Source organism: Onychostruthus taczanowskii, unplaced genomic scaffold (genome assembly GCF_017590055.1).
Source record: "Onychostruthus taczanowskii isolate IOZ18803 unplaced genomic scaffold, ASM1759005v1 scaffold34, whole genome shotgun sequence".
Classification (NCBI taxonomy): domain Eukaryota; kingdom Metazoa; phylum Chordata; class Aves; order Passeriformes; family Passeridae; genus Onychostruthus; species Onychostruthus taczanowskii.
The window spans coordinates 5,444,275-5,576,382 of record NW_024500794.1 but is presented as its reverse complement, the minus strand read 5'-3'; the positions used below and the strand labels follow the sequence as shown (position 1 = coordinate 5,576,382).

Sequence of the window (132,108 nt, the reverse complement as noted above, 5' to 3'; positions counted from 1 at the left end):
AGCCGCTCCCGGCCCCGCGGGAGGGACGGGGCGGGCGGCGGCGATGGAGGACGCGCTCTGCTGCTGCGAGTACGTGGACCGGCGCGGCCGGCGCAACCACCTGGCGGCGTGCTGCTGCGACTGCGAGGAGCTGGACGACGGCTGCGACAGGTACCGGCTCCGCGATCCCCGGGGGCTGCCGACCGCGGGACGGCGTCCCCGCGGCGCCGCCGCCCTGAGTGCGGGGGAACCGCGCCCCGATTCCCGGGAAACTTGTCGGGAGAGAGGGAAAGGGGAGGCGGTGGGAGCGGGACGGGGCAGGGGCGGGAGCGTGGCTGTCCCGGTGCCAGTCGGCGCTGTGCTCCCCGCGCTCGCAGGTGGCTGACGTGCAAATCCCTGCCCCCGGGAGCGCTGGAGAGGATCGCCGACAGCATCGCGGACCGGCTGCGGGTCCCCTGGTTCTCGGGGGCCGTGAAGATCAACGTCAGCCTCGTGCCGCCGCTCGTCCTGCTGCCCGTCTTCCTCCACGTTGCCGCCCTGCACTTCCTGCTGGGGCTCATCGTCCTGACGTCCCTGCCCGTCGTGGTGCTGTGGTATTACTACCTCACCCACCGGAGGAAGGAACGGACTCTCTTCTTCTTGAGCCTGGGGCTCTTCTCCTTGGGATATATGTACTATGTGTTTCTCCGGGAGGTGGTTCCCCGGGGCCACGTGGAGCTTTCCCAAGTGGTCACTCTCACGTGCGGGTTAATTCTTATGCTTGCAGCCCTGTCTCGAGCCAAGAAGGACCCTGGCTACCTTCCGATCAACGAGAAGGCACCGCACCAGGGTTTGCACAACAAGAGTATTGGAGGGAGCTCCAGCGGGCTCCATGGCATCTCAGGCGCTGCCAGCAGTCGTGCTGTGAATGGGGAAGCTAAAGGTTATTGCAGGATGTCAGCTGAGCAGCCAGCAGGTGTGAAAAGGGACTGGTGCCCTAAATGCCAGCTGGTCAGGCCAGCTCGAGCAGGGCACTGCCGGCTTTGTGGCAGGTGTGTGAGGAGACTGGACCATCACTGTGTCTGGTAGGTTTTGCACTGTTGAGGCTCCCTGTGTTCTCTCTCTGAGTTCCCTCCTTTGCAAAGTAAGCTTCTTTTTTTACAGTCTTTGGCAAATAGAGTTGCTTTTGCTATGTGCAAGACCTTATGACACTCTTTAAATACAGAAAGCTTTGTGTTTTTACCTTTTAAAAATAGTTAGAATAACTGTTTATTCTAAGTGGGTTGAGCTGATAGCTGAAAGCTTCTACAGCATACTTCAGATTTGCTTTTACTTCTCTTCTGTTTTTCATCAGTTTGGCATTGTTTTTGCTGTGGGTTTTCTTGGATTTGGTTTTTTCTTTAGACTTGGTCTGTAGAGCACAAGCAATCCTGAGGTTAAGTTGCATTAGTGCTCTCCTGGGGCAAGGGAGCCCTAAACTACCTTTTGGGTGTTCCTGTGGTGCTGGAACCAAGGAGGCAGTAGGGTGTAATGTATCTCAGCAAAGGATACTACCCCTGCTAAAAATTTGGTGCAAACCGTCTGCTCCTGTTACCCTACAGGTCTATTGTCTTGTGTTTGTAACCTTTCTATATAAAGTTATAAATCTTCTTTGAACATTTTTCAAAGTTCATAGCCTGTGTCAACTGGAAGCACCTTGGAAATCAGGTTCTCTGACAGCTCGGGGAGGGAGAAGTAATAGAAGACAGTTTCTTTTCTTTTTTTAAGCAAAGTAATCTTTTCTTTCCTTTTGGAGGATTAACAGCTGCGTAGGGGAGCAGAACCATCAAGCTTTCATCCTTGCACTCTCCTTCTTCATGCTCACCTCTGTGTATGGGATTACCTTGACCCTGCACACCATCTGTAGGGGCCGAAGTCCGTTTGTGGCGTTGTTCTACTGCCCTGGGGCCTATTCTGACTACAGGTGAGATGTCTGTCTGGGAGAGAGCTGGGGTGGGAGCAGGCTTGCTCAGGCAGCTTAGCTCCCGTTCCTTGTTCTGCTGGTTGTCAGACCTGAACACAAAGTGTTCCCTAAAAACTCTGGAAAGCAAAGACATGTTTCTGCTTCTGCCAAGGTGGGGAGCCTGAGACTTGGAGAGAGCTTGCTATTTATTTGGAAAAAGTTGAAGGAGCTAGGATTTGAAGTATTTATTGTGTTATGTATAGACGTACTTCTAAATACGTATGCCCCCCTGATGCATGTAATGGTCTGACAGCCTGGAATCCACATGCTCTCTCTCCCTCTCATTCCTTACTGTTTATCTAGTGAATGTCCTCCAAGCTGTCTGCCTAGAACATGCTCTGTCTGGCAGGGAAGGTGGTGGAAGCTATTGGACATGAGTTCTGAGACCAGCACTATCACAGATAGGCAGAGTATTGCTGTTACTCAAGGGGCCCTTCCTCTACTCCATCTCATGACCTGTAGAGTGAGAGCATCCTGGGGTCCTTAAATAAGGCCTGAGCACCATTACAACACAAAGAGTAAAGAGCTAGGTTGTGTGACAGCAATGTGTAAGACTAGCTCTGCTAGCAGTAAAAGCTCTCATTAAGTAAACCCTGAAGCTTTAATTTTGAGAAAGCCTTTAAGGATTATCTGATGAAAGCAGCAAAGTGAGATCACTGTGGCAGATGTAGACAGGGATTTGAAAGGATAGTGATTACCAGGGAAAGTCACTTTAAAGCAGCTGCTCCACTACTAAATTGCTTCCTTCCCATCTTTTTCCCTGCTGCCAGCTCTGCTCTGTCATTCACCTGTGTATGGTACTGTGCCATTGTAACAGCTGGCATGGGATACATCCTCCTTATCCAGCTGTTGAACATCAGCTACAACGTGACTGAGAGGGAAGCTCGGCTGGCTCTGCGGGACAACAGCGGGCGCAGACTGCTGGGCGGGTTAGTGATAGACACTGGCCAGTATAACAGGGGACTCCTGTGCAACTGGGGCCACTTCCTGAGCCTGGGCTCTTCTCCTCCACAGCGCTCTGCCGAGGACATCGTGTGACATCCCTCTTTCTGCGGATGGCATTGTGTCATGGCTCACTGACTTTGTTTAGCAGGGGAGCAGCCCCTCCCACCGGGACTCCTCTTCACACAACCTTGCCTCGTGGTCATTATGTGGGCTATCCCCTCACTGACAACAGCAGATATTTTCCCTGGTGGAATGGTTCTTCACATGCTGTCAGCCAGCAATAGGATGCAGAAAGCAGTAAGCCATATGTGCAGGTGGGGAGAGGAGGAGCCTGCTGCCTTTTTCCACTGTGGGAAACAGCAAGAAGAGCACAAGGGTTTTGAGAACTTGAGTTTCCCTTAGATGTGAATACTGGCATCAGGAGGAACCTGCTGTTGGACTTCAGAGAATGCACTGGTTCCTGCAAAGGTTAGGAATCCCTGGGTTTGTACCTACGTGTGGCATTTTGGAATGACAGAAGAAACTTTGGATACAGATGGCAGATGGACCCCTGCAGAAACCAGGCTCTTTGGCTAAAAGAGACTGTCTATGTAGTCACTGGGCAGTGCTCTCCTCTCTGGTGCATTTATTTATTTATTTTTACTATCTCTGATTCCATCCAGCTGTGTACATGCTTCTATTAAGTGCCTTTGTGAGCTACATTCCTGTAGGACTTTGTAAGATCCCTTCACCTCTTAACCCCTAAAGTTGTTATTCCATCCCTGTCTGTCTAAATGAGTGAAAGGAGATCCCATTGTTCTTTCTGCATGCTAGGTCTGTATTGGTTTGAAGGCTTTGCTCGTCTCCCTCAAAGTGTTTCTGCTCTGATTATGGGTTGTGACATGTGACAGCAGGAAAATACTCCAAATAAGGAGTTTTGAAGCAACATGTGACAGTGAACTTTGAGGGCAAACCAAGAGTGCTGTCTGTCTGGTATTACTGTAGCTTTATGGAAATTACCTTCATCCTATGTCTGTGGGAGAAAGGAATCTATGGGAGAGTAGGCAATTCTGCTAGCAGCATGTTTGGTAGGTAGCATCTTGGTTGTATTGCTGTTAGCACAGTGATCTTGCCTCCTCTCAACCCCGTTACTGTGGAGCTGCCTGACTGTAGATCTGATTTCTCAAGCCAAGAAGCCATGGAACAGACCAACCCTACGGTACCTAGGGAGAGGTGTAGGATGTGTTGGAGGTGTTTGCTTTTGGGATAGATGACCTCTACTGGCAGGTAAATGAACCTGTTAAAATGCGCTCTGCAAGAGTGCCATTTTTTCCTCATCAGCCTGCAACTGTATTATGGCTGGACTTGAGCTTCAGCCAAAATAACAAGGTTTTGGTGGCAGTGGTTTCTGGATTTCATGGGTGGGATTTTTTGTTGCTTTTTGTTTTAAACCCTTTACGTATGCTGTTGGCCCTGCAGTAATAGGAAAGGTCTGGCTGGAAGAGCTGGAGACCCTGGCACAAGAATTACAGGATGGGCCTAAGGCGCAAAAGCGGAGATAGAGCTTTGTCCTAGCTATGGTGTTTTCAGATGTGTGCAGTATGTGTGGGTCATGTCTGCCCCTGAGTGCTTGGGCATGGCAGGCAGCTGGGGCATGTTGGGGCAAGAGATGCACATTCACTGTGCTGCTGTGCAGTAGCTTTGAAGAATAAATGGATGGTGCTTGGTGCCAAAAGAAAGCAGGGTTGGGGCTGTCCATTGGGATCCCTGCCATATTTTTTGTGAGTGCTCCTCATGGTATGTCCCAGATTAAGGTAAAGACTGTGTCGCTCTTTGCACTGTTTGGTTTCCTCAAGTGGCACATTTTATAACCAGCACATAATTGAGGAGCAGCTGCATTTAGAATGTGGCTATACAGTTACTGAGTTTCCTTTATTTCTTGCCCCTTTTCATCCACTAAGCAGTTCTTTATAACGAGGTAAAAGGACAGCTCTTTTGCTTCCTACCTCTAACCAAGCACAGTAGAAGGTTCTGACCACTTTCTTGACCCTAATGTGAGTAAAAAAGTACCCAGCTGGACTGTGCAAAGTGTTCCTTTATGACCTTCTGTTTGGAGATTGAAGCCTGATTTTAGGAGTTCACATTGAGACAAAGTTGCTTCCGCTTGAGTTGTCTGTAAATGTTTCCATGGCACATATGTATATTGTGATGCCTGCTGAGATGATGTCAAGCTTGGCAGCCCTGGAGATAAGGATGCTGTGGGCTAGCAGGATCTTCTTAGATCTTACCCTGCTGGCACTGAGGAAGATAAAGGCAGAAGGACCTCCTGGGCTAAATGAACCCCTGCAGTGGATACAGCCAATTTGTCCGTCCCTGTGTGCTGCATGCACGGGAATCAATCATGCACCCACAGACTGAACAAACTCAGGGAGCTTTTGCAGGTTTGAGATAAGTCTGATTTCCCAGAGTCCTGCTACTCCTGGCTGGGAGAAAGCAGAGCAGATCACAGGGCGCTTCCCTGGCAGTGCTAACCCTGTGGTGCTCACTTGCTCCCACAGGCAGAGATTGGTTTCACCTTTGCAGCCTGTCTGTCACTGTAGCCTTGTCCCTTGTCTCTGAGTGAGAGGTTTCATCTGAACTGCTTACACCCAGACTCTCTCTGGTCTGTTCTCCCAGGCAGCGTGGAATTTGGAGTGCAGATTAGGAACAAAGGACCTGAGACTAATGTAACCATTCCAATACCTTGGTCAAACATGCTCCAGTAGAGTGGGGGCAAAGTGCTAAAGTAAATTTCATTTTTTGCACTGTCTCCAGGGGGAACTGAAACCATTCAGGGCACTAAAGGCTTGCAAGGATGGAGTTTTTTCCTAGGAGGAAAATGCAGTGCTTGTTCCTCAGTGAAAAGGAGGTTCAGGTACTGTAATCTGCACAGTAATGGTGCAGTTTCTTTAACGGCATGGCATCCTTCTTCCTGATAGGATTTGCTTTGTGAACGCATTGGGAGATGAGAAGCATAAAGTGATGGGATATTTAACAGGCATCTAAATGGGCGGAAGAGTTTCAGTCCCTTCAGGTGCTTATGTGGGAACTCTCCTCTTAACATCCCTGAGAATTAGCAGGAAACCCTTGGAGGGTAATGCTTCCTTTCCAGTTATTGCAAGGGCAAACTGTTGTGATCTGATGTGCTCAGGAACAGTTTATTCTCTGAGTAATTTCCTGCTGAGCTTGGTACTGATCGTGCTGGTAGAAAAATGTTAAAATCTAGGCATACAGTCAGTCCTTGGGCTCCCTGTGTTAGTTGCTGCCTAGATCCATGCTGCCTGGGGGCTGGAGCAGTGAGAGCAGCCTGCATATGTGGGTTGTGTGCAGCCTTTAGGCAAGGACCAGTGTCTCACCTGTAAAGCTGTATGCCTGGCAGTGCAGAAAACAGTACCCTGCTGGCTCTTGCATGTTTTGCCTGTGTGTGAAGAGAGGACCTAAAGCTAATCAAGAGCAGGGAAGGATTTTGGTAATAGCCAGCCTTGATGTTTGTCCACCCAGACTTTGAAAGTTAGTTTATCTTGCTTTACCCATGACCTTTTAAGAGACATTTATTGTTTCACAAATAGTGCGGACTTCTGCAGACCAGGCAGATTTTAGGGGCCCAGGGTTCCGGTTTTGCTGGTGTTGTAGTGTTACACCCTCCGTGTCCAAATGCCATCACCCCACTGTTTGGTGTCTGTAGTAGGAACAGTGCACCATTAGATACACCCTGTAAGTGGTGGCTTGGCACTCTTTAACTGTGTCTTCCTGCATTGTGCTTTTTTGTAGGCGAATCACAGTTCCCCACGTCGACTGTTTCTCCATTTAACTTGTCCTCAAATGACAAAAGTCACTGGTGAGCCAGAGCTGGTGCTGCTTGTGACTTCCAATCACATTTCAGCCTTCATGCTATGATGGTGCTTTTTTTCCCTTCAAAGTAGGTTGCTTTCAAGTGTCTTAATGAAACCATTTGCTGTAAAATTTCTTCTGAAGATAAAATGGATACTGCCTCACTGCCTAGTGTCTTAATAATGTGCTTGGTTTCTTTCCTCCTATATGAATGTATATTGCCTCATTAGGGCAGGAAGCGTGTGTGATTATGGATGTGTTTTCCTGTATTCCTTTCAGTGAAAAATTCTAGTTACCTAGGACTTTTTTTTTTTTTTTTGCCACTACCAGGAGGTTCCTGCAGCAAAAATCTGTTTGCAGACAGGTGAGGTTCTTTGTGAAATGTGGGAATTTAGCCTCCCAAGATCTTGTCTTTATGGAATGCCTCTACTGATAATGTAAAGAGTGATTGGTTCTGGAAGAAAGTGGAAAGTATTTTTTTTTAAAACCTGAGCATTAGGAAGAAATTTTGTGAAACATTTGTGAGCTTTTTTGAAGAGACTGATGTGTGTATATTTATGTCCATTTTGCATCATGATCAGTGTTTTCAAATGGGTATCAAATGAATCAAAATAAATTAATGGAAATGATCTGTGCAGTGGCCTGTTGATTTATGCTGACACATGCAGGCAAGCTGAATGATCAAAAGCTGCCCCTATCTCATGGCCATTCAGCTGAGAGCTGGACTTGGCAATAAGGAAGCAAAAGGCAAGGAAAATTTGGGAAACATACGTTCTTCCAGTTCTGCAAAGGTTGACCTCTGGGTTTGTTGGTAGTGAGATGAGAGACCTGCTGGCAGTTCTCAGCATCTTAGAGACATTCCCTCATGGTAGCAACTCATCCTACAAGCAATGCATTATCAGTACCTGAGCAGGTTCCTGGCCTTTTTATCCTGTGTCTTGCTTTCCCCCTGACACCTGCCCACATAATAAACTCTGAACCCCAAAAAGGAACAACCTCTTGCTTTAAACTCTTTTCTAGGCCATATTTGGAAGTAGGATATTCTCCTTGTAGATAGTGGGAAGAGATGTAACCTTTAATTCTGTTGGTATCTTGGGACTGCTGCTGAAAGTCAAGATGGCTTTTAATGAGTAGACTCACAGGTGCCTTTGATTGTTCCAGAGCTCTCCTTTGATTTGCCTGGATGGTACTTCTGTCTGCTGTTCAGCTGTTTGTTTGAAGATAACTCTGCACGGCTGACAACAACCCTTCCAGCAGGGTTTTAGTTGGATGAGACTGGTGTTTGCAGAAGGTTGTCAGACTAGGACACCCAAGCGTGACCAGCTTTGTTAACTCCAGTGCTGTTGATAGGGACACAAGAAATTTCTGTCTCTCCCTAGCCTTTACTTTTTCCCCTGTTGTGGCTTGCTGTGCTGGCCCTGCAGAGCAGGGCCGTGCCTGGAGTGACAGCTCCTGTGCTGGGAAGGCCAAGGTCCACTGTTGGGGCAGGTGCCTGTAATGGATAACAGGCCTGCAAATATGTGGGCTGTGGATCACACTGCAGTGGTCCATGGACTCCTCCCAGGCTAACTATTGTTCTTCCCTGCCTGTGGGGAGGAGAGAAAGTTGTTTAATATTTCAGGCACTCTTTCAGATCCAGTTTGTGCAGGGCCTGGGGAACTTGGAAGTGACCAGTGTACAGATTTGATGAGAAGATGGTATTTCTGTGGTTCAGGTTTTTGGGAAACTGTAAAAACGCTGTAGGGGCAGTGGTGTCAGTAGAGGATGGGGAGTTTGCAGTCACTTCATGGTTCTGTATTTGCTATTGTACTGCAGTAAAAGTCCTCCCCTCACCCCTGTGCAGGAGAACGAAAGCCTGGCTGTGCAGCCACCTCCCTCTCTTTCTAAGAAAAGCAAGGAGCTGACAGGCAGGAGTGTGCCTGAGCTGTGAGTGTGGGCGGATGACCAGCATTAAGGCACTGACATCTGCATCTAGCCAAGTGTTGGAGCAGGAGGAATGCTCTGGCACAGCTGCAGGCTGAAGCTGTTTCCTTGGTCTGACGAGCTCTCTCATGTGACCCTCCTGTGGGAGCCTCAATTTGCCAAACACCAACTTTGTGCCAGGGATTTTAGGGGTATCCTGTGCATCATCTGGCACGGCCTTGCTTCTGCCAAGGAGGTATTGAGTTGTTTCAGCCAAGTGTGCATCAATAGCGAAGTCAAAGGGCTTCTCCATGTCCCTTTTGATTTAGACCATGTTCAGTATGAATTTGCCTGATCTCTGAACATCTTCCCTATCCCTCAGCTGGATCTAGCTGAGGCTTCAGCTCCATGCTTGCACTGGCAGTAGGCCAGGGCTGTCAAAGCACAGCTCCTGCATCATCTTTTGGCTTTTTGCTGCTGCAACTGTCCAACCAAAGAGCATCTTGTCAGGAGAATCTTTCAAAGCTACTAGGAATAGAAGGAAACCCTGGAAGGTAAGAATATAGGAAGCAAATGGCAGTTTCCAAAGCGTTGACTGTACTTCAAGTTCTTTGGAGGCAACAAAGCCCCACATAAGCAGCATTATTTTCATGGATGGTGAGTGGGCACTGAGATGAGTGGGAGCTGTGGGCTTTGAGGACAAAATGTGCATTGCTGGGGAAAGAATTGGCAGTTTAGTAAACTGGATGCACGTCTGAGTAGCCAGTGGTTTGGGGCACCTTTTTAGCTATGCAAGATGTAAATTCAGTACATGCCCAGACTGTTACTAGGGTCAATTCCAGGCTGCATGTGGGCACATCCACTCTACTGCTGCAAACTCCTGTTCCTCCCCTTACAGCTGCAGCAGGTCCTGTCTCTGGCTGGCTGGAATGCTGCCTTTTCTGCAGATGGAGATGCTTTCTCTCTCTCACCTTTTGTCCTCTGGGTCACTACTGTCCTTACACTGTAAATCCAAGTGGAGGGTGGGCCAGAGGCCTTCCTTGCTGTCTTCATTGTCAAGCCCTGGTAGAGAGGAAAATTCCAGCAGAAAAATGGGAGTAAAAGAGCTGGTCCAGGAGTTCCAGGAGCTCGTTGGGCACTACATGGCAGACACTTCCAAGGGGAAAGAATGTCCTAAGAGCAAGTGGATTGCTGTTAGCACCATGCGTGGCTGCTGGCTGCACTGGGACATTACTTCAGGAGCTCTGCTCCTCCCTGCCTCTTCAGCTCTGTCCTCTGCAAAAAATGCTCCCTGCTCTTCCCTGTTATCCAGCCTCTCCCAGCCTGTGCTTCCTTTCACAATCTGCCTCTTCATGCGGCCAGATGGTCTGCGCTCACCCATGCTCCATGCAGGCACCTTCAGCTCCCTGCGCTTGGAGAACGCGCTCGTCTGACCTGCTGCTGGGCAGGTCTGCACTGTGCCTGTGGGAGATGGGAAATGTTTGGCTGTTGCAGAGGATGGCTGTGGGAGGTACCTGCAAGTGACAGCTGTCTTCAGACCTGCACCGACAGCCTGCCTTTGTGGGTAGGGTCCTTTTTCTGGCCCCATCCCTGTGTCCACATGGACAAATTCCTGATGCTAAAGCTCTGGAATGTGCTGCTGTGCTTGGGCACCCACCCTGCCCTATGCCACTTTGTCTGCAGCACTTAATGCTGGTCTAGGTCCCTGGCCATGGCCTTTTGTCCAGTGCTATTCAGTTGGCTTGACACAATCTGCACCAACAGCTTGGTTGTATTAATTTCAGATTTGGGTTTATTGGAAACTTTCAGTGCATATGTGGGTTTTACTAATCATCTGTTACAAGATAACAGTGAACTGTTGTCTTTCTGATGTTACTCAAGTACTTCCTGCACTGCCAAATGCTTTTGGAGAGCTTTGCCTATCTTGCTGTGAGAGGGAAATGATTCCAGCTTCCTGCCTTATGTTGTTACTAAGACATAGTGTACCTGAATGGCATTACCCTGTCTGCATTATGCTGCAGGTTAAGGTTAAACAGTAGTATGAAACTTCCATTTTAATCATGTCAGCTTTAGCTTCTGTAAAAGCTACAATCTGCCTTTTTCTTGGAGTTTTGTCTTTTTTTCTTTGAAGTACTGGATCAAGTGAAACAGCCCAGACAGACTTGCACAATACACCTTGAAATATTAAACAGCTTGGGAAATGTTTAAATGACAACTAAGGCTCATAAACTTGGGATCACTGCTTGGTACCAAAATCAAAGCGCTGTGCTTATGAACTGGCCAATGGGCAAACAAGGCAGCCTCTAGCAAAGGAACCCAAGTTTTAGACTTTCCATATGCAGTGATGTGATCTGGATAATTAGCAAATATGGTTTGCATAAAAAACTCTTCCCTCTCCCCCTCCCATCCAAACTTTCCTGGCACAGTTAGCTAGAAACTAGTAGTTAGGGGTCAGCTAACAGTCAGGTCTGTGTGCCCTCTGGACAAACTGTCACCCTGCAGAGTACTGCCAACAGAAAAGCACCAGGTTACTGCACAGGCAAAAAGAAGTGCAGTTCAGTTCTGTGCTTCCTTGGATGGAGGAGGATTCATGTCATTGCTGCAGCTAGCTCTGCATGTGGAAATGGCCTTGGCCTCAAAGACACCCTATGCTAGGCTTTGGTTATCTGGGCTTCCTAGCCACCAGCCAAGACACCCCCACAGAGGCTTAAAAGGAGAAAGTCCATGAAGTGCAACATGAAACGGTCACATAAGCTTCCATCTCTGCTTCGTTTACAACAACAGTGACCACAGGGAGCTCCCTTTGGCTCTAAGATCCTCTGCACTTCGTAAGCCTTCCCCATGGACTCGTTTCAGTCAGCAGGGAGATAGCACTTAACTGTACTGGTCTTGTCTCTTTCCTATCTCATCTGACTCTCTTCTGTCATGTTTGGAAGTTGGGGAGAATTTCAGCTACTCTCCTGCGTAGCTGGTTTCTTCTTTCTTCTCTTTCCCTTTCCTTTTTCATCAGTAATGGGTACTGCCTCCACGCCTTGAATGTGTTCAGTGTAAGTCTCCTGAAAGAAATTAGGGACACAAGGAACAAAGTGACAGCATGCAGATGTGTACGACATAACAGGCAATCAAAAATGAACTTCTGTTTGAAGGGGGAATTCAGATCTTGAAGATTTGTCCTTTCTCCTGTTATTCAGGGCTGTCACTTGTTAAACATCTATGTGCAGACCATTTCATTGAAATGTCAATCATGCTGAGGAAAAATAACATATTGCCCTTTTCTATTCCTCTCCACCAGGAATTCTGCTCTTCTCTCTGACAGGATTCATTAGCTGGTGTTTGCTTAGTGCTCTAAAGATGAAAGAGGTTTTCTGAAGAATAAACAGGGCCTCTGAAAGAAGTTTATTTAGAAAAATGCAGGCTCATTTGGTCCAAACCAACTCCTTGGGAATGCAGGTAGCTGGGCTCCAATTCTCACCTGATTTTAATCACCCCATCGAAGGTACCCCTGCCCTGGGTTCCCATACAGGCAATAGGGAACCACAGTCCTGTCTAAAGAAGAATTTGTTATGGCAAGGTCTGAACTGCCTTTTGCAAGTCAAGAAGGAGATAAAGAAGAATGTCAGCTGGTTATGCTCCTAATAGGAAGTCATATATACAATGAATCCACTCTCTTCCTGGGTCTGACTTTCCCCTGGTTCCTCCAGTTTGCTGGCTTGTTAATGTTAAACGGTGCACTATTCAGACCTTACTGACACAGCAAGCTAGAACAGGTTTGCTCTACCACATAAGAGGTGAATTTAATTTCATTCTTCCTCTAAGGTGCTGCAGATCCTGTTGGGGCTGTGCACAGGCACAGCCTATATGTGACTGCATGCAGCTACCATGCTTCTATGATGAGGCAGGTGAACAGACTTCTGTTTTCTGCTGAACTTTGACAATAGCTTTTTCTTCCTGCTAGAATGCATTTTATGGGCAAGGAGTGGACTGGGTGTGTCTAGCTCCAGTCATTATTGGTAGAACTGACTGCTCTAGTTTCTGCTGCCAAGTCAGGCTGGTGATGGCATAAATGTAAAGACTCCTTAAGTATGATTTCTAGTTTATCAACTTTGGATTTGGGAACTAAATCATCTGCTGTGGACAAAAAAGTACTATGTAATTCCTACACAATCATTTGGCTAGCTGTAATTGTACTTAAAGATTTTCCTAAGGCAGCTTTTAGCAGAAGCTGCATGGTCAAATCTGCTAATCAGCTTAGAAAGCTTCAGCTTCTTATCCTTACTTAGGCTTTCACTGTATTCTCTTTTTTTCAGATTTAGAAGTCCTGTGAAGGGTGCCATTACACTTTCTTTTCCAGGCTGCATGGAAATTTAGCATGAACCTCTGCTGATGCTGTCTGTGCATATCACAAAAGCAAAAAACCAGCAGTATAGAACATGTTCCATGTGTTCCTGGGGACAAGCTGACCTGTTAAAAAGTAGTCCCTAAAATAATTTACAGGGTATATTAAATTAAAGTAAAAAGAACTGCTAGTAAGGGTATGCACTCACTTGTTACTGTGCTCAGCAGCAATCTTCAGCCTCTCCCATAAGGCCCTTTTTTCCTCCATGATATGATCAAACCATGCCCAGAAGCACTTCCTCATGAGGCAGACTGTATGGAAGGTACTCGCTCTCTCCTCCTGAGCAGAGAGATAATCCTTGTACTGGGGAGGAGGACAAAGAAACAGGTGAGAATGGGTTTTTTTCTTCTTTTCTCTCCCAACCTCTGGTCCAATAAATACAACAGTGCTGAGACTGTAGCAGTGAGGGGTGGTGGGTACAGGAGTGGAGGAAAATCAACAGGGAGCAGGGTGAGACAGTAGATGGCGAAGGAGCAGAGTGTAAAAGAAAATTCTGTGTGGAAGAGTGTGATGGAGAGTGAGAAGCTCAGAGAAGGTCTTTGAAAAAGGGAATAATGTTGCTGGAATGGGGAGATAGCATAACGTGGCAAAGGTTGTGCTACAGGTGAGTGAATTGGCACTATGGTTACGGGAAAGTGTGGCAGCAGCCAGCTCTCTTGGTATCATTTCTCCACTGTGGTGCAGGCCAACCTTTAGCCAGTTCCTGAAGCCCCATCTCAGTAACATATGGGAATAGAAGTCCTCAGCCCAAGACATCTTCTCCCTGAGACTCTGCTGGGCATCCTGCAGCCAAGTCATCAGGCATTTCCTCTGCAGGCCCAAGCTGTGGTGCCTTTGTGCCACCTGAGTGAAGAAGACAGCAGAGACAGCAGCTGGTTACCTGAAATGGTGACTACCTAAGTATAAAGCCACAGAAAATTTGGTGCACTAGAAAATCATCTCAGCTTTTTTGGGCCAAATCCAGATTTCTGACAGCTGGAATAATTTAGAAGATCCCACAAAGCGGGGTCAGCATAAGGAACAAGACCAGTCTCTCTACCAGGCCACTTGTAGAGAATGCCCTTTTGAATGAGATGCTCAGTTTAACTGATTGTGAATGGGGCAGAAGCATGGCCTGTAACAGCTTAGTCCAAGCCTGTCCATAATGCTGACCAGTGGAGTGGACATATGGAACAGCTTGTATCCGTCTACTTCTTCCCAGCTGGAGGCCTGTGTGCATTTGGTCAAGCAGTGTGAGTAGCTCCAGTTCCAGTGACTTAAATGGAAGCTTTCCAACTTAGCCCTGAGCTCTGGCTGGGATCTTCAAGATACAGCTGAGTGTTATCAGTCTCTCCCTGATAAGGGATGCTGACTCAATCACGTGTGGAAATGTTTCTTTAGCAATACTCCTGCATCGAGGCCTCGGAAGCTGCCACTTGCTGTTCTGCAATAGGGCCAGGATAGAATAGATTTTTGGATTATCACCTGCAGTGTCCTGCCACTAGCAGTGGCCAACTCTGTACCAGCAACTTCCTAGAGAGTGAACAGCCCTGATGATAGGCTGGGGTTAACTCCTGCAGCTAACGTTGCTTGGCAGTATCTCACTGATAAGCTTTGCTGTGGAGTAAGAAAACTGGCAGGTGCATGTCATATGACTTTAATTTTTTTTTTGTTTGTTTTTTTGCTGTTTAATCAGCTATAAATGAGGATGACATCCCTGCAGGTTTTTAATGGCTTTTCATGATTATTGTCAGATGGGCTGATTTAAAAACTAATATGAGGGAGAATTTTGCTTTTTCCATCTCTACCTGGCTTAAAAGCCTATTAAGGCTTTTGCTAAGTGCTGCATCTACTTTTTCTCTTCCTCCTATGGCACCACTCATTTCCTTTACCCTCAGCACTTACCACTAGGTTTTCCTTGGCTTGCTCCCTCAGCCTTTTCCATGGCACTATTCCCAGCTTTCTGAGAAGGACCTTCTCATAGTGATCTCTAGCCTTTTTCTGGAGCTGCTGCTCTTTCTCCAGCCTTCTCTGCTTCTCCAGTTCTTTCTGCAATACAAAAAGCAGTAGTTTTAATTCCCTCAGGATGAAGAGGATATTGAGCAATGGCAATAGATTATCATATTTGAGCTGGAGATTCTGACTTGACAGGAATTAGGGATCTGCATCATCATTAGCACTGCAGACCAGACATGACCCCATGCAGCAGAACCTGTGTCCTGAAGCATCTCTCTTCTCCTGGGAGATGACGGTATTCCTGGACACACCCTTGGGCTGTGTATAAGCACTGCAGTTTGGAGTTACTGTAACAGACATGTCACCTGTGGCTACCACAAGTACTGATGTAGCAGGAACCTTCTTTGATGTCCAAAACATGTCCAAAAATGATTCTGAGTTTATGCATGGACCCTAGCACTTAATCTAGCCTAAACAGCAGGGGAGGGATGTGGGTATTTCATAACTGTGTAACACTACTTTTGCCTGATACTCAGGAATGAAGGTCAAATGTTCTAAAACACTCAATCCAAGCAGAACAGCAGTTGTAGGTTGAACTCCTGTAGGATTTCAAATGTGCTATTTGGGTTATTAGGACAACTAATTTCAAACTAATAATAATGAAGTGCAGCTATTCCTAGGTTAGTGCCAAGAGGAAAAGGTGCCCTTGATATAACTGTCAGACTCGTTTACTTCTGAATCATGTGTTTGTGACTGGTATCACTGTGTACTTTGGAGGGGTGACAAGAGTGGAAGGAATCTGAGAGTAGACTGAACATGCTGCAACTATGAGGGGCTTATGTGGCTGTATTTCAGCAGAGAATGTCCAGCAGCTGGCATCTCTAGTCCTGCTGAGGAGACAGACAGCACATACTTCAAAGCACATTGGGGACACAAGCCCTTCCCCTCACACTGCCAGAAAGCGGGCAGTCTGTGAGTCTATTGTGGGTGCTGTGCTGTGGAACTCTGCTCTACCAATGAAGACCTTCAGTTCACATTACTCTGACTGCTGACTGAGTACCAGTTGGTATTGGATCTTCTTCCCTATCCCTGCTAAAGGGGAAAAAACAGGTGAGGCATTTGGTCACCAGCTGCTGCTGCCTTCTCTCTTCCTGGCGTTTTTCCCGCTGTGCTTCCTTTTCCTCGGCTTCCTTCCTCTGTCGTGCTTCCTCTTCAGCTTTCAGCTGGGCCTTGAAATGGAGAAAGGTGAAATTCAATTTGTTTCATATGACCTTTTCCATGAACACAGATCTTCAAACTTTCCTAGTATTCCTCTAATACTGACCAGCACCTGAAACTTCAGCAAGTGAAGTTTCACATATTAGACACAATCTGTGCTCAAGAGTGAACTGTGGGACAGGGAGGAGGGACTGTCCTTTTTACTGCCTAGATACATATCTATCTATCTATCTATCTATCTATCTTATACATATCTATCTATCTATCTATCTATCTATCTATCTATCTATCTATCTATCTACTATCTTTCTATGTATGTACATGTATAGCTTTCTTTGCCCTGAGCTATAGTATTTGTCCACTCTTCCTCGAAAAAAATGTAAACCATACACCAAGTCATTTGGTCAACTTGTTCACTGAAGTCAGTTCTGAATCCCTAGGCTCTGCTCTCAAGTTTCATTTCCACAAGCAAAGCAGCACTGCAGGTACCCAAACATTTCTTTCCCCAGACATTGAAGATCACACTTTTTAATCCTAATGCAATTTACTAGCAATATTTTCAGTAACAGTTTAATACCCTGACTTGAAGAAGGCTCCTCTGTTGGATGTGTATCACAGAATTTGTACAATAACTAAACAAACATTGTCAGTATCTTCCCTCTTCAGCAGAGATTTGCCAGAAAGATGCAGATTTTTACTAGGTGAGACTGCATGTCCTCAAGCTGCATATGACCAGAGAGGAAAGACAGGGAGGAGAACACCACCACTGCCAGGTCCCATCAAGTGGATCTCTGTGTGCACTTCCACCCTTACCATTCTCAGGAAAGACAAGCTACAGTCATGGGGTAGGTGTGAAAAAAAATGTTGGGGGGTGGTAAAGGAGGCTGTTTCTAGAATGCAACTTCAAGATGAAGTGTCTGTCTATGATACAGGAGGGCTGGTGCTGCAAAAACAGCAGTAATTACTTCTTTTGATATTTGATGGATATTTGCCTCTTCACAAGTCATAAAACTCCTGCTTTGGATAAAGGGCCTTTTCTGTCCCTGACTCTGGCGTTAAATCAGCATTTCTTGTAACTGGAATGATGTGAAAGACACTTTATTTCATTTTCCGCTTCCCTTACCAATTTTTCCTCTGCTTTTCGTTGTTTGGCTTCTTCTGTTTTCTTCTTCTGTTCTGCCCGCTGAATTGCTCTTTCCTCCATCCCTACAGAAACAAAGGACATAAGGCTTAGTGGAAATGAGCTATGGTGTAATGGCAGAAGTTTGGTGAACAAGGATGCATCACTCTAAGTCAAGCCCCCACTGCCCTGGCAATGCCAGCACAAAGGGACTTGCGTCCTGCTGCCCCTTGCAGCTGGCAGTGTCATGAACCAGGGACCTATAACGTTTGTGAGATGACTCAGGACCATGGCAATTACACTCTCTCCACCCTCCTTGGTTGGCAGTCACAACCACAAGGCTCAGTTATGAAAGAACGGCGTTCTGAGGGTTTGTCCCTCCCTGCCTTGCCTGAGGATCAGGGTACATGATTTAGGAGCAATTGCTCTGATGTCTCCAGTAAGCTCTAACTGCTTATTTAAAAGCAATTTCACGACAGCATCACAGTCACAGGGACATACAGGTACTTGGTCCCACTAGTAATAAACTACTGCTCAGTGCTTCTTTTGGAAAATAAATTGCGATGGAGTGATCTTGCTGGCCATCAGCAAAGAACATACAGAGGAGTTGGGAACCTGTGCTTGCTTCCTCTGCAGTTGCAAACAAAGGACAAGCTGGAGCAATCAATAACTGGGAGGCATTGAAATGTTTTGACCACAATATATTTCCTCAGATTCTTTTCTCCTCTCAGCTGTCCCAGGACTCTCGGCGAAGGGAAAACTATTCCGTGATAACTTCTTCACTGAATTTTTTTGGGATCTTTAAACACAACTACTTGAATGCTCTGAAAAATATGTTTTCTGTCTCTAAGGTGTACAGAGTTCAGGCAAATCAGGGTGAATGATGGCTTGGACTAGGTAGCCTTGGAGGTGAACACAGGTAGTGAAAGACAACTATTAATGCCCAACTGTCATAGCCAAAAAGGTCTGCTGATCCCAAACTATTGAAACATCACAATGATTATATTCCAGACAACCTTTCATGCAGACTGTCATTAGCCTGCATTGGTACAGAAGAACTTGACCTAGGGATATAACAGAACCTTGATTCTAGTTTACTGATGAAAAGGCTATGTTGCATGTTTATTGTGTGCCAATGTGGCCAGAGAAGGGTAGATATCTTACAAAAGGCAGGGATCTGGAGTTCCTTCCCCAGCCTGGCTACTGTTGTCTCACAAAACCTTGGCTAGGCACTTAATTCCCTCTGAAATCTCAACACCTCTGTTAAAGTTGGATGAAAATGACTGGCTAGTTTAAGTGTTACTTGGATGCATAACAAAAGGAATGAGACTGATGGCAAAAAACCCTCTACAGCTTCTCTGAGTCTTGTCACGGCAGAGACAACCACAGGTGCTGCAACAACTGCCACAACAGTGCACTAAGTGTGGGCATGAGGGATCCCAGTGTCCCAGGTTTTACAGATGCCTGACTCGGACAGGGAAACAACTCACCCTCTACTCTCACAGAACTCTTCTGCGCTTTCTTTCGCAAGACTGCGAAAGAAAGTGCAGAATTTTACTTGCACCATATCATCAACGAGCAAAGTTGAGGCAAAGACAGACAGGTCTGGAATGGTGTTTGCTATCTATCTATCTAGAACAATACCTTTCAGTATGGGATGAGGTGAGGTCAGCCGGCTGGAAGGCCTCCTGCCTTGCATTGCTGCCTTTGTGTTTTCTGGCCCATGAGAATCAGGAGGGCTATGAAAGAAAAAGGAAATTCTTCAGTGAATGTGGTCAAACTATGTCTCACACCTACCACCTATGGTCTTGTAGTTTCTGTTCTCCATTGTGCTGCATTATCCCTGATACACCTTTCTTTTGCTTGAAATGGGACTGATGATGCACCCTTGCAAAGAAACTGAGTTCCAGGGCTCCTCCATGGTCTGAAATAACAGAGGATGATGCTCCTTTTTTTCATAACTCAACAGATCCCTGCTGCTACTATGGGTGACGCTGGTGTTGCTGTTTCTAAGTAGATCCTGCATGGATCACCTGATGTTGAGCCAGTGCAGGGAGGGAGAAGGACAGAGAACTGCAGCCAGTCTGATACTCCTTTGAGGCTAAGTCACAGCTGAGAGGAACAGCAGATAGCACTAGCATGACTGAAATGTGCCTGGCAAATTCTGGCTCAACTTGAGTGGGAATGAGACATGATCACTAACTGACGCTGCTTTATGGAGGACATATACCTCAAAGGGGTCGTATTCTTGCATCTGGATTCTTTTTTCTCCCTGGTTTGAGAAAGAGAACTGTTAAACATCTGGGTTACAGCCACAGCTTGTGCTCCCTCTTCTTTATCTCTCCTCAGCTTCTGATTTTCCTGCAGTTTAAGGATCAGCTCTTGCTGTTTCTGAAGCTGCTGCCTCTGCTCCTCAATCACACGTTGCTGGAAGGCATGACGGTGCTCAAAACGACTACCATAAGCAGGAGATGTCTTTGGACAGGCTGCCTGAAACTGCTGGAGGACTGTGGCTATTTGATTCCTGTACGTAGCCTGGTCCTGGGCACTCAGAGCTGCATGTTTAATGGTAATCTCCCAGGCAAATTTGGGGTTTCTGCAGAAATGAGATGTGTGAACAATATCCCAAAAAGACTGGTCTCTGGTCTCATCAGGCTCTTTCTGTATGAGGCAAGCTTCAGTTGGCTAGGGGAAAAACAAAAAGAAATGAGGAAAATTGGCATTGATTAAAACCAAGCACTCTTCTACCCTTCCTGCATAGTGTTTTTTATATGCAAATCTAGTGAGATGTCTGAGAAGTAGGGTAATCTCAGCTATGCAATCCTTATCCAGTCAGGCCAGAGGGGCCCCATTATGCACAAAGTGGATGCTGTGGGAAAGAACTCTTAAGAAGCTGTGTGCCATTTCACCAGGAGGAAGAAATCCTGATTAGACAAGAGCTTTAGCAGGAATACATCCTGACTATTTTGTTAGGGAGCACATCTTAGGACAGCTCATTTCTCAGGAATTAGGACACTCCCTTTTGGACTGCGTTGTCCCTGCTCAGAACTCAGATGGAGAAGAAAATTTAATACAGTTGTTGAAGTGATCTACACAGCTGATCTACTGAACAGTCCCCTTTTAAATGGAAGAGAACTCTACAAGGTCCCGCTTCATCATGCCTCTTTTCCAGCTTTGATAACTTTGTTACTACAAAACAGGTGCACAATGGGGAATGAGGCTGCACCTTTCTGACACACATTCATTCTCTGAGGAGGCATCAGCTATAAGGTTTGCTTTCTGATTCCTAGGTCAAACCCTAAATTCAGTCCCATTTCTTGAGCACAAATTTTACCAGTGCAGCAGAAAAAAAATACGGGCTTACTAGGATAGTATAAGCACTGAAAGAAATCAACATTTGCTTACACTTAAGCAAACAGAAAGCTGGACCTGTAATATGTGTGTCTGAGCTCTAATACTGACATTTGAGCACTGATGTTGTACAGGTTTTATAGACAGAAGTGAAGGTGGGGATAGAACCTGACAAATGACAATTTAAGGAACCAACCTCTGATTCTCCTCTCTTACCTCCCTGTGATGTGCATTATCCTGAAACAGCCAGTGACAACCTTTTTTTCCCCCATAGTTAAAAGCAGGAAAGCTGCACTGGCTTGAAAAATATCTCTTGTCATGCAGTCAAGTTATTCTTTTTAAGTCTAAGCTGGCATCAAAGATGTAACTAATCTCTCAGTAGAAGTGATGTGGGGGTGGGATGCTCACTGCGACTCAGAGTTACATGAAGGGTTGTTCTTTGGCAGCACTAGAGATTATTTTTAAAACTCATCCATCGTCCTTCACATTTGCCTCTGATTTTCAGACTTCTCTCCTGAACAGTTGCAGGCAGGTATCTGGGGGTCATCCTGGGATAGAAGCTTTCCTCTGGGACCATGTATTCTTTATTTCAGACTGCATAAAGTAAGTACTTTCTAAGAGTACTGCTATGCCAATAGGCAAAACTGCATGAGAAGGATTTACCTTGTCTTGCTGTAAATCTTGATGATGGTTTACTTCTGCTGTCCCAGGCTTGTTAACCTCCAGTGGCCTGTCCCCACCTGTCCCCAGCGATACAGCCTCCAGCAGCTGCTGCATCTTTCTCTTTGTCTGCTCCCTCTTCATCTGCAGCTCTCGCTTTTCCGTCTCCGCTCGGCTCCAGTGCTTCCAGGCCAGAAAACAGCGGCACAGGAGGCGTCGCTGGTTGTGCTCCACGGCCAGTTGGGTTTTCCTGAATGAGAAAAGCATTTGTGTCATGGCAGAAGTGAGGCTTCTGCCCAGGCACAAAGCCACATCACTTCCTGAGTCTTTTTGCTGCTTAACTCTGAAGGCCCTCTGAAGTTGTACAGAGCTCCTCCAAGGAGGAGTGGGAGGGCAGAAAGGATGCCTGCTATTCTGCATTAAGTTTCACTAGTTCACACTTTGCAATTTCCTGTGGCATCTCTGGGATGCAGGACAGCTGCAAAAGAGGTATCATGTTTCCTGGCCAGCTGCATATGGGGAAGTGACAGTGCCTCACCACTGTAGCCTGCCAGACACCTGCAAAGGGAAGTGTTTTCTCTGGATGACAGGGAATTCATCCAACAGCCTCCTTAATGAAAGGCACTAGCCAAAATCATCTCTACTGAAAGAGCATCTACTGAAACACCAAATATATTAATCAGGAATAAATTTGGCAACTCATATTCTCTGGAGTCCAGAGCAAGGCAGGGTGAGTTTTCTAGGAAAGATACCTAAGAGACTGAGACACAGGCTTGTTGAAAAGTGCTAAAGCTCTTGTTTATATCTGTCCTCCTTTTCATCTGTGCCACAACGCCTCTGGCAGACTGCAGGCAATGCTGCAATTTTCTCAAAAAGCTGCTGTTTCCTTCCTTCTGGATAACTGACAAGCTCCTTTTACAGTCCCTGATCACTGCTCTGCCCAAGTATGGCTGCAGTAGGAGGAATTCCACAGTAAAGGGTCACTACCTGTTTTGATCTTGGAGATGAACTTCCAATTGCTCTGTCTCCTGCTTTACTTTCTGGGCCCAAGTATAGTTTCTCCAAGCTCGCAAGGCCTTCAGTTGGCATCTCCAGTCAGCAAGGGCTCTGGCTTTTCCCATTTTAATTCTATGCTCCAGAATGACTTTCAGCCAAGCAGAGAAATGTCGCTGCAAGCACTGCATGGGAGAATTTCAAAAAACCAATGAGCAAGATACAGCCTGTCACACAAATACTGATCCCTTCTGCCCTTTGTCTATTCTGGCTTTCCTTCTTGAGATTCTTTTTAGAATCCTCATTTTCAACAATTAGCTCAAGGATTTAAAAAAAAGTATTGCAGAGCATGTGCAGGTCTTCTACAAAAAGCAGAAAGGGTCTAGAAAGAGATATCATATCAAGGGGCTCTGGATATGCTTTGGAGTGAAATGCACTTAGTTCACCAAGTAAAAAGGAATGAAATGGGTGAGGAACATAAAATTTCTAGAGACGGGGAAAATATTTTCAAATCTAGAAAATGTCTAAGATGCTACAGTTAAGACACATCCGTGAATAACTTCTGGTTTTTTTTTTTTTTTTTTTTTAAAAAAAAAAGAATTTTTAACTTAGACAAAATCAAGACACTTCCTAGAGTGAATTTATGACACGGCCTTAGCTCATCCTCGTTCCAGCAGGAAGCCAAACCTTTCCCCTATTGTGTAATTAGACTTGCTGCCTTTGGGAGTAATTTACATTGTACAGAGCAGCAATTTGCTGTCTAATCTACCCCATAATTCTAGTCCTGTCATTGCAGACACTGTTCCTTTTGATCCTCCAAGGGGGTCAACTTACAGGACTCTGCTGTTCCCCTTTTGTCTTAGTGCCTTGTGTTAATTGCATTTCCCTCTCGCTGAAATCTTCAAATGGAGACTTACAAAAAGTCAATGCATTAGCTGTTTCTTTCTGCTTTGGGAAAGTAATCAAAATGTCACTATTGCTTAGCTCAGCCAAACTGTGTCTTCTTACATTATGCCAATCCTGAATTGTTCTGTGTTTTCATTCAGGCTTATCTTCACAGCTTAGGCTGTGCTGGAGTGAGGCTGTGTACTGCTAAATAGCAGCCAAGCCCGAATCCAGCAGATGGGCAGATGGATTGAGCTGTGAGGAGAATCACCATAAAATCTACAGGATTCTTCTGCTGAAAAAAACCCCTAGATGTAGATATATAGACATCAACGAGGATGACTGCTCTATTCATTAAAAACATTATGGGATGGATCACATTCATACCTGCACTCGGGAAATTTATTTCCTTTGCTGAGACTGCTAAGATAATACAATAATCTTAGCATTATTCAATACTAAAATTATTCAGTAGTAAAAGATCACTCTTTGGTTGTGAATATTTGATACACATTTAACCCAGAGCTGACCATGGTATCAGAATAATGAAGGTGAAACAAAGGGGTTCCTACTGTGAATTATTTAAGTTTGTTTGCATCAAAAGGGTGATTGCAGAACACAGAATATCCTATTGCACCCAGTGGAAGGGATCCTTGAGGAACCTGTTACTGTGGATGTGTTGGCATGCATCAACTCTCAGAGCCACTGCTCAAAATTCATCCCAGGCTGCAGCATTTCTCTTTCCTTTCCCCGTTCCTGAACTAGAGTGTGCAAGCCAATGTTCAAAATGTCTTCCCATGCACACAATAAGGGCTTCTCTGGCCTTTTTTCTGCCACTTTCCCCTTTTATTTCCTTCCTTGAGGGAAAATAAATCTCACTCCACTTCCTCCTCTGTATGTCTCCTTATTTCTCGATTGCAGAAGCCTTTATGGTCTCATCTGTCTTGAGAGCCATGTCTTTTCCACAACTCTAAGTGAAATGTTCCACTGAATACACTTGAAGCACAGGCCCAGTGGGGTCAGCACCTCAGAATTTCTTGCTCCTAGTCTTATAAGACACTTTTGGCCCTGCTTTCCTACTTTCCTGGTATCAGGAAGTCTTTGAGAAAGTAAAAAATTCTGTATTACCAGGACTTTTTACTTCAGGTTTGCAAATGGTAGTCAAGGGCAGGTAGCTCAGAGTCTCAGATAAGAAAGGTGATGCTCACTCTCTGCTTACTGATGTGAATCCTGCGTAGTAACTCCTCTCCTTGCTCTTTTCTCTTCAGGGGTGGTGACACAGCAGACACCTCCTGCACTGACAGCTTCTGAGTTTTTTCCTGTCTCTTCCCCTCCCTGCAAAGTGAACAAACACACAGATCTAATATCATGATATGCAATCTAATACCTTCTCTTTTTGGCCAATTGTAAGAGAACCATGTCTACAGCTTAGAAATTTGCTGATTATTTTAACTCGGCCTTCTTAAAAACCATCTCTGTAATGGTTTGGAGTCCCAGAGATTAAACAGTCCAGTGCATTTCCTAAACATAGAAGGCAGAAGAAAATAGTAAATGATTACAGTAAATATTTCATTAAAGTATTTGTATAAGAAGATTTAGAATCTCAGGGCTGCTTAAGTAAATAAATGGCATCTCTGAAAAGGACATCTCTGTGACAATCCAAGCTCAGCAGAAGAAAAAAATAACGTCTCTGCAGAATTCTCAGCCAAGAATGCTCTTTATTCTCTCATAGTGGGGAAAGTATTGCAAGGGCTAGACTTTCAACACAGACTTTTTCCTTTTACTTTTTTCTGTATACAAGCTAGTACACAGAATGCAAACAAGATGGATGCTAACAAGACTGGATGTAGCCACAGAGTTGATGGAGAGAATGCACAGTGCTGCAAACACACTGCTACTTTGTGATTCAGTGCATATACTGTAATAATGGTAAGGGGAGGTTAGCACTATCCTTAGAACACCTTCTCACTCATGAAAAACTCTGCCACTGATGTTGGTAACAGAGGAGTTAAAGGTTTTGGGAGAGTTCAAAGTCAGCAACAGCTGTTTTGTTAGGGATCACCAATGTCTTATATTTAACAAAAAGACCTTAAAAATGGTTTTCATCTCTCCACACCCCCACACTCTTTCTTACATTTGCCAAACTTTTGCCACAGTGTACTTCTTCTCAGCCATTTCCTTTCTCAGCTTCACTATTTCCCTCTGGATCTCCTCTTCCTCCTTCTTAGCCTGCAGGGCCTTCCTTCTGTCCTCCTCCTGTGCTTGGAGCCTGGCCTCAGACAGAATTGCTTTCTTCAGGGACTCTTCTTGTCTCTGAAGCTCTAAAGCCTTCTGATGCCTCATTCGATTTTCTTTCACCTGAGCACGAGAAAATTGGCAAAAGTCAAAGCAAACACCAAAGGCTGACGAATTTGAAGTTCACTGTACACTGCCAGGGTGGGTCACAATCCACCTTTCACATTAAGCAAGAAACCGTATCCATAGCAGGTGCTGACTGGAGAGACTGTGCTCTTGACTAGCAAAACACTCCGTGTGAGAGAGGGAAATGAAATCAATATTCCTTAATGGGAGCAAACTCAGAACTGACAGCTGTGGCAGCTCTTCCTGTCAGTCTTCAGAAAAAGGAGGAAAACCTGAACAGTTTTAGCGAAAGCTGACTGTGCAAGCTCGTGCTGAATGGCTGATGTGCACCAGGAAATGCAGTAAAGTTTCAGCTGAACTGTGGAAGAGTATCTTTGGGTAGTTGCTTCCAAGTCAGAGATTATTCCAGGCTCTGAGAGAATACCGGGGAGATATCACTGAGCATTTACTCTAATCCTATAATCCTCAACTTTATTCCTTCCAACTGAGCTGTCTTGCCTGCTCACCTGCTTGTGTCTGAGCTCCATGATTATTCGTGGATCTGTAAGTTTGTTTTTTTCCTTGATCTCTTCAAGTCTAAGATGTTTTGCTATCCCACAGTTCACAGCTTCACTCTGCAAAAGATGCTGGACGTATTTCTGGACACAGGAACTTTCCATTTCACATTCCAGATAGCTGCACAAGTCTGAAATGAGAAATTCAGATTATCTCAGGCTAGTCTGAAATGAATAAACCCTTCTGTCTCAGATCACAAAGCCTAATGTAATTAAAGGGATCACTTCCCAGACTGTGAATGCATTTCTGATGAACACAGACACACTGACTGCACTCCATTTATCCCCAGAGTCTTAATCAATCTCCCACTGAACACGCTAGAGCAGTAACAATGTTTCATCCATTTTTTACTGTCTTCCCTCTGAGCATCTCAAATGGCTGTATAAACTTGACAGGCCTCAAAAATACCTGTTCACAAAAGAAAAAAATTCCCTTTTAGAAAGGGAGACATTGAATGTTTATGAGTCACATTTATGCAGCCCTACAGCAAGATTCTGTAAAGATCTGGGGGACAAAATCATCACAATTAGTCTTGTTTCTACTGAGTCCACTGTCCTGGCCTCAAAACAACTGTTAGCTTTCAGACATAAGTCCTGACTGTGGCAGCAGCTCTCTGGCCACAGAGAGCAACAGATTATTTCCCCAGGCATTTTCCTGGGGAGAAAGGCTGTGAGAAGATCAGAGAAAAGAATGAGAAACAATTCTTATCTGCACTTGCTGCACCTTTTGTTGTGCACATGTGGAATGTGTTATGGAGACTGTTTACCAAAGGATGATTTCTTAACTGGACACTGGATGGTGTTTGGGGGGGACTGACCAATTAGGTCAAAGCAGTGTCGGAACATCTTTAAGGGTTACGAGCTTCTTAATAAGTACAGTATAATATACTTTAGTAGAATAAAGGGATTGATCATCAGCCTTCTGGAATCATGGAGTCAATGCTAATTATTACCCAGCTGGGGGCCTGCAGCAACACCTGACCTCCATCCCCAGCACAGCCTCAGAGAGAAAACCAGGACCTGCTTTGCAGTGCTCTCACCATCAAAGTGCTCATGCTTTGGAGGGGCTGCAGAAGGCTCTTCCTGAAGGACAGAGTCAACCTCCTCTTCTCCCCCACTCAGCTCCAGTTGCAGTTGGGACTTCATCCAGTTACTGAGCAGCTCCTGGGCTACCATGAAGAAAGAGATTTATGACTTTACTTGCTTAAAAAAACCCATATCATCCAGTTACTGAGCAGCTCCTGGGCTACCATGAAGAAAGAGACTGATGACTTGCTTAAAAAAACCCATTTGGCTAAGTGTAAACTAGCAATAGTCTGGGATAGTTATATCACATGCTAGGAATGACTGAAACCTGATCTGCAACAAGAAATGGAAAAAAGCTAATAGTTCTTAGATTCTTGATCTGTAAAAGAACAGGAAGAGAAGGTGGCAAACTTTTTCCATCATGTATATCAGAAATTTATTCTTCTCCATCTCATTTTTACTATGATTCTGCAGGCATTTAGATCACTTGTGATTATTTTCTAGCATTTATCAAGGAGATGGAATTCACATGAGGTAGTTCATAATTTAGATAGCTTTCATATGTTTTATCACTGCACTTGCAGACACTGAGATGGTTTCCACATGTGCAGCCAAGGCTGTCATATGCTAAATTCAAAAGAACCACTGTTTGGACAAACTTTTGCTTTTTACCACTGCACTTGCAGACACTGAGATGGTTTCCACATGAGCAGCCAAGGATGTCATATGCTAAATTCAAAAGAACAAACTTGGACAAACTTTTGCTTCGTGTGTACAGGTTAACCCTTTGCAAGTACCACAGAAACAACTGGTGAGTCTAATTACAAATCTGTCAGGTGGCAAACTTCACCTGGAAGTCAGGGTTAAGACTGCTACAGGAATGCACCCATGATGGATGTGGTACTCCTCAATGAGCTCAAATGCCTAATGAACAACTGGGTATGAAGTCCTTCAATGGACTGTTTGCATCTCCATTCTTTTCTGTGGAAAAATGAAAGAAATCCTTTTTCAGAGTTTCTTCTCAAAAGCAAAGTCAGTTCATGTGTCTGCTGCCTCAACAAACCAGATGGCCTTGCTGCGTGGGTGGCCAAGCTGCTCCTGAAGCAGGACACGGGGCTGTAAACTGCAAGGCATCAGCAGCAGGCCCACGAGAAGCAGAGCCATCCTCAGCCATCCGTGCAGTGAGGATGGACAAAGAGCTGGTATCCCAGCAGCCACTCCAGCGGGAGTCATGACACAGTGTAAGACACACAGGCAATGGACAGGAGCAAGCAGCTGCTCCTCATATCCACTCCTAACACACAGTGAAGATGCTCCCTGGTATTTCTAAGGCAATAAAGCCTTTTTCAAACTTTCTTTGAAAATGGTGAGTTTTTTGAAGAAAACATAAATCTAATGTTTTTTGTCCTTCAAATCACTTTTATTATCTTTCATAATCTCTCCAGCCAGATCAGGAACAGGGAAACATATCTGATAACAGAAAGAAGAGCAGAAAACAACTTGCAGCTTGGGGAAGGGTTACTTTTTTCACTGGGATTTGTGATCTTCTTGTAACTAGAGTAAAAGTCTTCTGGCACTTCTCTTTACAAAGCGGGCTTTGTGTAGTTACTACCATTAAGTATTGTAATAATGGATTCCAGGTCAAAGAATTTCAGTTGAGTTAGGAACAATTCTGAGGGACTGTTAGCTATAAAAAGGAAAATCCTAGCAGAAAAGGGCAAACAAAACTAATAAAGAAGCATGAGGAAAGCAAGCAACCTTTCCACCAAAAGAAAAGACAAGGTTTTTCACCACAGCAAAGACAGCTCCTTTGGAGCCATTGGCTGCACAATGCATTCAGACAAGGCACTGTAAGCAGGTAAGTGTATTCCATGCTGTTAGCTGAACCCTTGATGATTACAAGTGAAAAAGCTGACTTCCTGGATTGAAGTGGATGCTCTTAAGATGTGTCATCATCTTGTTCTGTAATGCTGACTCTTCTGATTCTTAAAAGAATGGTTAACTCAGTTTTTAAAATACTGTCTCCTATCTGCTTTTTACACTGCAGACATATTTCTAGCACTGATGGGTGATAATTTCCCTCCTTTTGGTTTTTTAAACCTACCACAGCTTTACTTTCAAACTTCAGCAAGCACTTTTGGCTGCAGGCTTTACAAAAGAAATATTTATTTGGGTAACTAGTGAGGAAAATTTTGCATGGGAATCAAAACAAAACCACACTGTTATTCATATATGTGAAATTTACAGAGTGACTCCATTTCCACAACTAATCTGCTATCATAAATATGTCAGGTGATTTCACCTGGTTTCCTGTAATGCACTACCTTGGTTTTGACCATACACTGTATCTTCAAGGGCAGTTCTTATCCTTGTCTTGACCTGGTGTCTCCAGGAGATACCAGGTCAAGACAGGAGATCCTTCTCTCAGGTATGTCATTTAAGACCTGCCTTAAACTCCAGCAATTGATCCTTCTTATGCCTTTCTCCATGAGATGAAAGACATCTTCCTATCAACTGTTTCATGTGAACTCAAGCTTTGCAAGACCCTGTTCAGGTCAGAACCACAAAGCTGGATCAAGAACAATTCATTTTAGGCATCTTGTGGCAAGCAGAATTTTACCTCACCTTCCTCACAGGCCTCACGATGAGCTTGCAGCCGTTCTGCAGTTTCCAAACTTGTCACAGGACCCCAAGGCCTCCGTGGACACCTTGACCTTTGAAGGGAAAAAGCTTCACAGACAGCATACTCAGAGGCTCGGTCCACTCTCTTAAATTAAAGAAAAGAAAACATTTCTAAGGATATTCATTTTTACACTTCCTATATCCACTGTTTCCTCCAGAGAGCAAACATTAGTGGGAACATAACATAAAAGCATGGCTGTTATAAAGTAATGGATTGTTTTTGAAATGCATTTCTACAACTGCCTGCTTGCATAAACTGGACTTAGAAGTCATTAGGCAATAAACACTCATATGGCAATTAGTCCCAAACACAGAGACTGGAGAACAGAGAGAGAAGAGAAACACCCAGCCCCTGGGGGCTGGATGGAGACTTGCTGAGCTAGTGCCCAGCAACCAGCAACTATGGAATTTGATATTACCTTTTTGTCATAGCCAGGCTGAGAGAATTCCTGTCCCATATTCATCTTTCTGAAATGTTCATGGTCCTGACGTGTCACTGTGTTTTCACAAGTAACACCTGTGCCCCAGACAGTCCAGATTTCTGAACTCCTTCCCTCTGTGCTGCTGCCAGAGGCCCAGGATGCTGCCTGAGGAAGCAGATACACACTCCTACCTGCCACAAGAAGCAGGCTGAAGGTTGGGAGCATGTATGTGGGTGGGTGTGCCCAAGGAAGCAAAACAAATGGAACCTCACTCTAGAATTCATTTTCTTTGATGTCAGGTGGTTGCAGGTGCAGGACATGGTGTTTTGGGGTAAATCTCTTGTATTACTTGCCAAAAAAACCTGCAGCACTCCTCAACACCAAGTTTTTTTTTTTGTGTGTTGTCTTTTATGCACAGCAACAAACCACCTTATTCTTCATAGAGTTTGGATTAGAAGGTACCTTTACAGGTCAATATAGTCCAGCCTCCCTGGCATGAGGAGGGACATCTTTGATAACACCAAGTTGGATGGTAATGTTGCTCTACTTGGGAGCAGGAGGGCTCTGCAGAAGGATCTGGACAGGCTGGATTGATGGGCTGAGGCCAATTTCATGAAGTTCAACACGGTCAAGGGCCAGGTCCTGCACTGAGGTCACAACAACCCCAGGCAGCACCACAGGGTGGGGAAGAGTGGTTGGAAAGCTGCCCGGCAGAAAAGGACCCGTGGGGGCTGGCTGACAGCAGCTGAACATGAGCCAGCAGCGTGTTCAGGTGGCCACAAAGGCCAATGACATCCTGGACTGTATCAGCAATAGTGTGGCCAGCAGGACCAGGGCAGGGATTGTGCCCTGTACTCAGCACTGGGGAGGCTGCCTTGAGTCCTGTGTCCAGTTCTGGGTCCCTAAATTCAGGAAAGACACAAGAGGTGTGTATTCAGAAGCCAAAGCTGCTGAAGGGTCTAGAGGAGCAGCTGGGGGAACTGGGATTGTTTAGTATGGAGGAATGCTGTATCAGCAATAGTGTGGCCAGCAGGACCAGGGCAGGGATTGTGCCCCGCTACTCAGCACTGGCGAGGCTGCCTTGAGTCCTGTGTCCACTTGTAGGCCCCTAAATTCAGGAAAGACACGAGAGGTGTGTATTCAGAAGTCAAAGCTGCTGAAGGGTCTAGAGGAGCAGCTGGGGGAACTGGGATTGTTTAGTATGGAGGAATGGAGGCTCAGGGGTGAACTTGTCACTCTACAACCACCTGAAAGGAGGATGTAGCCATGTGGGGGTTGTTCTTTCCCCCTTATCCTGTAACAAGTGACAGGCTAAGGGGGAATAGCTTCAAGTTTTGTTATGGGATATTTAGACTGGATATTAGGAAAAATCTCCGCACTGAAAGGGAGATCAGGCATTGGAACAGGAGAGAGGTTGAGTCACCATCCCTGGAAGTGTTCAAACAACCTATGGATGTGGCACTTGGGATCATGGTTTGGTGGTGAACACGGTGGTGATGGGTTAATGGTTGGACTCAATGATCTTAGAGGTCTTTTCCAACCTTAATGATTCTGTGATCTTCAACCACCTCAGGTTACTCAGAGCCCCGTCTAACCTGATCCCGAATGTCACTGTGCAAACTATTCAGCCTTGGCCCATTGTTCCAAGCTACCCAAACCCCGGCAGGCACTAAGGAAAACCATAGCGTTCCAACTTCCCGTGCCGCTTCCTGAATCCGAGTTTCACAATGCCAGCTTCAGCGCCTTTCGCTCGAATCCAGCGCAGATTTCCCACCCGCCGGCAAACCTCATCCGCGATCCTGACCCTGCCGCGCTAACTGCCCGCGATCCCAAGGAAGCGGGATCCCAGGGAAGCGGCCCGGCCCCGGCGCCCCCCGCGCGGCTGAGGCGAGCGGGCCGCGCTGCCCCCGCCGGGAGGCGGCGCTGCCCGCGGTGCGGCCCCGGCCGCTGCCCCGTGAGGGCCATGGCCGCGCCGGGCACCGCCGCCCGCCGCCCGCCCCTCTCGGCCATGGCAACGGAAGGCGGAGCGCGCCCCCGGCGCCCGCTGATGACGCGCGGGGCCGGGGTGGGAAAGGGCGTCCCGCGTTCTCCGTTCTCCGCGTTCTCCGTTCTCCGCGTCCCGCGTTCTCCGCGGGGCGAGGATGAGGCTGAAGCTGCTCGGTGCGGGCGGCGGGCGGCTGGGCTCGCTGACGGGGCTGGGCCGCGGCGGGGCCGGCGCGCTGGCGCTGCCCGGCTGCCTGCTGTACACGCGCAGCGGCGCGGCGCCGCACCTGAGCCACGACACGCTGCGGGAGGTGCGCGGCGTGCCCGGCGTGGCGCACATCGCCCTGCCCGCCCTGTGAGTACCGCGCCCGGGCCGGGGGGCCCGCTCGCCCGTCCGAGGGAGGGGCGGGGGCTGGGTAGGAAAGGTCAGGGGAAGGGAGGTGGAGGGCTGCGTGATTTTTAGCGTGTTTAGGCCAAACCCGTCGCAGTCATCTTCCTGAGGTGGGCAGCAGGGCGAGGGAGGTGGTTCTGCCCCTCGGCTCTGCTGGCACCCCACCGGCAGTGCTGCATCCAGCTCTGGAGCCCGCACCAGAGAAGGGTGTGCGCCTGTTGGACCAGGTCCTTTGAGCGCCACAAAGATGCTCAGAGGGCCGGAGCATAATTCCTGTAACAACAGGCAGAGAGATTTGGGGGTGCTCAGCCTGGAGAAGAGAAGGCTCCAGGAGACCTTTTGCCAGGCTTCTGATACCTAAAGGGGGATTATAGGACAGATGGGGACAGATTTTTAATAGAGCCTGTTGTGGTAGGATTAGTAGTAATGGGTTTAAACTATAAGAGGGTATGTCTTGTGATGAAGGTGGTGAAACACTGGACCACGTTGCCCAGAGAGGTGGTAGGTACCCCATACCTGAAGGCATTTAATGTAAAACTGGTAGTTTTACATTAAACTAGTAACTCTCAAAACTAGTTAAGCTGCAACTGAAAGGAAAGCTTAACATGGTGAAGGTTGTGCAGTCGTTGAATGATGTGAACACATTAGTGAAGCTCCCCAAAAACTCATAGTATAGCTGCATGCTCTCCATCAAGTCAGCGGTCCCTGGTCAGTGCAGGTATAAGCTTTACTTTTTTGCCACAGAATTATGAGTGTCCCAGTGTGAGCTGTGATTCCAGAGCTCTGTGTTTCTGCCATTTCATTCCATCTGTCCCTGCTTCACTGCCTGACAGCTGGATGGCAAATACCAGCTCAGTGTCAGACAATGCATAAGCATGGAAAAAAAAAGTGCCTTAGTTATGAAACCACCAATCCCTCTAGACAGTTGTCTGCTTAGTTAATGTGTTCCTGTATCTGGATTGCAGGGCAGAAATTCATGACGTCCTGGAAGAGTATAAAGAAGGAGCTGCAAAATTTATGGGTAAAGTACAAGTATTTGCTTGTGTTTCTGAGAGATTATGCAGGTGGATCCCACTAGAGCATGTTCAGGTAATATAGTAGGCAGAAAGATGTAGGCTTTGCACATTTAGGGATTTTCTCACTCAAAATGGCAATAGGGAAGAATTGAAAATGTATATTGTCACTAGTATGGCCAAAAATCCTTCAATCAGGCTACAGAGTGATGATGTGTCTGTAATTTCTGTAAATTACAGACAGTTCTTTGTGTATGGAATCGAGCACATTTTGCAAAAAAAAGGTGAGTTGCCTAAGTTTGTTTTGTTTGTTTTAGTTTTTTACAAAGCACATAAAAATTTGGGACATGCGTTTCATTATGTATAAAAAAAATTGTGGTTTGGCTTTCCAAAGGAATTTTGCACCCAAATTTCAATAAACCTTATGTGTTTGGGGCAATTTACTCCTTCAAGAAAAAATGAAAAATGTCTTTGGAACTTCCTGGAGGCTTTACCAGTTTCAGTGACTGTCTCTGAAGAGAAGGCTGTATGTCATGGAGACATACTGTCTAGCTTTCTGACATTTGAAATCTCCAGTCCAGCAGGGATGATAAATTTCTCCTTTGTGTACTTGATACTTTCTCTCGCTCTCCTATTGTCACTCTTGTGAGTGTGGTGAGCCACTCAAAGAAGTTGTTAATGTTCCATCCCTGGAAATGTTCAAGGCCAGGTTGGATAGGGCTTTGAGCAACATGGTCTAGTGGAAGGTGTCCCTGCCCATGCCAAGGTCCCTTCCAAGCCAAACCATTCTATGATTCTACTTTGTCCTTCCTTAAAAGTTCTAGGCTTGGGATTGTTGCTAGTTTGGATTGTGTCAGGTGTCTCCAGTGTATCAGTTATCAGTTGAGTGGCCAAGTGGTCAGCTGTTGGGTCTGGAAAATTTTAATAGATGGAGTATTAATCAAGAAGTAACATAAAGAAATCCCAAAGCAGCTATGCATGCTGCAGAACCAAAGAGTGTTGTTTCATGGTTTGTCTTGCTGCTGCACTCTTCTCCAGACAGTTAGTAAAGCTGGGGAAGAAGTCTGTCTTTGGTGCTGAGAGATAGATGAACAATATTTTCTTAATCAGAATGGATGTATTTGTGTGGGGGACAATACCCTGTTCCCTTTTGCAGATCTGCAAGCCTCATCCTTGCCTTAGCTTTGCTTTGGTTCATGAAACTCTGCTCTGGATCTGTCTGTTTTCAGGTATGCCAGATGCTGTGCTCTACTGCTCCCTTCATGACCCTGTCACTCCCTGCCCCTCTGGCTACAACACTAACAAGGTACAGTAGCTGTAAAGACTTGAAAGGGTTCTCCTGAAGTTCCCAAAAGAAATCTGCCAGTCCTCCCTTCATCTTTGTGGGTGTGCTCAGATAGCCATAAGATTAGCAAACTAAATCTTTGCACAGAGAGGATTGTCATTTACATGCTCATACCTCCAACTGGAGGTACATGTTCTAAATGGAGCTGTACATGTTCTTACTTGGCAGCATGTTCCCTGAATGGTTCCTGAGCAGTTAAGTGGCAAAAGTGGCAACTCAGGTAGAAAGGAGGGCTCTGGATTACCATGCTGTTGTGGTTTAAATGGCAGTAAAATACCCTTATTTTGGCATATTTGCTGCACAAGCTTGTGCTTCTGCCATGGATAAGCAGTAAATCTGAACCACTGTGTGTGTATTTACATACAGCCTGCTACAGGCCCACAAAGGGGAAGGACATCAGAATTTTTGCAGGAGGGTGGCTCAGCAATCCAGGAGTGCATAGTTGCAGACATTTGCCTGTTCCACCCCACAGGCACACGTGCTGCTGTGAAATCCACACACTGCCTGACACAGCTTCATGCTGGAGCTGCTGGCACCTACTCAGATACATCAGTCCCAAGGGCTGTTTGGGTATGGCCATGTTTGGTGGAAGGTCACTGAGTGATGGAAGATAACTCCTGCCAGACAGCTATCAGTGTATATTCCTTGCTTCTGGGAGCCAGGCTGAGTCCTGTCTCTCTGCAGGGAAGGAATTACCTGAAGCTTGTCCCACTGTTGTGCAGCTTTGGGGTGAGAGCAGCAATCTAAACGTGGGAGTTTGGTTCAGAGTTTTTTGGGTTTTTTTAAATAAGCTGGTGAGAATATCTGTCACTTTGTTGTAAGGCCATCTGCAGCTGGATCTGTGCTGACAAATACTTATGAAAGCTTTTTGAAAGCAATGGGACAGAAAGCTCTGTGCCAGAAAGCCTAGCACTAGCTGGATTTAAATAATCACAGGATAATGCTCAGCTCTCTAAGCTGCATGGCTATTTTATTTATTAAAGCAGCTTTTTTCCTCTCGAGAACAGAATGAAGGTAACTAGATGTGATTACACTCTGCCCTTTGGCTCAGACAGCTCTGACTTTCCTCTGCCTGCCTTCACCCTGATGCTGTCATAGCAAGAGGCAGCAGGTAATGTCTGAACAACATGCTGCTGCAGAAAAACATACAGCTGCTGTGTTTCAGTTATTCTGTAGATGCAAATTTTGGAACTCTTTGGAGTTGCTCTTTTTTTTTTAGTTGGAAATTTGCAAAAAAAAAATTATTGTTTTGGAGAGTTCTGGTTTTATTCAAATTTGGTGAAATTGGCTGATAAGGCCAAAGTAATCAGGATGGGTGGATGGGCAACAGGCACGCAGTATACTTGTGCAGTCCTTTTGGGTCTTTGTAGGGACCAGACCAAAAAGAAAAGGCTTCTGCTCATATTTTTTGCATCTGCTGATGAAATTAAATTTGCAAATTAGTATACATGAGAACTGCACTGCTTAATCTGTCTGTCTGGCACAGGCTAGGAGAATGTGTTTATACCCTCAGGCCCCAAAAAGTGCCCATAACACTCCAAGCTATATGCTGTTTCTGATGGCTGAAAAACTTTCTCATTTAAAAAGGCATGAACAGAATTGCAGAATGAAAAGAGCTGACTTCTTAAGGGCTCAAGCCCTTTATTTAACCTACTTGAATACCCCTTTAAAGTTTTGGAGCAGCAGTTTCACAAGCCAGACAATAATACAACCAAAGCAATGGCCAAGCTGCACTCACAGGTTAATTACATGTTCTGCAAAATAGGCTAAAATGTGAACATTTTATGAATCTGAATGTTTAGTGAATTGAATGGTGACATCTGCTAGGTGTTCAGGTAAGATAGCCTCCCTGTCCACATGCTTTTGTCTTGCTATAAATTCTTTTGAAGGGATCACGGAGTAACGATGGAAGATGGGGTCCCATGTGTGCTGGCAGGATGGGAAGCATGTGAAGAGACAGGGAAGAGTGTGTGTGAAATCCTAATGAGCATGAGCCATTCCTTACATCAGCTTGTTTTGGGTATTTCAGTGCCTTCTAGAGTTGCTGGATTTGGGACCTAAAATAACATGAGGTTCTAAGATGGAGTGCTTAACAAGCTTTTGTATTCTTTCCAGACTGCATTGTTTATATAAATACATGCATTCACGTGTGTTGTGTGAGTTAAGTGCTCAGGAGAGAAGGGTTTGTATTTTGTACAGAAAACTAGCAAGTTGTATTTGCCATTGTAGCCTTTGCTGCTTTTTATAAGCTTTTGCTTAGTTGACAACAAGTTTCGTGGTAAAAAAAAAAAAAAGCTTTTTTCCCCCCCCAACTCTGCCACTAATTTGTGTGATGAGAGGCCAGCTGCTCTATCTTGGATTTTTAAACATGGAGAAGTCAGTGTTGAGTGGGATGGTTTCACCAAAGAGTATTGTAGAAGTTCATTCATTTATCTCCTTTCATTCACTGTGCCAAGTGCAGCTGATTATCTGAGCCATGCTCCAGGGGAATTATCTAATGAGCTGTCATTCCAGTAGCTGGTGTTTCACCAGACCAATTCCTTCTCTCCTTTCACCCTTAAGATCTGCTGTCCTTTGCAACTGCTGTTCATCCCTGTTCTTCCTGTACAGACGGTCTCCCTGTGGGGAAGCTCAGGGCGCATGGAGATGACAGCTTCCAAGTTCATGGACATCCAGCGGGCCATCCAGCCAGACTGGTTCCAGTGCATCTCTGATGGAGACGTCATTTCTGGGGAAGCTGGCAGAAAAAGAGCCAAGAAATCTGTGGATAGGTCGCTTTCCTTCTTGGATATCTGCCTTCAGCTGCAAGAAAAATCACCGGTAAGGTCCCGAAGATACTGAGGCAATATCACTGCAAGTGCTTCTTGGTCTGTGCTGCATCCTGGACCAGCCCCAGGAAATTGTAATAGGAAGTTGTGTCACATGTGTCTATCAGAGAATGCCCAGCTTACAGTCCAGAGTGAGCTGTAGCCAGTAGCACAGTGAGTTTTCCTTCCTTCCGTTAGTAAATTGTCTTCTGCACCAGGATCACCCCTCATCTCTACTCGTTGAGGAGAACTACATTTTAGGATTTTTCTTTCTGCTTTTGGGTTGTGATGCATTTCACTTACTTTATTATTAGATGCATTAGCAAAGTGGGATCTTCTTATTCAGATTGAGAAAACCCATCTTTTTGCTCTGAAGTCCCCTTGGTTCCAAGTGAGAGAGGATTTGATAGAATTAGTAAGTGCTATTCTTTATTTCTTCCAGCAGCTTTGAAACTTCCCTCCCTTTTAGTGAAAGGAGACATACTATCTGAGTCTGCACTACAAGGGAAAACAGGTGACAGAAGTTAATGTTTGGATCTCCTGAAAGGGAATTCCCTGTGCCATCTGAGAGCCAGGATAATGGCACCTGCTTTGTATTTTGCACTAACACATCACTGCTGAGACCCCCATCCATAAAAAGCCATGTACAAAGATGGTGTGTGGTTATTGCCTTCTGTAGGGAGGTGGGAAGAGTGGCATCAAGATTCTCAGTGAGTTAGTATCAAGGCAAGGAGCACAATCTGTCTCTAGCAATCCCATTTCTGACACATGGATTCACTGTGTTGTGTGGGGAATAATCTTTAATGAGATGAAACTCCGTGGTTCTGGCAAGTTCCTGGGAATGTGGGGCTTAAGTAGCAGGCATGTGAACTCTGGGCTGTGAGATGTCTGGCAGAGCATGCTCTAACACTTGTAGCTTTCTCCTGGGACAGGAACTACAAGGAAGTGTAATGTTTGGGGCAATTGAAGGTGGAGATGTCTTGGAAGAGAGGCTCAGATCAGCCAGGGAGACTGCCAAGCGGCCTGTGGGTGGCTTTCTGCTAGATGGCTTCCAGGGAAGTGCCATGGCCAAGGAGACCAAGTTGAAACTGATAGCTTCTGTCACAGCAGAGCTGCCAGAGGATAAACCAAGGTAAGTTGTGTGGGCAACGTCCCAAGAAATCCATCTGTCCTGTTATGAGGAACATCTACAGGCTGCTGTGCAGTTTTTCTGTAGGAAATAATGACTATTGCACAGCTGTGTGTGTGCCAGGCTGCATAAATTTTACCATTGTCAGGCTGCAGTCTTCAACACTTGTTTCAGTTTTTAGTTGTAACTGGCACTAGACTTTGGTCATACTGTGGGTTTGAGGAAAAGTTTTTAGGAAGAGTTACAGGTAGGATATATCAGGGTTACTTGCATTTGGAGGCCTTGGTTTATTTGAAGTTCATCTTGAACAAAAATGTTATTATCAAGGTATTTTACAGGGACTTCTTCTCAGTAAAAATGTAATGTTTCCAGTTCTCTCTGGCCTGAACTGGCAGATGGCAGAGAGGGGTGCTGGCAGAACCAGCCAGGGCTTGCTACACGATCTTGGTAGCCAGCTCTGTCCTAGTACCTGAGGCACTGAGCCTGTGCACTACACAGGTACAGGCTGGCCCAGAACAGTGGTATTCTCTTGGACAGTGTGGGGTTTACTGCCTATCTGATTTGTTAGCTGTGCCCATCAGACCCATGCCAAGAACTGGACAGGAGTGGCAGCTTTCTTAATCCTTATAACTGACTAACAGTAACTAAAGACTTCTTGAAAATGTGTGCTAATATTTGCTAGTGGTTCAGAAATGTAGGGGTTTGTTTATTGGGTTGAGCTCACTGGATTGTTCTTACCAGAGCAACTGCTGCAGAAATAATATAATTGCTTTTTTCGTCATTTCCTGAAGAGAATGACTGAAGCCCCATTGTGTTTCTGCCTCCCTCTGCTAGCAGAGCATTGCTCTGCCCTAATGGTGTTTAAAAGGAAATTAAATGCAAGAGCACTGTGTCTGGTGTTGCAGCTTGTTCTTGCTTAGGGGTGCCTGGGGTTTGAATTTTCCTGACAATTAGGAGGCTTGCTGTGTTATTGCTATCCTGCCTGGTTGAGCTACTTAAAAGATCCCCTGGGAGCATTAGAGTCCAATCTGCTCAGCTAACCTCAGTGGCTACCAGTGCATCTGCCTCATCTATCAAATAGTTTGCTTGTCTTGTTAAGACAAGTGTTTCTGACCTCTTGATAGGAAGAGAGCTGGTTAGCCCCAGGGGGCATTGGAAGTACCTCACGTGAATTTTAGGCAGTTCTTGCTCCTGAATCACCCTTGCCATTGTGGCTGGAGAAGTTGTTCTTCATCTCTGTTCTGCCCCAGCATGAAATTCTCTGGAAGACAAACACTTTTTATGCCTCACTCAAGAAGTGGCTGCTTTTTGTGTGATTGTAAAATGATCTTATGAGTGTACTCTTTATAAAGAATCCTTTCATGTACCTAACGGGGCTGAAGTCTCGTGATAAAATTTGTTTTCCTTTCCAATAGCACAGCAACCCTTGCAAGAACAAATGTTTGTTCTTACCTGTGCAGAGATGAGTTTCAACAAGGCTTTGACCATATATGCAGAGCTGCTGTTTTGACTTTCGAATTTGATTTTCTCCCTGTCATGGGAACCTGAAACATAAAACACTCATGCTGTAAACTTCTCATATCCTTATTCTGTGCTCATCAATTTAATTGGAGTACTTAGAAAAGTGACTAAAAATGGCACCTTGTGACTTCATTTATCAGCCCCTGTGTACTTTCCTAATTATCTGTTTAGCTCATTGCCCTACATTAACTTCTACTGCTTTCAGCCCAGCCATGCACCTGCAGGAGAGCAGGCACTGCTCTTCTCTCTTACACTTCACCCACTCTCGGTGAAGCTGCCAACTAAATTTGGCTGCCAGCAGGATCTCTATTACCACTGATGGCAATCCAGCCAGGCTCTTCCTGGCTCTTAATGCCATATCTCAGGAGATGTTACAGCCCACGTTCCTGGGTAAATCATTTGAGCAGATAGAGTGTAAAGAGAAGGGAAGACTAAAACAAGGAGGTTTTCTCTTTCTAACAATGTTTTCAATTATTGAGTTCTCCCCCAGGCAGTTTTCCAAGTGCTATAGGATGTGTCTGTCACCTGAAGGACTTGCATCTTTGACCAGCCATCTACTGCTGTCTCTGTTGAGACTCTTTTTAAACAAGCTAACAAGCTAAGAAGCAAAAGTATCCATGTGTTGCGAATTGGTAGTTCATTGGGTCACAAACATGATTCAGGAAAATACCTGTTCTATGGCACAGATGTTATGAATCTAATGGTATTTATGTGTATGTGAAAGAAATCACATACAAATCACTTCAAACACAATGAACAGAAAGGGGTTTTTTCCACAGTAAATTAGGGATTTTTGCTCTCTTCCAAAGGGCAAAGAATGAAAAGCCTGTTATGTACTGGATATGTGGGAGGTGGGAAGTGGAAGCACATGGAATTCTGAGTGATGACTGTTAGCAGTGCAGAGATAAGCTGTGTGTGCTGCACATGACCTGGAGGTCTTCTCCTTCTGCTACCTGCTTGCTTCTACTCAGAATATTGTATATTTTTCTTCTTGTGTGTCTCCTACAGAATCATTCATGGTGTAGGCAAACCAGATGAGGTGCTTGAGTGCATTGAAAGGGGAGTGGACATTTTTGAGAGCTTCTTTCCCTTCCAAGTGACAGAGCGAGGCTGTGCCTTGGTTTTCAGTTACGACTGCCATACAGATCCTGAAGCAACAGGTAGGCTTCTTGATGGTTGTTACAGTTTTTGCATTTTCTATTGTGGTAAGCATAATTCATACTTGGGACCAATCTGTATTTGAGCACTTTGTTCCTGAAATAAGTGCAGTGACTACTGGAAAACCTGGGATTCCACTACCACATGTTACTTTAAGAGGCGGGGTGCTTTGGTGTGATGTCTGTTGAGTAAAACTTGAGGACTCTGAATGTCTCATTAGCCAAAATATGATGATTAAATATTTCTTAAACACCTCTTGAATAGAGGGGTTTTAGTTTGACACCCTTGGCAAATTTTCTGTTACTGTTAGCAGTGAAGGCTGGACCTATTAAGGGATCTCTAGAGTTAAATTATTATCTGTCTGTTGCAGTAATGTATTTTTGAAGTTCTTTTTTCTAGCTGTCAGAAGTTTCCCATTTATTTGGGCAATTTTCCTCTCTGTCCTTGCATTCATAGGTTTACATCAAAACCAAAATGCTCTGTTCATTATACTGTGAGATGGAAATGTGTATCACCCATTAAAGCATCTATCAAATGTGTTTCAAGCAGCTGTTTTGTTTTGGCCTATTAAATGTTTTTAATACAGGGAAACATTACACATTTTTTCTCTTGGGTAGAACCTAGTGGCTTTTCATGCCTGGATAATTCAGATCCAGCTGAATAGAACAGAACATCTTGTTTATTCATGCTTGCTCCTATTTTTTAACCCTTTTCTTTGTTTGTTGTTCTTTGTCTTGTCTTGCTTTATTCTTAAATTATAAGGCTCTGGGTAATGGCAGTGGTTTTGTCCTGTGTCTGTTTTAAACACGGTAGGCATGGATTATGCAAACAGTAATATTGGCATTTCAAGATACATCTCCTTCTCCTTAAGAACAAACTCAAAAATGCAAACCTATAAAGTCAGGGGATGTTTCTTTATTTTTCAGATAGATGCTGAAAAGGCAGATGTTGAGCCACCTCTTCAGAATTAATGCTACCAGCCTCTTTTGATTCCAGGGTTTTTAAAAAAAAAAACAAAACAAGAGGCATCTAAATCCCTGAGTGATCACAGCATGGAAAGTAGAATGACTGAATGCAGATGAGTTGCCTGTCTACTCTAACAAAATCTCAATAAAATCCATTTGTTCAGGTCATTGCATTCTATTCAGCATGCAGTTCAGACAAAGTACTTTTGACATTTTATAAAGAAGTCAGCTCAGTAGAGCAGCAAAAAGTTATACTGTTATTTCAGCTCTAACTTTTTATTAGTTCTAGTTGATTAGTTTTCACTTGTCTCTTGCTGTTTTGATCATCTGATAGTGTATTTGTGTTAACTAACCTACAGCAATTAAAGTAAAATATCTGCTTTCTAGAAAAAACAGGTGGAAACTTGTGGCAGAAGTTTTCAGCTGGCAAGAAAGTAGCAGAAATTTCTGTAAGGTTGCTACCTTTGCTTTGCTCTTGCTCTCTATTCTAAGGATGTTGTCTTTTTAATTTAATCAGTTTTAACACAAAATGGGATCCAGGACCTGGAGGAGAATGGTGCTCAAGAAGGCCAGGAGGAAGTCTCCAAAGCTGACCCAGAAATGACACCATTTGAGATATCTCTGAAGGATAAAAAGTATGTGAGTTTGTGAGGAGGGTACCTGTATTGTATGACTAAATATACTGCTTTAGTCCTCTCTATTTATTTGCAACTGGTCAGCAGCTGGATAAGAAACTTCATAAAACATGAAGCTGTTGAAGAGAGTACTTCTGGACACTGAGCAGATAGTGTTGGACAAGAATTCTAGCTTGTTCTCAGGCAACAGCCTAGCTCTGAAAGTGCTGTCTTTTGCCTGACCTAGAGCCAGGGGTTTTCTGATAATTTATTCAGCAAACATTCTGTGGTCATAATTATGTCTCAGCTGAAAGACCGTAGGTTCACAAAAGTGGTCTGGGAATCACTTTGTCCTTCCACATCTAATTTGGGTCATCTTCAGATAATAGATTTTATTTAAACTATGGAGACCCTCTACTCTCTGACTCAGTCTGGGCAACTGCAGAGCAGTTCTGCCATTTCTGGATACTTCACAAATACTTTGGCCATTGTTACCACTTGTCCTTCCTTCTCTTTGTCACAGCTACTTCCAGGCTAAGTAGACAATTGTATTGTTTTGCTCTCTGTGAAATGGTGCATCTCACAGTAGAGTGGAATACTGTTCTGTGAATAGTGGGATTAGTAAATCGGTGGTTTTGGTGGCTTTCTCCTTCATAAATTGTGTGATAGCTGTCTTGCACTGCAGCTTTTCTGCAAGGGAAGGCACAGATGGGGCCTCTCTCTGCTGTTAGCTGTGATGTAGTCAGAGTTATTTTGACTTAAATGTATGGCCTTTGGGCTCTGATGTGAGTTCTGGCATGAGGACACCTGGGGCTTTCAGCAGCCATGATCTCACACCATGGCATGGTGTGGGAGTTAAATGATCTTTAAGGTCCCTTCCAATCCTTCCACCTCTGATATCTGATGTCCTTTGTGCCAGTGGTGCTGGTCTGAGTTGTGAGCAAATCTGGATTAAGGACCTCAGGACTTTAAGGCTTAGGTCCCTGCAAAAGGCCAGGTGGTTACTGGGGAACTCTTTATTGCTTGGATGGCTCTTAGCTCTGATGTTACCCAACACTGCTTCTTCCTTAGGTACCACGATGATTTTGGTCCTTTGCTGGAAGGATGCAGCTGTTACTGCTGTCAGAGGCACACTCGTGCCTACATCCATCACCTCCTGGTGACCAACGAGCTGCTGGCCGGTGTCCTGCTCATGATGCACAACTTCCAGCACTACTTTGGTTTCTTCAGTGCCGTTCGGGATGCCTTGAGGGACAGCAAACTGGACGTTGTCAAGGAGCTTGTCTTCAGGCAGGCGCTGCAAGGCCCGGCAAGTGCCACGCTGAGACAGTGAGCTCAGAGAGGACAGAGGAGGCTGCAGGCTGCATCCTCATCCAGTGACACTCTATCACCTGGATGTGTCAGTAGTAAAATGCCTTTAAAATGCTTTTTTTTCCTTCCTGAAGGGACCTGAATGAGATGTTTGAAGGAGATCTCACTTCCTGGTGGGGAAGGATGATCTTGTTCAAGCTCCTCTTCTGGTTAATTGGCTTGGTGCATTCTTGGTGGCTGGAAGAGCCTGGACAGTTCACCAGTAAGACCAGTATGGATGGGTTTGTTTTCAGATACTCACTGTTGGTTTCCCATGTGCAAGGACAGAGTAATTTAACTTGTGATTGAGGATAAAGCAGGAATTAGGGCAGCATATACTTAAAATTAATCCAGCTGCCTGGAGACTCAGCAGTTGCTTGGGACTCTTGTTCCATACCCAACAGTAATTATTTTTCTAGAAAAACCTAGTGGTGTCCTAGTCTCTCATCATGTATCCCCTTAGTAAGAAGTCCCACCTCAGTCTTAACATACTGTCCTTGTAGCCATTGCCAGCATCTGTGTCCTTGGAAAGAACTGACTGGAAGTGCTGCTGTGTCCAATGGCACAGGGGACTGTGTGTGTACTCCTCTCTCAGGCCACCTGCAGTGCAGAGTGTTCTCTGGGCCTGGAGGAAGTCTGCCACCTCAGCCTGGCCTTAAACACCCCTGCCTCAGGGGTCCCATTCAGTGACTTTAGAGCCAGAGAGAAAAGAAAGTGTTTAATCCATCTCCTGCTGTAGGGCTTTTTTTTAAACTCTGTGCACTTCTTTCTGTGCACTTTTTTCAGATTTCACTCCCGTGTTAGCACATGGGTGACAATGTCTGTACCATTCTTTCCAGCCACCCTAGTACTGGTCACAGAGCAGGCTACACAAATGTCACTGTGACATGGGCTGTGGGAGGGAAGTGTCATAGCAAAGGACTTTTAGAAGACATTCTGGTGGGTCCTTGTTTTAGAATATGACTTAGTTATGTTACATTCCTCTTATTCATTTGGGGTTTTTTACTGCCCCTTACTGTGGAATCATGGATTTAATAGTTTTATATTTCAAAGCAACAATAAAATACATTTATTATTTGTTACATTGGCTCCTCAACGTGTGACAGAGGTGGTGTACCAGAGAGTTTGAACTCGAGAAGATATCTCCTGAAAACTTGACCTAGCAGCCTGTCATGGATACTCCTAGATAATGTCCTCCATCAGGAGGATATTTGGACCTATTTTAGACTCCTATCATAATAGGCAGAAGAATATCATAATAGACTTGGAAGTGTTGAAGACACTGCTGCCTGTCATTCTCCCCATAAGGACTCTACTACCTTAATTAAGCTTGAAAAAATACTACACTTCATGGCCTTGAAGCCATTAAGGATTAATCTGTAGTTTGCTCTTCACAATTTCTGCAATACTTTTAAGATTTTAATACCTCCCATCAGAATGATTTTACCATAGAGTATAAGGGGTTTTTAGTTTCCCTGTCTCTTTGGGCAGGTACACCAAATTGTCATAGTTCTTTTAACCATTCCAGCCTTACTCACTCTGTTGCACTAACTACACTTCTGTTCCACAGGATCCTAAAGAAATGGTGCAAATACTGCTCTGCCGTTGTCTTCAGACAGATTACAGAGAATGATTCAGCCACAGAAGTGACATAAAATACACAATTGTCGTCCTCACTCCAAGTAGTACTTTGTGGTTGAAATTGATGCAGCACTGGGAAACTTGGAGATGGTGTCCTGGGTATACAGCATGAGGTAGAAGGTCTGCCTAACTTAAAGGGCAAGAATTCTAATGAAACAAAAATGGGTTTGTTCCTTTCAAGAGGAATGCAGTGGTAGTGCATGAGACCTTGCATTGCTTGTTTCCGCAGTGCCTGTTTCTACAATGTTGCAAGTGCCTGTGCAGAATCTTTTGGGAGGGGACAGGTTTTGAAAGGTCTCATTCACTAACACTCCTGTATCCACATATTGAATCACCAAAATGCTTGGGTCAGCCCAGCACTTGGGCACCACAATGGTTGTGTCCAACAGGTCAGTCATGGATGCTCTGTGATGACACACAGGACAAGGGGTGCAGGTGGTTGTGTCCTACTCACATTTCCTGCATGCTTTTTAGGTTGGTAACCTTACTGCTAGTTTTGGAATTGCTGTTTTATATCTTTTGGGGGCTACTTGTGATCACTCAGTCTCCCCGTCCTGCCCCACTTCTGTGAATCATTTGGATTTATTAATTTTTCTTTATCTTCCAGCCTGGATGTCTTCAGGAGATAAGCATAGCTGTACTGGGATCTTAGTGGCCTGCTAAGCTAAGTGCCAGTAACATGCTATTCTCAATAAACCTTTTCTTCTGGCTTTGCAGTCCTTCCATACTGCTGTGGTACGGTTTTTTTCCAGTCCTACCCATTAGGCTTTCCTGTTACAGTTCTCTGGTTAACTTTTATGTGTGTGCACCTGTGTACCACGGCTGCACAAAGGAAACCATTTTATACTGGGCAGAATTTGACCAGCTACATCATTCAGTATCTAACAAACACAAACATCACTAACCCTGAAACCATCTTAAAGTGTTGTATTTATACAACTTCTCAACTTACCAGTCCTCTTAGTTCACACTGTAGAAAATCAACAACATTTTACATGATAACTTAGAAAGGTTTTAAATTTATTTCCAGGCAGAGATATAATTTGTTTCAAAAACAGAATTCTTGCCCTAATATGGGGATGAAAACTGCATGAAGAAAACTAAACTTTCCATGGAGAAGTGAAAATTGAAATTAATAAGGAGTGTAAAAATGTCTGTGCTAAATTAACTTCACTAAGCACAGAAGACTGCAAAAACATCCTTGACTGCCATCCATCCCCAAAGGGCAGAATACAAAAGAGATGGTGTGCTACAAAAACATTAGACCCTTGAATATCATTTCCTTAGCAACCTTTAGTGTAATCTTCCCCTTAATAAAGAAAAACCTTTCACGCTGATGAGAATAACTGTCAGGGCCTCATGTTAAGGCCTGTGTCTTTCTGACCACTTCATCAGTATTCTGCTCAGTAACTTCCTTCTTCCAGTGCTATTTTAATGTTGCAGACTCTTCAGGAGTTTCAAAGGTATTCTTTGAAGTGTATAAAGGAAAAAAAATAATCAAATTGTCTTACTACAAAAAAGTCGTCTTTCCTTCAGGATTGTAATCCCCCCCTCACTGTTTATCCACTCCATCCTATAAATCACTGGAACAGTGTCCAAGACACACACAGTGTATATCCAGCCTTCTCTGACAGTTTCTAGGTCTGCTCCTCTGTGGCTCTGCAGGATCACAGGAGCTGCCCAAGACTGGAAATGTTCCAGCAGGTGTTCAATTTATTTCTACATCTATAAGGTCCAGCGGGTTTTCAGATCATGGGATTTTTATGCATAGAAAATTTAGTTCCAGGTGTGTTTCAGAGGTGCTTTTAAGTATTGAGTAGCTTTTATTCAACCCAAACCCTGTTGGTTTTTGATTCACAACCTGAAGTGGCCGACAAAGGGCTCCAATAAAATGTTTAAACTGTTCTCTCAGTAATGTCAGAGCTGTTTGTGATGTGGAAGGCGTGCATGAAACAGATGATGGTGCAGGCCAGTTTAATGGTTCTATTTGTAGTACTCTGGAGTGATCTACATAATTCGCTAGGGACCGCGCCTCTTTTCTGGTAATGCAGCACTCCTTTGGACTATTGAAGATGTTCAAGCACATTGCCATCCTTTCTTATGAAAGATGTTCAAGCACATTGCCATCCTTTCTTATGCACATTCCTTAGGCGTGATAGGACTTTTCAAACAAAAAGAGAAGGAATTTAAATCCCTTTGAGAAGGTGGATCTAGACTGGTAAAGTTGGTGCTGGCACAAAAATGGTGCAGCAAAATGTTCTTGCTTCCCTGTTGATGTTGCCAATGTGAATGGTGTCTGTCACATTACACAGTCTCCTCCCTGGGAACATATTGACTTGGAAAAGCAGCACCTTTCCTGCCTCACAATGAGGTGATGATGAAGTGCTGGTTAAGTCTACATCTGTCGTCTGTATGTTTCAATTACATTGGACATGTGAAGGTGCAACACAGTGGGATGCTCTGTCATGCTGGCACCGCTCCTCCAGCTCCTGGCCTTGCTTACTGCCCATCATTACAAAATCTTTGGAGAAAGCCTGGTCTGTTCTCAGCTATTTGTGTGTCTGAACATCTTGCAGAGCTCTTTGGGAAGCAGTTTTGGATGAGAAGGGGTTATGTGGTTAACCAGGATTATTTCAAGCTTCTGAAGCCTGAAAATCTAGGAATCTGTTTAGTGAGGACCAAAGGTAAAGGAATTATAAATAAAGGCATTTGGATCTGCCAGACAGCTCAGGATTAACCAGCCTTCTGTCTTCCCTATGCTTCTGCTACTGTGTGAAGCATTTTCTGGCTCAAGGGAGTGGCCAATGCACTGGGAGAGGCAATGGCAGTGGTTCATGCCAGAGGCTCTGCAGGACAAGGTGTATCTTACTGCCCATACGTGTGGAGTTGACTGATTTGCAGGATACTGATCAAGAAAAGACCTAAAAACTATGGCCCTTATATGTAATGACCCAGCACAGACTTTCACAAAGAAAGGAGGTTCCATGGTCCTTTGGCCAGAGTTCCTGGAGCCATTCCTCTGCTCCATGTGTGACCCCTTGTGCTCTTGAGCTGGCTGCCTTCCTGAGCTGGTGGATGTGTTGCAATGCGTGACACGAAGGTGGCTTTGCAGCAATGCTGTGTGCTCACTGCTCCCTCCTTCCAGAGGAGAACATCTGGTTTGCCTTTTGATGAGGTAATCAGGGGAGGTATTGATGCAGCCAGCATCTTGCAGGAAGTCAGCAGAGTCTATGAATTTGTCTTGAGCTTTTTTGTACTGCCCTTCCTGGGCCAGAGTGGAACCATCTACAAAGTAATGTCAACTTCTGTGGTACTATGTGCTGAAAAACAGCTGAAGAAACCAGCCCTTAGGAAAGCCAGATGCTTTCCTCAGACAAAGCTGAGGGAACTGGGATGAGAGAACAGACTGGCAGGAAGCCAAAGCCTTTTTAAAGAGATGCAGCCTCTTCAAGAAAGGGAACAGGAGATGGAGCGTCTGGGAGGAAGGAACATAGGCAAACAGGATGATAAGGATTTGGCAAGGCCAGCAAAAAAAAGGAGTGGGAGCTGTGCAGTATGTCCATGGGTAGCACTGCCAACATCAAGTTGCAGAAGCCACTGTCTCGTGCCTTTTTCCATCCCTTGTTTTGTATGCACTGTGAGGAGGAAGAAGCGCTCTGTTGTGGTTCAGGTAAGTCACCAATGGCTGCAAAAAGGCAAAAGGCCACAGAGTAATGCTGGTAGCCTTCAGAGCTGAGGCTGACAGAGGTACTTAGTGCTGGACTCAACTCTGGTACCTGGCTCCCCTGTTGCCCACAGCCAGTGCCATCACAAATACTTAAGGGAGTCCTGTAGCATCAACCATCTGCTCACATCCCTTGACCTCACCCCCACAGGGAGACAGAAGTGCTGCTGCATCTCACCTACTGTAGAGCATGGTGAGCAGTCCACCTGCACCACAGCTCTTCTGCCACGACATAGGATGGCAGAAAGAAATGTGATTCCCTCAGTATTTGTGCTTCTGTCCGGTGAAAAGTGGGCTTTATTTGGGCTGTTCAATTTGCCATGCTCACAGCTGTGCAGTAAAACTTATTAAAACTGACAGTAGTCCCCAGAGCAGGAAGCCAGAAAGGTCTTCCCCACATCACCAAAGATACAACAAGCCTGATGCTTGTCTCACTGAGATGCTTAAATCATTATACTGAAATTAGTTTTTAATTATGTTCATTTTCTTCTTTGGCCCCAGGGGTTTTCTTTGCCTCACATTTCCAGAGGCATTCAGGGATGAGACCAGTGTCTGGCAGGAAGAGATTCACTCCCAGAGTCACGAAGGAAGCTCAGGATAATTCCTGGCCTGGGCCTTGGAGAAAATGTATCCCTGTTGAAGAAAGGTGTGGTTGGCATCAGAGCTGGTGGGCTCCTGATTTGACACTTGAGACAGGAAGGAACCAAGGAAAGGTGGCATGAGTGTTGCCAGGAAGGCATAACAAGAAAGGTCACTGCTATGTCTTAAGATTGACTATTTGGGGAGTAACAGAGAATAACTGGATCAGTGGCTTTTGAGATTGAAAGGCAGCATTAGTCTGGGATGCATCTTCTACATCCTGTTCAATGTCATACCTCAGAAAGAGGTACATAGCAGCTGATGCTGACTTTGAAGAAGTACAGTTTTGAATCCCTCACACCTTGAAATTACTACAGTCTTGTGAGCCTTCCTTTGCTCATAAGGCAGAAGGTCAGGTGGCAAAATACTGCCAGGAGATGACATTGTTATGTTAATATGAATTCATTATTATCATTAGATAAGGAAAAACTCACTTCAGTGGCTCATTCAAAGGCTCATGCAGATTTGGGATACTTGCATTGGTCAGAGAAAGAACTGATGAGCCCATTCTTGTTAGATGAGACTCCTCACAGCCAGGTGTATTTGCAGGTGTATTTGACAGCCAGGGTCTGCCAAATCATCACACACTTAGCTGAAACTAATCAGATTGCTACTGCTGTCCTCTGGGTTGTCCACAATTCCTCTTTGTAGTTTTCTGAGTGTCACCATATCAGCAGCCTGCAGGCTGTTGATCCTTCCTTGAAATGCTGGCATTGATTAGACATTCTTAGGAAAACATCAGCAACAGCAATAAGCTGCAGACAAGCTCTGTCTTCCAGGGGAGCTGCCACCATGGGCAGGTTGTGCTGGCCCCAGCTGGCACTCCAATCCCCCTCAGAGAGGCAGACTCCAGGTGCACTCCCTTCTCTTCCCCAGGGGGAAGCTCCCTGTACTTAGCCCCCACAGTGGGGTCCAGCTGAGTATCTGGCCAGGCCAGCCCAGGCCCTAAGAGACCTAAGGAGGGTTACCTGGAGAAATGAGATTTATCTGCAAGGCTTTGCTTTGTCCTTGTAGTCTGGCAAATGTGGATTTTAATATCTGAAGCTGGGACTGTTAAAACATGTCCAACAGCTGCTGCAAGGTACCTGCAGAATACTCACTGAGCAGAGTCACCTGCAGAGCAATGGTCTTTGATGGAGGGTGAAACCCACCTTCTCCATAAATTCCTTGCCTTTCTAGGCATCATCTTTTTTTCTTATGGAAGATTGCTTTATCTTCTGCCCCATGGCCCTTTGTGCTCTTCTGCTTAAACATTCTTGCATGATCTGGTGCCTGTTGTGCCTCTGACAAGGTAGAGTGTTTTATGGTTTCTTCTCTGTAATTTACAGTGTAAAACTCAACATAAGAGCTTTTGGTTTTAACTCTGGATGGCTTCAGTTCAGTGTCTGGTACCATTTAGTATTTCAGTAACTTTGGTAACCTGTGTTTTTGGTCGTAGACCTGAAGTTTAACATGTGCAACATGTGGCACATCTGTCACAAATGGGGAGCCCCAGGTACTTGTGGAATAGCAAACTGTGGCATATGTGGGCTCAGTGGCTCATTCATCTGGGTTCCTGCAGCTGAGCCATAGCCCATGGCTCTGTGAGCTGGGAGATGGTGGATCAGGGGATAAATGATGTTTTTCAGTCCGTTTCTCAGGCATGCTGTAAATGTGTCTAGACAGGCAGCACTTGGATGGATGCCTTGTACCTTGTGGGGAGGTGGGGCTGATCTTCCCAGTGTGTGTTGCCAGCTCTCCTTCATCTCCAAAGGGTCTTAACTCTCCTCAGCCGTGGTGGAGCTGCTTCCTAGCTGCTCTCTCCTTTACAAATGTCTTCCAGCACAGGGCACCTGAGGTGCCCCATTGCAGCTGCCTGGTGGCAGCACACCCTGCAGGGCCCCGAGCTGCACACCTGCCCAGCCCTGCTGCCACAGCAACCTGTGGCTGCCTCCGAGCTCCCTTCTCCTCTCTGCAGGACAGGAGGTTTCTGCATTATCTGAAGGCTCTTCTAATGTAATGTCAGCATGTAAATGAGTCCCTGCAGAATGCAGAGCACAGCGTCACAGCTCACCTCTCCCAGCCAGCTGTGGAGTCAGGGAAAACAAAACACCAAGGAGGAAAATGTAGAAAATTAAGGTTAGTAGCAGACATTGAGCAGTTGGAAAAGGAGAATGCAGATTACTCTGCGGTAAATAATGAGAGGTGGTGTGTCTTGGGGGGCCCTCATCAATCTCTCTGGTTTGCTGGAGAGTGTGGAGAGGCATCAACTGCGCGTGCCTTTAATTGCTTCTGTTCCTTGGCATTTTCTATGGGATTACCTATGTCTGTATTGACAGAGGAAAACAGGGCATGGTACTCAAGCAGCACTTGAGGGAGGAGGAGACAGAGATTGTTTTGGTTCCGAGTTGAGTTTTGTGTGTTTGTTTTTTTTTTTTGTTTTTTTTTTTTTGTCCCTAGTTAGTTCTGTGATCTGTTAGTTAGATCTTAGTAAAGAGAGGACCATATGTTTAGATACAGAATTTTCCCCATCCCTTATAGCTGTGTGGACACCAAAATGCTGCTTAGTTTTCTGCCACACCTCCTGTTCTTACCTCTATCCTGAATCATCTTGGGGATCACTCCTTGAATAACTGGTTCAAATACAAGTAAGATCAAACTGACCCCTGAGAGATGCTAGGCCAGGTCTTGAAATGGACCTAGTCATCCTTTAAAAGATCTTTCTTTTAATTTTCTCCTTTCTGACAATTGTTATATAAAGCAACTGGACAGTGATCTCTGTTATGAAGCATCTTAATGAGAATTACTTGAGTGGCAATCTGTCCACAGGTTGGTTTTCTTGATTTATTCCTCCCCCATCCTGTGTGCTGAGTGCCTCCCGTGCTATCCAGCATCTTTGAGCAGATGGAGTAACACTACAGCATGTCTGCCTGGTGTAGCTGAGAAACTAACTGACTGTATTTCCAGAATTCATCTGCTGGAAGTGCTTACATCAGCCTTTGATTTCTTTTCCAGTTGCAAGGAAAATGCAAGTAATGATAAAGACTTCTTACGGGTGTCCAGGTGGACAATAATTTTTAACAGGGAAAGTGTTAAGAGGGCTACAGATGACAAAAGGTGTATGGAAGGAGGTACACTAATCACACAGATACCAAAACTTCCAATTACACTTGTGTTTTATTGGGTTAAGGCAGTCACAATGCAGTATGGAGGGCACCTGCCCAGGCAAATGACACACGCTCTCCACAAGATCCTCCTCCTAAAACCCAGACAAACCAAAGCAGCAGCTAGAGCTCTGCTATGTGCTCTGGAGGCAGAGAACAATGGCTTTGGCTTCATGTTAGGAAGAAAAGGAAGCCCTTCCCAGATGGAGAAGCTGTGGCATGGACACAGGCAGGAGCAGCACACAGAGTTACACCCAAAGCTATCAAACGAGCACGGCTGACTGCACAACTAAGCCAAGTCCTGGGAGTGAGAGCTGAAGCATCTGATCCAGTACAGCAAGGGGGCAAAGTGGGAGAACCAAGTTGAGGCTCTCTGGCCCATGCCAGGTTTGTCTGTATGAGGGGAAGAGCATTAGAGTGCCATGATATGACACCAGCTTATGGTACATCAGGACTTGTCTGTTTTTTCCATCCAAGAACTACTGGAGATGACTTTGTAGAATACTGCTAGGAAAGGAGACCATGGCCAGGCTGTACTTGGCCAGCTCCTGGATGCTGGGGTATACAGATGCCCTATGTGATGATAAGAGTATTGGCAAGAGGCATCAGGGAGAGTCCTGGGGCTGATCCCAAGGCAAATGTCTCCTCTTACTGTGAGGAATGTTATGAAACAGCTCTCCTCCAGGTATGGGCTGTAACTGGAGTTATTCCAGCAGCCAGGTGGTACAAACCCTAAATCTAGCAGTGCTCCTGTCAGGAGACGAGCATAGCTAAAGATTGGTTCCAAAGAGATCGTGAACAAGTTTTGAGACAGGGTGCATGCAACCAGCTGAAAAAACAGGTTTGAATCTATGGCAGCTATCAAGAGCCGTGTTCTCTTGGTGGCCCCAGTAGATCACTGTGCTGTGTGGTAGTTAAGTAGTGGCCAATCTATCTCTGGTCCTTGGGTCAGGAGGAGATGGGACTCTGGGGTAGTGTTGCACTTGTCATGTGAGCTGACCTACCCGAGGGAGAGCAGCCACCTTGCAAGGAGCAGTAAAATACAAGCTGGCAGCACAAGAGAAGATTTCATTTGCAACTAGGGCGATTTTCTCAAGCACTTAGACTGACCCAGTTTTACAGGCAAACGTTTTGATGGAAACAACAGGAAAGTTGTTATTTCTCCATCAGTGCTCCTCTTCTAAGTTTCCTTGTCCAATCTTCACTCTTGGCTCCTGACTGAAGAAATCAGGATCCTTATCAAAGAAGTCCTGTCCTCTTACTAGGACTGCTGTGCATGAGCTGGGTGCCTTCTGCAGGCTGAGGTTCCAGCTGTGGGAGGGCAAATGCATTTCCAGCATGCAGGCAGCAGAGATGAGGGATGCCATCTGCGTTTGGATCGCGTGTGCCCTGCAAGCCTGTCAGCTCCCAAGAGCGATGCGCTGTGGATGTGCTGCACACCCAGGGCTGTGCCCAGCACTGAGGGACTCACTGGCTTGTCCCTGGCTTTTTCTCCTCCCAGGGGGCTGCTGCAGACCTGTGCAGCCCGGTGTGGCCCCACAGTCAGCAGCAGAGGATCTTGAGGAAGGCTTTGCGGAAGTCAGTGTTGAAGGTTGTGTAGATGATGGGGTTGAGGGCACTGTTGACATATCCGAGCCAGGTGCTAGCACTGTAAAGCCTTGGAGGCACGTGGCAGGATGGGCAGTGGGCATTGAGGATGTGAATCAAGAAGAAGGGCAGCCAGCAGACTATGAATGCCCCTGGGTTTAGAGAGAGGCAGAAAACAATCCATGAGTTTAGAGCAGCAACTATTTGGAAAGGGGCCTGCACTGGTGACCTCTCCCTCCAGCCCCTTACTATTTCCATGAGGTTTCTGTATTTCACAAACACTGAAGACCACGTTTATTCCTGACACAGAGGGATTTGGCAAAAGCTTGGGCTCCTTGGGACCAGCTTTGTGAATGTATGGGGCTTCAGAAGTGGTCTGATGGCAGACAAAAGCAAGTGGCCACAACTTTGAGGGAAAGCCTCAGCCGCTTTAATCAGTTAGGATTAGGGCTGCTTTATTTCCCTGCTACTACTGAATTAATGGGTGGAACAGTGCATCTGGTGACCAGAGCAGGTGACAGGGACACCAGTCTCCTGGCTTCTCTACCCAGCTGTATGAACTGGTTCCTCTGCAGCTCCTTGCCTCAGTTTCCACTTCTGTAATCAGATCTAAGAGTTTCTGCATGTATAGAAACTTAGGATTGTTCCAGCCTTGTAATAGTAAAACAAAGGAAAAGGAAAAGCAAAGGTATTGGCTGTTGCTCCCTCTAGTAAGGCTTGTTGGCCACTGATTTTAAACACAAGGGTAACAAAGCATAATAAATAAAATACTAACATACGTGGGTCTCAACATTTGGAAGCATTATTTTAGATCCCTAAATGTCCTACTACTGTCTCTCCTGAGTTTGTGAAGTACTAACAGCTGAAGCCAAGGCCCAGCTTGCATTTTTAAAAATCTCATTATTGTATTAGGAGATTCTGTGCTCCTGAAGTCCCAAACCACCACCCCTTGCACCCCACAGGCAGAATGGCTCTCACTCACCCAGGACAATTGCCAGCATCTGTGTAGCCTTCCTTTCCCGCAGCTGGATCAGTCGGGGCTGCTGCTGGGCCAGCCTCAAGCTGCTGATGGTTCTACCACTGCTGAGCCTCCGTACCTCCACTGCTGGCTTCGTGCTCCTCCTCTCTTCCCACCTGCTGGTTTGGGTAGTCCCTGGTGCCTTGGTGAGGGATGCCTCGTGGCAGAAGCTTCGGTACCGCTGCAGGCTGAAGACAGTCAGCAACCTCCTCTTCGTAGACATCTCCTGGCCTGTGCATTTGAGTGGGAGGCAGGGGGAAAATGTGCCTTGGCATCTGTTTGGCAAAGCTTTCCTCTCCATGTGTTCCTGCAAAAGATGATGCCACAGAAGATCTGGAAACCATCCAAACTGCTCATTGGGCCAGAGGATGATGAGGGAAGATGTAAGAGTTATCCATAGCCTCACTTGCCTCTTACATTGCACCATGTCCTCCTGCACTGACCTGGGAGTTAACCAGCAGTTGACAACACTTTGCCTCCATCCCACCAAGGAGAAGCATGAGAAGAGTAAGAGCAGGAATACCTGCTCTGCTAACCTCTCATCTGTATTTTCCTGTTGGCCCTGCTCCCCTCAGTATCCCCACCCTTTCAATGTAGATTTACTGTGCAAAGATAGGTAAAAGGAGTGGATATGCATGATCAGGTAATTCCTTTCAAACTGTTGTGCTGGTTCCCATGGTTGCAGGTATTTCATCTAGAAAGGTCAGTGGAACAAATGTTGCATGCACCATGAGTATTTTGACCTCTTAAGTCTGTCAGATGAAGAGGGGTTTTTTATTTTAATAACAGATGTTAAAACCTGTGAAGCCCTGAGAGTGAAGCTTCATAGAGCAAAAATCAATAAATGAAGACATCAAAATCAATAAATTAAGAAATTATGCAAAAAATGAAGACTTATGCATGGCTGAGAAAACCCTGCTCTGAAGAAATACTGAAGAAGGCTGTGCTCTTTTCTGCTTGCCACTTCTAGTGGGCAAAGATACACAGGGGATATAATCTTTCTAGAGGTCTGGAAAGGATTTAACTGGAGCTTCTGCGCCTCAGATATCATGGTGTATGAGCGAGGGATGGGATGAAAACATGTCATGTCCCTCCTTATGCTTTCTGCTCTGTGTTTTAACCCTTTGAGAAGAAGAGACGATGCATTCCTCTCCTTTTTGACAGCTTCTGCTGGGTTCATGTGGCTCTTACTTGGTGCGCATAACATGGTTTGGTGCTGGCGCTCTGGCTGCCCTGCTGGGTGAGGGTTCGCTTCTTTTGCCTCTGTCTGAGCACGAGGTAAATCCGGACATAGAGCAGCAGGGTCACCAGGAAGGGGAGGTAGAAGGACACCAAAGAGGAGTAGATGATGAAACTAGGGTTGGATATGGAACAGACACTGGGATCCCCTGGGGAGGAGAAGAGAGAGAGAGAGAGAGAGAGAGAGGAGTGGCTGAGCTGATTTGGTTTAGTACAAGGAGGCTCTGGTGTGTTGGCAAAGCGAGACAAAAGGTGGCTGGGGGCAAAGGCAGTCTAGGGAGTGCAGATTATGCTCTGGCTAACCCAATTACCTAAGTGATGCTTAAAATGAACCCAACACAGGACAATCTAGCAGTAGCCAGCACGCATCTGCCTGCTTTTCTGGCTGACAGCTCTGTTCTCTTCTCTCATGTCTACTGCCATCCTTTCTCTTACACCTTTCACAGCCTCTGAGCTGTCTAGATGTACAGTGTGCATCCACCCCTGTCTGAACCAGGCAAAAGGGGGCAGCAGAATTTCCCACTCCCATCCCTTTCCTGCCTCAAGCACTGCAGAGAGGACAGATGGGGAACAGAGGCTTCTGCTTGTGACCCAGTGAGAAGGAAGCCTCCCCTCCTACTCTACGTCCAGGGACACTGTGTTGCCCTAGCTGAGGGAAAGGTAAAAGACCAACCTGCTTCCAAGGTGGAGGCTAAATTGTTTGTCCTCCTCAAGGGATTAGTTAAGGAAGCAGACAACCAGTTGGATAGGGAGGAGGTCTCTAACAAGCAATGCTAGTATGCAGTCCTTGATGTTTAGAAATGTGTTCTGTATCAGAGTCAAAACTGTGCTTCTGAACCCGTTGATATCGGCAAGATGCTGTTAAGTCTGGTGTGTGTGTGTGCTGTATGTGCTGCACGCTTTGCTCTGTGTGCTCAAAGTGATTGTTTGATGGGATTCTGAAGACCTGGACACCTTGATGGACATTGATTTGGCAGTAGAGCAGGCAGGCTTGCCCTTTAGAGTGATAGTCAATGTCTGCCTGAGCAAATGGCAAGTTTATAGACAAGAGCACATGGGGATTTTTCTCTCCCTTCATGGTGTGCTTTCCAGTTCCTTAAAATTTCCTGTAACTTGGCAAATCTGCAGGACCCATGTTAAATGACCTGCCCATACACAGGGCAGCTCCACTGCCAACCCCTGCTGTGTGCTATTGTTCAGGATATCACCTACCTGTAGTATTGAAGCCAAAGAGGAGAGGGCATGACACTGCAAATGCCAGCATCCAGACTATCACAATCATGAGAGAGACCCTCCTGCAGGAGCTCTGCCCGGTGCTGTACTGGTACTGAACTGGTTTCACCACTGCGGTGTATCTGCAGACCAAACCAGCTCCAGGAAGAGGAGAAGGAGGGAGGGAAAGGACCAGGTTTTTAAAGGGAGAAGTGAAAGCAGCACAGGGAACATGATGGTGAATGTGGTGAAGAAATAGAAGAGGAAAGTAGAGAAAATCAGATGATGGAATCAGCAATTTGTAGAAATGGTAAGTGAGGCATTGGGGGGAGGAACAGAGGAAATCAGAGTTAGTTGGTATCAGTGCAGAGAAATACTCAGCAGAACTCACAGCATGCCAAGCTACAAGGTTTGGGCTACCAGATGGATCAAGAAACCCGAGGAAATCCCTAACTCCCAAGCCCCTAGAGTTACATGCACTGCTGTGAAAGAGCACTCTCTGAAGTAACCACAAACTACTAAACTCTGTCTCAGCTGCCTGGTCTGGTGTTAGCCTGACAGGCAGAGGGTTGCCTGGGGGCAGGTTGCCAAGGACCTTCAGTTGCTGGGGTGCTCCAGGAGATGCAGCTCAGCAGAGCAAGAATTTGGAAGGCACAGGAGTTTCATCTTTAGGAGAGCCTGGGGGCTGCATCTTGCAGACAGAGCCAAACTGAAATGGGGATACAGATTCCCATGGAGGAACACCGGACCAAAGCAGCACTGAGAGCTGCCTTGCATTATTATCCTTGAACTACACATTACAAAGGTATAACATGCAGTATTTTTCCCTTCTCTCATTACTTGGTCCCAGTAGGATCACATGTGCCAAGGTTTTGGCTCCCAGCCCTCAGCATTGCTTAAAATAGGCTGTTTTAAAATGCAGAAAAACAGAGCAAAGCTCGAGATTACACTGCAATAATCTTCATCTCTCTCTGTAAATATGGCAGGATTTTGTTTATTAAAGCTTCATGAGTGAGATCTCCAAAAGGAGAAACCCTCTTTCACACTCAGTGTGAGTTGGATGAGCAATTGTGGTTCCTGCCTTTAAAAAGCTTGAGGATGTGGTTGACTGTCTACTGGGGATGTTTTATTGCTTGTGTCTCCCTGCCCTCCAGTGCAGACCTCTTCTTGCACAACGTGAGCAGAGCCACAGTAACAGCAGTAGTGGCAGGGACAGACCTTCAGGGGTTTGTTGTCCTGAGAACACTGATGCTGTCTGTGCTCACTCCACTTCTTTATCCCTGCCCCACTGCGGCACAGGGCTGACCCCCATATCCAGGCTGTCCCCCTGGATGCTGCTGTGTCTCACCTGTCAATGCTGATGGCACAGAGGTTCAGAATGCTGGCTGTGCACATCATTACATCCATGGTGACGAAGATATCGCAACAGATACGGCTGAACGTCCAGACCCCTCCGGTCACCTGCACCAGTGACACAAAACTGTCAGCCTTGCTCTGCACCAGCTCCTGACAAGTTATGTGTGAGGAGCTGCTCTCCTCCAAGTATCTCAGCAGCTGGAGGAGCTCCACAGTGACAGGCAGAGGGAAAGTGAGGCACCTGTGTTGCGTGCAAGACAACACAGCAGTAGGTCATGGAGAAGGAGCCTCACTTTAATTTCAATCCTTTATGTGTTCTTGCAGAGGGAGGCAGGGAGAAGAAACAGCAGCTATCCCTTCTCTCAAGGCCTAGCATGAAAAAATGATTTAAATTTGATATCACTGTATTTATCCTTTCATTAATGATTATCTGAGAAAATCTAAGGGCTGAAAGTCTTTCTCAACTTAGTTGTCAGAGTGCTCTTGCAAGGCAGCGAGCTGGAAAAGTACTGCAAATTTTTTGCATTTATGTATGAAACTGAGATCTGAGACTGAGGCTTCTAAAAAACCTTACTTGAATTCTTACCTCAGTTACAGATTTTGATTATTAGATCTGAGTGCGAACTCACAGGCTACTCAGATAAAGGGGCTTGAGTTGCTACCAAGCTGTTCTGGTTGTTTTGAATTTTTAATCCCAAGTGTGTGGTTGTGAAAGCTCAGCCACAGCCAGTCTTAGTGATGGAGAAAAGTGGGTTTTGGAGCAGGCACCAAGTTCTTGACAACGACCTTTTTGATTGACAAGCTTGTTCCAAGCACTGTGTGGCCCTGCTGTCCTTGGGGTTGGGATGACAGCCTGATTCCGAGGGAGGTGGTCTGCCTCTGTGCCCACTCCTTGTAGGAGATGGAGGGCAGGCTGCCTCCTTGTTCAGCTGCAAACAAACCCAGTCCTGTGCTGAATGGGAGAGCAGGAGAGAAAAATGAGGGAAAGTCCATGCTTGGGAGAGAGCCTGGATTTTAGCCTTCAGCCCTGTAGATCCTGCTATTTCAGCTGGGTGCTGGGAAGTGATCAGAAACTGCCACTATTTTCTGGTCTCTCTGCTCACATTTAGACAACATCTGGAATACTGCACCTGGTTTTGAGACATCAGTAGAGGAAAAACATTGATAAACAGGAGTGAGTCCAGTGGAGAGCCACCAAAACAATTCCCAGGGGCTGGGGCAGCTGTGAGCACCAGCTAAGGGAGCGGGACTTCTTCAGTCTGGAAAAGAGATGGTTTTGAGGGGTGGGAGACTAACAGCCCTCTGGTGCCTGGGAGGAGATAATTGAAAAGGTTGAAGGCAAGTTGCTAAGAAGATGGAGGTGGGTTTTTCACAGCAGTGGTGTGGTGAGAGAACAAGAGGCTACAGGAACAAGCTGGAAGAAAGGTGCAAACTGGTTATGAAGGTTACTCTTCTGACTACAGGGACAGTGGGACAGTGGAGCCAGTTGCTCGGTAAGTCTGTGCAGGATCCATCCTTGAATGGGTTTCAAAACCCATTGAAAAATACCCATCCCAGACCATACTGATACTGGAGAGGGTGCCACAAGTAAGCTTGGCTTCTCAGGCAGTGGGTCAACCCTGCGAGTGTTGGTGCCTAGGAAGGATGCAGCCCTCTGCAGAGAAAAGCACTTGTACAAATACAAAATTCACTCTGTGATAATTGTTTAGGAAATAATCCTGAGAAATGTAAATGGTTTTGATAGTGGCAGCATTCCCACACATGGGCACAGAAACTTGCTGAGGCGAGCTGTGTCTTTAGGGTGCTCTCTGGTGGACCCAGCTGCTACATTTCAGAAATCAGGTATTGAATGAGGCAGTCTTCCATTAGACTCTCTGACCCTGAATGAATGCAGGGGAGGGAAATGGGAATTGGCTTGCAGAATGCAGAAGGGGACTGTGCTTTCTTCTCCAGTCCTCTTGCTAATGGTGGTGCTCCTTTATTTTCTTATAAAAAAGTAAGTAAAGGGGAAAAAGTCAAACCAAAACCATTGAGCTTTTCTACACAGTTAGGTGAGCTACAAGACATGCAGATTGAAGGCTGTCCATCTGAGATTAGGGACCTTAATAGGTAGGTTCAGCTTCCAAAGAAACACTACACTGATTTTATTTTAGTTTCATTTTGACATCTGCTTGACCATCCCAAAATATATTAAAAAAAAATGCTGGAAGCCTTTGCAGTGGGACCCAGTAAGGGATGTTTCTGCAGTTTGAGGCAAAAAGCAATGCAGTTTCTGTGTGAGCTGTGGAGTCTGAACAATATTTCACCAAGCCAGTGGCAGGTGCTCACATGAAAGCCAGCTGCTGCTAACCCAGCAGATGAACAAGCACTTAACTGAGGGAGTTTCCAAGGTCCTGAGCATGTTAAAATGCTGAGCTCAAGAATGTGAACCATTAAAACTGAAGAAGGTGCTGGTGCGGATGGCTCAGAAGTGAGCCCTCTCAGGATGATGCTATCAGATCACGCCACCTGCATACTAGACTGTGGCTTGTGTAAATGGGTGCTTGACAGATCAAAATGTTTGGGCTTAAAACCCATTCTCACTTCCACCTGCCCCTTCTGAAATGGGGAGTAGCTCTGCTGGAGTTGGCAAAGTAGTTAGTATTTACCTGTGGGGTATATGAATCCAGAATTTATCCCAGAATTTAATAGTGAAGAAAAGCCTTTTTATTATATGCCTTGTTCAAAATTTTTAAAATTCTGTTTCTGCTCTTCCTTTTATTGCTCTGTTCTAATCATCTTTGCTACAGCAGCTAGAACCTGCTAGTCTGCATTCCTGGTTTTCATTGCTGGCAGGGTACTTCTTCTTTATCCCTCTGGTGCTTTTTGTTCAGGAATCTCAAAGGATATCCCAGGTATTAATTGAATGAATCCTCACATCTGCCTGGGTGAGGCGGATGGTCAAATATTAATCTCTTACAGCTGATGAGAGCAAACTACAGAGAGATGAGCTGATACAATCTCTCATTACCACTCAGTGATTGTGCAGCAGAAGAGTGTCCAGGGTGAAATCCTGGCTCTATCAAACACAATGCTCAAGATCCCTACAGACTATTTAGGCCAGGTTTTCACCCAATCTTCCTTGATGAACAGTCTGCTTTATCTACAAAATTGCAGTGTTATGATATTTAACTTCCAAACTCTATAAGAAGCTTACCAGTTTATGAATGCCCAATGATTATTTTTTTAAACTTACACTTATCTACCACTCTCCTGAATTCTTAAAACAAACAACAGAATCTCCACAATTCAGCTACGAATGGTGATGCCACATTGAGGAGCACATGGATGGGAAAGTAGGAAACCAAGCTGCATCAGGCAATGGCAGGCATGAAAGTAGTGGTGCATCTAAGCAGGCTCCCTGAAGGTTTTGTGTTTGAGAGCTGATGCTTGGGGCTGCTGCTGGCTCCTGCAGCTGTGAGATGGCTGCTCATGGGTTTGCACAGTGGGAGTACAGAGAGCACTCGTGGTCAGGACTGCTGAGCTGCGGTAACTCAGCTCTGTCCTCCCTCTGACACCGTCCAGTAGAGCTCCTGGAGCACACAGAGCAGTTGAGGTCTCACTGCTCCCATGTGGGAGACAGGATGAGGAGACAGTGTGACTCCCACACAGTCTTAGCAAATTACACCTCAGTGACAACCTTCTCCTGAAGCTTTCTTCCCCTTTGGAGGTAGAACTGGATGTTGTGAGAAGACTGAGGAGGATGTTCCCAGCCATGCTGCCGCACGCCCTCCTCTGTCTATGCAACGACTACATGGCATGATGGTGTTTAACACCCTCAAACTCCAGTGGGCAGGATGCCCTGATGCCACTGCTTTGGAAACCTTGGTGAGCTTCAGCAGCCAGGGATCAGTAAAGAAGAGGGCAGCAGTACTGGTGTGTCAGACCTACATGTTGGCCCCAGAAGATTGCTAGACACACTGCTGAATAGCACTTCTGTGCCAGACACCTCCTTAAGAGGAGATGAGGATTTTGAGGCTGTAAAATGTTCCTGTTGCCTCTCTGTCACAGTCTTCCAAAAAGAAGAAAGAAAGTCTTCCCATTTCTCAGAAAGAGACATGGTTTGCATGATTGATAAAATAACACATTTCGTGGCCATTGATGACTCTAAAAATGGAGTGTAAAGCACAAACTTCACAAGCAGCACTTAAATCTGAGGAATTCATCCACCTTAAGCTTCTCCATAAATAAGGGCCAGTTCTGAAGTCTGGTTTGTCAAACCTTCAGTAGATGGATAGGTATTCTACACAGTTTTAGGGACTGAATGACTATTTGGCAACTTCCAGGTTCATGGTGTATTGAAGCATGATGCTATTTCTACTTCATTGATGGCATCGCTGATCCCTAAACAGCAGCAAATATTGAAAAATCTTTGGGGCTTTTTGGACTGTTTTTTAGATCTTAGTCTTGCTGGAGTCCTACAGCCCAGTCCTATAGGAAGTCCTGTGCAATGCCAGGGTTGGTAGTTTGGGTCTGGGATGCGTATGAGTTTTCTTTGTTGTTTGGATGACTCTTGCATCAGCTGCTTTGATTATCCAAGCTCCACAGAGAGGAATTAGTCTTGAATGGGTCTACAAACACTACTAGGACATGGACCTACTGTTGTGCTCACAAATAATGACCAAGGCATTGTATGGGGCACAGGCTGCTCCACAGATGTGCCTCAGTCCTACCCTATCCACAGCAAGAGTGAGTGCCAAGTATTTTCTAAAGCAAAGCATAATGTGATTTCATTAAGAACTGGAATGCACTTGAGATGATAGACTATTCCAGTCTGAAATAAAACTTGACTTTTAATAATATTTTTTAGTTGCAATCAAACTGAAGAGTCTAATTCTATCTTGCTGGGATGGCTTCCCACGCACACACTATACCTTTTTTTTAATAATTCCATGTAGCACACCCAAGCAGTACACAGCCTGTAGGACAGCTCCAGGGCTGTTCCACACAGATCAGTCTAAATGTTGCTACAGCCTTCATTAGAAACAAGACTACGCATGCAGTGGTGTGGTTAAATTCTGCTGATCATTCCTGAGAGGTACTCACCTCCAGGTACACCATCCATGGCATCACCAAAGTAGCCACCAGCAAATCTGCCACTGCCAGGCTCACCACGAGGTAGTTGGTTGTGGTTTGCAAGGTGCGTTCCCTCAGCACAGCCAAGCAGACCAGCACGTTCCCAAAGATGATGGCCAGAATCAAGATGCAGTAGCAGAGGGCGTAGTAGGCGTGTGAATGGGGCAGCTCAGGCTCTGTGGTGCTGTTTGCCCCACAGGGAATGGGGTCTGTTGTGTTAGGATGGCTGCTGGCTCTGGTGAAGAGGGCCATGGGGCTGCCACTGCAAAGAGAAAGGACTGAAAATCAGAGCTCTGCAATGACTGTGGAAAGCAGTACCCCCTGTGGGTATTGGTATGATTTTTATACTTTCTGTATGAATTCTCCTTCAAGCCAATCAGAAAGGGTTTTTTTTTCTGCTCATATACAGGCAGAGTTTTGCTTAAAGACTTGCTTGGCCTGTTCTGTTCTTCACTGAATCTAAACCACGAGAAGAATGCAAGATTTCACCTCCTGTCTGCATGTGAAAGGTGCATCTTACCAACCAATGCAGCTGTTTGGAAAGCGGGCAATGGTTTTGAGAAGCACCAAAGTCACACCACAGTATAAGTCAGCCGGGCAAGAGTGCAGCCTGAAAGGCAACAATTTGAAATGATGAGCAAGACCCAATACAGCTACCCAAACATACCAGGGCTTGGCCAAAATTTGGAACTTATATCTTTTCTTCTAGGAAGTATCCTCTTCTTTCTCTCATCAAAGAATGTCTTCAATAAGTTCACACACTCAAGTGCTTGGCAGCCTGGCAGCAAGCACCACCTCCAGAATTCCTCCTTTCCTGCAGCATGTCCCGACCCCTGCCTGCCTTGTAAAGGGTTGACTGCTGGTGCTATTCCCATTCCATCCATACCGTACTCTGTGTTTTCTATGCCTGGCCAGAAGATGTGCTCCCTGTGCTGAAAAGCAAACCAGCTTGATGTTTGGGATGAAATAATGGAAAGATGCTTGCAGGGTGCTCTGCATTTCTTTTTCTTACAATAGATTCAAGTCTGTTCTCGATAACCTACCCTTCCTTGATTTAAGAAGAGGATCTTTTTCCAGAAATATGAAAGCTGCTGTACCAAGGTTGCTCCATGACATTTAACGGCTTGTATCTTTTTTTTTTCCTTTGCTACTGCTCCTGTTGCTGAACTCATCATCAGTATGACAGGTATGAAAATCAAGGACAAAACATTGCAATGCCAGTGGTATAAATATTACTCTGTTTCACCTCACCCCTTGAACAGCAGCATCTGTGATGCACAGCTGTGCAATGGGTATCAATTTCTCCAGCCCCTTGGGATATACTCATCCTTAAAACTGTTGCCAATCCCCCCTGATGCTTGGTAGCTGGGAGAGGACAAGGGCTGAATGAGATGGAAACTGAACTTCCCCATGTCTTGTGAACACAGATCCCTCAGAACAGGGGTGAAACAATCTCTTATGGCTTGTGCTTGTCTCCTCTATCTTTCTTCTGCCTGACACTGACAAAGAAGTTAAGCTTTCCACCGGATCACAAAGATCTCTTGTAGCATGACTGCTGCTGCTGGGTCCAGGACTGTTCATAAAACAGTTGAGCTGCAGCAACCCAAAGACAGGATTCATTTTACTGTGTCCCTTGCACACAGTTCCCACTCTGGGAATTCTGTATTGTCTGGAGCAAGGAAAGGCCGGTACTGTAGTGCTGGAAAAAGCAGCTGCCTAGGTGATAAGCAAGGCCAGAACGGGGAATGAACAAAACATCACCCATAATATACATAACCAGGAGGCGCAAGGCAGCCCAACACACAATTTGGCTGTTGGTTTCCTGTCTTGTCTTCTGTTTCTTATATTCACGAGCACTATTTTCGACTCTTATCCCAAAGTCAGTCTTCTCTACCAAGATCCCTCCCAGCCCCACCAGACCCCTCATCCCTGGACTGTCCTCAACGCCCCCCCCCCGCGTCCTGCTCACTCCACACCGGGACGGGGTGCCGCCAATCCAGGCACCTGGATACCCTCATAGAGAGCTGGCAGGACACCCACCACCCTGGGTAACGGGGCGACAAACTGCCATGGGACAAGGGGCGCAGCCGTGGGAAAGAGCAGGGGGAGGGGAAAGGGGGGAAAGGGGGAGAAAGGGGACGCTCCTCCCGTGCGTCACCGCTTCGGAGGGGTCCGGGTGCCTGTCCCGGCCCGGATGGCAGGTCCAGGTGCGGGAAAGGGTTCGGGGTCCGAGCGTGGGGTCCAGGTGTGGCGGTGCCTTTGCGTTGGTCTCCGGCTGCGGGTGCTGCTCCGCTCCCGCCGCTCCGCTGCTCCCGCACCCGAGGGACAGCGGGAGCTGCGCCGCTCCCCGTGGCGCCCCCGGGCCCGGCTGCCGTGTGCCCCGGCGATGCCGCGGGGGGCCGGGGGCTGGGGAAAACCGGGCAGGGAGCGAGGCGGGGAGCCGCGGGAAAAGGGACTGCCGGCACCGGGCGGAAGGGGAGCGGGAGGCAGCAATCAGGACTTACCCCCGCCCGTCGGGCCGTGCCGCCGCCGAGCAGAGCTCGGTCCAGGTCCCGGTCCTGATCCCGTTGACTCCCGGCCCGACCCGCTCCCTTCTGCCGCCTTCCCGGCGCGGAGCCGCGGGGCGGGACCCGGCTGGCCACCTCCTCCCGCCCGCCCCCTGCCCCGGGACCCCGCGGTGCCCGGCCAGGGGCAGCGGGGCCGGCCTTGCGCTGCCCGCGCCCCCCTCGGTGCCGAGAGGCTGCCCTGCTGCTGAAGGGGCGCGGCGGACGGCGTCTGGGCGAATTTTGCCGCCGGGGTCCGCAGCAAGGGCGTGCTTTGCTGAGGGCTGGAGCTGCTCCTGCCTGGAGGCGAAGCGGGGCGCCGGGAGCCCGGGGCGCCGGGAGCCCGGGGCGCCGGGAGCCCGGAGCGCCGGTGCTGCGGCCGGGCGCGGGGAGATGCCTCGGCCGGGGCTGATTGCCCAGCAGGTAGAAAGTTGTCACTTAAAAAACAAAAAAAAAACAAAAGCAAACCAAATCCCAAACCAAAAAAACAAACTGTTGGTCCTGCTGGAGGATATAGCTGCCAGGCTATGAGACCAAATGACCTGTGAAGGGCTCTCCAGCCCCTTTGTTCCCTTGGAAGCCCCCAAACAGTAATGGACTACATTACTGTGCTTACATTAGATTTGTACAGCCCAACTTCTGCCATCAGCTGAACCGTACTGCTCTCTTTTGGGGAAATGCACTCGCTAGCGGTGCCTGGGGCAGTCAAGGAAGGGGGGAAGTCCTCCTACCCATGTCCAGCAGAGGCTTTTTTGCTGTGAGCTTGGAAAGAGTCCAACACAGCCTCACTTGTGTGGTTAAAGCTGGAGGGGAAAGCACACACCGTCATGCTTATCCTGACTGGCGAGGTCTATGCAAGTCACAGGCCGGGTTTGGATGCCTGGTGAACATAACTCCTCACAGCGGGGCTGGCAGAGAGATGGTGGTATTTTAACTTCATTTTAGCAGTTTTTAAATGCAGTTTGTTTGTGGGCAATTCCCAAAGGAGTGTGGCTGGCAACATGCTCACACTGGCTCTAGGGTGATGGGGCAGCAACAGGCCTTGCTGCTGTCAGCTGTTCCATGTAGCAGCTAACCACAGATCAATAAAGAGACACTGCCTGCCCCTCCTCGAAGGTAAGGGAGATGCAGCAGGGGGAATGCACTGCTATAACCACAAAATCACCATTGCTTTGCTTCACATTTTTATCTTCCAGTGCTGAAACTTTCCCTTTGCCTTGCCTTGTGTGTCAGTGGATCCCCTGGTTGGGTCTCCCTTGTGAAACTTGTTTCTTGCTTTTAATTATTTTCATCGCATTTCTTAATATTACTCTGACTCCAAGAAAAAAAAAAAAAAAAACCAAAACAGAAAACAAAACATAGACTCACAGGATCATAGACTGGTTTGTGTTGGAGAGACCTTAACACTCATCTAGTTACAATCTGGCCTTGGACACTTCCAGGGATGGGTCATCTACAGCTGGGCAACCTGTTCCAGGGCCTCATCACCTTACAATATCTTCCTAATATCTAAACTAAACCTATCCTCTTTCAGTGTAAATCCATTCCGCCTTGTCCTGTCACTAGGTGCCCTTGTAAAAAGTCTCTCTCCATCTTCCTTGCAGGCCCCTTTAGGCTGGAAAGCTTCTACAGGGTGTTCTCTTGTCCAAATGTAATTCTCCAAAAATAATCTAGTTGTAAATGCTTCTGTTCTATTGAAGCTCATTATTCTAAGTACTCCCTCCTCAGCTCCTTCCTGCAATGGCTCCCTTCACACCCCCTTGTCTGGTTTTCCCAAGACTGGAAGCTCTTTGGGGAAGGGAATTAATGACTTTCTTGTGTTTGCTTTGCAGCAGAGGTCTTGTGGAGCAAGATAATAATCTTTGCGATAATTTAATTTAGAATAGATTGCACCACACACAGAGGCAAGGCTGAATTAAAATTGCATAAGCAATCTAGATTGTGATATTTTCAGTGGGTTTTATTAACAGTACAACTTCTTTAATACAGTGGTTAATGCAATGTCTCTCTCATAGAATTCTCTCCTTCTCCCTACCCCAAAATCAAGTGTGTGGTGTATATTTGCCCTTGTTAAACACTGGACACGTTGCAAGCCTTGGTTGTCACATCATGGTATCACTGGAGCAAGGCAGAGAAACAGGTCAGTAGTAAGTTGTTAGAACCTCAAAGTGAAAGAATATGCCAACAGACATTGCTGAAACTCCTGGTTCTCCCACTCCTTCACAGGCTTTCTGTTCCATGTGCAGAAAGGGGAGAGGTGCCATAGTTCCCAAACCTGGTTAATTCTCAGCCTGTTTCTTTGTGCTCACCTCCAACACCAACTCCTTTATTCTCCTTTTCAGTCCTATGTGTCCTGCAGCTCTTTGGTAAAAATTTCAAATAACTTAGAAAAATGCCAGTGTTCCCTCTTAATATTTCTCCACCTCCTTGCCTGTCAGTCCAGATGTTCCTCTGTGCTGTTTTTCCCAGTGAAGTTTTGTGCACTCCTGTTCCCTTGTGCATCTCTCCAGCCTGTGTTCGAGTTTCTTCCTTTGGTTTCCAGCCACAGTCTCAGCATCCTGCCCAGTTACCAAACCTGTTTGTCCTTCCCTACTAACGCTGATTCCCAAGTTCCTCACTCTTCACTTTGCCATCTCTGGCTGTTTGCTATGCTCTCCACTCCTGCAGCTTAAAGGATTGTTTGCAAATTTTATTTATTGTGATTTCACACCACAGTTGCTGTCACTACAACCAGTATTTGAGGTGCAGTGTCTAAAATGTGCCATTCAGGTGGAATAAATCCTCCATCCTACTTCCTGCAAGCCAGGGTGCCCTCGTGAGAGTGTTGTTAAAATGCTCTGTATCCATGGGTTTTTTCAATACCTGACTGCATAAATACCTAATTTGACCTCATGACTGACCCTGTTTGGAGCAGGATGCTGGACTAAGCACCTCCTGGGTAGTCTTGCCAAGCTGAGTTATCCTACACTGACATGAAAATAATCTTGCCTGCTGGATGTGAAGTAAACAGAACTTTTTTGGCTGGCACAACCTGCAAACTTCCAAGAAAACTTTAATTCATACCCATACCATCTAAGCAGGATATGCCTGCTTGGCCTCAGTAGCTTTAAATTTTTTACAAAACTCACCTGTTTCACAGTGGTGGCCAAAATGGAACTCAGTCAGCTTCAGGATTATCTATGCACAGTAGCTTGCAGAATCAGTACAGACTCCTTGGAGAAGCGACCACAGCTCATGTCAGATAAGATTCATATTCAGATCCTGCTGATACTGATTCCCTTCTGCCCAGCCTTTACCTTCCCTGTCCCCTCTGCCAGCAGTACGGAAAAAAGGTGGCGCATCCCAAACCTGCACAGCCCACAGAGACGTGGGTTTAGTCCACAGGGAGTTTTTGCCACGCATTTCACATCTGCAATGGATTTTATACAGCAAAACATTCTGACTCCAAGGGTGGGTGGTAACATCATAACTCTCTCATCTGCTGGTTCGGTATTAGACTGGGACTTTCAAGTCCAAGTCCTCCTGCTTTACCTCAGGCATAATCTGGTTTAGAGGAGCTCTCTCTATTTGGCAGAATTGTGACTTCAGGCACTGTATCCCATAAAGCAGGCTGACTGGATAAAGCCAGCATCCTGCCAAATTCCTCTCTAAAATTACTGTTTTGATCCTGTTTTGCTTTAGTTAAATTTTGGTCATGTTAGAACACAAGTTTTGCAGTGTGTCACTGGAAGGATGGATCCTGCCACTGTTTTCTTCTGCATCAGTATTGGGCAAAAAAAAAAAAAAAAAATTGCTGCTGCTCATGAGGAGAGGAGATGGGGGCTTTAAAATGAGGAGGATGACTTCTGCAGGGATGTCTGACAGAGGAACGGCTGTGGAGGGGGCCAGAGGATCATAATGCCATACCTCACCTTGTGGTGTCTCCCCACAATCTTCACACTGCGCCATGCCCAGGCAGTCCAAGGGGCTCATCCAGATGAAGCACTTTCAGGAGATAAGAGAGGAAAAATATCCATGTGAGAAAAAGGGCATCAATTTTCAAAAGTGCCATTATGCTTTTTGGAGTAACCCATTCATATTTTCATGCCAAGAAGCCATGTGGAGCAGCAAGGCTGTCATTACCTCTGTCCCTCCTTCCTTCCCCAGAAAATGATCCTGTCTGCTCTCTGCTGCTGGGGCTCTTACTGTGCCCTCTCGTGAGGCACAACCCTTCAGTAGCTGGGGTTGTAAAGTCATTCATCAAAGTGGCCCTAAATCTCAGAGAGGCTGGTTATGGTTCAGCACCTGCTGCAGACACCTCTAGGGCAGGGAGGGGGTCTTCTTTTCCTTCTGCACGGGACAGCTCTGCACTACTGGAAGGGAGCAAAGCACCCTGGAGGAAAGGCTGGTTGTGAGAACATGGCTCAATTTGAACAGGAGGAGGTGTTCTACAAGGCAAACCCAAGTGCTAATGCTCTATTATCTTCTCAAGCCAGTGCCCTTCCTTCCCCCATTTCTCCCCACTGCCTCAGCTTGAGGATCCTCAGCAAAGAGGATCCCTCCTTAGCAAAAGTCTGCTGCAGCATCAGCTCCTTCTGTGGTGTCTGTGCTCTTCTTCTTCCCTCCAACCACCTCTATCCTGAAGGGCTTTTGTGGTCTTGGCATCATCAGTACTGATGCTTTTTATTGTACATCTGGGATTACTGCTCCAACCTGGCAGTCTGGCTAAGGGGTGTTCTCAGATGCTTACAGGAGTATGCTCATCTCACCTCACATCTTTAATCCTCTTTTTCTGTCTGAGGCAAGAGGCTGTGTGCACACATGCGCATGCAGGTGAGTTGAAAGGGGTTTTTGTGGCTTCCTCTGTCACTCACTGGCCTCTGGCCCAGTGTCCACCCAGAGTTACCTTTCACTTTGGCAGTGTTGTCACCCCACAGGCTGTTGTCACCAGGCAGTGGCACTGGCCACCTCTCCTTTTCCAGCTGTGGTGTGACTGAGCAGCAGACATCTGTGTCCCCAGGGAGGATGCTCACCGGGGAGACTCAAAGCTTCCTAAATGGACTTGGACAGTCCTAATTGCCTCTGACTGAGATGCCTGTGTATCCCACAACACATACCAAGCACTTAAGTCTTACTCAAGAGTGTTGCCTCTGCCAAATTTTCACTTTCTAGCCTGGAGGCATGACCCATGAGTAGTGCAAGAACACTCCAGGAGATTTAGTTTCTATATGAAGAAAGACAGCAGAAGATTCCATTTCCACTTTTTTTTTCAGAAATTGTTGTTCCAGGAGCCTGGGCTGCTGCCTTTTTCTTCCTCATGCTGCTGGTTTTTGTGGGACTTGGAATAATGTCATCCTCTTTAGGTTTGCTGCTACTCCCCCTGTCGGACTTGGATCACTGGGCTCAAAATTTTCTCTACAATATGATTGAGATGGTTCAATTGTACAAGCCATGTTTCTTTCAAAGAGCAATGAAGCTAAAAACATCTCAACCATTTTTACTTAAAAGCACTGGAATGCTGAGCTGAGGCAAGGCCAACAAAATTATGGCCCTAACAGTGAGCCAAGAAATTAGGCTGCATTCTGGTACTCTTCATTATAGCTTTCAGAGGTACTTCAACTGCTATGTACAGACATATCACAAAAAGATATCAAGTGAAAATTGTTGGGGTGGATGCAGCATTTATGCATTTCCTTGCCTGTGAATTGAAGTGTCTCTGCTTTCTGTCTGCCTTGAAGTCTTACCTCCTCCAGACCTCCCCTTTCTTTCCTTCACCCCCTCAAGTAGCTGCCCTGAGTCTTATTCATCTACTTGCCTCAGTGAACTTTGCTTTACCTATGGTTTCTTGTGAACTTTTCAATGCCAGCCTCTATTCTGGGCTGTCTGCTGGGACAGAAAATGTTCAGAACTGCTGCTGCCTCCCTGGTTTTCTCCCCTGCATCCCTGGAGCGCACTAGAAGACGTGTAGCAGTGTACGGTGTCGCTCAGAATAGCATCTTCCTGTCACACTGCCATTTACATGCTGCTCAGGTTTTAAAACCTCACACTAAGTGCTTTTTCCTGAAGAAGCAAACAACAGCCTCATCAGAGTCATCTGCAAAGCACTTGCAGTAGCACAAGTGTTATGTTGCTCCAGGCTAATTTATTTATTTCTATTAAGCCAAGCCCCTGAAAGCCAGAAATCAAAAATTTCTGTGTACAGTTATTTTCAACTTTGGGGCCAGGACTTAGTTGTGGATCAAGTACTGTGGGCCCAGGGCTGTAGTGCCATGGTAGCTGGGCCACCACAGCTCCTTGGAGCCATGGAGTCGTTCCTTGTGGCTGGTGTCTTGTGAAGAGGAGCAAAGAGCTTTTGTGAAGGAATATCTCACCATGGAAAATCTCCAAAAGCCAAGAGCCCAGAGCATCTGTCTTGCTAGATCTGATGAACAGCAGATATTCTTTCAAACATCTGAAAACCTGTAATACTTTCACTGTCCTCCTCCTGCAGCAGCACTTACTGCTTGTTTGCCCAACACCACTGCAGAAGGTATGACCTTCTTCTTCCCTCCTTTTAATTATGCTGCACATAACAACTTTCCATGCCAGTGGCCTGATTCCTGCTGAACATTTTCAGAAGTGTTAAACTGGAACTAGAACACAGGGGAACAAAATGCCTTTGTTGAAACTCTGCTCCTTAAAGCTGAAATCTCCTGTGGTTTAGAGCTCATACTCAAAATTTGACAAGTAATTCCTCGAGGAGGAGCCCTCTTCTTTTTGGGGAGGGCTTAGTCTGATGTGTCCCAACCCAGAGCTGAGATTGCACATAAAGGTAACAGCTCATGAGCAGGTTTGGGGACTGAGTGCTCTGACCAGCCCTGAGGGTCTGTGGGCCCTGCTGAGCTTGTGTGCAGTAGCAGGACAGATCACTTGGATTATTTCAGCATCCAGGAGAGCCAGCTGAGATGAGCAACATCCTGACCTGGGCACTGAGCATACCTGGAGTAAGAGAAACCCATTTTCCAGTACACAGGCAAGACCTACAGTAAGGGATGACTGCAGCTAGAGTGGCGGAGACTTTGTTCCTGCTGGTGGCAAGGGAGATGGGGACCCCAGAAGGGCACATGGGGTGATGGCACAGAGCAGTGATGACAGCCCACAGGCCTGTCTGTGGGATGTGAGGGGACAAGGTGTTGCTGCTCAGAGTGAGGACGGATGCACAATGGCTCTGGAAATGTATTTGAAAAGAGATTTTCCATGTAGCAGGTGCTCTGTGGTGTTTGATACAACCTCCTGTCTTTATCCCTCCTGCCAGTGGCAAGGCTGGATTGTATCCCACAGCAGAGGGTGGCCCTGGAGCAGCATCTTCCCATTCCCTATTGGAGCAGAGTCTTTTCCTTGTCCTGGTGGTGGTGAACAAATCTGCAGCACGTGGCTGCAAACCGGGACACTGGGAGGGTCTGAGCAGCCTGGTCCCACAGCCCATGGACAGCCTGGGACACCGGGAGGGTCTGAGCAGCCTGGTCCCACAGCCCATGGACAGCCTGGGACACCGGGAGGGTCTGAGCAGCCTGGTCCCACAGCCCATGGACAGCCTGGGACACCGGGAGGGCCTGAGCAGCCTGGTCCCACAGCCCATGGACAGCCTGGGACACCGGGAGGGTCTGAGCAGCCTGGTCCCACAGCCCATGGACAGTCTGGGACACCGGGAGGGTCTGAGCAGCCTGGTCCCACAGCCCATGGACAGCCTGGGACACCGGGAGGGTCTGAGCAGCCTGGTCCCACAGCCCATGGAGAGCCTGGGACACCGGGAGGGTCTGAGCAGCCCGGCCCCACAGCCCATGGACAGCCTGGGACACCGGGAGGGTCTGAGCAGCCTGGTCCCACAGCCCATGGACAGTCTGGGACACTGGGAGGGTCTGAGCAGCCTGGTCCCACATCCCATGGACAGCCTGGGACACCGGGAGGGTCTGAGCAGCCAGGAACAGCCTCTGCTGTATCCTGGCAGCTGCCCTAGAGCAAACACAGCCCTTTGGGTGGGAGCACAGTGAGCAGCCCTGTGGCTCAGCAAGAGGGGCAGTCAGAAAATGCAGAATTACAGAAGAGATTCCTAATCCTGTTCATGACCAATGCCCCAAGGAAAGAAAGAGGTATCCTGCACTGGTTTCCCTGTCTAACACAGCTGTGTACAGTCTTCTGACTCATATAAACACCACGTGTTTTTTTAAAAATCAATATCTACCTTCTTGGTAGCAATGATAACGGTGTGGCAGTGACTCACACAGGATAATGATGGTGTTTAAAAAACAATCTTTGTCAGTGCTGAGTGTTTTCCCTTTTAATTTCAGTTTGTTCTTATGAGGGAAGATTAATGCCACTGAATATCCTTGAAGAGAGGCTTTCTCAGGAATGGGCTCTGTATGCACAGCTTTCAAGAGGTCTTCAATGGACTATGGTTAGTGGTCTTTTTTTCACTGATGTTTTGTGGTTCAACCCCAGCCTAAACTCACACAGCCATTCACTCTCTTCCCTCCAGTGGAATAGGGAAAGAATCAGAAGAAAAAACAGCAAGAAAACTCATGGGTTGAGATAAAGACAGTTTAATAGGTAATGCAAATGCTGCATATGCAAGCAAAGCAAAACAAGGGATTAATTCACCACTCCCCATGGCCAGGCAGGTGTTCAGTAACCCCAGGAAAACAGGAATCCCTCACATATTTTGGGAAGATGAACACCATGACTCCTAATGGCTCCCCTTCCTCCTTCTTCCCCTGTTTATATGCTGAGCATGATGCGATGTGGTCTGGAATATCCCTGTGGTGAGTTGGGGTGAGCTGTCCCAGCTGTGTCCTCTCCCAACCCACTCACTGGTGGGGCAGTGTGAGAGGCAGGAAAGGTCTCAACTCTGCGTGAGAGCTGCTCAGCAATTATTTAAGCATCCAGTGTTAGCAACACTGTTTCCAGCACAAATCCAAAATACAGCTACCAGTGGAGAAAATTAATGGTACCCCAGTCAAAACCAGCATGTCCCATAATTCCTGATCCTGTGCGGATCTGGCTACTCACAAACTTTCCCTGTGGTTGGTCTCTGGTGGACCTCAAGCTTTTTTGGTGCTTTCAGAACCAGCCTCCTCTGTAATATGAAGAGCCTGAAGAGCATTTCAGGTGCTGCTCATCCCACAGACTTGTCCACTTGGTTTTCTCCAGCAGCCTACAGATCAGCCAGCCCTCCCAGGCAGTCATAAAATCATAGAATGGTTGGAAGGGACCTTAAAGATCATCTAGCTCCCCAAGCTGAAACCCCATGTCCAATTTAAATTCATGCTCTGGAGTAGGGTGATTACAGTTTCACTCCAAAAGGCAGAAAAAAGGAAATAAAAATACTAGTTCTGTGTGGTTTTGCCTTTGGAATAAGAGAGACGCAAAATTATATTAATGCTTCTCAATGCCTGCCCTGTTGCCTTGTGCTTATGCTACTGTTCAAGTGAGATGTGAAATAGCTATAGTGTGTTTGCGTGGAGGAGCTTTGCATTTATGGGATGAATGTGTTAGTCAAAGGAAGGAAACTTTCAGATATGGAGGAAAAAAGCTTTGACATTGATTAACTATAAATATATCCCAAAAAGTCAGGCAAGACACCAAATGCAGTGAGAGAACTAGTTGTTTTTCTAACCTTTTCTCTTTCAATGAAGAGCATTAATCTTCTCAGTCCCTCATTAGAGGTGTCTGTGTCTGAGTTTGTTCCAGTGTGCCTTTCAGGAGGGGTCAGAGCTCCTTCACACCAGTGACACAGCTGTCCCACCATCGCTCTGCAGTTGTGCAGGAGACATGGGGCACAGCTGGGCTGGGAGGCCATGGGGTGTCCTGCAGCCCAGCCTGGGACTGTCACACCAGGGCTCAGCGAGGTCCCTGTTCTACGCCAGAGTAGAAGCCTGGCTGTAACCTTAGTGCTTTTTTTCTTGGGTGGGTTTTTTCATTTTTTCAATTTTTTCCCCCCACAATGGAAGTTTCACATGAGCTGTTCCTTCAGTAAAATAAAAGGCTATGAAACTTCTAAATGTCCAGAGTTTATTGCAGCACTGGTGCAAGACTGTTCTTTATTCTGGGAGGGGCTGGAGAGAACTAAACTGCCCTTATTCATCCTGCTTGCCAGCTACTTGTGTCTCAATGGGTCAGTGCTTGTCACTGTGGGCCAAGCACAGTAATTAATTTCTTGCCGAAGTGTTCCTTGGGATCCTAAATATTTCCATAAAAGTTCTTGTCCTCTGTATGTTTCCCTACAGATTCTGAAAGTATGTCAGCATATTAGAGGGAAAGTTTAAATTATTTCAAGCACTAAGGACATTTGCAGTAAAGGAAATACATGATTTGGTTCATAGGCATGAGGGGTGGTCTCCTGTCATTTGCTGACATGGATTTGTAATGACAGAAAAGGAGTTACTGCTTTAGAGAATTCACCACAAAGTTTTAGAAACCACAGTAGATGTAGCTGATAAAGATAACAAATACATGTTAGGTTCAGGAGAGGCTCTTCCAAAGGGGGAAAACGGGATGCTGCCGTGCAGAAGCTTCTGACCCATTCCTGTTTGCCATCAGGAAGAGGTGGTGGTGCTTTGGTCCTGTCTGGGATGGGGCTGCATATGAGACTGGGCTTTGCCACACCAGTTGGCTAAAGATGGAGCTTGCCCAACGAATTCATGGCACTTTGCTGCTGCCCTGTTGGGTTTTTTGCTGGAGGAAAAAGCTGCTGGCTCCCACCAGAGCATACATCAAGTGGGCAGGTGGGGAATTAAAGCTCTGGGTTCAACCTGCACATCAAATGAAGATCACTCCCGTAGGCTGGCTAGATAGGTCTATAGCTGTTTTGGCTGGAGAGTAGGTGCAAAAAGAGAGGTATTTCTTGTAGCCTTTCCCAAAGAGTCCTCTCCAAAGCATACTCAGTCATATTTTTTAGAGGAATGGTTTCAAGATTAGGTCTCACAGGGTCCATGGCTTATGAACCATTCATATAGCTGACAAATGTGTGCTTGCAACCCTTGAGTCCCTGCACACATCCTAACTCCACACACAAGAGAGAGAAGATGCAGAGGGCACCAAGAGCAGCAGCAGCTCTGCAGTACCACCATCAGTGCCAAGAATTTAGGAGGATACCAGCACCTACATTTCTTTGATGTTTATTCAGACATCACCCTAGGCTGGTGCAGGATGGTTTTATAACAATTTTCTGTCTCACACATAATTGCAGACTAATGGCCTTGTTAAAATACTTGGGCTTATGATCTGATTTTCTCCTAAGCAGCTGTTTGTACATTTTATTAATGGCTACTAATTAAGTTGCTTGAATGAAGTCTTTTGGAGACTGTCCAAAGACATAAACCCAAATAAGCTTGGGCACTGTGATGAAACACAGTCACTAAAATATCTTCCCAAAAGCCATGTAAACAGATTGAAAATGGACCAAAGAAATGTCTGATGAAAAGGAGTGGGTGGGAAAATACATGGATTCAGGTAGGTGTAATGTAAAACCTAGGGAGATGAAACAGGATTTAAAGGACTTGAAGTTCCTTTTACACATGAAATCATAAACTCAGCAGCCTGTATTTGTGGTCAGCTCAGGTTGCTAATGCAGTTCTTAGTCAAGGGGCACTTGGGAGACCTCAGCCCTGAGCCATCACACCACAGCTTGTGAAGGCCACGGAGTGTCCTGGAAGCCAAAAGCAGCTCAGAAGTCAAGCTATTGACCTCAGTGTGCTGGATTGTAAATCCCCTTAGAGGCAAGACGGTCTGCCTTTGCAAGGAGCTTGTGCAAGCAAGAGATAAAAAATTAAGAGCAGGAAAATTAATAGCATGTGAAGTTTTGGCTCTGTTAAGCCTGGGGAAGGAGGTAGTGAGAGCTGTGAGCAGCACCAGCTGCATTTTCTGTCAGGACCAAAGGAGCCCCTGTCATGGCTTTGCCCAAACTCCTGTCCTGGATCTTGTTTGGCATCATGAAGGGTTGAATGCACCAGAGGAGATGTAGACTGAGAATTGAAGAAAAAATATAATTTCACTGATATTGGAGAACTCCCAGCTGGCAAGCCCATCCTGCAAGGCAGTGGTCACTCTCTGAAAGTTTGGAAAAGCTGCCTTGGGCAGCCTGGAGCAAGCCTTTCCAGGCAGGACTCAAAGCACAGGCCTTGGGCAGGGCTGCCACAAGTGTTCAGGGCTCATCTTGTGACTGAATTAGCAGAGACGTGCTAACAATTTTTCTTCTGTAAAGCTTCAAGGTAATTTCGAGACCCAAGAAAACATAAGAAGCTACAAATTTTAGAGATGCCTTACCAGCTTGCTTAAGGCCAGGACTTAGGCAAGGGCAAAGTGACTGCTGCCCAAATCCCTGGGAAAGCTGAACTCCTGTGGGCTGCAGAGCTGCTCTCTGCTGAGAGCTAGGGTGGGCACAGAGGCACCACAAAACCCAGAGCTTTGTGACATGGGGTGGCAGGTCGTAAATTTCAGAGCATGAAGATCTCTTGGGCTGAGAGACTTTCTTCCTCCCTTCATCACTAGACCCATGAGCTTGCAGATGCTTCTCCACTCTTCCTTCCCCAGCAAAACATCAGAATGATCTCCTTATGGCTTATTTCCACCACAGGGGATACAGGAGGGGTTGTCTCCCTCCCTGTAACTGCTAAACTGGGGACTAGAAATGCATTTGCAGACAGATGCACCTGACTGCAAGTCAGTGGCATGCTCATTTATGCTTATTTCAGAGAACAGCTTTCAAAATAATTTCCTCAGTTCTCTCTGTGGTTGCCATGTCTGCTGGAGCGGGAATTGTGAGAGCTATCACTTGTTGCTTTCATGGCTTGGTGGCAGAGAGGCCTGGCTGCTCCTGCCCAGGGGGCTGTGCTGGTGTGTGACCAGCACCTCCATGCTTGCTGGTCCAGGTATGTCCCAGGAGGGTGCTGGGTTATGATGGCTTTCCTGGGGTTCAGACAGGGAATGAGAAATCCTGAGGTTTGTCTGAAATGCTGCCGTTCATCTGCAGTGGGGGCAAGTTGCTTTTATCACTCAGTCCATCTCTTAATGCTACAGGCCCTCAAAATCATGCAAAAAAAAAAAAAAAAAAAAAGAGAGAGGGCTGTGCTGTTGTCTGGGGAAGTTTGGCTCCTGTTGTTTTATTGTTTGTTTGTTTTCTTTCCTTTGATTGCTTTGTTTTTAGTCTTTTCCAGACAGCTGGCTCTGCCTTATTCATCAGGCTAATTGATGATGGACAGTGTGGCTATATGGAAAATAGAATCTGTCTGAATAGCAGGATTCTTCTTCGCTTGCTTATTGTAATGAGACAAGATGAGAGAGATGGGACTGTGGTCAGTAATACTGCCAGTGCTGTTATCATGCCTTTCTTCTGGCTTGGGCAGAAAAGCCTGGTGTAAGATGCCTGTGAAACAGCCAGGGAATTTAAAACCAGGGAAAGACTCAGCAATGCTTTGGAGAGAGTGTCATCAGTGCTGTGCTACAAGGACAGTCCCTGGGTGAAAGAGGTGCTAAAATGTTGTTGCCTATGGTTTTCTAATAGCATAAGGGACCATGTGAGCCAAATACTTTTCTTCACCCATATTTGAGTTTGAAGCCTATAGTGGGGTAGATGTGGGTAAGGAGCCCCTTGTCTGCTGGTTTGTAAGGCACAGAGAGCTTTTTTGGTTCAGCTGAGTTTCTACAGATACTCTTAATTCCTTGGATTAATGATATTTATGTCTTCCTTCTTATGTAATGACTTGATCTGCAGGATACGCTGCACAGTGTTTGTATGAGAGTCACAGAGCTGTCACTGATGATGATGAGGACAATGATCATTACTGAAGGAAGCACCTATGCCAAGACTTTGAAGCATAGTCAACCCCACTTCACCAGGGCCACAGGGAATATGTCTGATCCTCAAAAAGATGTGCAGGGGGGGGCCACTGATGGCAATATTTGTTAGGTCTCTCTCCATACAGTAGTGTAAGGGCATCCTCCTGTGTCTCCTGAGGGAAATAATATTTTTTGTTCCTTTGTGAAACGATACCTCGTTCTACTGCACTTCAGCCTTGGGTTTCAGTGCACAGACTCACCACTGAATAGGTCAGGCAAGGAAAATTGCAGGAAAGCAATGACAAGCAAGCCAAAAGCAGCTACATCTCACTTTCAAAAGGGGTTGGAGCTTAGCTCTGAGGAGCTGTGTAGAAGTTTTGCCTCCTTTGAAACGAAGCTATGGTAGAGTCACAGAATCGTCCCCACGGACCTGGCCTTGCAGCACTTCATAAATCTGTGTGAGCTCCAGAAATCAGAGTTACTGTTTGCAACTGTTCTGCATCCCATGGGTATCTGCTAGGAACATTAGGACTGCAGCTCTCCTGGAAAAACCACACTATTTTTAATAAAATTTGACTATAATTTAATTTAATTTTTTACCAGCACTTAGAAAAAGTTGCAGGTGTAATAAATTACTTGAACTTTCCACATTTTCCTATGGGGATTATTCATTCTTGTTTTGGCACAAGAAGGCATTTCTAGTTCTGTGAGAATGTTGGTCCAAAAAAAAAATTGAGTTTCCTGTTCTTTTTACAAAAAAAAAAATTATGTTCAGTTTTCTGTACTCTGAGATATGCAAGTGTGAAGCTTTAAATATGCCTTCCTGAAAATCCTGATTTAGGAATGGTGCTGTAGCCTGAGCATTGAGCCACAGATCTCCAGGTATGGATCTTGCATTTCTTTCTTAATGTTGTAAACAATTTTACGTTAACAGGATTAATCTTTTTCCTGTGTGGACAATTTAGCTATTGACTCTTGCAATGAGGGGTTTTTTAGGAAAAAAACAACAACAGCAACTTAAGACTGATCTTGACAGAGCTCAGCCCCCTCTGCCAGCTGCAGTGCAGCTTCACCTCCCTGCCGGTGGGCTGGGAAAGGCTCTTGGCTGCTTATGGCGACTCTGGAAGGGGTTCTTTGTCATGTCCCCTGCCTCAACACATGGCTGGGTGTACAGCCGTTGCATTTGAACACCTTGAGCCATCCATCCCTTCTGCCATGTGCCTGGGCATACAGTCCTGCACGGAGCAGCCTGCACGGAGCGGCCTGCACGGAGCGGCCTGCACAGAGCGGGCCTGCACGGAGCGGCCTGCACGGAGCGGGCCTGCACGGAGCAGCCTGCATGGAGCAGCCTGCACGGAGCGGGCCTGCATGGAGCGGCCTGCACAGAGCGGCCTACACGGAGCGGCCTGCACAGAGCGGCTGGCATGGAGCGGCTGGCATGGAGCGGCCTGCACAGAGCGGCCGGCATGGAGTGGCCTGCACGGAGAGCAGCCGGCATGGAGCGGCTGGCATGGAGCGGCCTGCACGGAGCGGCATGCACAGAGTGGCTGGCACGGAGCGGCCGGCAAGGAGTGGCCTTCAAGTGGCTGGTGCTGTCAAGCCATACCTGGTGCCAGGCATGCACGGGGAACTGAGGTTTCAAGAATGGATGCTGCCACTGCAAATAACATCCACTGCCCAGTTCCATGGCTGCAAGGAGCTCGAGGATTGGGGGAAAGGCCTGCAAGGAGCACACTTGGGACCATGTTTGCCTTGGGGAAGCAGTCCTGCACTTCCTTTAACATTCTTGCAGTCTGGAGAGGGAGTATATGAACTGCAGGTAGATTCAGGCTACTGTTTCATTCAGCAGGTAAGGGAGAGCTCTGGCCACAGCCCAGCCCATCTCTGATTATTAAAATCAAGAAATAACTCAAGGATATAGGGCTCACCAATATTTGCCACCTGCCTCTGACTGAGTGAAGAGCATGGTGAGGTGAGGAGGCCATGCAGCCACGTGGCTCTTACTGTGCTGGGGAACAACTGGTGCAGACCCAGCACCCCAGGCTGGGACAAGGAGCCAGCCCAGACCCTGGCTGAACACACCCAAGTCATGGCTGCTCTCCCTGTAGTGGCACCTTGTCATCCCAGCTCTTTACAGAGAACTGGAGCTAAGCCCTGCCAGCAGGCTCTTGGTTGAGCATTTCATACTAAAACAAATGTCTCCTGGCCAGAAGTTTCTGACCTTAGCAACTCTGAAGAATGGTATTGAACTCACGCTAATGCTGTGCTTCTGTGAATCTTCAGATACAATCTGGGGGGTGAGATCCAAATCCCCAAGAGGGCTGAGCTGAGGCCATGACTCAGGGTCCCCTGGGGAAACCTCTCTGTGATGGCAGAAATGAATGTCTGCATGTGCACGCCCATAAGTGTCCATGTGAGATGTTTTACATCCTTCTAAGTGTTTACTGAGGACATGCAGTGGCTCCCCAGAAGCTTATTTCTAGGCATTTTCCCAGTTTTCCCACTCCCAGCTAATACAGGTGTGATTCTGAGGAGAGGCTCATGTCAGGTTTCTCATTTTAGGCTTATCTTGTGTGTCTAAGTGCGCTGGAATATCCTACAGCTGCATTAACCCTGTCCCACAGAGAAGCCACAGGGGAGCAACCTCTCCATCACAGACCAAATGGGAAGGTACAGTCTGGGAGACTTTATTTCTTCCTCGAGTGGTGACAGGTTTCCTGGAGGAGCTTCTCCCTCATGGACTGTGTGTAACACCACTAAGGAGCACTCCAGCCTATGGGGTTGGGACAGAGATACATCCCACATCACATTTGCTCCATTTCCTTCTTACTCCTCTGCTGAGTTCCCATCCCAAACCTCCTCCTGAGACAGTAAGACCCTTGGTGTGGTCATACCAGCCCATCTCCCAAACTCACTGAAACTCTGTTTTTTAGTGGGGACACTGCCACAAAAATGGGCTGGTTTAGTGAACAGGGAGGAAGGGGGGCTGAGAGGGGACAGCGTGTGAATGTGAGATCAGCCCTGTTGTTCTAGCACAAGTCGTACCTGGGCCTCTCTAGGTCCTCCCAGGTTTGTCACAAATGAAGGTGACAGCAAGGCCTCTCAGCTAAGAGCTCAGGTAGGACTGAGCCCAAGTTCTTGATGTCTCAGCCCACCCGCGGTGGCCACTGTCAGGGACACACAGGGGACATGCCTGGGAAGGCTGTGGCTTGTGACACCTGTGGCCCAGCAAACCTCGGTATCCAGAGTTGATTTTTGTGTATTTGCCCTCGTGACTCAGAGGGAGGTGTGAGGAGTTAGACATCTGATAACTTGGTATTTCTGCTAATGAGGGCTGACAGACAGCACTTCAGTTCCATGCTAAAACTCCCCTTGTACCTGTACATGCAACAGTTTATCCAACATGGTTTCTCCCAAGGGAGAGGATCCTTTTCCTTCTAACACTCATGGGTCAGAGGAAGGACTGTTTGGATGGCTGTCCTTCATCCGTTTTGGAAAATAAAGAAGATCATTACAGGAAACAAAAGGCCAAATTTGGTCCTAATTTTCACAGGGAGAAAGAGCTAATAGAGGGTACTATGGTCTTCTCTCAGGGGTCTCACTCTGCTCCAAGCTGGTTATCCTAAGGCAAACCTAACTGTTTGTAGAATATGACTTGGAAACAAAATTAGGGGCTTTTCTGAATCCAACATGGTTTGGATTAAGTGGGAGCAGTGTTTGGGAAGTGAGAAGGCATTCAGCTGCATTTTCAGTTCTGGTTTGTGCAACAGTACTCATTCTCAGCCTCAGCAGCCCAAGCTTGGCAGTGTCTGTGCCCTGATTTTCACATCACCCATCACTTTTGCTGTAACTTCTTAAAAATGCACTTGCTGCAGTGATAGAGGAAAGGAAAATATTGAAACCGGAAGACTGAGGACTAGTCATTGTCAAGAAGTGGAAATCCAGGGCACATGAGACCTCTTAAAGTGAGTGTGGATCCCAGTGCTCCCAAGGAGCACTTTCCTCTTTCAGGGCCTAAACTGACCAGCAGAATACATTTCTGGTATTGAGGGGGCTGGCAAGGGCTGAGCAAGTGAAATGTCCGGCATTCACTGACTTGGTGCAGAGTTGCTAAAAATCAGAAGAATGAGAAGTCTCTTATCTTATCTCTGAGCAGTATCTTGGACACCACAACCCTAGACTGTCAGGCATGTGGCTCCAACATCAGCTACTGTTGTTGTTCAGCCCTGACAGTGATCCCAACACAGCAATGTTTGCGGCTGACCCTGCAGACAGGTGCCAGGAGGACCCCTGCCACGCTCCATCAGAGCTAAGAGAGGTCCACAGGACACTTGCCATCTGCCTTCCATGCTCTCCACAAAGAAACACACAAAGACACCTGCCACATTCTTTTGTCTTTTTTTTTTAATTATTCCTTCATATTCAAACTTCACAAACAGTGTGAACTTGTACAATACCTCAGAAAGTGAAACTTACAAAAAAAGTGCTGGTAACATTAAAAAAAAAACAAAAACAAAAAAACAAACATCATTCTTAGCAACATCAATTACTCTTCCACACAAAACAGAAACCTTGTAAAATTTATTTCCGTATTTTTTAAGGCGTAATACTTCCGTATAAAGTATATGCAAGAGATAAAACTTCACAGTATTCCAAAATGTCACAATAATAATAATAATAATATAGTATAATGAAGCGCTACAGTTAATTTTCTTTTTTTATTTTTTTTTTTCCTGTTTTAAATAACAAATACAAGTCACAGGTAAATATACGTGAGAAAAATACGAGGCTAATATTAAATGGCAGGTAAGGATACTCTCACTGTAAGAAAAAACTGGCAGGATGTGTGTATTTATTCTATATTTTAAAGCACTTGATAGAAAAGGCGTATGCAAGGTTTTTTTTTTTTTAAACAATTTTCTATTTGCTTGTTTTTGATAACTGACATATCATTTACAGAGTATAATGAGAGAAAAAAAAGGAACTTAACCCCTCAAAACTTTCGACCTGCTCTTCACATCTTCACAAACCGTGTTTCTGGAGAGATGCCTGTACAGCTGTGGGGTGTGTGTGCGCACAGCGGTGCGTGCGGGCTGTGCGGGCGGGTGGCTGTCTCATGGCACGGGCAGAGCGCCACGGCCCGTGCGGGGACCTCAGCCAGCCGCGGCCAAACCCTGAAGTCTCCACCGTGGCAGGACAAGTGCCCGAGGTCGTGGTCACTGGTTGCCTGCGCAAAGACTTTAGGATTTAGGCCTGGCTGCAGTTTCCCATTCACTCAGCATCTATTGTCTGCTGGGAATTCCTTGGGCCCCAAGAAGAAAATGCCCAATTTTTACTTTTTACATCTGCGCGCAAGAGCGCGTGCTCTCCCCTCCAACGTTTAGGTCCCATCCACACCACAGAGCAAAGACCAACCGAGAAATTTCTGCCTGGGTCCCAGCCGGCACGTCGAGCGACGGGAATGCGGATGGACGCGCCTGGGTGTGCCCGTGCAGCACCCCCGGCCCCCGCTCGGCCCTGCCCGTGCTCACAGCAGCCACTCGGGTCCACGGGAACAAAAAGACAGCAGATAGCATTAACACATCAGTAAGGTGCTCAAAGAAAAAAAAGCAGCTCCCACTCCTGGAATGGGAAGCCACATAAGGTGCTTCAAAAAGGTTTTTTTTTTTTTTTTTTCTTTTTTTTTTTTTTTTTTTTTCAGTTTCAGACATTTTAAAAAAAAAGACTGATTGAGCATGTGGTACGTGAGAGCAAGGCCGAGAGTTTTGAGATTTCTAACATCCTCCATAAATAAGCGCTTCTTCAGGGCAGGATGCATTTTTGTTTGCTTGCTTTGTTGTTACCTTTGTGGTAGTTTAGTTTAGATGCAATTTTATTTTCATATAAACCAAAAAAAAAGTAACAAACCAACCCAATGTGTGAATTAGCATAAAAGTCTAACTGTGTTATTGGGCTGAGTTTTTGTTTTTCTTTCTTTTTTTTTTTTGCCCATTCATTCATTTAGCACTGTTCCTTTTTATTCTGGTTACAACCCAATTCCTTCTGTAATTATTGAACGTACAGAAAGGACCAAGTTGTTGTTTTTATTTTTTGTGATCTGTTTCAAGACCCCAACCATAATTCCTCTGCTGCTGCTGTGTTTGTGTAGCATCTGGTTTCATGAGCTTAAGGAGAAAGGTTAGTTTGCTGATATTTAAGGTTGACGTGTGTTTGTATGCATGCACATTGTTCTATACATACACACTGCATGGAGTACATTGGAACTGGAGATAAAGTCAACTGGGTTCAAACACATATGCACTGTCTTCCCCTATGTATTTGAAACAGTCTGGAGCTTTGATTTGATTTCTTTTTGTTTTTAAAGTGCATTTAAAGCAAAATAACTGGCATTCACATACCCCATGGAAAAAATGATTGCAGTGGAAAGCATGACCATGTTAAACTCCTTGGACTTGACAACACCAAAAGCAAATGGGGCAGTGACAGGCCTCGGTGTAGGCAGCTATTCCTGGACAGCACCATTGGCAAGGAGGGAAGGCAGGAGGTGGTGGAAGGGAAATTGCTTTAGCAGTTGAATATTTGAACTGTTTCCAACCCTGACACAGCCGTGTCATTTCCAATACAGCTTCCTTTATGATGATTAATGACCTCTGTCTTATGCACGTACCCATCTGACTCTCCCTAGTTCTTTTATCATGTGTGTGTCCCAAGTGCCAGCATCTATTAGGAATAAGGCACTGTTAAAATTATTTTACAAAAGATGCAAAATAATCCAACCCTAACAATCCCAACTGCCCACGCTGCTCTCCTCCCCCTCTTCCCTTTTCTGGGGGGAAATATTGCATGTGTTAAGAGTCTATTCTTATGTTCTCTAAATGTGTCAAATGTAGGCTTTGGACAAATGTTTTAAGTCCATCAGCACCAAAGATGGGTAGGAATGCTCCCTTTCTCTTGGATGTATGTGCACAAATGCAGACTTGTTAACTGGGAGCAGGGGAATAACAACACCATTCCCATGCTGCTCCTCCCAGGCTTTAGAGCTGAGCCTAAAAAACAAACTTCCAATACCCCATCCAGAATATCTACATTTACTGCCTCATTTATGGGAGCAGTTGAGGGGTTTTTCATCCCACCACCCAGATGCTACAGGTTTTAGAGTGGATTTCTAGAAGGGCAAGCTCCAGGAAAGCCTGCATGGAGCTTCCTGCTCTGCAGGGAAACAGCACAGGTGAGCACCCACCCTTGGCCTTGCCTGCCAGACAGACAGACACCTCACATGGGCTGCTTTGCACAGATTCTTACAATCAGAAAAGTTCCTCCAGCAAACTTGGCTCCTCCGTGGAGTCAAGGACACTGACAATGCAGTGGGCAAGTGTGCAGAGAAGCTGGGTGGCATTTGGGGCCCTGTCTTTTCTCATCAGCAGCTGTGGATTATGCTGCTTTTCCATTGTGCCAACGTGCTCTTTTCTCTACGTGGTTCTGACTTGGGAACAAGTGATGTTCCAGTAACTGTGTGCTTTTGTGTTTTTCCAGTAAATGGTGTTTTTTGCCCTAAAAACACTGCAGTCAGCCCATCATAATGTGCATTTGCTGTGGCAGCTAATCCTACTCTTGCGAAAATGTCCATGAACTACCTTCCCTGTGCCAGGATCCCACTGGCTCTTCTCACCTTTCACCAAAGGCTAGGCTGCCTCATTAAGCAGAGTATAGTTGAAAATGAGAAAAGCAAGCAGACAGTAGGGGTAATAGCAAAGAAAACGTGAGATCAGATGGCCCAGCATTTAAGTTCTAGGCTAGTCACTTTAGCCACCATCATCAAAATGGACTGAGATTAAAGGAGTCTAAACTGCTGTGGACTGGGTTTTTAGAAGTGACACAAACCTTGGGAGGGAAATGAGTTGCCTTTTTTTTTTTCTTTTAGTGGTTTAAGTCATCTTGATAAGGCCACAAACTGCATTTGTCTTGTCAATATGACTGCTTGAAAATGGCATGAATTGAAATTGAGTGAGTGCTTCACAAAGCTAGGATTGAAATGGGAGAGAAGAGCCACCACATGCTCACTACAGCTGCACTGCAGGAGAGGAGTGTCTGAGGACGTGGTGGTGGAGGGTGTCTCCTTGGGAAGACCTGCTACGTGTGGAAAGGAGCTCATAGTATTTCCCAGCTCTCCTTCCTCTCACCACCACCTTACTGTTTTGCTGGACACTTATAGACAAGTAGCACTTCTAAAGAGCCTCCTCCTGTTGTCTCTCACACGTGTAAGTTGGGGAAGGGGAGGAGGCTGGTATAATTACAAAAGGGGGAAAAGAAGGCACATGATTTTCTCAGTCCTGGACTGAACCCACATTTTGAAAGCAAGGGCAGTTTAGGTGGTGGGCATAAAAGTGCTCAGTGGAGCGGGTGCTCACTGAGAAGAAATCTCAGGGCAAAGGAAGTGGGAGAATAAAAAGGAAAGGCAGGAGAAATGAAGGCCACATTCAGCTTTCTGTCTGCTTGACAGTCTCAAGATTTGGCTGCATTATCGTCCAGGAAGGAAAAAGAGTCTGGTTGGTCTCAAATGTAGCCCAGTTACATATCTCCAGTTTCTGTTATGGCTGTTGGTGTCTTCCTCTTTCTCTTTTCTCCAGTCCCATGAACACTTGGAGCACTGCTTTAGTCTTTTAAGTCTGTTCTTCAAACATTGAGAACATGGCACACCTCTTTGGTCACCCTCAGCCTCTACTCCTCCTCAAATCCAGACCAGTGATCAAACAGACTAGTGCTCCCTGCTGGTCACTCCCACTGCTGGGGTGCCCAAGAAGGTTGGATGGAAAACACAAACCAACCTCATGGTTTCAGTGGGGTTGGTGAGTTGTTCACAAAAGCCACTAGCAGGATGAGGGCAAACCAAGGGAGTTGTTGACTGAGAAACAGATGTCATTTACAGAGGTCATTATGAGCATCATGTCTCTCTGTCACTTTCCCCTTGCACACTGCCACATCCAGGTACCGTAAGTTTTCTGTCTCCCCCAGTGACTGCAAGCCTTTCTCATCCTTGTGGTAGATGGGAGAAGGAGTAGAGCTGATGGTCCAGCTTTAGAATTCCAAAACACTGTTTCCTAATTTTCCCCCAACTCTCTAAGTCAAAATGCATTCAGTTTCTCTCTTCCCCTCCTGCCATCCCCTCCAAATTTGCTCAGGAGATCATAAGGCAGAGTAATGAGAAGTAGGATCACCAACAGCTCTATGAAGACACAGGGTGGTAAAATGCTTCCCTACAAACTCACAGTCCAGTGTTTGTGACATTTCATAAATAACTTTTTTTTTAAAAAAGAATAACACAAGAACAATCCCTTTACTTACTCATCTGAAACAAAATAAACAGCAGTGGCTACAAACTTCTTCTTGTAACATTTACAAAAAAACTCCCAACAATACAATTCCCCAACTTTTAACACGCGCCTTGAATGTTTTTTTCATGTTAAACCTCAAAACTGCAGCATATCCTTAAGGGCAAACTTTTCAATTAGTTTTTTCTTTCTTTTCTTTTTTTTTTAAATAATGTGTTCACCAAAAAGAAAAAAAATTCCACAAAACAGTCTTGTACCAAGAAAATGCATTCAAAAATAGAAAATACTACACAACAAAAATATGTACCCTTCCTTTCCAAAAGAGTCTTCACAAAAATGTAGAAAAATGCCAACCATTTTTTTCCTTTCCTGAACACTTAACTTTCAACCTAGGGCACAATTATTTATTGACTTATAATGTCTGTTTTTGCATAAAATATGGAAGATAAAAACCAACTATCAGGACTGTGAAGTTACAAACAACACCTCATTATTCTCCCCACCCCACATTCCCTCCTTAGAAAACAAAACACAGAAAGCCAATGTTTCAACAACTGATTGAAAGTTGTCAGGTTAGGGAAATCCATCAGCTGATATGGGTATCTGAAGATGCTGGCATAACAGGAAAATCATCTGTCTTTTAAAATGTATGCTTTTTGAATTCATCTCAACACAAGTCTCTGCCCTGCCGTACTGAAATGACCAGGCACCATGGAGACAGGACACTGCCGGGCACAGAAAGATCCGGGAAGAATTTGGGGTCAGGAGCCCAGGGACCACACGTGGCCGTGTGTGCGCACGTGGTGTTTCACTTGCAAAGAGCTCTTTCCATTTTGAAAGACAGAGAGGATGTTTCCATATGCCTTAAAAGTGCAAGGGCCATTTCTGGATCATAGTAGTTAAATATGTAAAAGTTTTACTACGCTTAATAGTCAAGTCCATTTTTCTGGCAAAGGCAAGCCAGAGATAGATCGCATCAGTTCATGGCTGGGAGTGAGTAACAGCTGAAAGCTGGTAGGCAAAATGTGTCACACCAAGGTGCATCCAGAACTGACTTATTCAGTGGGAAAGTGTTTTGCCTACCTTGAAAAATGTTCAAGGGATATTATGCAATTAACACAGCCAAAAGACCAACTGTTTTGACAGCAATAAACTCTAGCAGTGGGGAGTAGGGTACTATGGGGAAGGCAGCTGTATCTGCATGCATGTGGCTAAATCCATCCTCTGTGTACCTCTTTTGACTTCATTGCAATAACATCTGCTTGCACCAGGGATGAATTTGCCTCATGTGGCTCTGGATTTTATGCCTGTTGGCCATGTAGGAGCCCAACCCTGCAGAACACTGTGCTAGAATACTCCAGATGGCAGAACTAGGATCAAAAAGGCTTCTCTCTTCTTCTGAGATTGTTTTCTTTCTAGCATATCTTTTAAAGGATGCTTCCATCACAAGAAGGAAGAGGGGAGCTTTTTCTTAGCCTTTTCCACTGCGTGGCTGTTGTTTTCCTTTTTTCAAATGGCAAAATGTGTTTGTGTTTACTTCCAGTGCATTTTTTTCTCATAAATTCAAAACAAAAAGGAAACATTACTTTTCCCATCCTTCAAAAGGAAACAAAACCAAAACAGACCGATAAAGTACAATACAATAAAAATCAGGCATTATAAAAGACAACATGATGTGCAACAGCAATACCAAAGAAACAAAAATAAAAAAAAAATATTTATATATATATATTAGGATACAGGTACGAATGAGCCAAGAAAGCTATCTAACCCCACTACTAGATGATTGGTAAGCATTGGTTAAGAAATACGTAAGGCTATTCTGAGATTTCTAACTTAATACAGTTAACCACTGCTTCTCTCACACCTTCACTTCCTAAATTTTTCACCTTTCACTCACTGGTCTTTTATGTCTTGAAACTGATTTTTTTTCCTTTTCATATTTTTTGGTCTACAGTAGAATTACATGTTAATAACAACAGCAAAACAAAACTCAAGCTTGTTGTGAGAGTAACTTGGTGCCACATCCATGATGCAGAAGAAAGAAGACAGACAACAGAACAACTGCATTCAGTTTTTCACACACAAAGCATATTTGAGGGCAACAGCATAGCTGACCAAAACAAGTTTGGAGGGGCAAGCAGCAGATGTAGGTTTACAACTACACCACCAACCAGAGCCTGATCTTTCACCTTCACCAATGTCTCTGAGGACAACAGTAGCTCAGTTGCCATGTGGCTTTACCATTCTTGTCATCTGGAACAACAGCTAACCTGACATCTACTTCATGGTCAATGCACACCTGGTTTGATAGAAAACCAAAAGGAAAGAAAAGGTAAAAGGCTCCTAGGTAAGGCCAAGTGTATCTCTTGGTCACCTTGGCTGATGTGACAAATCCTCTGCCAATGACCAGGATCAGTGAGAGAGGGCACCTGGCTGGCAGGTCACTGGGGAGCAGTTTTGAAGCAAACTCTGTCTAAGGTGATGTGACAGTTGCTTACCCTCCTCCATTAGGGGAAAAGTGATGAACACTGACAGGTTACCCTGGGATCATTCCATTAGTATAAATTCTCTTAGTTCAGCAGGGATGGGAAAGCCTATGTTCTCTGCTGCTTCTGAATTGCATTTGTAAATGTCAGCATCGCCAGCCACCAGAAATGCCTTTCCTACCAACTTGGCTACAGCACTGTGACTGAAGCTTCATCGTGAATCCTGGCATTTTCTTTTTTCTGTGGAACTTCTGAAACATAACATTTTCCTCAAGGGTAAGCTCTGAAATTACTATAATGCTGAAAATATCACTAGCATTTTCTTGAACCATAACTACGCAACAGACCCAGCAAAAACTCAAGCTGATCCTCAGTGCTTGTCAATGCTGAGGAAAGGAACATACAGAAACAAAATGATCAAACAGTACAGGGAAGTTCTGTTTTGGATCTAGCCCACTGGCCAAAGGGATTTTCGTTTGGGAGAAAAGGTGCAACAATGAAGCAGGATGACAAATGGAGGAGAATTATGGAAGTTAGTGTTTCTCCATCTGGAGAAAAATAGGGCATTAAGTTATGCGGCATCTCTAGTCAGCAACATATGTTTTGGCTTCTCAAAATAAACCTCAAGTTATCCTTGGTTTCTCAGTCAAGCACTGTCTACATGGGGCTGTAGTACCATGCTGAAAAAAAAGAAAAGAGTTTGTGCTATATTTAAATGTAGTTCCAGGTGAATTAGTTTCAAACTGACCATGTCAAAAGGAACAACTTTCTTAAAAGCCATTGAAATGATACAATCACACTTATGCCCAGGAACTGGTGTGGTTGAGCACTGTAACCGAGTGGGAACATAAGCTAGAATTTGGCTTTTAAAAAATGGTTTGGTTCCTGTTTACATGGATTAGACAGTTCTGCTGAAACTCAGTCAGCTGGAATCAGGTTTAAACAGGCTGAATTCAAACCCAGATTTGGAGCATGGCTCAAAGCCCACTTCTTCAGGTTGCAGTACTTTTAAAAAACTAGTGCAAATGGCATCTTATCACAGCATTGCAAATATGCAGTGTTCCTCTCCTTGTCCAAATATGGTTGCCATCAGGTCAGACCACAAGGGAGGAATATGCAGCAATCAGTCAGCTGGAACAGCTCAACCTACAGAAATTCTTTATTTTACCACAGCAGGAAAGGCACTCTGGACACAGCAGGCTCAGTAAACCCTCAGCTTCACTTTTATTTTTTTGGAGCAGTCCATTACTCCTCTTCGACAATGCAAATCCACTCTGACAGTAGCAATATGTGCAGCTGCTTCAAACAAGGAAACAAAGAAAAACTCACCTAAGCAAAAGACAGGAGTATTGGCTCATTACATGAATTAACTTCAGCAGACAGACTTCATTTCCTCCCATATAACAGCTCTGTAGCTGTCACTACTCTTATGGAAGCAAATGCCACTTTACAAAATAAAGATGCTCTCCTGCCTCTGTATTATTTATGCTGGCTTTCAGATGAACTGTGCTTTTGTTGGGCATCCACTGACTCATTACTGGAAATTGACCTTCCACTGATTCTCATCTTAGACGGTTCCTGCAGATGGCAAAGAAACAGGCTGCACGTTCCACTGTCTCGCTTTCAAGGGAAGAGTCATTCAGTAGTTAATCTAACAGTACATCAGGGCGTTATCTCCAGCTCTTCTCTTCCAGTCCTTTCAAGCCAGGATGGCTGGATTCTAAGAGAGGAAATCTCAAAGCTCACCAGAACAACACATCCTTAACTCCAAAGTCTCCTGGTTCCAGACTTGTTCGTTCCCACCCAACATCTGCCTCTTTCATACCCCTCTTTCTCTAGTTATTGACACTTTTGTCAAACGAGGCAGCCCAAGAGACTGAGCAGCAGCACTCTGCTTTGCATTGTGCACTCTCTGAAAGGTCTGTACTACCCATGTCTTGGTACTAATGAAGACAAAATACCTTAGTTTCAAATCTAAGCCAAAATTCAGGGCATGAATAGATTTCTAGTCCCCCAGTTACTCTAGCCTTTTCTTAGCAATTCTTTTCTTAGCAATCCCCATTTTTGTCCATGAAACCCTGTGGTACATTAGGCAGGTGACCCCTCCACTACAGGACCAAAGCAGATGAACTCATGTTTTACATTCTTCTCCCAGTTTCTCTACAGAATGTTTTTCAGGATCCTGTTTTACCATCTGGCTAAAGCTGCAATCATAGTCTTACTGAAGAGATTCAACACAAACTTTTGAGAGTTCATAGATCACAGAGAGCTACAGCAGAGATGGATCTTGCTGCACATTGCTACTGTTTTCGTTTTTCTCATAGTGTGCTTGTTACAAAATTAATGACCAAGGCATAGGCCAACATGCATCTTGACTGTAAAAATACTTTCCAGCTTAGGATTCTATTTGGTTCCAGCTGAAAGCCTTCACAATGCTAGACTATCTGTTTAAGGAGAGAAATCATAGAGAAGAACTTAAAATGCTAGACAGCACCTTTGTCTAAGCAGGAATATTTCTGTATGTACTGAATTCCACACCACCTTTTTTTTGCCCAAATGTCCCTCCTGCTTCCTCTACCCAAAGGCTTGACAGGAACACCTGTAATTGAGTGTTCAGAATGACTGTTTATTGCACTGTTCCCATAACAGCCTCGGAAAGACGTGTTTTATTTCAGTGACCTTCCCCTTTGGTAAAGTCTGCTTTGTGACTTCACTTCTTGAGCTGAGAGATCCTGCTTTAACTGAAGGGATGCTAATCATAGTCAAAACTCTGGAAGAGATTCTATCCAGCAATGCAAGTTTTGACATTGGAACTGGGAATTTGTGTCTTTATGGTGAAGCCTTATGCTAGTTTACACAATGAGCAGTTCTCTTAATTTTCTCACAGCTCCGAAGAGCACTCTCTGTAAAAAGGGGAGAAAAGATCTGTAGCACCAAGAAACTTGTGATGCCTGTTCAGTTTCTATTATAGTGCTTTATTTATTTATTTTAACAGAAGGTATCCAATACAGCTGTCTCAGTGTCTGACTAGTTGCTTAAAATTAAGGTAATCTCACTTCTCTTTCAACCTGGTCAGGTTTATGGTACATCCTGTTTTCTGTGCCTATCCCTTTCTCTTCTCCTTCCTGCTTAATTGGCCCCTTCCAATCTCACCACATGTAAATACATTTCAGTAGTGCAATGCAGTGCAGTGCAGTCATACTTAGTGCAAAAATAAAGAGCCTTATCCAGACCAAAAAAGCACAAACTCCCTCCCCACCCTACCCAGCCCCCAAAGAAATCAGCTCTCAGTAAAAGTATATGAATGCCCCTAAACGAAGGGGGATTTGCAGTCTCCCAGCCACACTTTCACATGCCTTGTTTTCTCTCCTTCCAGTCGATGTGGAGATCTCATTAACAGATAGGACATTTATCAAAAACAAAGTCAAATGACAGAAATCAGAAAGGAGACAAGTCATTGTTTGCGGGCTGCAGAAAGGAGAGAGAACTAAATGCAGCAAAAAAAGGTCAGTAGTGGTTTTACACAAAGTTGTCTGATGCAAACTTTGCAAGGATACACCTTGCAAAGGGCATGTGTGTGGATAAAAAAAAATGAAAAAGCTTCCCTGTTCCAAATATACAGTCCCTATTTTAACAGTGTCCAAGCTAAGGTTCTGTAGTGCAATCAACTTTTCAAAGTGGCAGCTCTCTGTGGCCACCCTAAAACAATTGGACAGATCAACACTAACTTCAGTTTTCTCCTGCTCATGTAGGCACACATGTGCATGAAAAACTCCCTACTCCATCCTGCAAATACTTGGGGATATATATATATATAAAGTATTTTTTTCATAGCTCATCTAGGGCTATGGTGGGAAAAGCAGGAATTATTAATGACAGGCATATAAGCTCTTAGGTACCTCAAAATGAAAACAAAATAAAGCTTACTTATCACAAACGCAAGCAGGCTACTGAATCCCAGTCAGATCATACCTCCCCTCACCTATCTCTTTTAACAAAAAAAAAAAAAAAAAAAATCTGCCAGGGTTTGCCACTTGTTAAGATATCACTTGGAAAAACACAGCAAAGACTTTGGGGTATTCACAAGTTTGTAGGTTATAACTTCAGTTTGGACAGCCACAAGAGCCTCCATCAAACCCTTGTAACTACAGGAAAGGAGTGTGGGGAACCACTAAAACAGTGTAAGAGGCCATAACAGGGAAGGAGGAGCAAGAAAGGGAAATGTATGGAAAATGGAACACTGCAGCTACTGCTGCTATACTAATCTCATTTTAATTGCTCAATATATAGAGGAGTACTGCATGCTGCTTCTTCTGGGCTCAGGCACATGCTTCCTCTTACCTTCTGCCTCTTCCCCTGCTCCTAGACCCTCGCTGAAGATGGCAGCCCACCCCAGAATGTAAACAAAACCAAATACCAACAGATATACCAAATTACAACCAGGAAGCAATTTTCTCGTTTTTCTTACTCTTGCAAAAATACTGCATCCTTCACTCCAGGCAGGTGCACTTTTTCATCCACATGCATAGAAACAAGAAATTACCAAAGAGAAAGAATCTAAATAGGGGTGCAGGTATCTTGAATATCTACCTCTATACCAGAAAAATGCCAGGCTGCAAGGACTTTTGCTGTTTATCTTTACCAATGAGCCTAGAATAAAAAATAAAGAGCACATAACAGAATCACTAGGCATTGCAAAAGGGCAGCACCTAAACCCACTGTCTCTGTGTGCAGAGCTGCAGTGGTGCAGCCCATGCCCGAGCATGCATGAGACACAAAATGAGTACCACTTGTCCGCTGTTCTGTAAAGTCTACTAACTTCAATTTAGCCACTATAATCAACAGCAATGAATTTTTTTGCTGTTCGCTGAATGTACTTCAAGGGGGTCTTTTTGCTGAAATGCTGCTCACGCTATCTATTCTCCTGCACACCCAATGCAGTAGCAATTTTAAAAAGTCTACCAAAAAGTGTGATGTATAGTCGGAATTTGCAGTTACATAATCAGATATCATAAAGAAACAAATTTACTTTACCCACATAAATATGTGACTACCATAACAGCAAAGGTGTGGCCAGAGCAATTATGGGTAAAGCAGTCAGAAACCTGGGATCAGCTCCAAATAACCAATACCCAAATGCTTTTAACCTGGAATCAGCTCCAAATAACCAATACCCAAATGCTTTTACACTATTCTGGCAATAGAAAAGTGACATATCAAGGGTGTAAATTAGGGAAAAGGGATTGCTATGAATCATGTATCTACACTACCTGTTGTGGCTCACTATTTAATTACTTAAAATAAACATATAATCATCACCAATAAAACCCAAAGGAAAACTCAAAGCTACTTAGGACTCTATGAAAAAAGCAAGTTCCAAGCCTTGTATAAAGGGAAGCAACTGTTATGCTCTGTAGGACTTTTCTAAATTAAGTCTTCCAGCAAGAAGGAGAGACTATGAGACTATGTAATCACGTAGCCCTTAACACAGGCAAAATCTGCCTGGTGGAGCGAAATCAAATCTTGAGTAAGTTTTATGAGGAATAAAAACATTGGGCAGAAACAGGCTAAATCTTGGGCAACAGTCCTGTGGCATCTTAAATAATGTATATTAAACTATTTTTTCAGGACTAGAGCTTTCTGTAGGACAACATATGCTGTCTCTGTCAGAGAAAATGGACTCAAGTCAATAAAAAAGCACATGAGTCCTGCCTGCAGAATTTGGCCCACAGAATATTGGTCCAATCAATTTTCAGGATTAAGCATGGACCTCACTGCTGGCAAGCAAAGTCATGCAGTACGTCCAGCCTGAACTGAGCAGCCTTTTTTTATTATGTTTGACAAACAAAAGCTCATTAGGTGGAGTGAATGGGAAACCACCAATTTTCCAATTTAACTCATTGGGAGAATTTCTTTGAACCTGAACTTTGGAGCAAGAATCTAGGGAACTGATTGTTCAGAACATAAAAAATTGAGAATAAATTCCAGATTTAAAGGACTCCTATGAGTTTCACAGCAGTCCAAGCTACATCCTGGCATTTGGACAAAAGAAACAGGACACCCCGAAAGACAATGAAGCTTGTTGAAGATACTTGTGAAGAAGAAGTTCTGACTCCAATAAATGTGGTGACACTTCTTTCACCAATAAATAGGAACTATAAATTGTTTACAAGTTATTCATACTTAAAAAAAAAAGAAAATAAAAAGAAAAAAGAGCAGCAGCAGAAACTGAAGATTCAGTCTTTCCCTCTAAGTGGCACAGGTGAAGGGAAAGTCCCTTGTATGGAGTTCAAGCATCTCCCTCTCCTGGGAGGCCCCCTGTCTTTGGTGCAAACATCCCCAAAGTGGGGGACTCCTCTCTTATTGAACTTTGCACAAAAGAGCCTTAAAATCCCTTTTGTCCCAGCACAGCAGCACAGAGTAACATTCTCTTGGTACAAGGCTCTCCCTCTCGTGGTGACAGTGTTACCTACTTCAACTGTTGTGTTCCTCAAAAGCTGTACAAAACATAAAAGAAGTGCAAAAAGGAGGCTGAATATAAATGGTGCCGACCACTGAAACGTGAGACCATTGCTTGCATTAGCCCTGGAAGTCTACTTGGTCAATGAGGAGATGGAAAATGAAAGTAATAATGAAAACCATATACTAGAATAAAGCTAATATTTGGACAGAATCTTCCCTTGAAGTTTATATCACTCAAGGAAAGTTGCCAATGCAAGAATCTTTAGAACTGTAAAATTGATATCACCTCCTGTTTTCTCTCTCCTTAGAAAAGCAGAAAATATGCACATATGAAATGAATTTCTTAAAGCATCACAATTCTCAAGATGAGTATTTCTTCAGAGAACGAAAAAGAAAGGATACATGTTCAAAAAAACCAAGATTTCTGGAATCACAAATGACTGACTGTCTTTTATGTAGAAGATATGTTAAAATAGTGTTCACCAGCTGATTATTTTGTTAGTTTCACTTTCCCTTAGGCAATTGTATCTGTACACACTGCGTTCTAAAAGTACAATCTCTAGTGTGGATAATCTACCTGTTTGGTACCATCCTGTTTGTAAAACCACTTCTTAGCCTAAAAATATAAACTGTAAACTGTATAACATGCAAAATGAATTGAGGTGTTTAAAAAAGCATTAGGAAAAATAAAAGGCAACAAAGAAATCAAGAAACACATTAAACTAGTATTTATGCTAAATGAATTACTGAACCTTACAAAGGATTAGCAGGGCAAGTGTGGAATGGGTATGCAGCCATTTAAATGATCTGGTATTCTCAGTCAAGTGAGAACACTCTCTACAAAAATATGTATGATTCAGCATTCAAAGGAAAAGGCAAAGAGCATGGTCAGAAAATGTGGACCACTGAATCAGCACTCTGTTGCAGCAGCTTACTGGAATTAATTTGGGAAATGGCACCTGTTTGGCTTAATGGGAAAAAGCCCATCCTTCACACAATAATCTAGTTTTGTTACCTGCATAACTAATATTGAGAGGATAGTCTCCTCCTTCCCCTACAAATAGGTATACACAAAGTAAAGGAAAGCCAGACTTAGAAATCACTGCTGGAAGACCATAACTTTTAAACTGCAAGTAGAAAGAACAAGAATATGGTAGTGGCCTCCACGCACGTGCAAATGGCAGATGATAGGAGACTGTTAGGAACGCTGGCACTTGATAATTCCCATTCTTGAAGTTCTCATTTTAATATTGCAAGCTGTGGCATAGGTAACTCTTTCCCTCTCTTCTTACTCCAAAATAACTATATTGATTTGCAGTGACACAGATTTGCTCATTCTCAGTGAAAATGGTTTGTAACTGAAGTGACCATCTCTCATTTCTTCCAGTCTTCACAGTTAGGAGAAATGAGACAAAATTAATACCTCCTCCACAACCCTCATCCACTTGATTTTGAACGTTTTCATTTAGGAGTGACATGTTATCATATCAAAGGAATGAAGGTCAGCTGAATTAGATGTACCTGAATCAGAAAAACAAACATAAATTTCCATACTCTCATAATTTTCCACTCTTACTAATTTTGAACCAAGGCTTGCTGCCTGGGCAGCCATCTGTTGCAAGGTGAGAACACAGAAAGGACACCCAAAGTCATGAGCCTTCAGTGTCAGTCAGCTGTTCCTGGGCTCTTTGGACCTAGATGTTGACATATCCCTGTGACATCTTTTTCAGCAGTTCTGTGGTGACTATTTAAGTCCAGTGGAACTGACCCAAAATTCCAAACCAACAGGAATGTACTATGAAGATGGTAAAGGCAACACTCACCTAGAAGAACTTATGAACTGAAACTAAAACTTTCAGAGGTTGTTTTCATTTGAAAAAGGGGTGATCGAGTCGATAAGTAAGGATCCAATTGGAATATATTAATAGTTGTGGACAGAGGTATTTCTTATTCAATCCACATTCTTTGTAACTATACAGAGAACAATGTTTCTTCTACCCCACCCTAGTGCAGAGGATAATTTCAGGAAATTTTAAAACTTTAAAGAAATAGGATTTGGAAGGAGTGAGAGACCACTTTTGGCATCTTTCTCCAAGGCTAGGAATGGAAGAAGAAAAGTCTGACATATACTTTTAGAAATGAAATAACAGGATATCTTAGAAGAGAGCTAATAGATATCTGTCTTGATTAATTGTTCTTCTGATATGAAAGGGTAGCAGGGAACAATCTTAATTTTTTGTAGAGCCTAATACTGTTTTACCTTTTCTTTAAAAAAAAATTACTTTTCTACATCTTACTACACAGAGATTTAAAAAAAGCCTGAAAAAAATGCTTGTAAAGATAATAAAGAAGCCAATAATACGAAAGAGCACAATAGAGCTGTAATAATTATTGGTAAATGCTTCAAATAGCTGCAGCAGTTGATTGGGTTGTGAATGATACATGTGAAAAATTATTTTTCTATGATCATAGGCAGATGCAAAAGTTAAATGATTATACTATGTATATATATTGATATAGAATTGCTATATATATTGTGTACTGTATGTTCTAGCTTTCAGAAATACTGTATTGTAGTGTACTGTACTTAACTAAGCAGACCTAAATAGCAACTTGTCATTTTCCACAAAGTCACTAGTACTGTTAACAAAAACCAAAAAGTCTATTTTCTCCAGTAAAAGAAATACATACTGTTACAGTCACAGACATTTTGACTATAGAGAGACAATGTACATTTAACCAAAGGAAAACCCCAAACCAAAATAAAAATCTCACCCAAAAATCAACCAGCCAAAACTGTTGCATTATTGTCTTATTCAAAAGGGGAAGGAATATGCCACCAATCTAAGAAGAATATTTACTCACATTTTTATGACTGAAAATGAAAGAAAAAAGGTATCCCACTAAATCTTTAATCACCCTTTCTGGAACAAGGAAAATCCCCTAGTCAGGCAAAAGACTTAAAAGAATAAAATGCTGCTTTCAGGGCTAGAATGATACCAAAATAAGCAGCTGTAGTTAAACATATTTATCCCACTAACTAAATGGGTGCAAAATGAGTTCTAGAAATCCTGCAGCTCTCATGGATTACATACTGAATAATCTTACTGACCAATTTCTTCTCCTCCTGAATATCTACTAATCTTCTAGACACACTAACCATGATCCTGAAGAGATTTTGGCAAAGACCAAGGGAGAGAATGTTACTTGTTATTTGTTAGTGACTGCACATTTGGAATGGATTACTCAATCAATATGCTTCAGAGTACCTGAGGTGGGGAAAGAGCTGTTTGACATGGTGCTTTGGAAACCAGAGATTGCAGACCTGGAATATTTTAGAGCCTATCAATATATTGTGCTGCTAACTATTTAAAGGCTTGATAATTTTCTACTGTTCTTTTTAAGGGAGCAAAAAGGCAGGTTATTTTGCTTGGATTTTATTCCTTTGTTAGGTAAACATGTTGAAATTCAATGGAAATGAGTGTCTGAACTCAACAGTATTGTTCCAGGGCTGTTATCCCCCGTGGATACCTCTCTCTGCTAGTGAAGCCTGCTGAGATGGGCTGTTTTACTTATTTTGTGGCCGAAAGACCACATAAGTCTCTGGGAGGCATACTTCAGCCTTCCCTTCAGAATGGATAGTCACAAAAATATCCTGGACTAAATTTGGGTGTCACATTTTCAATGAGGGCAAACATCCAACTAAGAGCATCTGGCTAACAGAATGCTTTTCATGAATATATGTGTGCATCTATAGTGTATGGGTAGTATACCTGCTGTTCATTACAGTCATGTGCCAATGCTCCACAGTTAACACTGTAATCCTTCTTTCATCTAAAGCCTTCCCTGCATCAAAACCATGCATGTCCACACATTCAATTAGCAGCCTGTCTGTAAAGCCAGGAGGAGGTAACTGGCTCTCCCTGCACACGCATGCATCCACATGCACACTCAGACATACAACTGCACACACACACAAACACACACACGGAGTTTGTGTGTGTGATTTTACTCAAAGATCCCTTAGGTACCAACAGCCTATGTGACAAATGAAAGTAAAGGACTAAATGGGAAAAATTAAAAGAAAGTTGGGCAGTCGGGTGAATGTAATCCTGTTTCTTGAATGCGATTATACTCTCTAATCAAGTGTATATTCAACATGAAGGCTGAACTTCTAGGGGGCTTTGTGTGGTTTAATGAAGAATATGGCAATATCCAGGTGATAAAAAGAGAAGAAGAAAAGTGAAATAGAAAAGTTTCCTATTTAACATATAGATCCCAGAAAGGTATCTGTCAATTTTGTAGGAAAAAGATCTCAGAAAGATACCTGCCTGTTTTGTAGGAACAGGACACTGCAGAATCAGATAGTTGAGCACAACAAGTACCTAACTGAGCTCTGCACATTCCTCCAGGGCCACTGTGAACTTGGCAAAAAAATCACCAACAAGTCAACAGTAGGAAGACTGAACACTGTAGAAGTCTGCAGTTCTGTCTAGAAAATACCTGACGCAAGCAATGCTTTGTTACACTGGTACCAGATTTTCCAGCAGGAAAGGTTCCACTGGGGAACTCATAACAGCACATGGGGCACTGTAATACCTAAGCCCAATGTGACAGAGAGCATTTATGAGGGATGCTTGGAGTGTGGCTGCATGGCTGTGAAGGAAATATCACAGCTCAAAGAGGGCTCAAGTTCTAATAGAATTTGCATAAGGATTGAAAACAAGAATGCCCCTTTGGGCTGAACTGGGTAGGAGTTCTCACATGTGATGGGATATTGGTAATTCTTTTGTTTGAGTAATGGTACTGCTGCAGCAAAAGGATATTTTTAGAATATATTTTTCCTAAAAGGAATCATAGCTGAACGATCCAAAGGGGCTATATTTATCTGCAGTGACATGCATGCAATCCCAAAAGTGCCAGTACAGGTTGTACTGATAGAAATTCAGAACAGAATTTGTCCCTTGAAAGTAGCTTTTCATTGGATTTTCTCTCGTACATTTCACTGGATTGGAGAAGCTGGAATCAAATCATATAGCCATGCCCCCACATTATTAATTTGATTTAGGAAGAGCATTTACCCTCCAGTCTTTTACAGGGAGCTGATGCCAACCAACCAATCAAAAGTAGATCACTTTGGAAGAGGAACAAACTTGGAGCTGTATCTGAAGGTAAGAAACAGCAGAAAAGCACCATCCAATATAAAGAGACCACTACGTCTCACCAATATTCCTGCTTCCCTACCTTTTCAAAGAGGAAAACATGACATATTTTGTAAGAAGGGAACATTTTAGATGAAACTTTGCTACAGATACCAAACATAAGCACACTTCATACTGCTTAGATGTATTTCTGTTTTAAAGCAATTGTCTATGAGGCTGTAGTTTATTCAAGGCTGTAGTGTATTTACTTCTGTTGTAGGTTAAGAAGGAAGTGAATTTTTTGGGAGGTTGTGGTCAAACCAATCAGTGCTTGGATTTGAATATTGGCACCTGGTTTGGCCACTGAAGGTATGGACTGCCTCTGAGAACATAGCGGGTTAAAAGAGCAGAGAACTGAAGATTTTAACCCCTTTTTAGAATAATGGAAAACTTACAAATACTGATCCTTCTGAATCAGAATGAGGGGAGAGAGATGAAATGCCATTGTGCCAGCCTCAAACCATGACAACTTGTTACTTACTGCAAGATAAGGAAGTATCTTAATGTTCTTTGTTTTTTGAAAAATAGTTGAGGACAGAAGTGTAAATTGGGGTGTTAAACTACAGTTAACAAAGAATTTAGAAGGCTCCACAGAGGGATCTGGGAACAAGGGGGTTGAAGGGGAACCTCATCACTCTCTAAAACTACCTGAAAGGTGATTGTAGCCAGGTGGGGATCAGTCTGTTCTCCCAGGTAACAAGTGACTGGATGAGAGGATATGGCCAGAAGTTGTACAAGGAGAGGGTTAGATTAAATATTAGGAAAAATGTCTTGACTAAAAGGCAGGCAAAATTGGAACAGGCTGCCCAAGGAAGTGGTGGAATCACTGCCCTGGAAGTATTCAAAATACATGTGGATGGGTCACCTGGGGACATGCTTGAGTGGTGGGTTAGCAGAGCTGGGTTAACGATTGAACTCAATGATCTCAAAGCCCTTTTCCAACATTAATGATTCTATGGTTCTGTGATTGGTTTGCTTACCTCAGTGCTACTCTCCTTTTCCTATGGGAAACATGAAGAGTTTCTTTGGGCATATACAGCTGTGCACAAAAATCTCAGTTCACTGGCTTTGGGGAAAGTCAGTGAAGATCACGTTATGTCTGGTAGTGGAAACTATGATCAAGTGTAACATGAAGGACTGTGTTAGAGCATCAGAGCTCTGTTTATCTTGACCCGGCCTCTTTTATTTTAAAAGCTATTAATGAACAATTCTAGGGAAAATTGGCATTTAAAAACCATGACTTACTTTTACTTTACAAAGTCCTGATATGACTTTGCTAGAATGATGTGCAGAATATATTTGACTCCTTTTATTTTAAAATAAACCTAGAAACTCTTTAGTTGAGTTTAGTTGCAGCACAAATAGCGAATTAAAGCACATTATGGGTTCAATTTACTTTTCAATCTTATTCACAGTACATCAGTAATCTCTGCTTCTCCTCTCTTGGACTCTCTCTTAATGCCTGTGGGTCAAATGCTACTGCAGAGGCTAAAATACAAAAAAAAAATCAGCAACACTGCTAAATATATAATTAAAAATATTAATATTTAACCTTGCATCTTTTTTCACCAGAAAGATAATTTTAAAATTAAAATGATCTAACAGTATCCTATTGGATATACAGTTAGATATCCTTTCCAACTCAGAGAGGATATTTGTCCAGATACTGGCAGGGATGTAATTCTTTTGTTCACCAAAACTTCTCATTTGTGTAACTCTGCTCTTTCCACCTTAGGTGCTCCTGATCTACAGCAGAGGGGGAGCACAAATAGCAATGAATGCATAATATTTTCTCTATTCTTAGAGGCACAAATATAATTTATTAGTTATCAGCACTGGGAATAATTAGATGGATATACACTAATACACATCTTGTTTCTCATTTACATATGTTCTTAGAAAAACAAAACAATGATTCCCCCTTGCCTTATAGCAATAGGTCTAAGAGACTTAAGTGTTCCTCTTTTTCAAACAGGTTGTGTCCCTTGTGGACCAAATTGCTGTATTTTATGCTAGAGAAGGCATAACCCACATTTTTGTTTTGTCAGTTTGAGGGATATGCACACACCTAAAACTCTCTCTCTATTTCCCAGCTTAGTGATCTGTGAAAATATGGGGGCTCCTTTGCTCTGGCTGAAATGAACTGAATCACTGAGTAGCTTTCAAGGAAACTAGCTGAGAGCTTATTACTTCTTGCATGACAAATAAGGTGAACAGCAGCAAGAACACTGACTTGGCATGGCCAGAACCAGCCCCTGTGGACAGGCATCCAGCATCAGGCCACCTCCATACATTTGCCTGTCTTACTGGCCATGCTGCAGACACTTGGCATTTTCAGCATCTGCCCCTCTGCAAGGCCTCTCTACCTGGTTTCTGTCAGCAGGACTGTCAAGTTCTGGGAAAGGTGTTCATTGTATTTACAAACTCGAGATTCCAGACTTAATGTGTTATCTACAGTTTCCCTCATAAGCTTTTTTTCAGCAGAATTCTGATTGTTTAGTGGTCAGATGAAGACAAACCTTCTGGGAGAAGAGGAGGATGAGGTTCTCTGAGGGCCAAGTTCTCATCACTTTATACCTCCTTCATGAATTTTCACAGCCAGTAAGAAGAAATCAGGGAATGTGAAAAGCAGCTATTTTGCTTCAGGCTGTTCAGATACTGCTTCAATTAGGCTACCTGCTGACTCCTTACTATCACATTTATTCCAATGGCTCAGAGGACCTGGATGCTGAATTAAAAGGGTTGAATATCACAGCCTAGTTCTTCTTGTCAGAACAACCACTAGGTCCTGATTTGACATTATCATAGAATTATAGAATGGTTTAGGTTTTAAGTGTCTTTAAAGATCATCTGGTTCCACCCCCCCCGCCATGTACAGGGGACCTTCCACTAGACCATGTTTCTCAGAGCCCCATCCAGCCTGATCTTGAACACCTACAGCCCACACCTTCTCTGGGCAACCTGTTTCAGTATCTCACCACCCTTATTATAAAGAATTTCTTCCTAATATCTAATCTAAACCTACACTCCATCAGCTTAAGGCCATTCCTCCCAGTCCTATCACTACAAGCCCTTGTGAAAAGTCCCTCTCCAGCCTTCTTGTCAGGATCTGGACAGTCTACCTGGACCCTTCTCTTTTCCTTTTCCAGGCTCATCCTATTTTTTCCTTTTGAACGGCAAGTCATTTTCAGCAGTGAAAACTGGAGGATTTCCTTAGCATAGGACTGTCAAGAAGGTCATAGATCTATGACATACTGATTATGTGTGAAATGGTTTGGGTGCTTCTGATTTTGGACTGGACTAAAAACCCCTGCAAAGAGTATGTCTTGTACCTTCTCCCTATGGGACTTGTTTTTACTACTAAGGGAGACAGGAGATGTTGGGATAATACTCACTAAAGTCAAGAGACTTGTCACTCACCATGCCAGTGATCCAGCATTAATCAAGTAGGTCAAGGTCAACTGAACCCAGTCAGTAGGGTTGACAAGAAGTGGGGTGCTGATGGTATGTGGATTATTACTCAACTCTCCTTTGGACGAAAAAGAAATCAAAAGAAGAAAAACAGACTCCACTTGGGCTCTTTGATCTTAGAGCAAAGGGAAGTCTCATTCACTTAAAAAGTCAATTAAATGCCATTCTCCCCTGCTGCCTTACTGGGAACTTGAGCTGTTTTTGAAGCTAACAGCATTCAAAAACAGCAGCTGTTTTTGAAGGGCCAGAACTGGGTGTAGTAGAAGCATGATGGATGTTGAGAAAGTATCCTCAGAGCAGTTCCTGCAAAACACCTATAGCCAGTCCTGCATTTCCAATTCACTTCACCAGCCTCAGCAGCAGTAAGAGAAGGCACTTCTCATTCACTCTAAGGCTTCCTTTATTGCACTTATGCCTTGCAGAGAGGCCTTGTAAGCTTGAATTTATGTTCTATTTAATGGCCTTTTCCATTACCAAAGCAATATGAAGAGAGCTTTAGCAAAAGTGAGAATCAAGCTCAAGGAATGCAGGACATTGCATGCTTCAACAAAAGGATGTGTGCTACAGTCTGCTTTTTCTCATCTGTATCACTTCATCGGGTGTTTTGAAGGAAGCCTTTCAAGCATACTGAGATAGATTCGCTTAAACATTGTCAGCAGCAGTTTCCAGATCACGGTGACTGCTATTCTTTTTGCAAAGGCATATTGTAGCAATATATGAAGCTTGAATCTACCTGTAACATTCAGATATTATAGTTGTTTCCAAGTACCAAATAAGTATTTAAAAGATGGGAGGAAGAACTGCCAAAGAGAATTTAACATTTTAAAAGATAAAGGGGATAATGTTTGAGCTTCTAAATTCAGAATGACCTGACAAGCAGTTTAAGCTACATTTGCAGTCATGCTGCAAGTTACCCCACATTTTACAAGATCAAGTCTGGAAGTCCAACAAAATCAGTTTACATTACAGGCAGTCATTGTGAAGACCTAGGCCTAAATTCTTTGATAAGTGTTTTAGAATTATGCCTTTGCTTTACTTGAAGAACTATGGTTTTTTTTTTTTTAATTGGCATCATTCATTCATTCATTCATTCACAACTTATTTTTAATTCACTTCAAATTTATTAGACCTTATAAAAATTGGCATTTCAAAGATAATGCTTTGATTTAGGGAAGGATGAAAACTGAAGGATTAAAATTTGGATAGTATTTGGATTTTGGTGGATGTAGATCCTGATTCTTATTTAATGTTTACTGGCATATCTCTCTGGTATCAAAAGTATATTCCAGAATATGCTACATCTTGACTACAGTTCACCAGGTTTACAATGGCAAATTAAACAGCTTTTCCCCAGACCTCAGATGACAAATGAGCAGCTACATATTTGTAAGCCGGGTAAAATTCTTCACTAGTTCCTCATATGGGAGAATATTCTTTGATACCAAAGATCTCAGAAAAAAATGCTCCTTTACCCGAAGAAAAACCTTCAATCCTTTTGTCTAGGTTCACCTTCCTCATTTTCTTCTGCATTCCAGTCTCCAGAACCTTTATCTTCTGTATAGAATTAGTGTGTCTAAATGGCAGATACCAGTTCTCCCTCCCTGTGTCTTGGGCTTTGTCTTTTCACGTCTTGATTTATACACCAGCATTGCTGTTACCAATGTGATTATTAGAACAATATTTGTTAATGAACTTGTGCTCCTTCTCCAACCCCCTGAACTACCCAAACAAGTTGGTAACAAAGAAAGATGTTACCATATACAAGACTCAATTGCTCTGGCACTCACCTCAAGGTCTTTCTATGCTGCATATTGCAGCCAAGAATCTGGGCTTCAGCATTTAGGATCTGCTGAACAGCACCTTGCAGGGCACAGAAAGATTCTGAGACTGAACCACCTGTCAGGTTTTTTCCCCCAATAAATGGTAATGGAACAGGCACAGAACATATCGATGAAGTTACCTGTACTAAATCACAGGTATCTGATAGAGAAGCCGCATGTGTAAAGAACATGCAAAATTGTATATGGAGATCTACCAAGTCAATACCCAGAAAGCTGTCCAGCATAAAAGAATGGTCTCATGTGAAATGCTCAGTGTTCACAAGCAAAAAGTTTTGTAAACTTAAGAAAGCTTAATTTAAATATAGACACAAGTAAAAGCTAAACTTGCAATTTTTTCTTTTTTCCTTTTTGCATATTTTTGTTAGGTGCTTCTTCTCTGCCTAAAATATGAAGTCCAGAGTGCAGTTGGTCTAAGTCCTCACATGGATATCAAGCAAGACAAAGATAGTGTCATACACTGATCCAACTGAACTAAGGACCCACGTACTTTGGGAGTTGGCTTTGGGGAAAAAATTCTTACACAGATACACAGAAGACAAGTAGGGAGAACACCAGTCCAAACACAATAAAACAAAATACAAAACACCAACATATATATGCAGATCAGGAATCAATCTTTCACACGGATCCTACATTCCTTTCATAGCTTTGTCTATGCAGAGAATGCGGGATGTGGCCCTTCACTCAGACTTTTTGCAAATGAAGGGAGGATTATTTGCAATGGTAACATTTTAAGTTGTTTTGGCATCAGCACAAATTATTGGGGGCAGGATCAGATTCCCACACAAATATGGAAGCTCTCTAGCGAGCAAGGCAGGGATGAGAGAACAATACAGCAGATAAATTCTTGTCCAGTGACCAAAAAGAAGGGAAATCCTAGTCATTACACACTTCAAAACTTTCATTACTTTTTCAAATAAAGACTACAGTTTATATCATCCCCAAAAACAAGGGAACATTGCTAGAAAAATCTCTTTCTCAAAAGGAAATGTCCTTCAGCAGAAATAAATTCTGAGATGGAACCAAAAAAGAAACAACAGAAGCTTGGTAAGAGCCAAAAAGAGAACCATGTAATTCAAAAAAACAAAGTAGCAGTTCAAATGATACTGCAGGATGCACAAACACTAGTAGATAATCTCACAGATGACTTCACAGAGCCCCTCATCGACCCAGGTAATTCTTGATTCCATTAGAAAACAGAGAGAATAATACTAGAAAAGAAAATTAAGAAAACATCCTTCCTCTTTTTTAAAATAAAAAGCAAGATCATCTCCCCTCCCCCCCTCTATCTGGAAGCAGGTTAGCTAACCTTAACAGTCTCAATTTAAAATAAAATATATATTTTTATATATATTCATATATATAATAAAAGAGGAGATATTAGTGGCAGTGTATGCAAAACAAAAAAAGAAAACAAAGAAAAATTACTTTTAACAATCTCACTTTTTTGTATTTTTTACACAAATACTGTTGTAAATATATTAAAAAAATCAGCATTCTATCTGGTAAACGTCACTTTTGCCCCTCTATAAAATTTTGAATTAAAAAAGTCCCAACAACTCTTTTTTTTAATTATTATTCCCCTCCCACCCTCTATTCCTCTTTCTTCCACAAGAATAAATCCTGATGCAACTTTTTTTTTTTTTTTGCAAAGATTGTGGGAACTAACCCTTCTCTTGTACCTAGATCCATAGGTTGCAACCTCTGATATCTTTGATTTTCCTCTGTGTTTCTCTTTGCCTTCTGTGAAAGTCCCTCTTGATTGTGCTGAGGCCCTGTGCTCAGCGAAGACACTGAATAAATTACAAAAAAGCCACCGTTGCTCGTTGTCTGAATCTTCTTGGTTTCTGCTATAAGGTGGTGGTGGTGGTACGAGAAAAGCAGCGGGGAGGGTGCGCCGGACAGTGAGGGATGGAGCAGAATCCAGGTGAGGAACCTCTGATTCTTTTTCCTCACCCTGCAGGGACTCCACACTATCCAAGCCGCACTGCCTCGCATTCCCCTCAGCCCTTTTTGTGTGTTTGTGGATGCGTGTGTGTGTGAGAAAGCAGACGTGGTGGAAACCAGCAGGGCCTTGTTTCCTCTGGTTGCTGCTCAACCAGAAGCAAAATATTCCACAGTTCTAACTGGATACTGTGAAGTCCAAAAGCGGTCAGCAATGTGAATCATGTCCATTGAAACACTGCAAGCGGTGTACTTATAACGACAGTAGGCCTTGTAGATTTGTAATATATTTTGTTTTGTTTCTTTATTTGTAGTGCTCTTCACAAGTGAGAAAAAAGATTTTTTTTTTATTTTTTTTGTCTGTTTTTTAAAATTTTTTTTGTGGTTTTTTTTTTTTTTTTTTGTTGTTTGCTTTTTGTAGTAAAGAAGGGTTGTATTTAGAGGCCAGTAGCTAGAGATCCAACCAGTGGAGCTCATGAAGCACTACCTGGCCTTAAGGCCACCATCCGAGGGAGGTTGGGAAAATTATTATTCACCCAGCCTCCGGAAATGTAATGTACCAGCAGGCAAAAAACAGTTTTCCATGTAGTACAAAAAACAACAAAACGAAATGAACCCAAAAAAAGGAGGAAAATAAAGGTAAAAATGAAACAAAAATAATTTCTTAAATTCTAGTGCCATAGCTTTTTTTTTTGTTGTTTCTATTTTTGTTGTTCATAACAAAGAGAGAGAGAGAGATTCTACTTATCCGTCTGACACATGCATCCTCATGTGGTCGTTGAAATGCTCGATTTGGTCAAACTTAGCTGGACAGACAGAGCAGACGTACGTGGTCCCCTCCGTGCAGGCCACCACGCCGGCAGGGACAGCCCTCGCGCCGGTGCCAGTGGCTCCAGGCGTGCCGTTGGTGGCACTGTGCAGAGCCACATGCCTCTCCAGCAGGGTCTTGTGGGAGAACTTCTTCTTGCAGATGTAGCACTCGTAGGACTTCTCCCCGCGGTGGAGACGCATGTGCACATTAAGGGAGCTCTTCTGGGTGAAGCGCTTGTTGCAGATGCTGCACTGGTAGGCCCTCACGCCAGTGTGTGTCACCATGTGTTTGATTAGGTAATCCTTTAAAGAGAAGGAGCGCCAACAGATGCTGCATTGGTGCGGTTTCTCACCTGCCCATTGCCAATGAGAGAGAGACAGAGAGACAAACAGACAAAAAAAAAATCATAAAATTAAACCAGTTCAGTAGAACTCTTTGCAATAAACTAATGGTAAGTCTCATGGGGGTCTTTGGAGAGGTGCTCTGGCTAGCAAAGAGTCAGTCTGTTAATCAGGGTTTTGACACACAACATTTTTTGCAACCCGAACTTTCAAAATGCTTTACAAAGGGGGTTCTAGAAATTCCCCATGTAAATACAGTAAAAAGGAGCTCAGGTGATTTCTTCCAGTTCACACAGTAGGTGGACGCTGACAAAGATAGGGCTAGAGTTAAAAGGTCCTGGCATCTGCACCCAGTTTCAATGGCACAGCCTCTCCTGTCTGTCCTCCTGTCTTGCTCCTCATGCTCATTTCTACACAGGAAAGTCTCAGCCATGCTACTTCACCTTCCAGTGCTTCTATTTCCTCACCGGCATGCAATAAAACCAGGGACAAATCAGTGATTACCAGACAGCTGACCTGGGCCAGACTCATTTCAGTCAAATTGCTTTCAATTTCTCAGGAGAGAAGAGACAGAGATTGTCAGAGGAATCCAACACTTTATAAGAGGTTTACATTTGTTGCTCCCTTTTCTGGTCAAATGTCATAGCTGAAGCATGTACAAGTAGTACTGGAAAAGGGAACCTCAGAACACAGAATTGCCTAGGCCAGCCAGCACTATGCAAAGGGCAACCTAACAGATAAAATCCCAGTGTAAGACATAGGAAACTTGAATGATTTGACTGTCAGTTAAATCAAACACCTTACGAGGTAAACGAGGGAGATAAAACATGTATGTAATCTTCCACATTGCCTTGTGTTCCCAGGACTGTTGTAAAACTTACTACAGAAATCCGTATAATTGAACTCTGATTATGTTCAGACAAACCAGTGACTACAAGGATAAACTGGGAAAAATGCTTAGCTGAGCACATGTACAGTTTTTTTCAGACTACTCTTAAATCCTCCTCATGCTCAGAGTTCTGAAAGATAAGGCATGGTCTCATGTTTCATGTTGTCAAGCAATGTTTTCATGATATGCTGCTGCACTGGTAATGTAGGCAACAACCAATGCTCCATCAAAAGCTACTTTTTAATTTGCTTTCTAAATCACTAATGGTATATTTCATGTGTGGAACTCATCATCCCCAAAGCTGTCAGGGACAGCGATGATACCACAGCTCTGTAAGAATCAAAATGATCCTGTTTCCCTGACTGAGAAAATTATTTTCCTGTGGTTATTCTCCAATTTCCCCTCTTTTTTTTTATTCTCCACAGACATCCTGCTTCCTTCTTTTTACAGTCTGTTTGGCACTGTTGTAACTCCTGAAGAGTCAATCTTCAGGGACCAAGACATGCCTGTGATAATATATAATTCACTCATTGTATAGTGAGATTACCATATGCTACTTATACTCAATTTTAAGAGAAGATAATTAAAATGGATGTGAAAGACCTACTTTTTTTTTATCTCCCCCAAGTCTCTGTTTCTCTTTATTTAATGGTTTGCATGTATGATGGTGACATCCACTTGCTGCTCTTCCTTGTACTTTTGAGGAGTTTGTCCCTACTTGGTGAAAGACACTCACTCAAATTCACTTGCTTTCCAGATGGCTTTGCCACACACAGGACTGTGCTGTGTGTAAACAGGCCTATATGCATGACACGTGATGTGGAAAATGATAGTGTGTCAGTTCGAATAATGTCTGATTAACTTACAAGAGGCTGATTGTATTTATGGAGCTCATTTTTGCCTTGGGCAATGTATGTCCCAGAGTTCATAGAAAGCTGGTCTCCTCCACTCTAGATCCTGTTAAGATTGTGCTAGAAAAACACCTTAATTTTTGCCTGCTCATGTTTCTAAGATACACTGGGTTGTGGCTTTTTAATCTCAGCTTCAAAGCCTTCCTGGGATTTCTCCTCTCCAAAGAATTGCAAAACTTTAGTTTTTCTTTTTTGTATGCAAATTTTCGTGCTTCCTAAGTGAGCACTGTAGATTCTTTATTCCCATGATTCTTCATTTTCAAGCCAGAGAAAACTTTGCTCAGTGAATTAAATGTGCATGTTCTTCCTTTTGCTTCTTTATTTTGTATTTGGCTGGTATTAGACTGCAATATGGGATGATTAGAATAATAGAATCAGAGCATACCCTGAGCTGGAAGGGAAGAAGCAACGCCAGCACCTGGTCATGGTTCCCTTTTCCAGCCCCTGTGCTTCTGGTCATGTAGGCTCTGCAGCTCTTTGAACCCTAACCATAATGGATACTTGGTGCTGACATTGAGGTCATGGAATCATAGAATCCTGAGTTGGAAGGGACTCCCAAGGATCATCAAATTCCACCTCCTGGTCCTGCACAGCACCACCCCAAGAATCACACCATGAGCCTGAGACCATTGTCCAAGAGCTTCTCAAACTCTGCCAGGTTTGGTGCTGTGACCAATTCCTTGGGGAACTTGTTCTAGTGCCCACCAACCCCAACCGAAGGGTGAAGAACCTATTCCTAATATCTAATCTAAACCTACCCTGAGACAGGTGCATGCCGTTCCCTTGTGTCTTATCACTGGACAAGAGAGAAGAGGTCAATTCCTGCCCCTGCACTTCCCCTCATGAGGAAGCTGTAGGTCACAACGAGGTTTCCCCTCAATCTCCTCCAGGCTGAAGCCAAGTGACCTCAGCCACTCCTCAAATGACTTGCCCTCATCCCATCACTGTCCTATCACCAGATTAGAAAGGTGTGGAGGCAGCAATGTTGGTGCTCTGCTGTGATCCCCTTGGCATGTCTTTTCCAGCCTTTAATCCAGTATTAATCACAGCGTGATATGTGGGAAAAGCAATGGTGCCTTACAAAGTGCAGACAAGTGCATACACTCTAGCACTGTATTTCCACAATACTGGGGGATATATTGAAGTGAGTCTACATGGAACATGGAAAAATAGCAATCTCTAATATGTTGCACCCATGTAAAAGAAGAAAAGGAGGTCGTTTTCTGTTGCACAGAAAGCTAATCAGACTGTAGTTTTTGGAAGCATAAAAACATACAGAGATATAAGAGGCCTTTAAGTTACTGAATTCAGGTTTATGATTAGACTCTTCCATGACTTCTCTTGTGAGCCCCCCAAACAGAAAGATTAATTCAAACATCTGCATCTCCCAAACTTCTCATTTTTTCCGTGGATCTTTCCAGGGCCACTTTGCCTGGCTTCTTTCAACAGGCCTAAGGAAAAGTCACCCTGACAGTGGGAAGAGGGGTCTCCCCTCTATTTTTGTAATGATCCTGTCCAGCACGGGACAAGGTAGAACTTTATCTGAGGCTGCACACATAATGATTATTTTCAGGAGGGTTTTTTGGAAGCGTATCTCTCTGTGGGTTAAGGTGAAATTATTCTCCCAGGAGACAGTTAGCTCCTAAATGAATTTTGAAATGATTTATCTACCCAAATCTTTCCTTGCCACCACAGTTCATTTTTTAGGGCATTCTCAGACCCACACAAGTAAAATATTAATTCATGATTCAAGATGCCTATCAATTTCCTCGGTTGATATTACTTGTAGTAGCTAAGAATGTTTTAGATCAGGTCTTCCAGTATTATTCTTTATTTGACTCCAAAACCAAAATGCAGTTGTAGGGGAAATAAAGTGCCTAATCTCAGTGAAGTTATTTGTAAACCAGTCTTTTCAGCTTTTAGAACAATAATGCAAGCAGATATAGTTGACTGTGTTCTGAATACCAGTACTATCTATGTAGCATTTTAGCTCCTCATCCACAACAGAGAGATGGAGAACATAAACAGACACAAAGGTAATCTTGGGATTCAGGACTCTTGATCCTTGCAATTATACATTTCGTACCAGTCCTGAAAAGTTGATCTTTTTGTATATGTACATGTCTGCTATAGATGTCTAGAGGAGTTTTTCATTTAAGTGATAAATACGGGTAAGTTGAACTTAAAAGTTTACACATGGAATTGAAATTATTGCATCCAACAGAGAGGCATGTTGGGCAATGTTTCCAGGTTCTCCTCCATGTATCACAAACCCAGCATGTATTTTAAGATCTGATGTTAACAAAGCCACTGCTTGGAGAAAGAAATATTTACTCTTTCGCTAAACTAGAATGTCTCTTCAACAGCAGGAAGAGCCAAGGTCTAAAGCAAGCAAAGCAGTCCTGAACCCATGACAACTCTTCCATGTAAAATACATATCCTTGCTTTGAAGTCTCATAACTTGGCAAAGCTAGAAAAGGCAGTTTTGGCTCAGTGGCAAATATGGTTACCTGTGTTATCTCAACAGACCATAAACTATGTACTAAAGCAGCTGCAGTTTTAAACAGAAAGGTGCTGATGTCGTGTTCCACATATATTCTTTAAATATTTTCTCATTGAACCCCATGTTTCTGTACTCACAGCTAGTGATGTCTCTGACTTACCAAGAGACAAGGGATTACAGCAATTAGCCTCAGTAAAGTACAGAAAGACTTTCTGACAAAACCCCAGATTTACTTTCTTATAGTAGTATGTGAGATCTAGAAAATCTGTGGCAGTGTGTGTAACATCCAGGTCTGGACCTACTGCTGCAGCTCCACCAGTAATGAATTTGCCCTAACTGTCGCCCTGATTTTGTAAGACTTTGTTAAGCCTTCTGATGTTTACATTCTTTCAACAAACTTTCTCACACACAGTTCTGTAAATAACCTATGTTTTGCATTCTTTCATGGAGGTGGAGAGAATTGATGGACCCTTGGTCTGTCCAGGGGCATTAGAGAGGTGGCACTGTCACCCTCCAATCCACTGGCACCTTTGGAAAACTATAAATGTTGGAGTCAGAAAATAAAGGTTCTTCTTTTTTGTTCCCTTCGAGAGCAGCAGTGTCTGTGTCATCATTTCGTGCCTTATCACAACACCCTAACCTCACCATTACTTGAGCTTAATCCCCCCCATATCTGTAAAACCTACAGGAGGATGCCCTTTCTTAGTAGATACAATTTTTCTTATGACCTATTAGTTTCCTCTCTTCCACTTAATGTTGCCTGGTCAGCTTGCAGGGTACAATGAATGCTCACCATTTCCTTGGAAGGATGCAAGACGCATTTTACTCCAAGAGAAATGAACTTGTTTCTGCACCATGCACAGTTAGGCCCCTATTTGGGATCTGTATTTTTTCTGCAGGGACTCAACTTCAGTGCAGTAAGGCCAAGAAGTGTTCAGTAACACCAGCTCCCTGGATAAGCCCTCCCTCCTCTTTATCCTGGGGACTGGCAGGCTGGCAAACAAAGTGTAAGTCCATGGTTGTAAAGGGCTTTCTGTGGCTCCACATGCAAGCCAAAGGGAAGCACTCTTACCTGTGTGTACAAACATGTGCTTGACGTAGTTCTGTTTGGCGGTGAAAGTCTTGTTACAGAGAGTGCACTCGTAAGGCTTTTTTTCGCCTTGCCCACCCGCTGTGCTGTGGCCCGCAGACGGGGCCAAGGGCTGTGGGGCTGGCAGCTGGGCAGTAAAGGTTGACAGGCCGGGCTGGGACACTGTCACAAACTGTGTCTGTTGGCCAGCTAAAGGCTGGGGCAGGCTGAAGAGAAAAGGCTTAGGGCCACTGCCAGCAGACTGCGTGGTGAAAAGGGCAGGCAGGTAGGTGTTGCCAGCTGTTCCAATGACCTGAGTGTTGCTGGTCAGAGTCAGTGGCATCCTTAGATTGCTGGTGAGGGTTTCTGTCTGGCGTAAGTAGATCTGTGTGGTTGGCAATGGCTGGGCAACAGATGTGTTGACAGAAGGCTGCAAAGCCCCCTTTTCGGTGCTGTTATTGACTGTGAGCACTTTGCTGTCCATTTCAACATCATTGCTTCTCTCTGGTGAGGAAGAGTTGGCATCTACATGTTGCTGCTGCTGCTGTGGCTGAGTGCCATCAGCAGGGACATCATTTTGATCTGCTTGAGTAGGTTCTTGCTGCCCATCCCGGCCCAGACCAGCCATAAACTGCTGCTCCATGGAATCAGGCTCAGTGCCAATGGAGGAACTGACACCCGAGTCAAAACTCTCCCCTTTGGGCTCGCTCTCAGTGCCTTCTGCTTGGTCGGTGTCCTCAGTGCATTCCTCAGACTCATTGCGCTCAAGGATCTGCACCCTCTGTTGGCCATAGTAGTCATAGTCATCCTCCATCTCCTGTTTAATATGGATGTTGCCCATCAGGGTTTGAATTCGGACAGGGCGGGGCTGCTTCCGGCAGTGTGTGGTCTCTGGAGTGGTGGAGAGGTACCGCTCCATCTGCTGCGACCGTTCATGGATCCGGGTAATCCAGCTGGGATCTTCTATGTGATGGTCCCTGGGGAGTCCCAGGGCTGTCTCATGGTGGCTGACCACAGCTCCACTGTAAAAGGAGCGCTCCCCACTGCCATTTTGCATGGAACAGGCATAGAGGGCTGAATAGATCCTGTCCACACTGTGCTGTGAATGGCTCTGCAGGTAGCCAGACTCTGTGTCAGTGCTCTGCCCCGAGGTGCCTGATTCAGGTGTTCCCCTGGGTGTCTCTTGGCCAGAATCCTGAATCACTGGGTAGACATCTCCCACGTTTTGTGAGACAATCCTTGTGCACTCATCAATCACAGTCTTGATCTGCAGGATGCTGGCGGCTGTGAGGATTTGGAGGGCCTCTGACTGGGAGACCCGCAGCACCCCGCTGTACATGAAGTCAATGAGCTTTTGCACAGACTGGACTGACACCACTGAGGGGATCTCGATGTCACTGTAGCCCAGCAGCAGCTTGTCCTGGAAGAAGGGGCTGCCAGCCGCCAGCACGCAGCGGTGGGCGCGCAGCATGCTCCCGTGGATGCGGACCGTCACGTCACAGAAGTGGCCACGGTTGCGCTGCTCGTTGAGGGTCTCGAGCACGGAATTGCTGAAGTTGTGAAGGTTGATGCTATGAATGCGCTCTGTCATCCCCTTGCAACTGATGTTACCTGGAGCAAAGTGGGTGACAAAAGCAAACAAAAAAAGAACAGATTGAGTCTTGTCCTCTGCAGGGCCACAGTGAGAGTGCTGGCAAAGGCAACTTCCCACTGCGTAAACAAAACTGACACACTGGAAAAACCACACACAGAGGCATCAGTAACAACACATCATTTTGTAGGGCTACAAGTAAACTTCCCTGCTCAATTCCAGAAGCTCAAGTCCTGAATCTTTGGACAAAACCAAATGAAGACAGGTGTAGCTGGACCTGAATTCCAATCACACTCCTGAGACTTGGACTTCCTATCAGTTTATCTGGCTTTAAAAAGCTTAGAGCCAGCCAATTGTAAACACTGAGCACATGGATTAAAGCTGGATTTTAAACTCTGGATTGGATTTATGCCAGAAGAGATCAGAATCTGTAATGACCCCAAGTTGTTAATGCAAAGAGTATATATGAAATAAGATTTCAATCTAGATTGGTATTTTAAGGAATTTAGATCCTGTGTTGCACAGCAGTTACTTGTATCAAAAAAACTAGCAGTCACTTTGTAAAATCCAAATCTGGTGCATGATTTAGGCTGTAAATGTTCCTAAAATCCCACGCAGAGTTTTGTCTGGGGTTGTGGTTTAGAACATTTGCTACCCAATAGTGACAAACAATTTTCTGAAAGAACCCAAAGCAAGAAGTTAACATGAGCTGTCCCCTTCATTTTTAGCATATCCCAAGTTCTGACTCGCACCAGAATGCCATCAAGTAGAAACAAATGTTCTCCTGCTGTTATTTACTTGACAGAAACTGGAAAATTACAGACATTTACTCCAAAGAAGATTTTGTCTTAGTTTGGCTGAATAATCTAAATAGAGAACAGTTTAGAAAAGCATCTAACCAATTTGGACACAGAGCTAACATAATCTTCAAAATTTACAAGTGACTGAAAAGAAATTTCTCAATCTGCCAATCCACTGTTCCCTATCTTCATCTTTCTTGCTTTGGTTTCAGTGATTTCCCATTTCCTTTCCTGTTCTTTACCAAATTTTCATATATTTGGATTTTGACAGGCAGAAACTATGGTATCACCTTTTAATTATAAAGAATCAATTGTCCCTTGAATGGTGAACGAATAAAACACTATTAATAATTCTTTTAAGCATGTGTAGTACATGCAGCACCTTGGTTTGTAGAAAATTAGACAAAGTAATGCTAAATCACCACTGGTATTACAGGCATTTTGTCTTGCATATTCCCACCAAAGATCTAACCACTCTTGCCACAGTAGCTTGGTAATGTGTGAGCATCCAAAACCAGAAGTTGTTAAATGTGAGTAAATTAAACTAGCTTATTGTCACTGTCTAACAAATGTACAGAGCAAATAAATAGCACTGGAAGCAGTTCATAGGCATACACAGGCCTTTTAGCCCAGCAATGTCTCTCTGCTCCACCCCAAGGAGTGCTTTACATCTCATCCACAGGCAGTCGAACACTGCTCATTGCAATTTGCAGGCAAATGTGGCAACCTCCCTGCTCTGCCTTTTTCTTCCCATTTATTCACTACCAACATCTCAAGCACCCTCTGTTCTGGTGTTTCCAAGAGAAACCACCTGGACAAAAGTGGTTACTTTAATTCTTTGAAGTAGCTGATGATAAAAGGGAAGCACAAAGGCCAGGAACAAAGGGGCCAAGCTGCCTGAAGAAGTCCCGTGTCAACAGATGTAAACCAATCTGTACCAGAAGGTCGCTAATTTCCATGTGTGATTAGCATGCTGAGGGGATGCTCACATAGAAGAAACAAGGAGGAAATCACCAACACCATGATGGAAGTTGTGAAATACAGCTCTCTTGTTTATAAGCTTAGGCAGGAAACCTGAATTTCTTTCTCTAATGGGACTGACCATAGGACTAGAAAAACATCTTAGAAATGGGGAGACTTTCCTTCAAGGGCATTGCAACTATTATTACACAAAATAATGTAGAGAAGAGATGTATTTCCTCCTCCTTCCTGACAGAGCAATTCTCCAGAGGCCTCCAGGGCAGTTCCAGATGCTTCCCTGCCAAACATGTCAGATCGTACAAGAATCTAAAATGTATTTACAGACAAAGTCAGAATCCTTGGCAAAAGCTTCATACCAGTGGGGCAACAGAAGAGTGGAAAATTATTGATAAATAGGTGACTTACTATAGGCCATAGCAAGTGATTGTACCCATTTATCTCCATCTATCTTTGAGGAGTATCAGTGACTACTTGGTTTGCTCCTAGGACTCACTTTCACAGAAACACATCTCTGTGTTCAGTTTTGTCAAATGAGGTATTTGATAATAAGAAGAAATATGCAGCAGTCTAACTCAATAACCCAAAAATCCTACCTTTAACATGCACAATGCCAGAGATGCTACAGACAGGTCACTTGACTTGAGAAAAGAAACCTACTTTGTTACTATGCTCCTTGGCAGGTAAAATTGATATTGTGAGCAGAACTCTGAAAAATGCATCCTTAGGACAACTCCTTTCCAGAAAGGCGTGACATGCATCATGAGACTGAATGACTTCCTGGGAATGTGAATTCCACCATTTACCCACATATATGTACAGAAAGGAGGAAGGACAAGGTTCACCTATAAGTTTCAACAGCCATTCTCAGGTCCTGGCTGTGGGAATCAAGAGTTGTGTAGCCACAGTGTATTTGGTTCTGCCATAGTTTAACATGGGTGGAATTTAGGGAAATCCTTAGGGAACTTAATGAAAACAGGCAGTTGAAATTGATCCTGGCTACAAAAAAAGAGATTTGTATGCATTTGTAAGAGTGATGTGAATAGCTCTCCTATAGGAACTGATCTAGGATGCTCCTCATGGTGTAGGAGCTGGTCTGAAAGCCAACTGAGCCACTTCATAAATGACATTTTTTTTTACTGCTATTACAGTTTGCCCTTAAAAAGATCCTCTCACTGCTGGAACATCTACCACTGCAACTGAGAAGCAACTGAAATTTACTCCTTGAGGATAAAAGAAGGGTGGTTGGAAGAGACACACAATAAATGGTAAAAAAGAGCGAATACAGATTTTGAGGATGATTTTTCTAGGCCACTTTCCTTGACTTCAACACTGTAAACCATATTTATCCAAAGTCCAGGCAAACAAATAATTTGTGTAAGTGTCAGAACCACTACTACACAAGTCACATCAGTATAAAGAGCAGTTTTAACAAATTCCAGGGATTGGTCTGTAGCAAAACTTGCTGTCCAAGATGGATCCTTTCCCTCTTTGCACGAAACCAGGTCCAGATCCAAGTTTTGTGGTTGACCCTACTTCATGCTGTTCTAAGCTGAAAGTCCAAAGGTGATGTTGCTCACAAAAAACAGACTTGCCAATGCAGGTTTGAGTCTAAGTAAATGCCACATTCTGACAAAGACTCCTAGAGCCTTGGACAAGCCAGAAAGTGTGTCAGCTCCTCACAAGGCCCAGCTGCACACATGCACACTCACCTACTTGTCACTGCACAGAATGCCCAGCTCAGGAAAAAGACTCCTGTCTAGGGCTCTCCTCAGGCCTGCCACTCTTTTAAACTCGAGACAGTGGGAAACTTTCTGTGAAATTCAAGTGGTCTTTGTTAAGTACTCCCCTTTTTTTTTGTCCAGTAAACATGATGTAGAGATCCCAATGGACTTATTCTGAGAAACTCCTGTAAAATGGTTTTGTCCCCTTTCTGTGAAGCAAGTTCTGATTGGAGGGGTATTCACAAACCATATAGGAAAGAATGGGTGTGAAAATGCAAAGGCCATTCTTACCCAGATGGGGAATGAATAGGCATTTGCCAGTTTAAAAAAAAAAAAAAAAAAAGGCAGAAAAAAAAGAAAGGAAAAAAGCCCAGACAACTGCACAGATTATGCACATTTGAAATCCTCCTGGGATACAATTTGAAGCTGGCATGGTATAAAGGTGAAACATATTACTGTGCAACTTTGAAAAAAGCTTCATTTGCCCGTATGCAAATGTACCGATTAAACTGTCAGCCTATTCATAGAAACATGCATGGAATTCATCCTCAACTAGTAAGAAGGAGCACAACGTGGATGGGAAAGGAAAAAACTTTTGTTGTGTAATACATGACTGAATGCTTAGATTAGTGTTTCCCTGAATCTCATCCACCCCTCCTGCTGACTTTTATGCTATGGGCATTCAAAATAAAGTAGGTTTTACCATGACAATAACAATGACAAGCTCTCCAAGTACAGTACCAAAGGGTAAGGCAATGGCAGAAGGAAACAGCAGGCAGTGGACTCCTGGAAGATGCTATAGAAAACTGGAAGTGCAGCAGTGAGGTACATCAAGCATGGATTGAGGCAGTTTTCTATTTGCCAGCGTAACCATACACAGACCTACATGAAGCTAGAAAGTAATGGCTCAAAATGGTGATTTTTTTTTTGTTTGTCAAAACCATAAAAAATTACCTCCAGAAAACACATGATGCAGTAGAATCAAAAAGAAGAACAGGATATCGAACACTGCAGGTCATACACAAATGGCTACGTTATACATTTGAAAATGCTTTTTGCAAGGTTTTTTTTCTGTACAGCCACTAGATGTCCCTTTCTGCAAAGCCAACTGCTGAAAGTCCTAATGCTCATAACTGAAGAATATCAGAGAATTTGATTTTCTCTAGTGTCTTTTAAAATCACGGTATCTCAAAGCTCATTGCACAGTAATGACTACCATTCTAGACACACAGTGGTGATGAACCCATCACAGTTACTGCAACTCAGCAGTAGCTCAGCACCTCAGCACAGCATTCACCTGAAGCAAAACTGCCTAGCATGCTGGAATCCAAGCTTTTTTGGAAACATACTGTGTGCTCATTCACAGGAATGACTAGCAGAGTGAAAGTATCTTGCTTTCATACTTATGGGGAATTGAGAATAATTGTTCTATATCCTTGAGAACTGGTGGGCTTGCTGACATATATACAGATTTAGTTTTTGCTTCAATCTTGCACTGAAGAATTTAGAGAATTGTCTGCAAAATATCTCACTGATGTCTCATTTAGACAAGATAACTAGCTTGGTATTTTTGCCTAGTTTGTCTTTCCAACAACCTTCCCAAGCCTTGCATTAAGAAGAATGCACACTTTGAGAGATGGTAAAAAGGTTGGAGACACTGCATGTCGTACAGAATATAGTCCCCTTATGTTTTTATTATCAAGATGACAAGTGTTTCCCTAGGTGGGAGAACACCTTGGGCTAGGACAAAGATGTAGAAGTTAGGCTTGGTAGGTGGCTTCTACTTCTGGAACTGCTTTTCTGTACATCAGTAATCCAGCCACTAGTTCCTGGGAGCACAACAAACCTAATAATCTGCTGCTGAAGACAAGAAGTAAGTATCATCTAGTCCTTACTCTCTTCCTCTACCATGTGTGGTTTTGGAAATCTTTAATCCTTGGTTTCCACACCAACTATTGGACAGCCTCCTGTTTGTATCAAGTGGATGCATTATGTTCTTCAGAGAGTCATCTAGTCTACTATTTTTCCTCATGTCTACTATTTTTCCTCATAATTTACCTACACTATCTCTTCAGAAATTTGTCTTCCATGTTTGCAAAAACAACACTGTGGATTTCCACTCCCTCCCCAGACAGACAGTCTATTATCTTTCTAGCAAGAGAGATTTCTTAGTATTTAAATTTGAAACTGATCACTCAACCCCTTCCCCTAACAGACAGGGTGAGCTATTGACCATTTTCCTCTTTACAGCACTCCGTTATATACTGGAAGGTGCCTCATTTTCTTCTTTACACCTGTCTTTTCTATAAAATACAAACTTAGGTCTCCAAATCATCCTCACCAGTTACAGCTATTCTCCTCCTTTTTATCTTCTTCCATATTCTTTCACTTAAAATGCAGCCCGAACACAGATCAAGTATTCTAGCTGAAGGAGGTGAATGAAGGGGTTGCCTATATATCATTGTCTATGATACTCTTTAAAGACCTCACAGAATAAATAACCCCAAGCAAACAAAGCCCTGTTATCAAAACAGATCTTCCTTAAGAAAGATGCATGTGAGTAAAGAATCCTTATGCTGGAATGAAGATCTCAACTCTTTCACAAACACAACAGTTCCCTCAAGATACAGCATATCCATCACAATGTGAAAGCTGCTATAGCCCCACAATTTCTATAGGAAGTGCTCATTTCCATACATTAGTGTCTTGTATTCCAAACTTTGCACCGGAACAACTGTGAGTGCTTTCTTCAGCCTCAATGACCTGATTTATCCCAATTGATAAAGCTTGATTTTCTGTTGTTATCAAGTTAGTTACTATAAAGCTGGATTAACAGAGCAAAAATTCCTATCTAGTGTTTACATACACCACATTAGTCCTGCATTAACTTCCAACTCTCTGGGACCAATTCAGTGGAGTAGCATTTCTTCCACTCAAGGAAGTGACCAGAATTTAAATCCTGAAAACCTGACACGTGTGACTTCTCAGTGCATCTCAAATATGGGCAGAGAGCAAGTCAGCTCTGCCTGCTCAGACTGATTCTTCTGAATATTTGGCCTCATTCTAAACAGGGGCCTGCAAGAAGAAAAGCTTCTCTGGAGTTTCAGGAACACAGAAGAACATTTGTATCCTCAGCAGGAGATCTGACCAGGAGTAGCCCTTGCTTTCTGTTGCTTTAAAGGTTTGCTGGAGTTTTCACCCAATCATCTGCTTGAACATCTTGAAAATCAGTATCTCCTTCTATAATATCTACCCAAAACAAACACCAGATGACACTACACAAATTGCCCTAACCCTACCAGATTGTTGTTAGAATCAAAATATGTAGCAGTCTACATTTAACAGGAAGTACTGTATTTTTACCAGCACAACATCTATTAATGTGTCAGTAATACACTCTATGGAAGAAAAAATCACTGTGTTCTGAAAGCTGTCAAACTTCTCTAAATTTTGTAGCTAATAACTACATTTGTTTGAAAGACAGAAATGTATGCACACACAAACACAACCTTATTCTCCAAGGAGAAGGCAAGTAAGAGTTTGCCTGAACTTTTTTTCAGGAGACTTTTTCTTCAGACTAGAAAACGCTCAGCACATTTCCTAGAGATGATTTATTCAGTTAGTTGCCACGTCCTTTTTACCATTTACTGAATGATGAGATATCCATTTTACATAAAACTGAAGACTAAACCATGGGTGTTCTCTACATAAATTGGCTTTTATACCCAGTGGATATAAATCCCTAGTGTCAAGCACAAAAGCCTCTATTTCAGGCTCCAGGCCTGGGGGGGGCAGGCAGGTCACCTTCCTGTGCTTTGCCTGACACACCTCAGGAGGTGTCCACTGGCACTAACCCTGTTTGCCCTGAAAACCACAGGTGGCAATGTCTGTGCCTCAGTTTGCTCCGCACCAGGAACAGGGACAGCATCGTGCACCCAGTCCTGCAGGACTGCCTGCCTCAAGGAATTGTTTTGCATCCTTGGATAAAGAATACTACAGAAATATCAAGAATTCATTCCACAAGTTTGTTCAAATTTTATTCTCCAGGCTCTCAAAAAACCTAGTTTTCTTCTCCAAGTACTCTAGTGCCTTAATTCTTCCATTCCTCTTTATGGTCAGCATCCTAGTTAAAATTGTAAAACACCAGGTAAAAACTGACTCCAATTCATAGCAGTGCAGTGACCAAAGCCAGTGTTACAGCACATTCAGCTGTTTTTAAGTTACAGAAGTATTAGATTTTGAGCCAGGATATTTAATTTCCCTCTTTTAATCCAATTTGTGTACTTGCTATTTTAGAAATTCCAAAGACACTTTGAAGAGCACATAGGCAAAAGCTATTTTTTATTCCCAGGCACATATTTGGGGTCCAGTCAAATATATCTGCACTAAACAGTGGCACATATACATATACACACACTCTCATGATCTCAGTTCCTCTCACAGACCTTGTCTGCAGACTATCTACAGCCATGCCACTGTATCTCCATAGCACAGAAATGAACTGCATTGATGGGGATACTTCTGTGGGTATCTACACCACCTCCAAGCAACATGTATAACGTTACAGAAGAAGCCCTGGAGCTGTCATCACAGCTACATTAACAGGGATTTCAACAGGATGTGGCCATATCACTTCAAGGGTGTTAATTCCTGTGCCCCAATCAGCTGTAATCTATTTCTGTTAGTGAAATATAAGTTTGCCAAACAGCATTTTAATGCACTTCTTTAAAATGTAGAGGGAGAAAACCTCACAACTGCCCTATTAAAACAAGAAACAGAGAAAACATCTCCACATGATGGCACCATTTCCCAGGAAGAAAAACGACACTGTGCTCATCCCTTCTTCAGTAGGGAACATTTTCATGTTCTACATGAAATCTGTTTCAACTACACTCTCTTGCTCCCAGAGAGCTCATGCATGACCCTGCCAAGCCCCAGCATGGTCCAACTGTTTTAACTGGCTATAAGTGTAAGGCAGTTTGGCTCTTTAAAACTCTAGGTGCATCTATTGCTCGTTTTCCTTCCCAGTGCCAGGTGCTGTTACTTGGAATGCATGTTTCACTGGTGGACCCACAGCAAGAGAGTCACTGAGCAGGGAAAGGGGGAGATGGGCCAGAAATGCAGGTGTGAGCACTCCCTACACAAAAAAACATTAGGGGGATCCTTCTTGGAAAAAAAAATTCTTTGGAAAACATAGAAAAACAAGGTGATTTGTTTAGCTATTCTATGGTCCCGATTAAAAGATTACTCTAGTCCTTAAGAATATCTCCACCTGCTTTACAGGCTTTTGCTTAAATTCTAAAAGTGTATTTCAGACTGAATCCCCATAAGGCAAGTGAATAAGAATTGCTTTTGATTCTCTTGCTGTGGGAGACTGTATAAAATTTATCCTCTCTCAGAAACCTTGTTTAGGGAGGAGAAGGGGCTGGGGATGGAGGTGGGAGCTGTGCCCACAGATGAAATGAATTAAAAGGCTAATAGGTGCAAATATATTAAAACATGTCTCCAAAAGAGACACCTGCTCTTCTATGAACTCCTTCATGTTCGCCTTGCAGTGTTAGGTGTTCCCCCAGGCAGAAAGACAAGGAGAAAAAACTTATCAACCTGAGCGTGGTTAAATACAGTAAAGCCTGAGAGCTTGTGGGCTTTGGTTAAAAGGAAAATATAGATTAAAACCTCTTAAGGTAATTACCCGTTTAGAAGGGTTCTATTCAAGCTAGAATCCCATACAGGGAGCGTTTGTAGCAGTGTGTTAGGGAGATGGTGCAGTCAGTTATGGCTGAGTTTTGTGGGAGAGCCTGTGGAAGAGCACTGCTTATTTCCTCCATGATACACTGAAAGGCATTTCTCTGGGAAGAGATTTTGTTCTGGTCACAGAACTATGGTTAATGGGACAAACAAGGGATGGATGAAAAATTGTAAATGCCAGTCCTCAGGGCTGAGAAAAGATTCTTATCTCATCCGGTGCCTCTGTCTCAGCCTCTGAGTAGAGGAAAGCTATCACATGAAAATGCTAGATCTTATTTGGTTATTTTTTCCATTTGTCTTTTTTTATGTACTAGTGAAAGGGTAATTGTTAACTAGTACAACTGGGTGCTTTTTAACTAGTCCAACTGGGTGAATATTTCAACTTAGAAATATTGTGAGACACATATTCATAATGTTTTGGACTGTGGTTTCTTTATTTTGAGTTTATGGGCCGAGTGGTCTGGCCTGCTTATAATTCAGATTTAAATATCAGTGGGAAACAGAACACACTCATGTCTACAATACTGAAGGCTACAGGAAATGTTTCTGTCCTCAGTGAGACCTCTGCAATCTCTAGGACCAGACTTATTTCCAAAACCACTTAATTAGCTTTGATAGGAATAGAAATGTATGGCAGAACACTCTAAACAAATAAATCAAGGCAATAAGCAACATTCCTGGATGGCTTGATACCATCAGATGGAACTCTAGTATTAAATGTACATTGCCAGTTCCAATGCTTCCCCCCATCCCTGGGGAAAAGGCCCTGGAATTACAAGCATTCAGACACCAACAGGTGATACTAATGCAGTGCATGGGAGTTATTTCTCAGGTCTGCCTTAGGCACATTCTACCCTCTACTTATCCAAAAACACTAGAGATAGCATCTGGGAGTTTTACTTTTGAATACAGGGAATGTGCCCTGTTTTGAAATGTAGCATAGAATCAAAGCACAAGGTGGTATTCTTAAAACTGACATTGTTGCCCAAACAGGCATGGAACTACAAGAAGCCCCTTTCTCTGTTTTTATTTCCTATATCATACCCCTTTTCACACAAAAATTGCTACTTTGTGGGTTTCTTCCTCTATCTGTGTAACATCAATAAATTACATGTTATCACTCCTATCATCTAGTTATAAAGAGACTTTCAAGATTTTTTAATAGATGCACAATATTGCTACACTTACATTTTCACTGGTTAAGTACATAAAAATAGCTGCTGTGAGATTACTCTTAATTTATACTACTTCCCTCTCGTGGGCTTTCAAGAAGAAGCATTTCACCACATGTCACAGATGGATACAGAGTATATACTGCACATCCCAGCCAGGCAGAGATCCTTTCAGTGTTTAACACAACAAAGCTGGGATGAGTAGGGGTTCTAGGATTTGTTTATCTTTTTTTCATAGGTGCACAGTTAATTCCTCAAGGAGGTATTTGTGCTGACAGATTCTTCAATTCTCATTGTACGCTATTTCCTGAGTGGTAGATACATAAGACTGGATCTCATTTTAACCTTGTGAATGACTCCATGGACAATGAAAACAGACACAGAAAATATAAATGGGTGGCACAATGGCACCCCCTCTAGAAACAACAGCATTTGGTGTCCTTGGGAATTCAAATGCATGGTGCCAGCCAGAACATGCTTCCGTGGTCTCCATGCACTGGGACGCCAGGCAAACAGCCTGATGCAAATACAGTTCAGCGACGTTCTGACGGCTTTTAACTGACTCTCACCCGTGGAGCAGATCAAACACCACATTTCTTGTGAACATGACTTTACTCTGCAACACCTCCTAGCACTCTTTATAAACATTAGTAGGTGGTATTAAACAATCCCTTGGTTTTATGTTTCAGGTTCTCTCCCACTACCATGTTAAGGCTTCAGTTCAAAAAAAGGTTCAAATGAAAGAGCTCCCTTTGTTCAGTGGAGAACAATGCAAGAATTGTTTTGGTTTTCTCTAATTTGAATACTGGTTTGGCCGTACCTTGTTCTAAAGTTACTGAGGAGGATCATAGCACAAAGATTACATGGCAATTCTACCACAGGTAAACAAAGGAGGAGAAAGTGACTACTGAAGCTTAGAGGAAAAGAGCAAAAAGCTCCAATGCTAAACAGATCATAGTGGTGAAAAGGAGCAGGAGGTGACCAAGTATGTTTTTACACCTGTAACTTTGGAGTTGTGTGGCTGCAACAAACCAGGCCACTATGAACCAGTCAATGTTTCTTAATGCATGGAAGGTGTCTCCCTACAGCACACAAGGTTGACTAACTATGCGAGATACAAGCACTGAGCTGCACAACATCTTAACAACCCACAGTAGGACAAAAGGAGATGGAGATGCAGCTGCTTTAGTTTCCTTCAAGCAAGAGTCACCTGTCAAACACTGAAGTATTCCTCTGAAGACCATATTAGGGAAATGGCACATTTGGTTTAGTCTTCTCACCCAATTAAGAT

The 132,108-nt window shown here is 44.4% G+C and overlaps 5 protein-coding genes across 11 annotated transcripts in view; 2 read left to right on the top strand and 3 right to left on the bottom strand.

Annotated features, from left to right (window-relative positions):
- Nucleotides 1-6: 6 nt before the first annotated feature.
- On the top strand, nucleotides 7-7,275 carry ZDHHC23 (zinc finger DHHC-type palmitoyltransferase 23). The gene is made up of 4 exons (XM_041411111.1): nucleotides 7-150; nucleotides 357-1,043; nucleotides 1,754-1,921; nucleotides 2,731-7,275. Exons 1-4 carry the CDS (start codon nucleotides 44-46, stop codon nucleotides 2,996-2,998), a joined length of 1,230 nt encoding a protein of 409 aa, XP_041267045.1. The 5' UTR covers nucleotides 7-43; the 3' UTR covers nucleotides 2,999-7,275.
- A 3,185-nt stretch (nucleotides 7,276-10,460) lies between these two features.
- Nucleotides 10,461-32,269, bottom strand: CCDC191 (coiled-coil domain containing 191). The gene is made up of 16 exons (XM_041411110.1): nucleotides 32,171-32,269; nucleotides 29,781-29,925; nucleotides 27,170-27,298; nucleotides 26,082-26,260; nucleotides 25,349-25,572; nucleotides 24,423-24,549; nucleotides 22,324-22,514; nucleotides 21,340-21,586; nucleotides 19,556-20,010; nucleotides 18,970-19,064; nucleotides 17,329-17,411; nucleotides 16,115-16,216; nucleotides 14,937-15,080; nucleotides 13,743-13,895; nucleotides 13,201-13,355; nucleotides 10,461-11,712 (listed from the first exon to the last, which is right to left on the bottom strand). The coding sequence occupies exons 1-16, from the start codon at nucleotides 32,267-32,269 to the stop codon at nucleotides 11,580-11,582; spliced, it is 2,661 nt and encodes an 886-aa protein (XP_041267044.1). The 3' UTR covers nucleotides 10,461-11,579.
- Nucleotides 32,270-32,354: 85 nt separating this feature from the next.
- Nucleotides 32,355-46,886, top strand: QTRT2 (queuine tRNA-ribosyltransferase accessory subunit 2). Of its 2 annotated transcripts, XR_005953160.1 has the most exons (9): nucleotides 32,355-32,597; nucleotides 33,599-33,654; nucleotides 34,876-34,952; nucleotides 37,602-37,811; nucleotides 38,731-38,930; nucleotides 41,457-41,608; nucleotides 43,089-43,206; nucleotides 44,257-44,584; nucleotides 46,106-46,886. XR_005953160.1 is itself a non-coding variant. In XM_041411084.1 (8 exons), the coding sequence occupies exons 1-8, from the start codon at nucleotides 32,401-32,403 to the stop codon at nucleotides 44,516-44,518; spliced, it is 1,272 nt and encodes a 423-aa protein (XP_041267018.1). In that variant the 5' UTR covers nucleotides 32,355-32,400; the 3' UTR covers nucleotides 44,519-45,617. The 2 variants fall into 2 exon arrangements, 1 of the variants encoding a protein (XP_041267018.1); XM_041411084.1 differs by lacking the exon at nucleotides 46,106-46,886 and having other exon boundaries at nucleotides 44,257-45,617.
- Nucleotides 46,887-55,030: 8,144 nt separating this feature from the next.
- Nucleotides 55,031-67,795, bottom strand: DRD3 (dopamine receptor D3). The gene is made up of 7 exons (XM_041410923.1): nucleotides 67,714-67,795; nucleotides 65,180-65,471; nucleotides 60,087-60,199; nucleotides 58,739-58,881; nucleotides 57,479-57,675; nucleotides 56,252-56,594; nucleotides 55,031-55,421 (listed from the first exon to the last, which is right to left on the bottom strand). Exons 2-7 carry the CDS (start codon nucleotides 65,459-65,461, stop codon nucleotides 55,225-55,227), a joined length of 1,275 nt encoding a protein of 424 aa, XP_041266857.1. The 5' UTR covers nucleotides 65,462-65,471; nucleotides 67,714-67,795; the 3' UTR covers nucleotides 55,031-55,224.
- Nucleotides 67,796-109,574: 41,779 nt separating this feature from the next.
- Nucleotides 109,575-132,108, bottom strand: part of ZBTB20 (zinc finger and BTB domain containing 20) — a 476,227-nt gene continuing 453,693 nt past the window's right edge. For all 6 annotated transcript variants that reach the window (XM_041410847.1, XM_041410848.1, XM_041410849.1 and 3 more), the window contains 2 exons: nucleotides 118,808-120,415; nucleotides 109,575-113,443 (listed from right to left, as the gene is read on the bottom strand). In XM_041410847.1, the coding sequence (XP_041266781.1) occupies nucleotides 113,025-113,443; nucleotides 118,808-120,415 (2,027 nt within the window). In that variant the 3' untranslated portion in view covers nucleotides 109,575-113,024. The remainder of the gene's footprint in view (nucleotides 113,444-118,807; nucleotides 120,416-132,108) is intronic.

Excerpts from the sequence above, each read along its gene's own strand:
- CCDC191 (XM_041411110.1), bottom strand. The coding sequence starts at position 32,269 with ATGGCCGAGAGGGGCGGGCGGCGGGCGGCGGTGCCCGGCGCGGCCATG. Across the intron at positions 24,550-25,348 it reads GTGGCAAAAGTTTGGCAAAT|GGAGGGGAAGAGACAGGAAA; the intron begins GTAAGAAAGAGT and ends TTCACTTTGCAG. Across the intron at positions 15,081-16,114 it reads AGAGAAGGCAGCAGCAGCTG|AAAGAACTGGAGAAGCAGAG; the intron begins GTGACCAAATGC and ends TTTGTATTGCAG.
- QTRT2 (XM_041411084.1), top strand. The coding sequence starts at position 32,401 with ATGAGGCTGAAGCTGCTCGGTGCGGGCGGCGGGCGGCTGGGCTCGCTG. Across the intron at positions 38,931-41,456 it reads CTGCCAGAGGATAAACCAAG|AATCATTCATGGTGTAGGCA; the intron begins GTAAGTTGTGTG and ends TGTCTCCTACAG. Across the intron at positions 41,609-43,088 it reads TACAGATCCTGAAGCAACAG|TTTTAACACAAAATGGGATC; the intron begins GTAGGCTTCTTG and ends TAATTTAATCAG.
- ZDHHC23 (XM_041411111.1), top strand. The coding sequence starts at position 44 with ATGGAGGACGCGCTCTGCTGCTGCGAGTACGTGGACCGGCGCGGCCGG. Across the intron at positions 151-356 it reads CTGGACGACGGCTGCGACAG|GTGGCTGACGTGCAAATCCC; the intron begins GTACCGGCTCCG and ends CCGCGCTCGCAG. Across the intron at positions 1,922-2,730 it reads GGGGCCTATTCTGACTACAG|CTCTGCTCTGTCATTCACCT; the intron begins GTGAGATGTCTG and ends CCCTGCTGCCAG.
- DRD3 (XM_041410923.1), bottom strand. The coding sequence starts at position 65,461 with ATGGCCCTCTTCACCAGAGCCAGCAGCCATCCTAACACAACAGACCCC. Across the intron at positions 58,882-60,086 it reads TGTGCCATCAGCATTGACAG|ATACACCGCAGTGGTGAAAC; the intron begins GTGAGACACAGC and ends TTTGGTCTGCAG. Across the intron at positions 55,422-56,251 it reads GATGCTGGCAATTGTCCTGG|GGGCATTCATAGTCTGCTGG; the intron begins GTGAGTGAGAGC and ends CTCTAAACCCAG.